This window comes from Microcebus murinus, chromosome 2 (genome assembly GCF_040939455.1).
Source record: "Microcebus murinus isolate Inina chromosome 2, M.murinus_Inina_mat1.0, whole genome shotgun sequence".
Taxonomy (NCBI): Eukaryota; Metazoa; Chordata; class Mammalia; order Primates; family Cheirogaleidae; genus Microcebus; species Microcebus murinus.
In genome coordinates, this window is record NC_134105.1 from 75,700,836 (window position 1) to 75,845,014 (window position 144,179).

Here is a 144,179-nt window from a genome sequence, read left to right on the forward strand (position 1 = left end):
TTAATAGTTATGTTTTTTCCTCCAGCAGTCTAAAGATGTCTTCCAGGTAATGAGGTTTAAATGCTTCCTTGCTGACATCAATAACAGTGACATAACGAAAACACTGAAATTGCTTAATGCAGTGACTTCGGGATTTCCAGCACATACAAACAACTCTTTCTCTTTAAATTCAAAGTCATAGAATCTTAGGATCAGAGCTTGAAAGAACTGTACAGGCCATCTAGTCCAATTTGCTACCTAATAATAAACGTAGTAGATAGAAAATTTTTTGACTTGAACACTTTCCCAGTTTAGAGGAATTCACCAAATCACAAGATAATGCCTTTAAAAAGTCCTAATCATACATGGTTTCCTTCTAGAGCACTAAGATGAAATCTGCCAACCTTTAACTCCTGCTCCCAGGACCTCCTTCTGCTCAAGGAGCAGGCAAGACACGAATGCTTTGCTTTCACCTATGCTATTGAAGAGAGCTGTTTTGTCCCCAAGCTTCCAAGTCAAGCATCCCTTTCTCTCTCCTGCCCACTCCACATTCACAGTGGGTCACTAATCCCTGTCAATTATGTTCCTAAAAATAAACTGGAATTCAGGTCATCATCCAGTCAGATGGTGGTTTAACGTAGGGCCTAGTTCTCGCCTGGAGGAGTAGAAGCTAAGTGATCTTCAGGTGCTGCTCTCTCTCTGTTTAAGTCTTCAGCAGCTATCACAGCATTGTTTTCCAAACTGTTCCTCTGGGAACAGTTAACGGTGGAGACTTGTTAATTCTGTCATCTGCTGTGTTGTTCTCTCATTACCAGCCAAGTTTAGCCTACAAAACTCACCACAAACAAGAAAAACTGCGGCAGTTTTAGATGCAAAGGTTTTAACTAAACGCATAAACTTTTATATACACACATTAAAAATCACCTTGGAGTTGGGATGTGATAACCCTATAAACTTCAGTATCCTAACAACTAGTATCAAAAAATACAGCCTGAAAGTATATTATTTATGGTAGCCTCTGGCTTAAAAATGAAGATGAAAGAATTTAGAAAAGAGAATTTATAATAAAGACACCTGAGTTCAAGTTTTATTACTCTTTCAGATTAGCTATATAACATGGAGTAAGTTAGTTAACCTCTTTTAAGTCTATTTGGTTGTCTGAAAAAGGAGCTTAAGAGAATACCTGCCTTGGTAAGACTAAATGAGATGATAACCACAAGGCAGATTTGTTTAAAAAAGAAAGAAAAAAAGCAAAGGTTAAGTTTTCAATGTAGCATTGTTCATAGTGGTGAAAAAACTGGAAGCAACCTCAATGTCCAACAACAGTGGGATGAATAATACATTGTAATATATTTATCCAATGGAATACTTTGAAGTTTTTTTTAAAAGTAAAAATAAACTACAATTACAACTAAACAGTATATAGGTAGAAGATCAAAAAAAAAATCCAAGGAATGATTAACAAAATTCAAGATAGTGGTTATACCTGGTGGGGACAGAGACAGGCAGGTGATCCTGTAAAGGGAATTGGGGAGGGGCAAATGAAGTTCATTTTATTTATAATTATTCTTTAAATGATACATATACATTTATACACTTCTGCATGTATGGATCTAGTTTTAAAACAAAAAAATTTAAAACTCTAACTGAATCTTATTATTAATTAATTACTTATGTATCTGTACTTGTAGATGGAGAATACATAGACCTTGATTCACTGTCCTTGTCTCCCACGTTGAATCACAACACATTCTACTGATTTCTTTGGCAACTGATTTAGATGAACTTTTAAAACTTTGAGGAAAATAACTAGATACAGAAAAGTTTTGATTTTGCTAGCAAAATGCAAATTTCTGATATAAAATGAAATGACATGCAGAGAATTAATAATTTGGCAGACAGCAACTATTAAACACTAGGCTCTGTGCCGACAATTATAAAAAAAATATATATATATTTTTTGAGACACAGTCTTGGCTCTATTGCCAGGGCCAGAACATAGTGGCATCATAGCTCACTGCACTGCAACCTCAACTCCTGGGCTCTCCTACCTCAGCCTCCCAAGTTGCTGGAACTATAGGTGTTCACCACCATACCCAGCTAATTTTTCTATTTTTAGTAGAGACAGGGTCTTGCTGTTGCTTAGTCTGGTCTCAAACTCCTGGCCCCAAGCAATCCTCCCACCTCGGCCTCCCAGAGCACTGAGATTACAGGTATAAGCCACTGGACCTGGTCTGTAAATAAGATCGTACCATACTTATAGTCTATGTCCTGGTTTGTAAATTTTAAGGTTGTATTCACTTATCAATCAACACTGCCTAGACAGTGAAAAGCTCATTGGTCTAATCACATTGTTATACCACCTCTTCAATTCTTTCACCACTATGAGGAAGGCTTACAATATCCTGTAACGAGTGGGCAGAACCATGTCCAGAAACCTGAGATAGGTTTTCATGTGATGTATAGCTACTATTTGCTAGTTGTTTACTTAAAAACTGAAGATGAACCCAAATAAAACTTGTAACTCAGAAACATAGCCTTTTAATCTATTTCCTGAAAAGTATTAATGTTAATTTTATGTATGTAAATTGGTTGATTGTAAAGACATTTAAAAACAGCAAAATATATAACATGGCTAATACAGTATTAGTAATACTTAAAATTATTTGTATTATAGCTGAAACCAAGTAAGAGACAACAAAATTGTATTTTAACATTTCCTATACATTTTGTAAATACATCTGTTTAAACGTTTCTGGTAATTATGTATAACCACATTTTTAAGCTTTCCCTAGTAAATTCAATAAACATTCTATAATTGCTCATCATCAAAAGGTGGTGAATTTATCTCTTTTCTCCCTTCCAGCCAGATGACAAGAACCTAGTATTCAAATGGTGTGCTCAGAATTGACACCACTGGGGCCAAGGATTCAGCTGGCATGGTCTGGGCTGAAGTGCTGGAGGGAGAGTTTTGACTGGCATGTTAGGGATCATCAGTGCAGCCATGACCGGAGATGTGTTCAGCATATTTGGGACAAGGTGGGATGAGGAAGCAGTTGGCATTGTCATAAGGTTTAGGAAGGGTGAACGAATAATTTATTTAGGATTATGGGAGTCAGGTTTCTATGAGAGAAGTGAATTACAAATATGAATAGGGAAAGACTAGATTAACCTTGAAGTATTGAATTAGAAGGTATCGATGTCAACTCAAGGTTTTAGAAAACATGGATATAAATACATATAGATGTATGTGAATATTACTGCATGTGTATACACACATTTATCTTTGAGATGTCCACCAACAGTGCTTAAAACCAGTGACTTCTCAGTGGCAGTGAGTCCTTCTCAGGTTTTGGTTTCCATAGATCATTCCCATTTAAATGAACCAGGGCTCCCTGGAAAAATGGCTAACTCTAGACCTAAGGTAGGGGGTAGGAAAAAGTACAAGATGAGTTTGTAATACCTAATGTGCTAAAAAGTAAGGAAGAACCCCAAAAGTAATGAGGACATATAAAAGGGACCCGGGGCTGGGCATGGTGACTCACGTCTGTAATCCTAGCACTCTGGAGAGGCCGAGCTGGGAGGATTATTTGAGCTCAAGAATTTGAGACCAGCCTTAGCAAAAGTGAAATCCCATCTCTACTAAAAATAGAAAAATTGGCCAGGCGTAGTGGTGTACGCCTGTAGTCCTGGCTACTCAGGATGCAGAGGCAGGAGAATCTCTTGAGCCCAGGAGTTTGAGGTTGCCATGAGCTAGGCTGACACCACAGCAGTGTAGCCTAGGCGACAGAGTGAGACTCCGTCTAAAAAAAAAAAAAAAAAAATCAAAGGGAGCCAGAAGCCAGCTTGAAGAGACTTTGCAAACCAAATCTGGGAAAATGGCAGCATGAAAATAAATGACACTAATATATTATAGCCTACCGAATAAAGCAGGACTCCATGAGTCCATATTGATATAAATGAAGAAATGGAAAAGATATCTCTTCCTTACAGGATACCAACCAATGCAGAAGCCATGGACTCACCATTTGGCAACCAAAATAGTAATAATTATTCAGGTGAGAATTCCCAATGGACTCAAAACTAGCTGGTAACAACTTGACGAGAAACACTACATTTACAGTCTCTAAGAAACTCTTCACAAAGTACTTTTTAATTATTAACTTTATAATAAAGAAACCTGGTGGATACTATCCTAACCAAGTGATCAAAGTTAACAATCACCAGGAATAGGACAAGTTGATTTGTGTGCCACTTCGTATGACATACTGAGAATATGGCATCATTTCTGTGGTATTGCTGACAAAAATGTATATACTGAATCTTAACCATGGGAAACACTGCATAAACCCAAACTAAGACACATTCTACAAACTGGTGTATATTCCTCAAAAATGTCAAGGTCATGAAAGAAAAGACTGAAAAGTTGTTGTGGATTGAAGGAAATAAGAGACAGGACAACTAAATGCACCATGTGATCCTGGATTGGGATGCTGGACCAGAGAAGAACATTATTGGGGCAATCAGAAAACTCATTGTGGTCTGTGGATTAGATGTCATTATGGCAAGGTAAATCTCCTGAGTTTGATGGCTGTACTATGGTTATATACCTCCATTTATTTATAGATTCAATGTAATCCCAGCCAAAATAGTTTTCAAACCATCTGAAATTGCAGATGATACTCCCTTACCTCTAATTACTTTAGTGTGTATTTCCTAAAAGAACACTCCCACATAACCACAGGACATCCATCAAACTCAGGAGATTAGCATTGACATTAGAGTACTCCATGTATTTAAGATCTCCTTAAATGTCCCTTGATATGGTCTAAAACATTCTCCATGAAGATGTATTTTTGTTAGATTTATTCTTAGGAACAGTATTTTTATTTCTTTATGTTATTTTTTAAGATATGTTTTTCTAAAAACTTTCATTTCTGTTAGTTGCCGATATCCAGGAATACAACTGACATTTTGCATACTGATTGTGAAAGTAGCAACTCTGTTAAGCTCTAGATATTAACAGACCTGTCCACATATATAAACACATCAACACATATATCAACACATCAAAATAATTTCCTGCCTTTAGGAAAGAAAAACCCAGAGTACATTGACTGTAACTTATTTAAAAATACACAATGGTTGTCACTTAAAGAGATGTTTATAGTTGTGCAAATATTGTAAGTAGCACATTGACAGCTGGGAATAGTGTAGCCATAGTACCATCTTTAAATCACCCAAGGATGTGAGGTGCAGTTCTATTTGCTTGTGAGATCACTAAGCAAAAAGTACCTCACAGGGATGATAATATCTTCATTTCTGTGTCAAAAGAAATACACTGCCTAAAGTACACTAAAAGTAATTTAAAATGCTGTACTTGTAAATTCTAATTAAGTTCTTAGTATGTCTTAGTTCATGCCTATCTAGGGATGTTACAATCAATCCTTCACAAAGCGCTTCTCAGAAACTTGAACAATATGCTTTCCACCAAGCTTTCTGGTGGTCTGGCAGCTCTAAAAAGACTCCTCACTACTGCCCTTTCCTTGTGCTCACACCTCTTTCCATCTGTCATGAAACAACTTCCTGATGAATGATTTCCACCGCACTACTGAGAAGCAGTATACAGTGCATCCAGCAGGCACTCTAGAGACAGCAACCTCTTCTTAGGAGATACTTGCCGAATGGGCCCAGGAAATAGAAAGCATCTCTAGGCTGCTGGCTCTAAGCTGGACGAAATGCCAGGGAGCCCTAAAAGCAGAAAGGACTCAAAAGCCTTACTCTCACTTGCGAGATTTAAGTGAGGGGAAACAGAGAAGCCAGTTTATTACATGATATATTCTTTGACTAGGTTGTCTCCACATATTAAAAGAAAAAGGAAGAAGTTTAAAATCACATTTTCTGAGTTTTAGTATGGGATGATGAAAAAGTTCTGGAGATGGATAGTTGATCATGGTTGCAAACAATGTGAATATAATTAATGCCACTGAACTACATACTTAAAAATGGTTGAAATGGTACATTTTATGTATAAAATTTTAAATAAAAATTTTAAAGGGACATTTTCTATTGCTAAAAATACTTGATATTATTTAGTAATCACATAGTCATTAAAAGTACTAAACATCAAAATTTGACAGCTCTGTGTTTGAGGTTTGACTCCAGCTGTTGCACGTATAGAATTTAGAAGCACATCATTTAACTAAGCTTTAGTTTCCTTATCTGTAACACAGAAATAATAAAATGCTCACCTACCCATTATAGGTTGCTGTGAACTTGAAAAATGTATATAGGAGCTTAACAAAGTTCCTGGCACACAGTGAAGACTCAATAAATGTTGGCTCTAATTTCTTTTTTAGGTTTTCATAGCAATATGATTCTTTTAGATTTTGTACAATGGGGATTAACATATTAACTGCCATGGGAACTGTATTTAATTCAAGCTATTTTTGAGACTAGGTCCTCATGAAGCATATGTAACTCACACATCTCTACTTTGGGAGCTGTGTGAACTATTTTTCAAGTTGCATATAACTCACACACAGAAAACAAAAAATAACAATTTTTTCATTAAATTAGAAAGGATCATTTTGTTTTCAAAGTTTTTGTTCTGTTCTTGTAATAAAACACCACGACTTCAAGGAAAAAAAGTTTTTTTTCCTAGTGTGGCAAAGTGTTAAAAACAAGGCTTCAGCACAAAAGTGCTGATTATCACATAGAACTATAGAACCACTTCCCATAAAATGCATTCCATCTTGTAGTCAAGGCATGTATGAGTGGCCACTAAGCCAGTGGTTATAACCTTAAAGTCTTATACCTTAAGAGGCAACAATTTCAGAGAAGGCACAAGAACTTGAAATAATTTAACAAGTTAATATATATATATTTTATCAAGTATAACATGGTCATACAAAAAAATTTAGTAGAAATATAATTCACACATACAAAAAGAGGCTATTTTTTGTCCCTTTTATATCCTATTTTAGAAAAAATAATGAAACCCAGAAAATAACAGAAATGTACTAGTTCTAAAAACTGGGAATTTTATAAATGAAACAGATCCAATCATCTATACCTTCTCTCAAATTCCAAACAATGAGGCTTACTGACCTGTACTCTCAGAATCAACTTAAATAAATCTTTGCTTGATTTGGATGGAATATACATTTTCAATGGTTGACAGTCCAGGCAGAATAAGTACATAAAATGATCCATAAGACAAAACATTTCATACAAAAGGAATGATTTTTAACATATCATATCAAGAGGAAATGCAATGAATTTAAAAACTTCTGAAACAGGCATTTTTGGGGACCATTTATAAAATACCAAAAAGTTCAGAACTGCTGAAAAAGTTTATGTAGAATAAAGCCAAGGGGTGAAAAACTACTTAGATGTATTAAAACCATCTAACACCAAACAAGATGTAACTGATCTATATAATTTAGAAACAGGTTTAAGTGCATTTTCTTTGTATAATTAACTGACTATCACATGTAAAAACTGACAATGAATTAAAATGCAATTAAATACAGATTCGCAAGCTTTCTGGTCATTCTGTAAATCTTTAAAAGTTAAGTGAATTACCAACTGAAAAATGAAAACTCACATACATACTATAAAAGCACAAATGATCAAAGATGCACTATAAAAGCATGTGAAAAAAACATATTCATACCAAACAAAAATCTTTCAGGCACCGGCATTCAGAAACATTCCTTTTATAAATAAGCACTGAGTTTCACTCCAAAAAATAAAGCTGATTTTCCCCAACTGCACCTATTAGTTGAGAACTATATTATATATTAGGGATGCATTTAAATGGACCATTTTACAGAGAAAGTCAACTGAATTTTAAAAAATATGAATCCACCTATTTTATTCACAATTTCAAAAATACAGAATTTAAAGATAATTCCTCCAGCTTAAGCAGGAGTGAGACCCTGTCTCTATTAAGAATAGAAAAATTAGCTGGGTTCAGTGGCGAGTGCCTGTAGTCCCAGCTACTCAGGAGGCTGAGGCAGGAAGATTGCTTGAACCCAGGAGTTTGAGGTTGTAGTGCTAGGCTGATGCCAATGCACTCTACCCAGGGCGACAGAGTGAGACTCTGTCTCAAAAAAAAAAAAAAAAAAAAAATTCTAGTGAGGCACAAATGTGGCCCTATCAACATTCTACCTTTCAGTATGACCAACAGAGAATAATTCAATGTGACAAAAAGTAAAATCCACAATTTGGCAATCTTATACAAAAGGGGCCCCATCAAAACATTCTTTCACAAAACAAACAATGCCACACACACACACAAAACAAAAAAACAAACACCAACAAAAAAAGAAAGCCTGAATTTTGACAACCCTACACAAATTGTGGGATTTCATCTTCAAGGTCTTCAAACTGTTGCATTCGTTTTAGCCTTGGTCTCTGACACGCTGGATTCACGTCAGGCAAGCCATGCTCCTCAGAGTTCTCTTTAGGCTGACTGATCAGCTGACCAGGACAAGCTGGTGCTTTGTCCTGGTCTGGCACTGATTTCACCACATGACCCTGGGGATCGTGAGCTGTGCCAGGTGGCACTGCTGCCAAGGGTGAAGCTGGTTTCTCTTCATTACCCCTAACACTGCTGGCAGGAGGAGTATGTGGTTTATAAAATGTTGTCCAGTGTTGGGGCTGCAGTGTTCTCGGTGCTCTGAGGGGAGCGAGAGGGTAGGAGTCGGAGGACCGTCTCTCAGATGCCTCTCCTGCTGACCTGCCCAGCTCTATGGATGGCTTACTGGGCTGGCAGGCACTACTGGAATGGTCCCCACTGATTCTGATGCTTGTCACCACTCCTTTTTCTTGCAGTGCACTGGGTACAATCACTGTAGCCTTGGCAGTTATGTTACTTTGTTCATGCTGTTTGTCCTGAGAGTTTTGTAGAATCTGCTGTTCAAAGCCATTAAATTTGGAACAAACAGTGGTAGGAGTGTCTTTTCTATTAACTCCTTCAAAGGAAGGATTCTTGCAAAACTTGTCTAAATTCACATTTCCCATATTTCTGCCATTTCTCTCATAAGGAGGGCTTGCAAGAAGTAGTCTGTCTACAGGCAAACTTACAGGTCTAATCTTAGTCCTTGGAGTATGCCTCTCCACCATGTTTGTTGCCCTGTCAGATTTCAAAGTAAATGGCTTAGGGGTTTTACAAACATCTTCTATCTTTTGGGATGCTGATTCAAGCTCTTGGTCTAGAAGCAAATACAGTTTGGTGTCTGAAAGAGAAAGATTTATTTAAATAAATATAATGAACAGCTAAAAAATATACCACAGGTTAGTAAAAACAAAACAAAACAAATATTTGCTGAAGTAACTTTTTTCTCTGTGCTGTACATGAACAAGTACTTTCTAGGTCAAAAGACTGTCACAATTTCAACAGGCAGACATTAGTAAATTAACTTCAGAAAAGTTACACCAATTTACACACCAACCACATGCAAGCCTGCCCTGCAGCCCAAGGGTTTTGCCAACTCAATCTGCTTTTCCGCTACACTCGCCCACACTGACAACCTATCAGCAGATCAGATGCCTTAGGTGCTCTCCACAGCTGATCAACTAATGAAGTACAACATCCACCCTGTCAAATTAAGGTTGAATAGTTTTATGTTAAGTAAAAAGGACACCCTGCTCCTCATTTGCTCCCAGATTTACTTTCTTCTCTAGTCTGGACCGTGCTCCATGTTTTCTCACCTAGAACCCTCATCTCCTCAAACCCTGTCCCTGGTTGCTGCACCCATCCCAAAAACTCCACTTCCTGGCTAGTTCCAGCCCTCTGCTCACCCTCCTTCCTCTTCACTGAGAAAAAACATCAACTGTGTGTCCTGACAACATCCCGACTCCCAGCCGCAGCTGGCCCCTAGCACAGCACGCAATCCTCTCCCGGCCACCTGGCCCCTCTCCCACATCTCTGGGGCAGTGTTCTGCAGACAGGTGCCCGTCAGAATCACTTTTCAGTGGTCCTCTCCTCTGACCTCCCTCCTCACCTGGGACTGCGCTTTCCTGGGCTCCAAGGAAACACCCTCTTGATCTGCTTTCCCTCGTCCTTCCCTACATTTATAGACCATTCTCAGGGAGCTGACTCTTTGCAGTTGGACTATAAGTATATTCTTAAAGTTGTGAGGGGAAACTTTATAGCCCAGAGGAGAAGAGTGCAGACTCTGAAGCCCAGCTGCCTGGGCCCTCCTCGCTCAGCTCTACCCACCACTTCTGCACTGGGCAGGGCGACCCCACTGCCCTACGTGTCTTCCTCTGTCAGAAAGGACTCATAGGGGTGTCTGTGTTGTTGTGTGGTCTAAATGATCCAATTGGAAATGTGTGTAGAATTACCTTGTATACGATAAGCACTGGAAAATGCCGTTTATTTGTATTACTATCCCTAATTGGGAGCCCCAGCTTATGGGTTAGTGAAATAAGCACAGAGATAGGACTCTGACTGGATTCAAATCCTGACTGAACAATTTATTGAGGGTATCACTTTTGGCATTACTTAATCCCTCTCTGATTGTTAGCTATGGGTTGAATGAGGCTCATGCCAATATATACTTTAAAGCAGAGAACAGTTACAAAGATCCAATCAGATAAATCGAATTAAGCAGTAAGCACAGTGCTTTGCAAGAAATAGGCAGGTACTTTATGAATGATACTTCCCTTTCTTTTTAGACCCTATTACGCTATGCTTATTAATATTTGATTACACAGCAAGTTAAAAATGTATCACTATATAGTGAAAAATTGGAATTTAGTTGTAACAATGTGGAATTACAATACCAAATGAAAGGTTTTCCACTAGCTTGACAGCTACTAATCATTGCAACTAAAATTATCACATAGAGAAAAGCAGTGAATGATTGCCATCAAAGAAATTTTAAAAAGACATATACATATATGTGCTTAATGTATTAAAGGAGGGCCACATGGAAAAACCATGTGAAAAAAATTTAGGAGTCTAAATTTTCTGAATTTCAGAAGTCTAGTTTGATTCTTTATGAGCAGTTACATCAATACCCTAAACTATAGTAAGAGAAGATGATAGTGAGCTGGGTTCGGTGGCTCTCGCCTGTAATCCTAGCACTCTGGGAGGCCGAGATGGGAGGATTACTTGGGGTCAGGAGTTTGAGACCAGACTGAACAAGAGTGAGACCCTGTCTCTATAAAAAATAGAAAAATGAGCCAGGTGTGGTGGTGCATGCCTCTAGTCCCAGCTACTTGGGAGTTTGAGGCAGGATAATAGCTTGAGCCCAGGAGTTGAGGTTACAGTGAGCAACGATGATACTACTGCACTCTAGCTTGGGTGACAGAGTGAGACTATGTCTCAAAAAATTAAAATAAAATAAAATAGAACATTTTCAGAAGGAACACAAAAAACATTTATGAACTACAAGAAGTCCTTTTATAAGGAAGACTATTATGAGGAATGACATTCATTTAAATACAAGGTAGACAGGTGCTCATGCCTGTAATCCCAGCACTTTGGGAGGTCTAGGCAGGAGGATTGCTTGAGGCCAAGAATTCGAGACCAGCCCAAGCAACATAGTGAGACCACATCTCTACAAGAAAACTTTAAAAAATTAGCCAGGCATGGTGGTGTGTCCCTTTAGTCCTAGCTACTCAGGAGGCTGAGGCAGGTGGACCACTTGAAGCCCAGGAGGTTGAGGCTGCACTGAGCTATGATTGTGCCACTACACCCTAACCTGGGCAAAAGAGCAAGACCCTCTCTGAGGGGTGGGGTGAGAAATGCAAGTTATAGTAACAGGCAACTTTCTCAATGGCTAGCCAAGATATATTAACCAATAAAGTTTTGTTCTCTAACTTCCTTCACCTCCACTTACCTTGGTTTTTAATTATGCTTTATTGGCAAAATTTTAAGTCAACAAACATTTTTTTATATGGCCACTCACCACTGAGACATGCATTACATTTTTCGAATGCATTTTGCTTGCGTTCTGATTCCTCAAATGATGTAGCTGGTTCAAAAATTTTGCTTTCACTACTTGCAGTATGGATATCCTGTTGATGGAGGAGAATTTTTAAACTTGAAGAAGCAAAACACACCTTAAACAGTTCAAAGATTTTTAATTTACTAATACAAATATCACAAACTTCTAATATAATTCCATAAAGGTAAAAACTCACTTCCTTTGAAGAAAAAAATAATGATTTCATGGAATGTTCTGGGTCTTTTTCTTCTGGTGATAATGGAGACTTCAGAAGACAGCCTTGATCAATACCACCCGTACTACACACAACATCTTGTGGCTGTAGGGACCCATCGAAGATCTTCTGTGAGTAAGTAATGAGAAACTCTACCAACCGCGCTTGATTTGAATATTCAGCAAGGGAGGAGATGGTGACAGGAGCAGTTGTGGGCCTTGGCCTAATGAGACTTGGTCCAAATATCACCCCCAAATTTTTGGAGTTCATCTTGTTTTCTTCTGCATGATCTACTACCCTGCAAAGTAGAACACATAAAGCTGTATGAGATTGCCTATTGGGCTTCCTTCATGGTAGTTTACTATGGGAACAGTATGAGCAGATGGTCAGCTCATCTGCCAGGTATGCAGACTTTCTTTATCAGGCCTGTACCTAGCTTAGTTCCTGCTACTACTTGCTATGTTGTAGGCTTACCAATTTACTTATACTTCACAAATGGTCTCCTGTCTGTGTCTGTTAATCCTGTGTCTGGAATGCTGTTCCTGCACACATTCTTTGTTCATCAAACTACTACTAAGTTCTTTATGTCTGACTCACAGGATACCTCCTCTGTTTTAGCCCCTTTACCCCCATCTTCCTTGGCATGCTGTGCATAGCCCTGTTAGAATAAGAATGATGCTGTTCTCCACTGGTCTGCAGGTCTGTCCTCCAATCTGATAAGCCCAACAGATGGCAGAAACCCTGTTTTCATCCTTGTTTCCCCAGCTAGAGCCTGGCATACAGGACGCATCTGAGGGCATGACACTGGCTGCATGAACATATATATTCAATGTCTCCCTTTTCTTATACATTAGAAATGAAATGTTCATTAAAAAAAAAAACAATGTAAATGTATTAACAATACTCAACTGTACACTCAAAAATAATAAGATGGTAAATTTTATATGTACTTTGCCACAATTAAAAATAAAAACAAAAAACTAATCAATTATCTACATATTAATAGATGTTCTATTTATATAAAATTCTTACCGCTTAAGATGTACTATGAGGTAATGAAGACTGTTCAAATTTGATGCTGGCAATTGTCTTAGAAGGTCCTTGCTTTTTAGAAGAATTCGTTTCATTTCTATACACATATTTGGCCACTTTTTGTCCTCAGGACTATCCCTTTTTGTCTCTTGTTCTTCATTTACATGCTGGATCTCTTTTGCAAGGTCTATAAATTCCTTGTACAATCGAAATAAAATAAATGGCTCTGGGAGCTAAAAAAGTAAAATTACATTAGGAATATCATTCTATTTTTTCTGTTAATAGTCAACTATTACTGATAGTCATTGAAAGATTTTCTACATCTCTTCAGATTAATAAGATTTAAAGTTAATGCACATTTTGAAATGTATGTATGTTTGCTACAGATATGACCTATAATGTGAGCCTTAAATCATCACCATAAATGTTATCTATATTAAAAATGAGGTAACTGATAATCAGTAAAATTCTAACCTAAACTTAAACCTGCATGTGGAATTTTAAAACTGATATATATCTCTCCTACCAATTACATTCATGACTGACCCAAAGTTAGTAAGATCTTCAACTATTTTACTGAAACAAGCCCAGGATAATGAACAAAGTCAAATGTATTAGAAAAAGCTAATAAACTGAATTTTATTGGTATGGGGGAGACAGAAAGAACAAAATCATTTTGTTCTTTCTGTCTCCCCCATACCAATAAACCCTTCTGTTTTACTTGGACAACACTGAAGATTACCTTAATCAGACAATATGAACTATAAGAAAAACACCGTCAACATTTTATTTATCTAATTTTTAAATATAATTTCAATTGCCATAAGAAGGTCAAAAGAAGTTGCTTCTCTCTTGAACTAACAAACGGTATGCCATTTTTATCTGCCCACTGCCATAATGAATTTCAACGTTTCTACTGGCTCTGCAATGGAAAATAAGGTGTAGCTCTGGCTATGTGATGTCCTATATTATCTGTGGTGAGGTAGGTCCCCTCTCTCTGGTTTCCCCTGCTGGTTCTAGAGAGAGGCAGCCTTCAGATCAATTTCTACCTCCAGCACTCTGGGATCTGAAGGAAGTCACTTAACCTCTTGGAGCTTCAGGCTTCTCACATAGTAAATTAGTAAAATGAAAGCTACTCTCTACTACTGTTGTAAACCTTGAGCATGGTTTCCCACATGAAAATCTTGCTCACATAATATTCCTGAGACAGAATGAGATCTAACAGTATTGGACCCCATTCATTTCCTCTGACTGACCAGAAAAAATAAATGATGATTCATTATGAGATTTATAGTCATTCAAAGGTACTCAGCCTCCATTTTTTAGTTGAGTGTCCTGTAAAATGCAATTGAAGAGTTGAATAGTTTCCTGGGCTACCATGGCAGATCTCCAACAATTATACCTAATTTCTTTCCTCCCTGCAACCCTACTAAAATGCCCACAAGGACTGGGAGTATAGGAGAAGAGACAAAAGCAACTTTTCACAAGCTGAAGAACAGATGAACAAATGCTGACGTAGCAGTTCTGAGAAAGCTACAACCCCAAACTACAAACCAACATGATTTACAGAATGCCAAGGAGACTCATGGACTGTCAGCACTAGATCCTCTGTGATCTTGTGGGAGGGTGAGATCTAAGCTACTTGAGAAGGCTTAGATATATAGATTCTTGTCTCTACTCCAACCTCCTAAGCAATCTCTTCCCCAGAAATCCTGAGATTTTTTTCTCTGCTCAGTATAAAACAGGGTCTCTGGATGGGCAACGTCAAACATAAGGGACAGATGGGGAACTACCTGAAAATAGAGATGTAGCAACTCTACACACACTGAATGCAGAGATTCTGTAGCCTTCATATGCTATGGGTCTCCCAAAGGACTGGCACCACACTCTAGGCAAGGAGTATCAGACCAGCCCAAGAGTAGGGACCTAGAGATTCAGACACCAGGTGTTTCCCAAACAGCCCACCTAGATCATCCTAGAATAAAGCTCAATGTCTTCAAAGCCTTCATTTGTTCAAGAGCTTCCAAAGAGATTTCAATTCCCAAATCTTTCATTATAAGCAGACAACCAGGGAAGACAGAAACCAAAATGGGTAGGGGAAAAAAACATCAAAACAACTTAAAGGTCTAGAACTATGCTATCAATATGGTGGCCACGAGACACATATAGCTAATAAGCACTGGAAATGAGACCGGTCCAAGTTGAGATGTGCTCATATCAGTAATCCTCAACCTTTTTGGCACCAGGGACTGGTTTCATAGAAGATAATTTTTCCATGAACGGGGGTGGTGGGAAGAGGAAAGCAGGAAGATGGGGGATGTTTTCGAGATGATTCAAGCACATTACATTTATTGTGCAGTAAAATCTCTCTGCTAATGATAATCTGTACTTGCAGCCCTAAGCATCACTGCCTCAGCTCTGCCTCAGATCATCAGGCATTAGATCTCATAAGGAGCGCACAACCTAGATTCCTCACATGTGCAGTTTACACTAGGGTTCGCACTCCTACGAGAATCTAATGCTGCTGCTGATCTGACAGGAGATTGAGCTTATGTGGTGATACGAGCAATGGGGAGTGGCTGTAAATACAGGTGAAGCTTGGCTTGCTGGCCTGCCGCTCACCTGCTGCTATGCGGCCTGGTTCCTAATAAGCCATGGACTGGTACCAGTCTGCAGCCCAGAGGTTAGGGACTGCAGCTCTAAATGAATGATACACACCAGATTTTAAAGACTCAGTACCAAAAAAAAAGTAGGGGGAATATTTCATCAAAAATTAAAAATACTGATTAAATGTTCAAATGATAGTTCCAAAAATATCATTTTAAAATATTAAAATTAACTTTATTTTTATGTAACTATTGGAGAAATTAGTATTATACATGTGGCTCACATTATATTTCTATTGGACAGGGCTAGAGGATATGCAGAGAAAATAACTCTTTGAAAAAAAAACCCTGAATATCCCCAGGTATATAAGATACTGCATTCATTAAAAAAGAAAGTTATAAAAAAGAACAAAAAACCAGAAATCTTGGAAATGAAAACATAATATCAGTAAAGAAATAGTTCATGGCAGGGGAGAAAAATAAAGCTGAGGAAATCTCTCAGTAAGTGTTGAAAGAAAACAAAAACAAAAGAAATAACAGTGGAAAGGTAAGGGAACTAGAGAACCAGTACAGGTTGTCAAGTGTCTAAATAAGAATTCCAGATAGAAAGTAGAGAGAAGTAGAGGAGAGGAAATAAGCAACAGAATAAAGAAAAGTTCCAAGAACTAAAGGACTAACAAGATTGACAGAGTTCATGGGGTGCCCAGAATAGTGGATAAAAATACACCCATATCAAGGCATATCATCATTAAATTTCAGGATAATTGGGGGAAAAAAGAAGATTCTACCAGTTTTTAGTGAGATAAAATAGGCAACATACACAGAGTCAGAAATGAAATGAGAAGGATTTCAGACTTCAAAGGAAAAAAAAAAGCCTTCAAAATTCTGAAGAAAAATAACTAACTTGTAGCCTAAAATACTATAACACTATTCAAACTATTAAATTTCCATTTAAGAGAGCAGAAAAGACATTCACGGATAAACAAGGTTTCAAATATTTACTCCTATTTTACCTTGCTCAAGTATGGGCATGACCAAAATAGGACAATACACCCAAAATGAAGAAGACAAAAGTGGGGAGGATGGAGAAGAGATATCCCAGGGTGACAGCTATTCACCATATTATAAGAGATCCAGTACAAAATTATAGCTAGACAGGAGGAATACGTTCTAGATTTCTACACTGCTGTAGGATGACTATAGTTAACAAAAATATACTAAATAGTTTCAAATAGCTGAAAGGAGGATATTGAGTGTTCCCAACACAAAGAAATGATAAATGTTTGAGATGATGGATATGCTAATTACCTTGATCTGATTACTATATGATAAATATTGAAACATCACTATGTACTCCATAAATGTGTATAATTTTTAAATGTCAATTAAAAAATCAATTAATTTTAAGATGGAGCCAGACTGCAGCCAGAGAACCAGAGAACCAGAGAGACTGACATGTTGAGTACTATCATCACTATTCTTTCTGCCATTATCTTGAAAATGCATTAAAACATTCATTTTCACCTGAGGAAAGAAGGCCAGCTGGACTTGGCTCAGATCTCTTTTGTATTTGGCTCATGACAATGTGCTGATTAAGTTCCTGTAACCCCTCCACAAGCTGTGGCCTGAAGCCACTAACACCATTTATTTCACTCCACAGATGTGTTTTCTTTCGACCTACTCCTGCAAACTATAACAGTGAGTACAGAAAAAGAAAACTTGCTGACCATATTCCAGCTAGTATATGCAGTATGGAGCTTATAGGATACCCTGCCTGATGTCCCAAAAATGGTGCATTTCATCCTCCCAGGACACATTCATGACCTTTCCCAATGACCTTGCACAATAGCTATTTGAAAATATCAGTGAAAACAAAGCCAGATTATGATCCACACACTGTTCTACTGAATCTTTTTTTTTTTGAGACAGAGTCTTACTCTGTTGCCCCGGCTAGAGTGCCGTGGTATCAGCCTAGTTCGCAGCAACCTCAAACTCCTGGGCTGAAGCAATCCTATTGTCTCAGCCTCCCTAGTGGCTGGGACTATAGGCATGGACCACCATGCCTGGCTAGTTTTTTTTATATATATGCTTTTAGTTTATCCAGCTAATTTCTTTTTATTTTTTTAGTAGAGATGGGGTCTCGTTCTTGCTCAGGCTGGTCTTGAACTCCTAAGCTCAAACTATCCGCCTGCCTTGGCCTCCCAGAGTGCTAGGATTACATGCATGAGCCACAACACCCAGCCTGAATCTTCATATAACAGTGTGGATACTGGGTGGGCTTTCCTTACCCAGCTAGATTTATGCTTTTAAATTGCTTTTCCAACTTCTTACATTGTTTAGGAATGAATAACAGCTATTAAAACTACTAAGAAAACAGAATGAGTTATTAAAATGGTTAGGAAAGGCCTCTTAGGTGGAATTGGTAGGCTGCAAATTGGAAGAGGCACGTGGGAGTCTTCTATAAGGTATAGTAATTGGTTTTCCTAAGTTGGGTGACAGGAAATTATTTTTATTATTATTGCTCTTTAAACTGTACATATATATTTATATACTCTGACCCATACAATAATTAGAAAGATATCAATATAGTCTGTGCCAATGAAAACATATGTATAGCAAATGTTATCAGCAACATACAAATTATATTTTTCCTCTTTTTTATTTAGTGGTAGGTTTTAAGGGTAAAAATTTTACCTGTCGAAGGTATAATTTCAAGACGTCACAGATGTCATGTGAACTAAATTCTGCGATGTCTACCAAGTGCATTCCATTTTCTAAAGCTTGACATAGTTTTTCGGTTTTTATTTTGTTTCCACACACACGATAAATTCCCTTGAGTAGAAAAAGGTTACAAAATTCTGTTTTAGTACAAATAGCTAAATGCAGATATCTAAATATATTTGATGTATCTGTTTCCATTTTTTTTAAACAGTCCTTCAGGGTGAGATGTTTCCATTTTTTAAAGTATTTTAGATAAAAATTAAAAGACTAAAATATTAATACTAAAAACTAAAATATTTTCTAAAGAAATGTGAATAAATTATATTTTTAAAAACTGAAAAAAACCCGATTTTCCTTTAAAGCCTCATTTTCCTTAGAACAAATCACACAGGCATTTATTTCTCTGTTGCCTGGGCTAGAGTATAGTGTCACCATCACAGCTCACTGAAACCTCAAAGTCCTGGGCTCAAGTAATCCTCCTGGGTCAGCCTCCTGAGTAGCTGGGACTACAGGCGCACGCACACCACCATGCCCAGCTAATTTTTCTGTTTTTAGTAGAGATGGGGTCTCACTCTTGCTCAGGCTGGTCTCAAACTCCTGGCCTCAAGCGATCCTCCCACCTCAGCTTCCCAAAGTGGTAGGATTACAGGAGTGAACCACCATGCCTGGCTGCATTTATGCTTTTAAGTTTTAAGAGTTACAATGTACCTGTAGACATAAGGCTCTATTTTCGATCTCTGAAGCGCATATTTTAAGTACAAAAGGGATGCCATCTGGTTCCTTTTTTGCGACCTGTGTGAAATCTGCTCCAAATAAGTGTATTTTTCCTGGTAGTTTCTGATGACCACAAATGATGACTAAATTTTCCAAACATTTTCGGTGACAAACAAGGAGACACTACAAGAAAATGATAGTTTAAAACTGGTTAATTCACCTTAAAACTATTCACATGTGGGCAAATTAAAGGTAGAGAATAATATAATAAAAATCAGCTTAAAAGATATTCCTTTTTGAGCTTGAAATACATTTAACAGCAAAATGAAATATAAAATTATAGAAGGTACATTGGTATAATTTATTAAAAATATATTTGTATAAGATCCTAATAAGTAAGCATAAAGGGGCCAATGCAATTCCAGGAAGGTCTTACCTCTTCACATTCAACACCTTGGAACACTACAATGCCATCACAATCCCTACATTTCGTGGGGGATCTCAATTTGCGAAACTTGTGAGTGAGAGCTGCCTTTGACATCAATGTTTTCTTAAATGTTCCAAGAGAATTTGGTCCTTGTAACAAAAATAGGTTAGTATATAAAAATTGTGAGATTACAGAAAAATTGTATCATGTGAGGCTATATTTTGAATAAGCTTTACATTTTACAATTATTCATGTATTACAGAAAGCTTGAATTTGTAACATCGAAATAAGTACCCAATTTATAGATCTCTTAATAGGCATATACATTTATCAAACTTTTTAGCTATGAGTAAAAATCACTACCAAATCAATGAGATAATTCTAAAATAGCATGGCATGTTTTTAGAATCAGCAAATTTATGTTGTTACTAATATACCCTTTACAGAGCTAGGAAGAGTGTCTACAAGTGGCACTACATTCTTAGAAAAAGCCCCTATAAACGCTTCAAAAGAAAAACAGCTAGATGAGGTTAGCATGTCAGCATTATTTGCATTAAGGATAAACCTATTCTTAACTCATTATAAAATTGTAGATAATACTAGCTAGTTAAATACTAATACCATATTGGAGGTCAGATATTCCATTAATTTAAGAAATGATGTCAAAACAGGAATCTGGAGGTATCAAATGTACAAAACTAATTTATATGAATCTAATTCAAGTCATCAAGGTAACTGACTTTACTTTTATATCCTTCCACATCCACAATTTTCCTTGTCCACAGCAGGTATACTTATTTACCTTTCCTGCTTGGCTTCTTGCATTGTTTCTTTTGAAGGAGATTTTTTTAGACTTTCTCATGTATTGCAAGCCTTTTAACACTAAATTATTGTATTAGTTTTATGAAAAAAAAGCACAATATCTAGCTTCCTACTTTAGCACCATACTAATACGTTCTAGATCTAGTAGTTTTGCTACTAATTCTTTTTTGAGAAAGGTCTTGCTCTGTTGCCTGGGATAGAGTACAGTAGCATCATGAGAGCTCACTGCAACCTCACACTCCTGGGTTCAAGCAACCCTCCTGCCTAAGCCTCCATGTAGCTGGGACTACAGGTGTATGCCACCACACCCTGCTGATTTTTCTTTTTTGTTTTTTTTGAAACAGACTCTCGTTCAGTCACCCTGGATACAGTGCAATGACCTCACCATAGCTCACTGCAACTTCAAACTCCTAGGCTCAAGCAATCCTTCTGCCTCAGCCTCCTGAGTAGCTGGGATTATAGGCATGTGCCAGGACACTCAGCTAAATTTTTTTCTGTTTTTAGTAGACACAGGGTCTCTCTCTTGCTCAGGTTTGTCTCGAACTCCTGATTTCAATGATCCTTCCGCCCTGGTCTCCCAGAGTGCTAAGATTATAGGTGTGAGCCATGGTGCCTGTCCTACTTATTCTTACACTTGTAACATTTGATTAATACTTTTCCAACTCATACATAATTCCTGGGATGTATTCAAGTCATTGTGATACCTTTTGTTTAATACATAGCAAAGTAATGATTCTTTAAAATCATATTGTTTTTCTAACAGCATGCAGTGCTACTGATTCAACTTGTTTAGTGAGACTTAATTCAAGTGAATGCAATACCAGCTTCCGAAGGGGAAGGTGGCTCTCTTTCATCTAGATCATCTGCAGAGGACATGGTTCCACTGGATGGAGTTCGTGGAAGTTTTCGATGAAAGTCTCCTAAAAGAAAATTGTGGATACAATTATCTGACCATTCACTGTACAGTTATAGAAATGGGTAATGACAACACTTTTGGAATAATACAAGTCATACTATTTTATTAGCTTCAATGTAAAAATCCATTCTCATACTCTGGGTAACAGGGAATTCTGATACTTATTCCTATGAACAAAAGGGAATTTGAGCCGGGCGCAGTGGCTCACGCCTGTAATCCTAGCTCTCTGGGAGGCTGAGGCGGGCGGATTGCTCAAGGTCAGGAGTTCAAAACCAGCCTGAGCAAGAGCGAGACCCCGTCTCTACTATAAATAGAAAGAATTTAATTGGCCAACTGATATATATATAAAAAATTAGCCGGGCATGGTGGCACATGCCTGTAGTCCCAGCTACTCGGGAGGCTGAGGCAGAAGGATCGCTTGAGCCCAGGAGTTTGAGGTTGCTGTGAGCTAGGCTGACGTCACGGCACTCACTCTAGCCTGGACAACAAAGCGAGACTCTGTCTCAAAAAAAAAAAAAAAAAAAAAAGGGAATTTGACCAAATCTGACTATTTCAAACAAATTTAAAAACTGAGGATCGTATATTCCAATGAGAATTTACTGCCAATTTCTGACAGTAAGTGTTAGAGATTGTAAGCTCCACAAGGATAGGTAGTATTTTGCATTCATGTCTTATATCTAATATCTCACAGAGTTGCTGGCATAAGAATAAAGTTGTCATTAGTGTTGAATTAAGTTATAAATAAGCATTCACAATACAACCTAAAGCCTTCTAAAATTCACAAAAAATCTTTGAACACAACACTACAACAGTAACAGCCCATTTATGTTCCCAGTAAAGACAGGACACCAGGAACTGGGAACAACAGTCCAGTGATCCTTGGCAGGGAGTTGAGGCCACAGAATTTGAGCTATGTCCGCAAAGGACACTGTCATGTGTATAGAAGCATGTCTGGAAGCAGCCAGACTGGGAGTGAGGTTTATTTACTCCCTGCTGATACTACAAACAGGCCTATATCTAAGTGGAAGAATTCAGTTCACTTTAACTCACAGCCTTAACAGTCTTAGTTTCAGAGTTAGAAAGGCTTTTCACAAATGATTTTAAACAAAATCCTCTTCCAAAATGGATTTCTCTTCACAGTATGCCTAAAGGCGGTCATCTAGTTTTTGCTTGAATATGTTCCCAATAATTAAGAAAGAAATCACAAAGTCACACATTTCATTTTAGAACTTTTCTAATTATAAAATGGATTCCTTATATTATAGAGCAGAAATCTGCCTCCCTATAAATCCCAGTCTTTGGTCATATTTTTCCCCAAGGGAGCAAACATGCACTCTAACTTTAATTCCTTTTCATTTCCAGCATTTGAAGATAGCCATTATGTCCCCAATTGTCCTTTTTCCCAGGTGACACATCCCCAAATCTTTGCCCATTATCAGGTGATCTGGTTTTCAAATTTTTGCCTTTCTCTCATGAAGTCTTACAGGATCCCAAATAATTTAGGTTGTGCTCTAGATTGGGTCATAATTCCTGGAGCTAGCTAGAACCAGTTTGTTTTTACAGAGCTCATTACAAATATTCAGGTAAGTACTTAGGCTCACATCTCCAGGATATTCTACTGACAGTGCTAGTTTTAAAGGAGGTGGCAAAGTGACAGCTGATAATCAGTCTACAAGCCCCAGTCATGCATGGAAAATTTTTCCTAACTTTAAACAAGAGATTTATTTAAATGAATAAAACTTCTGTAATATACAAAATGCTAAACAGAAAAATGCCTTAGAATTTGAGGGCAGTTAACTCCTATAATATCTCTCTCAAGATTCTAGGAGGAAGGAACATACCCAGAAATAACGGGGCTGGAATAATCTTTGGTAGAGGAGTGAAGAAAGAATGCTGGAAATGCGAATCTCATGGGAGCAAGTGCTACCTTCTTCTCCTGCTAGCTGTATAACCTTAAGGCAAGTTTCCCTCTCTGAAGCCACTAAGGGAGAATTTGAAACTCCTACTCTGTCTCGCTCTCTGAGGACCAAGAGATAGTCTATATCAAAGTATCTTAAAGTAGATTTGTAGAAAATTAACAAGAGTAAGTAATTACAGGCACAAGAATTGACATAACAACATTGCACATTATAGCAATTAACTATTAATACAAAACAACCCAAAACATAGATGATAGTTATATTCATATAATAGAATACTATATAGCAGGTAAAATAAAGATGGTTACCTACATCAATATGGATCTCAAAAAAATGTATGAATGAAGTCACAAAAGAAAAACATGATTCCATTTGTATCATTCACAAGAAGGCAAAACTCCACTATATACAGGTTACTAAAACCATTAAAAATAGGGAATGCTTTTAAAAATTCAGATAGGGCAATGTTATCAAGGAGGTATACAGTGGGGGCTTCTAATGTACTGATAATGATGTATTTCTTAGGCTGGGTGGTGAATATATGAGGGTTTGTTTTATTATTTTTTTGAAGCTGTACATGTATTTACATTCTCCCATGTATGAGCTAGTTCATTATAAAGATAAGGTAGTTAAAAAATATTCAGAAAGAGGATTAATCTTTCATTGAATTTTCACTGCTAGACTTACCTGGACTTATAGATTCTGAATCCAGAGATCTAGATTCGCTGCTCCCTCCAGTACTCTCAGAGTCACTAAACATCCCAAATGTCCATGATCTTATAAAAGAAGGACCTTTAAGAAAAAGAGTAAAGTCAAACTTGGCTAGAGGTGGATTTAATAAGACAGAATACTGACATTCTATAAAATGAAACAATTCAAATTTCTTTAACAATGATCAATTATCAATTTTAAGACAATCACAGTAGTTACTGTGAAGAGGATCTCATAGGCCATACAACGTAAGGCCTGATCTTTAAAGTCCAGAGTTCCAACTTATTTCATAATCACATATAAACTACCTGATCTTTTGCAAATTAGCACTCTCTTTACTGTGGAAAACTACCTGTTATATCTGCACTGTTAGAGCATCTGTCCTCTTCAATTTTATTAGAACTGTCAGGAAGGCGCACAACATCTTCTAAAGAGTCAGAAGGTCTGTATGCAGAAGTTTGGGGACTATTTATTAATTGTTTATTTACATTCCTAAAACAAACAAACAAACAAACAAAAAACAAATGAAACTTAGCACTCAGAAGAATGACTAATCAGTCTCTTTTATGCTCAGAAATCTCTTAATGTAGATAGAGTAATTAAACCAAACATTAAGAATAAGCCATATTACCTGGTTCAGATTCTTATAGGAGACGTAAATAAAACTTCTGTTATTTGTACTTATGAAAGTGGAAACATGGAAAGGAGTAGCAAAAGTGCAGTCAACAATTCATGTCATGGTTAAACTTTTCTAGTATAACCTCATGGAAAATGTAGGTTATATTTTGTGGACATTTAAAATATGTATGGCCATCATTTGCCATTCCCAAAGGATTTTTAGTAGATCACAAAGAACTGAGGAATGTGTCAAAATGGAAAGCTCTATTCAAGTGAATTACAACTATTCCTTAAATATATCTACTTAGAAGCCATAAAATAACATTAAAAATATTCAGTAAATTTAAAAGTTAATTTTGACAACATTAGAAAAGACATCTTACATTAGACAGGAACTTAGCAATAATTTTTTTCTCTCTTAATTTATATATTAATTCTCACCCATCAACTTTTTCTTCTTCAGCTGAATTTGTGGCCTTGACAAATTCACTGTACTCTTGGCCTGGGTCATAGAGTTTGGCACTATCACAGAGAGACTGTAAACTGTTTGCAAGGGAGGCAGCCTGCAGGTGTTGCATCTGGAAGAGGTTAACTGTTACCTATGGTCACAAACAGAGACAAAAGAGATATATAGATATGCTATACAAATATTAATTTATTTCAATGACAGCACCAATAAAAAAAGCCATACAGAGAAGCATACAATACTGAATATATTCTGAGCATACTATGTTGTCTGATATTGTGGAAAGTCAAGATGGAGGGGGAAGGTAGTTTTACGAGCCGTCATTTCCAACAAAACTGGTTTTAAACTGAAAAGTTGAATAACAACAGCAACAACAAACCCATATCCCTACTGGTTCACAATTTTAGGGGATGGATATGGATATTTTTGTTTTTTTTTAAACAGGGTCTCACTGTGCTGCCTGGGCTAGAGTGTACTGGTCACCAGAGCTCATTGCAACCTCAAACTCCTGGGCTCAAGCAATCTTTCTGCCTCAGCCACCTGAGTAGCTGGGACTACAAGAGCATGCCACCCTGCTCAGCTAATTTTTAAATTTTTTCTAGGAATGGGGTCTTGTTATTGCCCAGGCTGGTCTCCAACTCCTGGCCTCAAGGGATCCTGCTGCCCTGGCCTCTCAAAGTACTAGGATTATGGCGTAAGCCACTATGCCCAACTGATGGATGTGTTTTCAAGGATCCACAGCTCTACACTATGATGATCTGACCCAAACTGCTTAAATTCTTAAGTGAAAAACATAAGAAAAAAGTTTCCAATTAAAGCACTATTATTTCAATTGTTTTCTTTCCAATCCTATAAAAATAGAAATGTTTATTTATAGTACTCAGTTTTTATAATTAGATATTATCCTGAATCTATTAAAAATGCATTATTCCACTGAGTTTCTACTAATGCCTAAATATACTATCACTACAACTACTTACAGTAACAATAATAATAATAGCAGTTGACAAGTGCATACAATATGCCAGGCCCATTCTCAGAGGTTTGTATCAATTTAACTAATTTGATGTTCACAAAAACCTAGGCTTTGGGTATATAATAGGAAACATATAAGATCCTGGTCCTCAGGGACCTTTATGTTATCCTGAGAAGCGGTATCAGAGAAAAGTAACAGATCATGTAAATAATATCTGGTACTGAAATACTCTATAAGAATGTCAAATGATGGAGTATGACAAGGTATGTGTTTATGGAAGGGTATTTTCAATGTGGTAGGTTTGGGACGGGCTCTCTAAGGAGGTTAACATTTGACCTGAGATCTGATGTAAAGCCACTGCAAAGCTTCTGGGAGAAGACTAATCCAAACAAAAAGGAGGAGGTTGCGCAAAAGTGAATGGGAAAGAGTTTGTCATGCTCAAGAAACAGATGACAGGTCAATATGGCGGAAGCACATTGAAAGAAGTGGAGCTGAAGTTTGAGACAAAGCCAGGAAGGGAAACAGTTATCTAAACCGTGATAAGGAGTCTGAATTTAAGTGCAAAGGGGAATCCGGTAGAGGGTGTTAAGCAAACCTATACAACATGATCTGATGTATTCTTCAAAATGCTACTTTGAGCCAGGTTCAGTGGCTCACACCTATAATCCCAGTTCTCTGGGAGGCCAAGGCAGGAGACTACTTGAGGCCATGAGTTTGAGACCAGCCTGGGCAACATAGCAAGACCTTATCTCTACAAAAAATTTAAAAATTAGCTAGGCGTGGGTGGTGCGTGCCTGTAGTCATAGGTATTCCAGAGGCTGAGACAAGAGGAACACTTGAGTCCAGGAACTTGAGGTTGCCATGAGCTATGATGATACCACTGCATTCTAGCCTGCACGCAAGAGCAAGACCCTGTCTCAAAAAGTAAAATAAAATGAAATAAACAATAAAAAAAAAAAATGCCTCTTTGGCTCCTGTGTGGGGATTGTATTTAAGGGAAGCAGTGTGAATGAATGCCAAATTTCAATTAGCTTAATGTTATTTCAAAGACTGCCATGTTTCTTCTTCATCTCTCCTGACATACCAGATGATACACTGAATTTTTGATTAGCCTCTAAGTCCTTTCCAATGTAGACAGGTATTTCCCTAAGGATAAATAGTATTTGAAGAATGCACAAAACAGCATAAATATTATTTGAAAAATGTATGAAGCAAAATAGCTTATTTGTGCCCTAATTCCTTCAAGGAACAAAGGAAATTCAAGCTACATATGGTATAGTTTAAGTCCAACAACTGGCTATGTCAGGGCACTCTCCAACTAAAGGTAACTGCTTACTCTCCTGATCCTAAAGGTAGCTTGCAAGTTGGGTGCCCTCCATCAAGTTATTTATAACTTCTTTAAACCAGTGCTTTGGAAAAGTTAAAGTGCAAATGAATCACCTGTGGGAATCTTGTTCAAATGCAGATTATGATTCCAAAGGTCTCTGTTGAAACCCAAGGTTCTGCATTCCTCATAGGCTCCCAAAGTAATGACAATGTGACTGGTCCAAGGATCACATTTTGAGAAGGCTTTCTAAACTTTAATTTTCTCATCATGGAGCTAAAAGCCTAATAGGATTTTGTGAGAATTAAATGAGTTAATGTAGACAAAGGGCTTAATATACTGGCAAGTGTATTATTCAATCTTAGTTATGTCATTGTTTAAGGTGAAGGGATTTGCCAAAGGTAAATACTTAGCCTACATGACTTACAAAAAGAAATTTTGAATCCTTGAATTTTATAATTCTTTTAACTCATTTTATGATTCTGTAAGTTAATCACATTAATTAATCAAAATTTGGTAAATGAATGAGATATAATTTTATTTTTTAAATTTAAAATTTTAAATTGTTATATGTATGTAATAGTTGTAGAGACATAATTTTAAACACCTAAAAACATTTTAAGGAAGGTTTCTGGTTCAGATGGAGCTACAATTCAAAGTATAACTAATCCAGTGATATGATTTCTCACCCACTTCCCCAGTCAGGTTTTCCAGCCTACACTCCATGCAGGGCTCCTACTCAAAGACATCCAGATTCCCAGAAGATGGACAGAAAGAGCTCCACGAAAGGTCCTCTCTGGACCAAGGAACAAAAGGGGGGAGGGTAGTGGTGGAAGATGTGACTGAAAGAGCAGGGGAAATTCCCTGGTTTCTTTTGCATGTTTGTTTTCTCTCCTGGCCCAGTCCCCAGTCAAGTACAATCCCTAAGACACAATCCGTGGCAGCAGTAGTGACAGCAGTAGCAGCTGAAGAGACACCTAAAACTCTGAAGAGATCCTCCTTTATAACCAGACTAAGTGTGGTCTAAAGAGTGAGGGGTCTGACATTCCTGTTGCTTTTTTCTCTTTATCCTCCCCACACTTGGCCCCGGAGAAACACAGAATAGGCAGACATCAGCCTCCGGGTCATTAGACTGGGAAAAGAATCCAAAAAGTCAATCTAACTAGATCAAATGCCTGCTACAGTTGTAAAAAAAAAAAAAAATTGTAAAATATAGGTTTATAAACAGGACCCAGAGTCACATAGAGTAATACTGAAAATGTCTAGGATATCATCCAAAATTACTTGTCACATGAAGAACCAAGAAAATCTCAACTCACAAGAGAAAAGAAAGAAACAGACAGCAACACTGAAATGACTTAGATATTGGGATTATCACATGCAGATTCTAAAACCTATTATTATGTTGGTGCAAAAGTAATTGCAGGTTCAGACCGTGAATTTTAAATCATTGTAACTAGGCTCAAACACATCTTTATTAATCAAAACAGAAACCATTACAATCAATACATTTTTGCCAACAAGAAGTAAGTTTGCTTATTCCTGTAAGTGTAAAAATCTGTGCTTTGGGATTTGACAAACTCTTGAAAAGCATTTTCTGTATCCTGCTGGTTGTGGAAGCGTTTTCCCTGCAAAATGTTGTGGAGATGCTTGAAGAAGTGGTAGTCAGTTGGTGAGATGTCAGATGAATATGGCAGATGAGACAAAACTCTGTAGCCCAATTCATTCCATTTTAGAAGCACTGGTTGTGCAACGTGTGGTCAGGCATTGTTGTGGAGAAGAATTGGGCCCTTTCTATTGACCAATGCCGGCTGCAGGTGTTGCTGTTTTCAGTGCATCTCATCGATTTGCTGAGCATCCTTCTCAGATATAATAGTTTCTCCAGGATTCAGAAAGCTTTAGTGGATCAGACAAGCAGCGGACCACCAAACAGTAACCATGACCTTTTTTTTGGTGCAAGTTTGGCTTTGCGAAGTGCTTTGGAGCTTCTTCTGAGTCCAGCCACTAAACTGGTCATCATTGGTTGTCATATAAAATCCACTTTTTGTTGCATGTCACCATCAAATCAAGAAATGGTTCCTTGTTGTGTACAATAAGAGAAGACGACCCTTCAAAACAACGATTTTTTTGATTTTCAGTCAGCTCATGAGGCACCGACTTATTGAGCTTTTCCACCTTTCCAATTTGCTTCAAATGACTAATGACCTTATAATGGTTGACGTTGAGTTCTTCCGCAACTTCTCATGTAGTTGGAAGAGATCAGCTTCAATGATTGCTTTCAACTGGTTGTTGTCAACTTTGGATGGCCAGCCACTGTGCTCCTCATCTTCAAGTCTCTCGTCTCCTTTGTAAAACTTCTTTAACCACTACTGCACATACGTGCATTAGCAGTTTCTGGGCCAAATGTGTTGTTGATGTTGCAAGTTGTCTCCACTGCTTTATGACTGATTTTGAACTCGAATAAGAGAATTGCTCAAGACCAGGCATCGTGGTTCATGCCTGTAATCCTAGCACTCTGGAAGGCCGAGGGTAGAGGATCACTTGAGGTCAGGAGTTCGAGACCAGTCTCAGCAAAAGCAAGACCCCATCTCTACTAAAAACAGAAAGAAATTAGCTGGGCAATTAATAATAGAAAAAAGAAATTAACAGGTGTGGTGGCACACACCTGTAGTCCCAGCTACTTGGGAGGCTGAGGCAGGAGGATCATTCAAGACCAGGAGTTTGAGGTTTCTGTGAGCTAGGCTAACACCATAGCATTCTAGCCTGGACTACAGAGCAAGGCTCTGTCTCAAAAAAAAAAAAAAGAGAGAGAGAAAGAAAGAAAAAAAAATTGCTCAAATTTGCTTTTTGTTTAATATCATTTCTGTATCTAAAATAAATATAAAATAAACAGTAATAACTCATTAGCAAAAAAATAAAGAAATATGCACTAAAATGATAACATAACCACATTTATTTAAGAATGTATTCCAATAACAAATAGCAAATGCCAAAAATGCCAAAACCACAATTGCTTCTGCACCAACCTAATATAATGGTTGCAGAAGTAGGGCAAACAATCTTGAAACATGGAAAGACAGAAGTCTCATCAAAGAAATGGAAGATATAAAAAAGAAACAAAAGAAAATTTTACTGAAAAATAAAATATCTAAAAAAATTTATTGGATGTACTGTACAGGAAAATGGAGATACCAAAGGAAAGAGTCAGTGAACTTGAAAACAGATCAACAGAATAAAAAACAAACCACCAAGAGAAAAAAGACTGAGGAAAAAACAGAGAAGACCTCCAGACCTGTGGGAGAATAACAAGAGGCCTAGTATTTGAATCACTGAGTCTTAGAGGAAGAGGAGAAAGAGAGTGCTACCAAACCAACAAACAAAAATCTGAAGAAATAATAGCTAAAAATATCAAATTTTATAAGAGTCAAACTTGCAGAATCAAGTCCAATGAATTCAAAATAGGAAAAACAGCAAAAACCATGCCCAGCCAGATATACCTTAATCAAAATGAGGAAAACCAAAGACAAGAAAAAGTCTAGAAAGCACTCAAAGAAAAACAACACATACCACCACAATGATGATTCAAATGATTGTAGATTTCTCACAAGAAACTATGGAGGCCAGAAGGGAGTAGAACATTTGTAAAGTGTGAAAGAAAATAACTGAATTCTGTATTTAGAATTCCGTATCAAGTAAAGATGTGCTTTGGAAAACAAAACAAAACAGATGAAAGATGAAAGACAACCAAGAGAATTCATTTCCAGCAGACCTGCTATAAATGATAAAGGAAGTTCTATAGACAAAAGGGAAATGTTACCAGAGGGAAGATGGAACTGTAAGAATGAAAGAATAATTAATGGAAATGGTAACTATCTGAATAAACAGACTATCTTTCTCCTAACTTCTTCGTAATATGTATAACTTTTAATAGCAAAATTTTTAAGATGCTCTGGTGCCATTTTCAACATATATACATGTAATATGCATTTATCAATTACAAGCCTGGGTAGGTAAAGGGACTTACGTGGTGGTAATGTTTCTACATTCCACTTCAAGTGGTAAAATACTAGTTCTAAGCAGACTATGAAAAATTAAGAGAAAGTATGTGTATATATACATGTGTGTGCACATATATACACACATATATATTAATCCCTAGTGCAATAATTTTTTTAAAAAACACATAAAGATAGTTAAAAAAAACCAACAAATTAAATAGATAAATTAAAAATATAAGACTAGAAAATTATCAATTCATCCAAAAGAAGGCAGCAAACGGGAAAAAGATGAAAGGAAACAGTTAGTATAAACAGGAAAGAAAGAAAATAGTAGACCTAAATCTGAGCATATATTTACATTAAATATAAATGGTCTAAACATTACACTTACAAGATACATGTCTTAAATCGAGATGGAAGTATATACTATATAAAAATCTCATTTTAAATATAATGATAAAATTAAAAATAGAAGAACGGCAAAAGATACACCATGCTCAAAACAATGAAAAGAAAACTGAAATAGCTGTATCAATATTAAATAGAATAAAGAGCAAGGGAATTTACTGAGATAAAGAGGTATTTCATAAGGATAAAAGGATCAATTCACAAAGGATCATAAAATAATTGTTAATATGTAAGCAAATTGCAGACCTTCAAAATACATAAAACAAAGTCTGATAGAACTAAAAATACACAATATGTTGGAACTTCAAAACTTCTTTCTCAGTAATTGCTAGTAGTAGTAAAAACTAAATCATCAAGAATATAGAAGAAATAAATTACATCTTAAACTAATAGGAACTAATTCACATTTACAAAAGACTCCATCCAACAACAGAACACATATTCTTTTCAAGTGCACACATGGAACATTCATCACTGAACTTTTCAAAGAAACAGTTTTTAGTTTCATTAATTTTTCTCTGTTTTTTGTTTTTAATTTTATTGATTTCTGCTTTTTATTTATTTCTGCTTGTTTATGACTCATATTCTGGGTCATAAAACAAACCCTAACAAATTTTAAGAGATTTGAGATCATACAAAATATTTCTCCCACCATAATGATATTAAGCTAGAAATCAATTAAACTAGAAATATCAGAAAGGTGTCCAGAAAACCCTCAAATACTTGGAAATTAAACAACAAACTTCTATATTATCCACAGGTCAAAGAGGAGGTCACAAGGGAAATCAGAAAATACTTCGAACTGAACAAAAATGAAAATACAATATTTTAAGATCTGTGGGATATAGATAAGCAGTGCTTAGAGAATGGAAATTTTGTTTTGTTTCGTTTTTATTTTTCAGCCTTGAGTCTTTTTTTTTAAATTATTTTTAATTATTATGAGTACATAATAGTTGTATGTATTATTTAGAGAGGGAGTTTTAAATATTTGTATTAGAGAAGCAGAAAGGTCTCAATGAACATGTAAGCTTTTGCCTTTAAGAAACTAAAAAAATGCAGAAATCAATAAAATTGAAAAAAAATAGATTAAAAAAAATCAACCAAACCAAAAGCTATTTTTTTGAAAACATCAATAAAATTTATAAATCTCTTGCCAGACTGACCAAAGAGAGAGAAAGAGAAAGATGATGCTTACCACTACAGGAATGAAAGATAGGATATCACTACAGCCCACTGAGACATTAAAAGGATAAGAGAATACTATAAAACACCCTATGCACACAAATTCAACAACTTAGATAAAAAGGACCATTTCCATGAAAGCCAGAAACTACTGAAATGCACCTAAGAAGAAATAATTAACTTGAATAGGCCTATATCAAAAGAAATTGAATACATAGTAAAAAACAAACAAATAAGAAACCCCCAAGCCCAGACACTTTCACCAAGGGAATTCTACCAAACATTTAAAAAAGAAATGACACAAATCTGACACAATCTCTTCCAGAAAACAGAAAAGGAGGGAACACTTCCCAACTCATTTTATTAAATATAAGGCCAGATTACCCTGATACTTTAAAAATGAAAGAGAAGGGGAGGAGAAGAGAGAGGAGTGAAGGAAAGGAAGAAAAGAAAGGGAAGAAAAGAAAGAAAGAAGACATATCAATGTTTCCCTAATAGAGAAGAAAAAGAAAAAATACTCAACAAAATATCAGCAAAGTAAATCTAGCAATATACAAAAGAAACAATTCATCATGATCAAGAAGGGCTTATTCCAGGAATGCAAGGCTAGATCAACACTCAAATATCGATGTAACCTACCATATTAACAGTCTAAATTAGACAAACTACATGATCACATCAAATAATGCAGAAAAACATTTGATAAAAATCCAACATTTATTCATGATAAAACTCTCAGCAAACTAGAAAAAAGGGAAATTCCTTAACCAGATACAGGGCATCTTCAAAGAACCTACAGCTATGATTATACTTAATGGTGAAAGACTAAATGCTTTATACCTAAGATGGAGAATAAGGCAAGGATGTCTTCTCTCATTACTCCTATTTAACAATGTGCTGGAAGTCATAGAGAGTGCAATAAGAAAAAAAAAATAAAGTGAATACAGATTGGAAAGGAAGACATAAAACTGTCCCTAATTATAGGTAGCATAATTTGCTATGTAGAAAACCCCAAGGAATCTACAAAAAACTCCTAGAACAAATAAGTGAGTTTGGTAAAGTTGCAAGAGACAAGATCAACATACAAAAATCAACTGTATTTCTAAATATTGACAATGAGCAATAGGAATTTGAAATTAAATAAGATCTATACATACATATACACACATAAATTGACAGACTTACACGTTGAAAACTATAAAATGCTGATTTTTTAAAAAATCAAAGACCTAAATCACTGAAGAGACATACTATGTTCATGGATTGGACAACTTTAGTTAAGTCAATTCTCCCCAATCTAAGATTTAATACAATTCCAACAAAAATGTTAGCAAGTTTTTTGTGCTTATAAACAAGCTGATTCTAACATTTTTATGGAAAGTCAAAGGATATTAAATACTCAAAACAATTCTGAAAAACAATCAAGTTGGAAGACCCACACTACTTCCCTTGATTTTAAGACTAGTCCTATAAAGCAAGAGTAAGAAATGAGGTTATGGCAAAAGGATAAATAAGCATATTAATGGAACAAAATAGACAATACAGAAATAGACACAGACAAATATGGTCAACTTATTTTTGACAAAGATGCAAAGGCAATTTAATGAAAATGACATCGTGTTTTCAATAAATGGTATCGAAACAAGTGGCCATCTGTATTAATCATGTTTTTAATTTTCTCTATTTTGCAGTATATTTTGATATCTTAACAAGCATGCTCTCCAGGGAGAGACTGCTCCTCCCTGGGCTAGCCAATTCTTAGAGACAGCCAAGGGCTCAGTTAAGATCACATCTTTCCTATGCAAACCAACAAGTCTCAAGTCTACAGCCCCAACCATCTTCTTATCTAACTTTTACATACCAAGCCAATAATTTTCTCTACCCTAAATTATCCCAGAGCCAGGTACCAGGCAACTAGAGACCATCCCTATACCTGAAAGCCCACTGGAATTATTCAACTAGCCAATCCTAAACTGTTTACCTTGCCTGACTTGCCTTTTCTGAGAAAACCCCAATAAAAACTCTACTCAGCTTTCCTCTCATTCGTGCTTATGCTTGCCAAACTTGGTATTTCCCTTGTGGCTATGCAAGGATTGACGTGTTCATTTCTCTCAGGAAATGTAAATAATAAATTCTTCTTTCAGTGGCATTGATCTCTCTATGTTATCTCCATAAGTTATAATCCCATGAGTATAATTTTAATATAACACCCATAATGCTAAAAATCAACCTCAACCTATACCTTACACCTCACACAAAAATTAACTCAAAATGGATCATATATTTATATATAAAAGTACAAAACTATTAGTAGAAAATATAGGAGAAATAGTTGTGACCACAGGTTAGGTGAAGTGCTCTTAGATATAAGCATGACCCATAAAAGAAGAAACTGATAAACTGGATGCCACCGAAGTCATCTTTTGCTCCCTGAAAGACACCACCAAAAGAATAAAAAGAGAAGCTTCAGAATGGGAGAAAATATACACAAACTCAACAATAAGAAGGTTGGGCACGGTGGCTCATGCCTGTAATCCTACCACTCTGGGAGGCTGAGTAGAGGCTGAGGCGGGCAGATTGCTCGAGGTCAGGAGTTCAAAACCAGCCTGAGCAAGAGCGAGACCCCGTCTCTACTATAAATAGAAAGAAATTAATTGGCCAACTAATATATATAGAAAAAATTAGCCAGGCATGGTGGCGCATGCCTGTAGTCCCAGCTACTCGGGAGACTGAGGCAGCAGGATTGCTTGAGCTCCCCAGGAGTTTGAGGTTGCTGTGAGCTAGGCTGATGCCACGGCACTCACTCTAGCCTGGGCAACAAAGACTGTATCTCAAAAAAAAAAAACAAAAAAAAAAACCCAATAAGAAAACAAACGACTCAGTAGAAAAGAAAAAAGCCAAAACTACAGCCAAACTACAAACTAAGTATCATTAGTCATTCTGCAAACAGAAATTAAAACCACAATTAGATAACACTACACACCTATTAGAACAGCTAAAATTTAAAAACCACCACCAACTGACAAATATCAAGGACATGGAACAATTGGAATTCTGAAACACTGCTGGTTAGAATGAAAAATATTATAGCCACTCTGCAAAACAGTTTGGCAGTTTCTTATTAAGGTAACCATATATTTAGCATACCAACAAGTAATCCCACTCCTAGTTATTTACCACCCTAGAAATACAAATATTCTTATATTCATAATCACCCCAAACTGGAAACAACATAAATGTCCAACTAGTGAATATATAAACCAGTGGTACAGTCATATAATGGAATACTACTCAGCAATAAAAAAAATTAATTGTTGATATGTGCATAACATTGATGAATCTCAAAGTACTTGTCAGGGGTTAGGGGTACGTAGAGAGTTTGACCACAAAGGGCAGCATAAAGGAATTATTTTGAAGTGAAAGAAGTGTTCTGAATCCTGATTGTGGTGGTGCTTACATATATTTATTTGCATTAAAACGTGTAGACTATACACTAAAAAAAAGGATTTTATATATAATTTTTTTACAAAAAACATTTTAAAGAGGTAAGTGAAAACACTCGAGGGCAGGATGTTTTGTCTTCAAATAAATCATTGGGTTCAATTTTAATATTTAGTTTACTCAAATTTTGAATACTAGATCTCAGAACACTGATAGAAGTTTCAGGGGTCAAATGAATTTTGTCTATCCAGCCAAGAAAGACTGGCTTAGAGGCAATTTCAAACTCTCAGACTTCAGTTTTAATCAAACAAATCATCAATCCAGGGGACATGGGGGGAGGCAGATCAAAAGTAACTCAAACGATGTACCACTATGAAAAAATGAAAGTTAATTTTCAAACTCAACATGTTTCATTTATCTCAGAATTTAAATCCCATAAGAATCATGATTTATCAGGTATCCCTTTCTCTTCTACAGATATACAGACTTTTTGTTTTCCTCTTGCCTTCAAAACATTAAAGAAATTACTTACAGCTTTAAGGGTAAGATCACACTGGAAAACAAGTGTCCGGAGTTGTGTTAAAATTTCTCTTCTGGTATTTTCTAGATCATTTCGTCTTTCTTCAACATTTGTCACACAAGTTTTGTAAAGTTCATTTGCTTCTTCTACCTTTAGGAATATCACAGAAAAATATAACACTGATTACTACAATTTATGTTTTAAAACAAATACGTATTACAGTAAAGATAAACTTAATCAAAAAGATTTTATTCATGAATATTCTGAAATATTGTTTTCAATAGAATATTTCTAAAGATAACAAATAATCTATTTTAGTCAGTGATTCAAGGGTACTTGACTTTAAAGAATAGTCAAGTATGATTTACAATTAGTATATTGTTTGTCTATAAAATAAATGTCCATTTCTATTTAAAACCAGCATTTTCTACTTATATTTACCATTTTCAATATAATCTTACAGAATTTATCAAATTATATTTCATCAATAATAAAAAACTTCAGTCTATCCTTGCTATTAAGTGTGGAATTAGTACACATACACACACACATACACATTTCCCTAAAAGATAAACTTTCTGAACTACCAAGTAAAAGTATTAAACTACTACTGCCTTCTCTAAGATATTCTTTCACAAACTCCAAAATCCAAAAGTCTTTTAACTTAGTGGTTCACCAGCCACATCAGCATCACCTAGAGACTCGTTAAAACTATAAACCTTCAAGGCAGGAGGAATGCCTCAGGCCAGGAATTCAAGACCCGGACTGGGCAACATTGGGAGATCCCATCTCTACAAAATATTTTTAAAAACTAGCCAGGCATGGTGGCTCGTGTCTTGAGAGGCTGAGGTAGGAGAACTGACTGAGCCCAGAATCTCAAGGTTCCAGTGTGCTATGACTGCGTCATTGCACTCAAGCCTGACAATCCTTTCTCAAAAAGAAAGTAAATTGTCTGGGTCTCACCCTTGACCTACTCAATCAGAACTCCAGGAGAATGGGCCTGACAATCTGTTCTGACAAGCCTTCCAGGTGATCCTTGCAGATGCTGAAGTGTGAGAACCAAACCCCTACCAGATTATTACTAATTCAACTTTCAAATAACAAAAATATCACTACTTTTTGGAGAGCCTCCTCTTCCAACCTTCGCTTTTTTTCTAGTTGCTTGTTGAGATTTTTTGGTAATCCACCACTTGAACACAGATGCTCCTCTTCTGCACGAAACATGGAAGATTTTGCTTTTTCATATTCATCTTGACGTTGCATACATAACAGCTTTGCCTTTTTAAGAGCAGTCTCTGTTTCGAGCTACACGGAAAAGAATATTAAACACAGAATACAAAAGAAATCTGAACATACAAATATCTTTAGCATATTTGGCAAGATAGTTAAGACAGTATCTTAGAAAACTACAGAGTATAAGGTAGATCATTATATATGGCAGATAATTTTAGATTTTCAGAAATAGGTATATGAAAATTTCATTATAATACTAACCATTTTATTTTGTTCTTGTTTCCAAAGTTCTTTTATTTCTTTCCTTTGTTTTTCCATTTCATTTTTCCTCCCAAGTAGAGGCTGTCAAGGAAATTTTTAAAAAAGAAAAAAAGCTGTTTTCTAAAGATATACTGTTATAAAAACATTTGTATTATACATACAATTTAATCTTTACCTGAACAAATTTGTTGGCTTGAAGAGCTGCAATTGTTTGTTGTAAAAGGTGACTGCTCTGTATATCATTAAGAAGAGCATTGGCAAAGAGAGACTGCAGTGGCATAAACTCCTAGAATTTAAAATTGAAAAGTAATTTTATAACAGAAATGGCACTAGAATTCCAGAATCTCCACAACTCTTCTTCAAAAATAGCAACTTTAAGTTTAGACTTTTTTCTCCCAAGAAAAATAACTAGTCCTAAACGTGACTATGTGAGAAAAATGTTGAATTATAATTATAAAGTTAATTAATAAAAGTAGCAGCTATCAAGATAATCAATATTTATATAAAATTATAAATTTCCTATTTTTTTCATAATGGATATCCAACTAAATTTAAAGGAATTTTGTCAATAAAAAGATTAGAATTTAAGTACTTTCCTGAAATTAACTGATACTGTCTGGTTTTACAAAGCACTATTAGGAGCTCATCTGAGTTGTCTCTTGTTATAGAACCCTAGAAGTTCACAGAACATTTACCTGTATTCCAATGTTAGTTCTAGTTGCCTCTGCCAGCTTTACAATATTTCTAGAGGACTCCAATTCTGAAAGGTCAAAGAAGGTAAAATTAACTGATTTTTCCTCTTCATACTCCAAAATTACTTGTAATTCCCCAGTAAAAAAGTGACCACAAACACTAGTGTGCATCGTAATATAATGCAGTGATTTTTTTTTTTTTTAAAGAGATTGGGTTTTGCTGTGTTGCCTAGGCTAGCCTAGAACTCCTAGGTTGAAGTGATCCTCCCTTCTCAGCCTCCAGAGTAGCTAGAATACAGGCACAGGTTGCCATGCCCAGCTCTTAATGCAGTGATTCTTAATCGTAAGTGCTCATCAGAATCAACTGGGAAATTTTTTCAAAATATACTCGCCTAGACCTCACGCCTCTCTGAGGGATGGGACCTAGGCTTGTGTATTATCCCTTTACAGGGCTAGTCAGGTGATTCTGATTAGCATTCTCAATTAAAAACAAATAATACAGTAGAAAGAGCAGTCTTTGGGTGTATTCTATATTCTTCCAGTTATGCTATATGACCTTAAGCAAATCTGCTATATGACCTTAGGAAAAATCACTGCTCTTATTTGTCTCAGCTGTAAAATGGAGATGACAATCTGTTTCTTGACTACTTTCCAGGGTTTCTCTGTAAGGATTAAATGATATAATGGATATGAAAATATTCTGACAACTGCAAAATACTCAGGGAATATTAGCTATTAAGATGTTTCTTCTATGCTTCCATTGCCTTCTGCTATTACATCTACTGTTACTTTTTTCTCCTTTTACCATATTGTCTTACTGCATTTCTTTTTACCCACTAGAGTATGACAGCACTCTAAAGGCAAAGACAGTATTCTATTTGTCTTTTTGTCTCTAGGTCTAGTGGTTGGCCCACCATAAATGTTCAATAAGCATATCTAGCATAATAGTGTTTCCTGTTTCAAGAGGAGAAAATGGATAATGATTTTATTCATTACAATGGAATAGCTACTAATTTGAAATCATATCACTCACAGCCTGTAGACAATTAATTACAAACAATTCAGCTATTACACTCCAAAGTTATTTAGATGCTCCAAAGGGCAACTCACCTAAGTTAAGCTTTTTTTCAACCCACGAAACTATATTCTTGGTATATTTTGACCAGGTTTTTGCATATGACAAAGCCAATTCTATAGAGTTAGTATTCTTTAACAGCATGCTGTCTAGTTCTATAGGAGAAAAATTTCCTGAAAACAAAAACATCAAGGTAAATATACATTATATGGTCACATAATAACTGTACACAAAGAAGCACTCAGATCCTAAGATGTTCTTCAAAAAAAAAAAAACCAGTTTAAAAAAATACTAGTGACAAATTTAGAATTAAAGGGACAAGTTTAAACTTAAAATAGTTTCAAATCCTAATGTATTTTTATCTTAATATGTATTTCTACAATTCATCAAATTATAAGCTTTATATTATACAATCCTTGATCAATCTATATTATTATATTATCTTCTCTAGTAGGTTTATTCCCTTAAGTTTTATAAACTTAAGGGAAAAAGTAATGTAAATATGTAAAATTTTGTGTATCAGTTTGCATTAAAAACAAATACACTAGGTTACTAAGCAAGAAGAGATTATGTAATCCACAACATTTATCGAAAGTAACTGCAAAACAGTTTGACATAAGTTTTAAGTACCTGGGGCATTATCTTTTTCATTGGATGAATCCACTGATTCCACAGAAACGTTTTCAAAAGACTTACAACATGCAAGAAGACAAATTTAAGATTAGAGCAGAAGACAACAAATCTTTGCTTCAGAAATTTTTCACTGTACTTTGTTACTACGACATAATTCTTGCTAAAGAATTTCAAGTATTTAAAACTCAAAAAGCCTGAGAAGTCTGTTTAAATGCCAGAACACTTTATAAGAATTACATAGCTTTTTATAACAGCAGTTTTCAAGATCCAAGAATAAGTAATCTCATTATTTACTAACAGCATTAGTTAACATTAACAAATCCACGCAAAACTTTAAATTCTGCAGATCCCCAAAATATAAGTTAAGAAGTTAAACAGAAGACATAAATCTGCCTCTTTCAGCTGTCGTTTATCATCTTACTATATGATAAGCATGTCTCTGAAAGCTTAGCACAGAACTTTCTCTCTGTGATGATGGAAATGCTTCATATCTATATTGTCCTGTACAGTGGCTACTAGCTACATGTAGTGACTTGAACATTTAAAAAGTGGCTAGTGTGACTAGGAAGTGAATTTTTATTTTATTTAATTATGAAGTTAAATTTAAAGAACTATATGTGGTTAGTGGCTACCTTATTGGACTGTCCTGGAAAATACCATCTACCAAAATTGTGAGATCCTAAACAAATTTGATCTATTTAGTTAGGTAATACCGTGTATGCAGGGATTCAATGCAAAATGGATAAAAGGGACGTGGGTCTGAAATCCAGCTCTATTACTACTGGGCTACAATAAGCTCACCTAACTTTAGTTTGCCCTTCTGCAAAAGGAGGATAATAATATTACTTCCACAAGGCTGTTTTAAGATGACGTAGGCTTAGCACAGTACATGGTACATAGTAACCACTATTAAATAAATTGCGGCTATTATTTACAAAGGGTATTTTTCAAAACCTTTCATCAAAGTAATTTTATTATTAGCATAATATATTATCATGAGCTTTTGTTATTCCAATCTCTAGGGTAAATTAAAAACTTCAAAAAAGGAAAACAAGATGCAAAAGAAAAAAAGAAAACAGTATTTTCCTATTAAAAATTAGTATATATGTGCACAATAGAAGGACAAGAAATATGGTTCACATCTAAAATTAAAATTGTTCAGAGCTTTGCCACAAAGATAAAATGTTTTATTATCTTCTGAAGTACTAGCAACAGTTTGAAAAAATAAAACTGAGGAAGAATCATGAGTAATAGCAAAATATTTAGAGATCTTAAAACTCCATCATTATCCTTCATCAATGTATGGCTTCAGAAATAGTCATAATTTTTTGTAATATTGTAGTACATATAACAAATGCCTTAAGTAGTCATTCATATTTTGTATCATTTTAAGAAAGAACTGAAGTTTTTATATTATTTTGATATAATACAAGTGTGTGGCACATTTCCAAATATTTGTTGAAATCTTTTTTGGGTCTGATCATCCCTAACACAGTAAATGATCAATACATGTCCCTGATGCAGCTTATTTATGTATCTTGCATTTAGTAAAAAAAAAAAAAATCAGCTAACTGAAAATATTACCACTACTATAAATCACTAAAACAATATTCTCCCTACATTTCCCACGTTCTATTAGTCCATAGCAATTTTTCTTCCAATTGGAAATCAGAACCCCAATTCTATGAGATACTTAAAGTAATGTTCTTAGGGAGAACTAAGACCTACAGGACTGTCAACAAGTGTTTGATGATAATAAACATAAACTGTACAATGTGTGAGAATATTAACATCCTCTTTACTTCTTGCATTATTTTTCTAAGTTTTTAAGATCGATGTCAATGTCAGGAGGTAAAAATGGTTAAGAATTACTTATTAAAATTTTAGAGCATATGACACAGATTCATTACATAAGATGCTATAAAATTATCAGATACGTTCTTTTAACATGATAGTCCCACTTAAAAAGTATAACTAAATTATTGTTCCAGAAATGGATCATAAATTATCATATTTAAAATGAATTGGCTTGTTTTTCTTATCATAATATGATAATTTCTAAATTCAAAAACTAATTAAGAGTAATGCTGAGATTAACATTAGGAAATAATTGAAATATTAATTTAAAAATATTAAAGGCTTTGCTTTCACAGAAACTTAGCCTACCTTACTTTCCCGAGAAACAGGCAGTCGCAATATTGAATCATTGCCTACATCTCCCATAAGGAAGTTTGTAAGGCTATCCAGTGAAATTAAAAAAAAGAAACAGAAAGACAAGTCATTACACTTCTTTGTCACAGGCTTTACATTCAACATATCATCTAAGATAATTTTTTAAGAACCTTAAAAATAAACTCCTAGGAATCTATTCACATAAAACACAAACACAGTCACTTGCAAATGGATATTGCTTCTATACGTAGCTATAAAGACACTTCTAAATATAGTTATTAAGCAATACAGAATGTAGCTTTTCCAAAGTTATGATAATATTTTATACTGATTAACACTTTGTCATGTATCTTACTGGATTATGCAACATACCCTACGACGCCGCCTAGGCCCATATAATTTAAATGACAATCTACTTACATATTCCCAAACGTAAACGCCAAAGTTTCAACAGAAGAAAATACTTCTCGGAAGAGATCGTTTTTGTTTTCTTCATTAACTTCTGTGAAGTTCACAGCTATAGGGAAAGGTTGGTTACAGTAAGTGAGGGAGAAAATATTTCAAACTGGATGTATATAAAAATCATTTAATCCTGTATAAAATTCACCATTACTTCAAGAAACATTAGAAGATTTAGAAACTGAAAAGCCTAATATATAAAATGGATATGATCTTCAAGTTCTTCATTATGAACATCATATAAAAGAATCTGCTTGCATAAAAGGATGAATAGCTGGCATTCCAAACTGACTACTCCATGCATTACACAATTTGACACATCTAAAAAGTGACTCAACGTGAAATCAATCAATCTTGGAGTCATAGAGTCCATGTTAACACCAGATCTCTGCTATTAAGAGTGTTCTGTGCTATTTTCTCTTACTGCTTTCTGGCATTTTTAAAAAAAGCTAAACACACTGTGGCTCGTTGAAGTCAATATGAAGTACATTTTTTACTATGAATTATCAACAATTGAAGTCATATACATTTGACATAGCATAAAACCTATAACAAAGCATACCACATTTTAAAAAACCTAGTACTTTAGAAAATTTAAATTCTTATTTATAGCCTTATTTCTTATTCTGAGACTCTTGAGCTCTGAGGTCCATGTTAACTGACATATAGCTAGCTGCTTTTGTTTACAATAGAGATATTCCAACATTTTGCATTTTGTTAAAGCAAATTATGAAACAGAACTGGAAAAAGTTTCTTACATTAACTTCTTCTCTATGTACTCTTATTAAAAACCCAAACATTATATACGAAGAAAAGGGAACATAGAATTGGTAATTTTTTAAGGAACCCATACTACTCAGGCTGGGTACAAGGAACAACAGGTTCCCTGTATCCCACCCTCCCTAGTATCCTTGCCAAAAAAGGGAAGGTAGAGAAACCACATGGAGAGGAAAGCATCCTCTGCTTTAAAACAGAGTTATTTTTAATCTTGGCTGTACATCAGAATTACCTTGGGGATCTTAGAAATAAAGTCTGGGTCCCACCACCAAAGATTCAGATTTTTCACAGGTCTGTGGTGAAGCACAGATATTTTTTAAAAGGTCTCCCAAGTGATTCCAATGTGCAACTAGGGTTGGAAAGCAAGAATTCCTAGGTACAAATGAATTAAACCTCAAGCCTATAAATCCCATGAAATCATAACCAAAATTATATATACATAAGCCTTTGTAGATGGGGCACTGGGGGCAGCACGGTAGGCTCATCTTTATCAGATTCTTCTAAATATCCCTGATACAAACAAAAATAAAAACTTAAGAACCACTGCAAATAATCTTTAAATATTCTTGGACTTCTGCTCTGGCCAAGATGGAGAAACAGGTTATACTTCTGTCTGAAACAACTAAAAGAAACCCATATAAAATATAAGAAACAACACTTTTCAAGACATTGGATTATCAGGCAACAAAAGAGAGTAATCCCTGACAAACAAGAAACCAACCATGGTAATCTCTACAATTGCTCTTGTTTACTGCCAAATATCACACAAAGCACATTTCTGAGCAAAGGATGTTATCAGGGATAAAAAGATCATTTCATAATTATGAAGGAGTCGATTCATCAGGATGACATAACAATTCTATATACATTTACGCACCTAATAAACAGAGCTTCCAAATGCATGCGGAAAAACTGATAGAACTGCAACAAGAAATAGGCAAATTCATAGTTATAACCAGAGATTTCAATAATCCTTCCTAATCACTGACAGAACATGTAGATAGAAAATTAAGTAAGGATAGGGAAGATTTGAACAATACTATCAACCACCTTGACAAGACAGAGGTTTACAGAATGTTCTACCCAACCACAGCAAAGCATATGTTCTTTTCAAATACACACTGAATATTTACCAAGATAGACTACATTATGGGCCACAAAACGAGTATCAAATTTAAAAGGATTCAAACCAGGCAAAGCATGTTGGGTGGCTGTATGAAATTAAATCAGAAACAAATAACAGAAGGATATCTGGAAAATCTCAAATATTTGGAAACTAAATATCACACTTCTAAATAACCCTTGGGTCAAAGAAGAAAAAGGGAAATTGGAAAGTATTTTGAACAGAATAAAAATGAAAACATAACAGACTTTGTGAAGCGGGTCCAGGAGGTACAGGCAAAAGGGAAGAACTACAAAGGGGTGTGCAATATCTTGACTATGATGTTTCACAGGAGTATGCATGTCAGAATTTATTAGATTGTATGTACTCTTTAAATATATACAGTTTATGGAATATCAATTGTACCTCCATAAAGTTCTTTTAAAAAATTCCTTGGAAAGTAGACTTTAAGTAATAATTTATAACATAATACTATCCAAAATGTAAACTCTACTCATGTTTCCTAGCTTTAACCTGTTAGATTTTAAAGGAAAAAAAAAAACAAAACACTTTACATAACACTATCCAAAATTCCATAATTATTCTCTCTTATAAATACACTTTTTTTCATGGCACTAAACATGACTGGGAGCTTAAAAAATAATAATTGTGAGTAGTGAAAAGACAGTTCAACCATCTTCCTTCCTTGTCTTTATCCCTACCGGAAGGTACAGCCATTACTGGTTTGCCTCTGCTTCAAAGCAGCCCTATAGTTCTAATGTCCATCTCCTTTTTGCTGTTTCTCAGTGTTTCAAATAAAAGTTTTTTGTTCCAGTCCCCATAATAAATCTTCCTACTCTTTCCAATAGTCTCCAAAACCCTACACCAATTTTACTCCTCATAGCCTCACTAGCTCCCATTCAATTTGACATTTTTTTCTTATGCTACTACTAACATACTCAATCTTTTATTTGTAAAAAAATGTTTATTTCACCATATTTCTTCCTAAAGCTACCATCCAATTATTTACCATTTCTTCACTGCCAAACCTCTATAAGTAGGTCATGCCATGGCCTGTATTACCTTCTTTCCCAAGTTAATCTTGAAATCAACAAGATTTGGCTTTTCACCCAATTTAAAGGTTATCAGGGGTTAGAAAACTTGTTCTGTAAAGGGCCAGGTAGTAAATATTTTAGGCTTTTCAAGCTATACGGTCTGTTACAACTACTCAACTCTGTTGAAAGGAGCCAAAGATGATAACAAATGAATAAGAGTAGCCATGTTCCAATAAAACTTTATTTAAAAAATCACACAGCAGGCAGATTTGGCCCATAAGCCCTAGTTTGCCAACCCCTGGTTAAGAGGATGGGTTCCAAAGCCAGTCTGCCTAGGTTAAATCCTAACTCTGTCACTAACTATGTTGCACAACTTAACTCCTCTGTGCCTCGGTTTCCTCACTTATAAAATAGGAATAATAATTATGTACTTAGAGATTGTGCAGATTAAATGAACTTAGAACAGAACCTGTTACAATCAAAATGTTCGGTAGACGTCAGCTATAATTTTCATGTAATCACTGAAAAACACTGTCAACAATAAGCTCTTACAGTCAAAATGGAAGGCCTTTTTTATTCTGTCTTCATTCTACTTGACTTTTCTGCAAGTGTCAACTACTCTACCACTTAATATGTATGCAAACTTGGACAAATCTCTCTCTATACCCATATCTGCAAAATGGGAGCTGATATTACAATAGTATTGACCTCAAAAAGCTGTTGTGGATTAAATGGGATAATACATGTTAAAGAGTTTAACAGTGTCTGACACGCAGTATGTCTTCAATAATGTCAGCTATAATACTATAAATATTAACTACTTCCTTCGATCTTGAAGTATTTTGCTCTTTTAGAAGCTATGTGTTACTGTAAGAAGAAGTAAGGCTTTGGAATTTCAGACCTGAGTTCAAATCTGGTCTCTACCATTTTGTCTGTTACTTTGAATACATTACCTACCTCAATTCCTTCATAAGCAAAATGGCATATTATTGAGAGGAATAACTGAGGAAAAAAACAAAGCATCTACAGTGCTTGATATTCAGTAAATATGAACTTCCCTCCTTAGTTCTTTAGCTATCTGCAGACAATTTGTACTTCAGAGTCTTCCCTACTGAGCCTATAGTTCTCATCTTGGCTTTCTTCTCTATGTATTATCCCCACAGAACCTACCTTTAAAGCAATGATTTTCTAAATGGTCTAGTTTTAACCCCTGAGCTCCAGACCTACATTTCTAATAGTCTTGTTTAACATGTTTCTCTACTTCCTTCTCGCTCTTTTCCATACAACCCCTTGCTCATTAGCTTCACTCAAAATACCTCTAAAATACTTTTCTTCCATTCCATTCCCATTGCCACTGACTTAGGTCAAAAGTTCACATTTTACCTCTAGTCTGAACAATTTAACAACTCGCTGACTAGTGTCTCTGTCTCTACTCTCTCTCTCACCTCTATTAGCAGTTCTTCAAAATCTCATCAAAATGTTGCTTAAGGTTGAAACAACTGTCTCACCTGGGCTCCCTACTGAGTCACAATACTTCACCCTAAGACAAGTTTAGTATCTCTTTAAGAAATCACATGAATAGCTTTTATATATACAACCTACTAGAGCAGCAACTTTCAAACTTTTTTGACCACAGCCTTCAGAAAGAAATACATATAACATCACAACCAAATATACCACACACACATAACAAACGGTTATATAACACCTATAGTTTCTAAAACATACTTAAGTCATACACCGAGTGCTGTATTTTCCTTATTTATTTTTTCTATTCTTTCATATTTTAAAAATGCTGGTCACAATCCACTAACTTGATGTCATGAGTCAGGGCCCATGGTTTGCAAACCACTGAAGTGAAAGATATAATGGAAGAAAAGCCACCGTTTGCATGAATGATAAATAGTTAAAAGAATAATTTTTAAAAATGAGGCAAGGCACAATGGCTCATGCCTGCAATCATAGCACTTTGGGAGACTGAGGCAGGAATATCACTTGAGCTAAGGAGTCAGAGACCAGCCTGAGCAAGAGTGAGACGCTGTCTCTACTAAAAATAGAAAAAATTAGCTGGACATGGTGGCACACCCTTGTAGTCCCAGGTATTTGAGAGGCTGAGGCAGGAGGATCACTTGAGCCCAGGAGTTTGAGGTTGCTGTGAGCTAGGCTGATCCCACCACATTCTAGCCTGGGCAACATAGCAAGACTCTGTCTCAAAAAAAAAAAAAGGAAAGACGAGCTACCTCTACCAAGTACTAAGTCATACTATAAAACCACAATAAAAACAGTGTGGTATTGACACATGACCGAACAAATCAATGGAACAGAATAAAGTCTGGAAATAGATGTAAATATATGTGAGAATTCAGTGTATTTATGATAAAGTGACATCTCAGTGGAGAAAAGATGAATTAATAAATTAGCTAGCCACCTAGATACTTTAGGATGTATCAAAGACTTAAATTTAACAAATGATACCATTTACATCAGAAGAAAAAACACTGAAGAATTCTATTATAATCTCAGAGAAGAGAAGTTTTTCCTAACATCTAAAACTCAGAAACCATAAAAACAACTAAAAAATTTTAAGGGAAAAATAAAATAAATCAGAAGATAAAAAAACACAAAGAAAATTTCCAATTTATATCAAAGATTAAGGGCTAATTTAACTTATACAAAGTTTCTACAAATCAATACTACAAAATGACCAACTCCCAAGAGAAAAGCAGATAAAAGGTCAATTCGCAAAGAAGAATATACAAACAAACACATACTCAACTGCACTCAAAACAAGGGAAACCCAAATCAAATATACACTGAGATACCACTCTTCACTGTTAGACTGGATAACAAAGCTTTGTAACCAGCTCTGTTGGCAAAGTGCAGGAAACCAACTTCATCACTCCTATCACAAGGGCAAAATCTCTACAGAGGGTATTTGGCAATATAAAAAAATATAAATACACGTTTGCTAATCCAGCAATTGCCCATCTAAGAATTTCAAGGCTATTTATTGAACTATTTTTGTAATAGAAAAAAACCGGAAACAATCCAAATAGCTATTAGTAGTGAACTGGTTAAATAAATTATATAGTTCATCAATATAATCGATTACCATATAGCTTTGAAAAAACAGCAACAAAAGAATAAGGAAATTCTTTATGTGCATATAACTCAGAACAATGAACAAGAAGAACACAACCATTTGTGTAAAAGGAGGTCATATATGTGAAATGTATTTCAGGAAAGGTACATAAGAAACCAGTAATAGTTGTTGTTTATCTAGGGAAAGGAATGGGTGGGAAAGAAACTTCACTGTTGAATACCCTTTTATATCATTTGCATTTTGAATGTGAACGAACTTCATTTTGAAAAAATAAAGTTTGTAAAACAGAAACATGAGGTTTCTACAATTCTGGAGGTATAATTAAGGCTTATTTTCCTTGTTTATGTATCAATTTTTAAATATAGGGCAAAATACAGATCATGAAAAACCTAAAAGCATTTTCATTTATAATACAAATAAGATCTGCATAACTGAAAATAATGAAAACAAAAATACTAATAAATTATAATACATAATAAATTACTGAGTTCTGAAGATGTCTTTATCTGCTTCAAAAATAGGCTGTATCTCTCTTACCATATGGCAAATATTTTGTCAGAGTGAACTTCCTGCTTAGAAACAGGAGGAGACACAGGAAAGAGACAAATCACTACTGGAATGAATGCGGAAAAGCTAAGGATTTTTCTTTTAAAGTTATTAAAAGGTAAATTCCACATTTAAAATAAAAAATAAAGGGGGTAGGGGGGAATGGGCAATATATGTAACTTAACACTTGTACGCCCATAATTTGCTAAAATAAAAAAAAAAATAAAAGGAGCTAAAAGATTCAAATTTCTCATAGGAAGTGGACAGACTTCATACATGCAAACCTGTGGTAATACAAATAAGAATATACACCCCTGATTCTAAAGTTATTCTGTATGTGCTTTATTGAATAGTTTAGTAAACATGAAAACTGCATTTGACAGTTAAGACCTCCAAAGCAAGTCAAATGCTCAGGTCACTGTTGTTTTTTAAATGTAATCAGGAGTTCGGAATAAATGATATTAACGATCTCCATATTCCTGACAGCTTTCTGAGCCTATCATACAACAGTTTTCTTAAGTTTTCCTCTCTAAAATAGAGACAATAATGTATATTTATACGTTTTGGGTTTTGGGGGGCAAAAAGTAAAGTATGCAAAGCACTTAGACTGGTATAGAATAGACATCCAAAAATGGTTTCTACTTACCTTTTGCCTTTTGAGGTTTTGAAAACTAAATGACCATTAAGTGAAAGAATTAAATTAAGCTCAAATTTGACCTTAATTTTTCAGTCACCAAATATTTTTTACTTGAGGTATTGATGATATTTTTAGGTGGCCTCAACAGTAAGAGTTGGGGCAGGGAAGGAGGTTTTATTTAAAAACATATAAATTTACCCCAAGAAAACATAATAAAGTTTTCTAGTCTCCTGGAGTCCTAATAAAAATAAGTTTCCCAACAACAAAATAATCTTCTCCTTTTACACATTATACACAAACGTAAAATAGTAACAATAATCCCAAGTGTAAAGACAGTCATAGTGGGAAATAAATATTCAAAAGATTGCTTTACCTCAAAGATAAAAAGATTTTCAAGGTAGCTGAGAGACCACTCTCTTCAAGTCTGTTTCTGGAATGTGGACACCAGCTATACACAGGCACACTCCTTCCCCAGGACATCCTGACTGCACACAATAGCTACTGGCAACAATTGAACTAGGTCGCTATTTCCAAGCATGGAAATTTTACTATCTATAGACACAAATTTCCCTATCTAAGTAAAGTTAAATGGCACTTGTAAACAATCTATTTAAAAACAAACTTGGTTACTGAGCACATTTTTAAAAGTTACTATGTTTCTCATTTAAAATCTTCTACATTTTTTTCCAGTGCTTGAAATACAGAAAAAATACAACCACACAAACACAATAAACCTACATCAAAAAAATGGTGGGGTGTGTGTATACAGAAAGGGTTTCTTAAGTATATGGACTATATTTTATAGACAAGGTTTTTATTTACTCTTCCTGCCTCATCCCTTGACACTTGTCCTTTGCCCTCTCCAAATATGAGCATGCTCACCAATCTCATCATGTTCTTTACGTCCAGAGTTCTTGTACAAGAGGCCTATATCAGAGCCCTTCACCCTTCCATCACAGCCCAGTTAATGCCTTCTTGACCTTTGAGATCCAGGACAGGTAGGTAACCCTTATCCCCAATGAAGTCTTTCTTTTCCTCCCCTAACCTAGGCTCCTCACTGTACTTGTGCAAAGCTCTCTCAGATAAATGACTACAGGATTATATTAACCTTGTCTGTCTCTAACTCTACTACATTACTGCTACCTAACGGTCACTTTTTATAGTTGCATTACTTGAATTAATTTTACCTGATCAGTGGCATTTAACACTGATGATCACTTCTTAAAACCTTATACTTTTTAAATTCCATGATACCTCTTTCCAGATCATCTCCCCTACCTGGTTAGGTGTTTCTCCAGTTACTCTACTCTTTGTCCCTGGGATCTCTTATCAGTCCTCCATTTATTATGCACAGGCTGAGTTGATATCACTCTTTTCTACCACCTATATATCAACAACTCGCAAGTCCACATCTTCAACTCCAAATTTCTACTTAACCTCTTAACACTCAACTTGTCTTATGATTTGTCAACTAGACATAATTACATTCTATCACTACCAAACCCCAACTTCTGCCTTACATCAACCCTTCAACCCTCATCTAGCCCATTATTCCTACAATCTCCTAATTGATTTCCCTGCCTCCAGGCTCATTTCTTCTCAAACACTCCCTTCACTCTCAGTCTTTCTTATACATTACAGACCAGAATAATTTTAACAATTTTGAGCAGCAAATCATTTCATCAGAGGATAATGTCCCATGCTTGATTCTAAGTTTTAGCACATATTTCCTATACATACCCAATAAACTTTTTAATATTTTACAACTTTAATTTCATTTTCACATTTTAAAATAAGGTCCCAATTAAGCCTTCTTTTTCTCCATTTGGATCCCTCTTTTAAGTGCAGCCACTACAAATGGACCATTTTCCAACATCAATTGTCCTCACATAATAAAGACTTTTTGAACTCTAATAAACCATCTCAAATGAGCAAGCACTCATTCATAAAATTCAAATTTTAAACATCAGCTGTTTGGACATATACATAACTTCTTATTTATACACATCATACAAATGCCATGAGCAGAGATGGCCATATAGTCATTATGAACCAAAATGTATCACCTGGATACTTTTTGTTCACAGCAAGTCACTTTTCATATATCTTTCTTACCTTTCACTTTTGCAGTAAGCATTTCTGCGGCATTTTGAAGATCAACAGAATTGAGGTTCTGATGTTTATTCATAATAAACTTTAAAACACGGAGAAGTTCATCCAGACGTATATGAATGACTTCTTTAAAACAGTCTTAAAAAGAAAAAAAGTTTTTAATTTGTTTCCAAAACAAAGTTCCAAGAATCTAAACTATAAAAGATCATCTGAAGCACATTTCAAGTAGAAGCACTGGTTCCGCAATTTCTGCCTACTATATAATTCACTTCTATTTTCATAATTGCAATTACATACAATTTTTATAGCCTTCAGAAAAATCCATAGTCATTTTAATTCATTAAGGATTTCAAAGGCTCTCACAGTTATGGTCAATTTAGCACTATCTTTTTCAGTTTTCTCATTATAAATATGCTCTCTAGATTTCTCTTGAGGCAACTTTATAAGGTAAGTTTTTCTTACAGTTTTTACTATCATACACTTTCTAATATATATGGTAACAGAGTTAAAAGCTCTACAAAGTCTGACATATTAACCAATATTAAAAAAAACACTTATACATTAAGTTTCCACATTAAAATTAATTCTTTGCATTTAGTAATTATCAGTTATTGAAAACCAGTAACTCACAGGCATATATATAAAGACTATCATTTTACGTGCATATAAAATTATGATATAATTTACATATGATAAAATGCACAGATCTTTAATGAATTTTTATACTTCCTAGAAAAACTGAATTAGTTGCCAATGATGAAAAATTAGGAGATCATTACAAAAAATTCCAGATTTCTGTCTACTCTTGAAAACTCAAGATCTGTTATACCAGGCCTGCCTTCCTCTTTTGCTGCTCTCTTAAAAGCATGTTCCTTCTCAGTCCCACTCTTCTACCCCCAGCCTACCCCACTTATTATACCATCCCTGGTTCAAAGGATGCAGAGTTTTACAATCCCTGTAAATAAGGTGACCATATAATTTCTCATCCAAACCAAAATACTTTCATGAGAAGAGGGATGCTACTCATAATCATGATGGCACAACAAGCATATTCCAGGATCTTCATCTCAGGCAAACCAGAAAGTATAATCACCCTACCTTTAAAACCCCTTAAGTAATCCTCAAAAGTCTGAAAAGATAACCACCTTACAGTTCTTTTATATAATTTTTCCTTTCTGTAATCTTACACAGTGTTTAATAATAGTTAATAATCATTAAGTGCTTATTATGTGCTAGGCACAGTTAAAAACAAAGGATATCACCTCCTATAATGTTCACATCAATCTTATTAGATAATCTAAAAATCTCCATTGTACAGATTAGAAAACTGAGGCACACCTAACTTTACCATATTATTAAACTTTGGAGCTAGAATTTGAACCCAGGGAGTTTAATTCTGGAATCCATGCTTTCAATGTTATACTGTCTTCCTACTGAAATAGTTTAAAAAACAAAAAACATTTAAAAAAATACTATATAGTATCACTTTATAATCACATAAATTATCACTTTTTCAGAAATGTTAAAAGACAATCACCAGAGAGAAAAACTATGTATAGGATTAAAAAAATTCTACTATCAACCATCAAATATTCCATTAACAGCATTACTGAGAGAAAACTGTAGGGTGAGTGGAGTGGGCAAGGTGAGAGGGCAAGGTTAGAGCTGGGTATATCAGGACAAAAAGCATTCCAGGGAGAAACAGAGAAAAGTGGTCCAGGTGGTGCTGAAAACATAGGTAACATAGTGCCTTCCAGGAGAAAATCAGATTCATTCATCCAGCAAATTGTCCTGGCAGGAAAAGAAATATAGGAGAATAGATACTAGCCTAAGTAACTCTGGAAATGAGTGGAATCTGTAAGACAAAATGCAAAGAAAATATGCAAAGAAAAAAAGTATGCCACTCTAGTTGAAATCAGTGGAGGTTTGGGCTAACAATTCTGATACTGCTATTTGCCCCTACTGAAATTGAACAGTTGAGTAAATGGACAGGGAATGGTGGGAGCCAGGTAACTCATTGTTGGAGTAGAGACATTAAAAAAAGCAGAGGGAGGAGGCAATAATGATCCACATTAAAGTGATGGATTAAAGTTGGATACTTCAGTAAGAACTCATGTTTAGCTTAATATACAGATGACTACATATAGAAAATTTATAAATGTGTATATGCATAGGTGGGTTAGTATATATACATACATTTCTTTTCTCTGTCAGCTGAGGGGCCTAAAAGAAATGACACCTCAGTAGCAATGAGTGTACCTTTAGCACCCAGATCCTTGTTTCTAACACCATTCTCCAATAAAAGTAACCAGGGCTCCTTGGAGAAATGGCTGATTCTAGGACTGGGACAGAAAAACAAAAACAAACCCAGAGTGAAGAGGGTATATCAAATGTGCACAGGAACCAACTAGAAAAGTTCCCACTGGCCAATGCTGGAATGAGTTGAACAACAAATTAAGAAACTAGTATTGGATTATAACCTAAAGTATAAAATATCCAGGCCAGGCGTGATGACTCACATCTGTAATCCTAGCACTCTGGGAGGCCAACGCGGGCAGATCACTCAAGGTCAGGAGTTCAAAACCAGCCTGAGCAAGATGGAGACCCCGTCTCTACTAAAAATAGAAAGAAATTAATTGGCCAGCTAAAAATATATATAGAAAAAATTAGCCGGGCATGGTGGTGCATGCCTATAGTCACAGCTACTCGGGAGGCTGAGGCAGAAGGATTGCTTGAGCCCAGGAGTTTGAGGTTGCTGTGAGCTAGGCTGACGTCATGGCACTCTAGCCCAGGCAAGAGAGTGAGACTCTGTCTCAAAAACAAAAAACAAAACAAAAAAAACCCAAATATCCATGAGTCCATACTGATATAAATGATTGAATAAATTAATAAATAAGGGGAAAAGAAACCTCTAAAATAATTCTAAATTATTTGTGCAGGTACTTTGCCCTCAAAGAGGGGAAGCATAATTCACTTAAGTATGAGCTATGTAGAGATTTCTTCCAAAGAGTATAGTATGGAAGGGAATGTCAAAAGAGTAACTTTACAGTGGAGCAACTCGACAAACACTACTTAAGACCAGTGACCAGGTCAACATCAACAGTAATAATTATAGATTATTAACTATCCTTAATATGATGTGATAAAAGTGACACTTTACATCCACGACCTTCTTCCCAATATCCTATAAACTCAGTCTAATCATGAGAAAATCATCCAATTCTAATCAAGGCCATCCTACAGAATATCTGACCAGTATTCCTTAAAACTGTCAAAGTCATCAAAAATGAGGAAAGTTTGAGAAACATACAGCCAAGGGGGACCTAAGGAGATATAACAACTAAATGTAATATGATAGGATCCTGGAAGAGAAAAATGAATATTAGGAAAAAATCTATGGAAAGCTGAATAAACTATGGACTTCAGTTAATAACAATGCATCATTATTATTGCTTATTATCAAATACTGGTTCACTAACTCAAACAGATGTAAGATATTAATAAATAAGGGAAATGGTACAAGACTCTATGGGAACTCTGTCTTATCTCAATTTTTCTGCAAATCTATAACAATTCTAAAAGATAAAGTCAATTTTAAAAATGAAATACAAGTAAAAATATTTTAGGCATTTTATATACTGTTGGAATTTTTCCCATCAGTATATGTTATAAAGTTCTTTCTAAATGTTTTAATTTCTAGGGAAAAAGTGAATATTCAGTTTAAAGAACTGTCTAAATTAAAGAAACAATCACTATTTTATCTGTTTTATAATAATGGATATTAGTTTGGCAAGTTTACTTAGTTAAGCCAATACAGCATAATGGTTAAAAAGGATAGTCTCTGAAATCAGATTGCCTGACTTTGAATTCTAACTCCACGGCCGAGAAACCTTGGGCAAATTACATAACCTCTCTGTGCCTCAGTTTCCTCAACTATAAAAAGAAGATAATGGTAACTACTTCATAGGGTTGCTGGATTAAATGCGCTAAAATACATAAAGTAGTTAGAACAGTACCTGGAACAGAGTAAGCTCCCCATAAACGTTTGTAGTTATTTTTATTCTTAGTTTACACAGTAGTAGATATAGGCTAATAATATAAGTTAGCTCTGAAATAGAATCTAGTAGCTTTGAAATAAACTTCTGTGAAAATAATATAATTTGAATAGTTGTAAGAAATAACAATTATAAAACCTTATGACTTCTTGTTTTTCCCCAGTTTTGCATAACAAAGTCTCTTCTTTATTTGGCACATATATAATTCAATAAAGCTAGTATATTCAAGTACTCAACCAAGGTTGAATGATTATCTATTATCACAGAGAGTTAGTTATATTGCTCTTTTTTTGAAACCTGTGTTAGTCTTGAGAGAAAAGTCAGTTATTTTTATCTCTAATGTTTCACAATAAAATCTTCAGATATTAATATACTTAGGGAATACTGTGATAATATTTTGAAGTTTCAGGCTAAAAGAGCTTGATTTTCAAAAAGTATCAACAATGTCTATCAATATTCAAAATTAGCACTGGTTATTAAGCAAGAACTACAAAATACTAATGACCCAAATGCCTAAATAAACCAAGGTAATAAATTCTGGTCTTCTCAGAGACAAGGAAATTAAGTATGTAGAAATCAATATGTTTTAAAATTATTAAATGTTTTCCAACTTTCTGTTTTAATTTCTAATATGGTATGTAATATGTAATAGACAAAACCCACATAAACAAAAACTCTTTGGGATCTTCAAGAAACCTTTTACTGTGTAAAGTGGTTCTGAGATTTCTTGCTACAGCTTTTCTTTAAACTCACTACAAAAGCATTATTACAATAACTATCAGCATAAATGGTTTTCCACCTTGAAATTCCTTTTCTCCTACAAAGAAGTCCTAATAAACAGATACTAAAGATGTTCCAAATTAACATACTGAAAAAGTTACTGAATTATTTGGTAAGATGTTTTAGAAGTTCCTCAAATGGCACTATAAATAATTCTAATTCCTGTGATTAAAGATTTCTGAAGCCTATAAATCAACAGAAATGAACATGACAACTAAATAAAATATTAATCACAATGACTCATAAACTTTTCTACATATTTGGGCAGAAGGGTAACTAGTAGAACATCAGCATGTCCTGCTAATACTTCATCTGAAACTTCAAAAATTAGCAAGCCCTCAAATATTTGTTCCATAAACGGCTAATGAAAAAAAAAGTTCCATTATTACCAAATGTTCTTTTCTACTTATAATGGAAAAAAGTTATCTCAAATTCTTTTTATGAAGCAAAAATCCTCTTAAACTGAAAATTTAATTTTTCAAAAAGTTTTAAGGAGTTTAAGCAGTTCTTTCATCAACACTAAATATTCCTTTCCCCTCTAACAAAAACAGTAGTGAGTTAAGTAAAAGAGGCAGTAACTGTTCTTCCCTAATACTGAAGAAAGATAAGTGGCTGGTTGGTATGGTAGAAAACAATAGATTTAGATCAAGAAATCTGGTCCAATCTTTGATCTGTCACTTTCTTGAAATGATCATATATACAAATTCTTAGCTTCCCTGATCTCAGATTCATTATCAACATAACAGAACTGATAAGAATATCTGTTTTACTTACCTTATAAAGTTATTATGAATATCAAATAGAAACGAAACCACTTTGTTTTAATATACACAAACAGCAATTATTACTAGTAAATCTGTAAGCCATTCAAACTAAATACCTTTGAAAATAGATTTGCCTCACACAGAATCACATTCAATAACAAACATACTTATAGTCAGGTCTCACAGTATTTTGGCTAATGAAGAAGAAACATTAAAGTCTCAATTTCATTTTATATGTAAAATGTAAATTGGTAAATTACTTGGAAATAAAATAGTAATTAAGAGTATATTTTATAAAAATACTTCTATACCTCAAGTCAAATTATAGCATTTAATTTAGTCATATAACTAAATACAAAATAATTTTTAAATGTCACAGTGGCCACAATGTAAGTATAATAAAATGTAATACAAAAGTATTATAGATGTGATTATAGTAAAGTTCAGTCAAAGTCTTAATACTAGTTATTCAAACAGTAGAACTCTTGTATCTCAATGTTTGCTTATTTATCCACTTGCCCTGTAATATCGTAATCTGAATTTTAATTTATTGTTTCACCCATCTGTGCCATTTATTTTCTGCTTCATTCAGCTTATCAAGTAAAAACAGATTAGCCAGCTCCACTTTTTGGTTCTCATGCATTAGCACAATACCGTAGTGTTTATACTGCAAACACTTCATGGAAATGCTTAAGTAAATAAATGAAAAAAGCATGGTGTTTTCCTCGATTTTAAAAAATCCTGACAATAATTTTAAAATCAGTCTTGTTAATTCAGCTTAACCTTTCTAGGGAAAGCAATGAAAACAACAAGGAGGGAAAAAGTTCCAGAACTTATCACTAGGAAACACCTATTTTTTCGCTGTACTTAGTTTTGAATTTACAGGATAAAAGTGAAACCTGAGGAAGAGTGGCTTTCTTTATCCAGCTACCTGGGGATTGTAAAATAATAACAGCTGACATTTTAAAATGCTTATTTGAGGAGCTTTACGTATATAAATTCATTTAATCTTCACAAAACCCCCATTATCTCCTTTTAATAGATACAGAAACTGAGGCACTGAGAAGATAAATAACTTTCCCAGGGTTACAGACAACTAGCAAGTGGTAGAATAAGGATTTCACGTCACCTATTCTGGCTCTAAAATTTGTGTTCTATGATAATTACTATGACAATCATTATGATATATTGCCACGTGGTTAAAGAAGTTATAGCTTAATGACAGGTACTCTGCAATCTGTGATTTAACAGGCTTTAACTTCCAATGATATGCTAGCTACCACTATAAATAGTGTTAAATTATGTAAATCATTCTAAGCAAGTGCAAAAGAGGAATGCAATCCTCTGAGAACTGGTATAGGTGTAATAAATAAGCTGCCTGTACTTCATACTTCATTTCTCAAAGATTCATTTCACACCTTCTAGTCATTAAGCAGTAACCTATTAACATTCTCATTAATTTCTCCTAAATAATAGCTATTAGAAATCATTTCAAAAAAAGTTTACTTCTAGAATAAGACAGAGCAGGACAGATTTGAGGCTAGCAACTTAATGTTTTTAATATTTGCCAAAATTTCTGGCACACTGGGAGGCTGAAAGTAAGAATCATCAACAGTAAAAGTAACACTCAGTGAAATATGTGTCTGAAAAAAAAATCACAAATCTTCCTGTATATTCACCCTGGAAAAAAACTGAGTTAATCCACAAGACAGGATTTCAATTAAGACACTGCAAATTCATGCAGAACCTCTCACAACAAAATATATTACTTAATAGTATTAATCTTTTCATTTAACTCTTCTGTTCAATAAAATTTGCTTTAGAAAGCAACATATCTCTTTTAACTACAGTCCTATAAAATCTAGGATCTAGAATTCATCAGAAGCTATTACTTATGAGATCAGAGGTTTCGTTTCTTTTTTTTTTTAAATAAGTGATACACTCTTAAATTAGAAAACATTTTTAAAAACAAAAGAACTTAATTAGTTTATCTGAAACTAGTGATCAAATTTTTATCTTCCTTTCTAGCCTATTTAAAAACAAACCTACAATCAGGGAAAAAAAAACAAAACCAAAAAAACCTCAGAAAAACAAAGTACAACTTACAATAGTAAGCTTTCATTAAAATCTATTTTAAAATAGTGTTATATAATCAAAAAATCTACAAGAAGTATTAGACTGCTGCTTTTCCTTCAAATATATTTTGTAATGACTATTAATACTTCCAAGCACTGAGTACCAGAAAAATTAGATATTTTGCACTACTCTTTCTAGCCCAGTAAAAATCTTTGCATTTTCCTAATTCCCAGATTTTGAGCTTCCTTGAACAACATTCCACCCAGAAATGGGAAAGTATGTCACAAAGACAGACTTTAAAATTATTGTATAAACTTGAAGAACATTTGTGAATTTGTTATTTAGAATTCAGAACACATTATTCCTCAGGGAGAAAACCATAAACCTGAATTGGTACTTACACTGCACATATATTAATCTATGGTGTTATAATTAAACACAAAGTACATATGCGTTTGTGAGTGCCTTCAGCATTTTAATATAAGATGCAAAATGTACCCCTGTAATTATTCATAATATACCTTAATGAGACTGGATAGAGATCAAAAACTTCAAATTCCACATCTGCTACTTGTATAAGACTACAAGTTAACCTCCTTCTGGAGATAAGTAGTGGAAAGAGAATCATCAAACTCTATCAATTATCCTGTCTCAGAAAGAATGCAATATTTTCATAGTCCTTTGATCTTCCACATTAAACTCTCCATTTTTATTTGTAAATGAAAATTAGAGACAAGCTGCATACATGTCCAGCAGAGGCACAGACCTCTTTGGCAAACATTTATTTTTTCTTATCAGTTCTCCAACAACTATTACAATACAAGCTTCATATTCTCACTTGGGAAATTTTCACAAACACCACATTTAAGACAATTACTATAACACTCACCAAAAACTCCTAGAGACTCGAATTGGGAGAGAGAGGAGAGGGAGATATCCTCTAAAATGCATTACATAATTTTAAAACAAATACTTAGCTGTCTTCTTCAGCTCTAAACTGTAAATATTTAGAACACTGTACAATCTCTAACTTCATTCAAATTTTGAATCACAGTATCGTAAAACTGACAGCATCTGGCACAAGTGCCTCATTCTTAACAAAAGATTAAATGGCTTACGCCATATTCCAAAACTAGTCAGGAGGCCTAGAACCTAGATCCTGGGATTCTCTTTCCAGAGCTCTTTCTGCCATCCTTCACTATCTATTTAACCAAACAGCATATAACCTGGCTGGAAAATTATCTGCTGGTTCAAATCAAAGGAGGTCATGAAAGTTATATACTCCAAAGGCATCTTAAGGAAGGAGATTTCAAATGGACCTCTATTTCTGTGTAAAATTTTCTTACAGTTGGTTAAATAACTTTTTCTAGGTTTCCTTTAAATGCTACAGAAGTAAAAAACATTTATAGCTCAAGAACTCATCTCAATTTTCTCAGTATTGATAAGGGCCAAATGTCTATACCAGCCCGGTACAACAGAAACTTCTGCAATGATGGAAATTTTCTGTATCTTTACTGTCCAATATGGTACTGTTGGATAGCCACTATTCACATGTGGCTACTGAGTACCTGAAATGTGGCTACTACAACTGAGGAGCTGAATTATGAATTACAATTAAGTTGAAATAGCCATACATGTCTAGTGGCTACCATATTGGACAGTGCAAGTCTGGATAACTGCCACAGACTACAATAGCTAATGAAATAATGAAAACTGAGCAGTGTTTTTACAGAGTACCTGACATGTGAAGTAGCTGGTATAACATGGAAAGAAGACACCATTCTGGGTGTGAACTCAAGACTTCTGGGTTCCAAATGAGGCCATTATTTATCAGCAATAAGAGTGAAAACACATAATACATACATCTCATCTGTGAAATGGGGCTAAAAGTACCCACCTTTGAGGAGACTGAGATTAAACTTGTTTGTATGTGTAAATACTCTGTAAAATGAAAGGGACCAATGTAATGACATAATAATTTCTATATCTATGTGGGGAAAGGACAGTGTGGCCACAAACCCATCACAAAACTATTTATCTAAGACTAGCCTCAACCAAATGATTAAACAACTGCAGCAATAGTCAAGTGACTCTGCTCATCACTGCTTCATTATAGGTAGATAAAATTTACAGAGAAAATGGTATTCTGATTAGACCAAAAGGTGACTTAATTATATATCTACATTCTTTACCCTTAAAAGCTAACTTTTTAGCCATTTAACAACTAACAGATGTCAATTAAAAAGTAATTAACAGTGCTAAAAACTTAGCATCCTTCCTCTTAAGGAGGTAATAGACAAAATATTGGCAAGGCCACAGAAAATACTGAGGAGGCTCCCTCACTCCAAAAGAAAACAGTGAAACAGCTCTTTGCTGTTTGGCAAGTTTATAACTGTGGTGATAACTACAGAAGTAGAAGTCCAAGGATATTTCTCAATACTCAGAAGACAAAATCATGGCCCATGTCTATAAGAATATGCATAATATTAATACTACCTTACATAGTTACAGAATTTTAAACATTTTATCTGTTTTCTTGAAGATATTTCATTTGATCCTCCTAATAATTCTATTAAGTAAGAAAGGAATAGTCTGATATTCTTAAGAAGCTAGAAATCATGATCAAAATTGAAAACATTATTATACAGTGTTGCCCTAATCTTTTTTAATGGGATTCATTTATATGTTTATATATCCTTCTTTGTTTAAAGAAAACAAAAAGGTTCTATTAACTCATACTAACTAAATAGTATATTTCCAGATTTTGATAACAATGTTCCAAAAACAGAAAACAAATTCTTATTAAATCCAAAATTCAATACAACATGTCCTTTTAACTCAGATTGAAGAACCAAGCATTAAAATCAATCCAAAGTAGTTGCTTCTTGGCCTTTTGGCTAACATTAAGTGTAAAATCAACCTAAAGGTAAATAATAAAACTCTTCTAGCCACTACATGCTAATGAATTGATTATTTAAAAAATATTTTATACATTTTATTAATTTATCAGGCATAAATTGCAAGCTTTTTGATTACTAATGATACAATTTATTAAGTTTTGAAGTACTGGATTTCTTGTTAAAAAGATAATGTCCTCATAAATTTTTAAAATTAAATTTCAGTGAATAAACATATTTCCATATATATCCTCTTATTTCAAGGGGTATTCTCCTTCTGTATCTTATATTTATTACCATTTTGCTCTTTTCTAACTTAGGACCGGCTTTTGGTCCTCTTCCTTCCTGTTCTCTGAACTGTCTACTTACAAATTAAAACCCCTATAAAAAACTTCTTGGAGATAAGAAGTAGTCTAACTTGTTTTAAATCACCACCATTTTAAATCTGTGAAAAAGGGGATAATGATGTAAGATGAGAATTTTAAAAGATATAAATCTCCTAAAAAAACAAAATAGAAATTCTAAGTAAAAAATCTTATTTATATTTGATACATTAAATACAATCAGGTTTTATCCTAAATTAAGGTAAATGATTTGTCAAATAATCATTTTAAATTTCACCTTAAAAATTAACCCAGTTAATGAACTATCAAAAAGATTAAATTTTACTGTATATAAATTTAAATTTTAAAAAATTAATCTAGTTAAAAACAAATCTTTATTACAAAGCTATGCTTCTGATTTTTTTTTTTTTCCCAGAGACAGGGTCTTGTTCTGTTGCCTAGGCTGAAGTGGAGTGGGGGTGATCATAGCTCACTATAACCTCAAACTCCTGGGCTCAAGCAAATCTTCCTGCCTCAGCCTCCTGAGTGGCTAAGACTATAGGCACGCACCATGACACCCAATAATTTGTTTTATTTTTTGTATAGACAGGGTCTTGCTATGCTGCCCAGGTTGGTCTCGAACTCCTGGCCTCAAGTGATCCTCCTGCCTTGGACTCCCAAAGGCTTGAGCCACTGTGCCCAGCCTGCTTATTTAAATAAATGGTAGATGTGTCATTTTGGTAAGAAATCTGTTACCAGTATAATACTTAATATATTTAGGATATCTTTTCATAATGACAAGATAACTTTATTGCCATTTAATCATCCATAATTAGACATCAAAATCAAGCTATTAAAATGAATGGGAGTATAAGCAACTTCTTTTCTAATACTATTTATATAGTATCAAAAGAATGACTTAAGTGATTGCTGTTTTAAGGTAAATTCAAACACTAAAATTTTGAGGCTTCAATTCCAGTCTAGTTATTTTGGACATTTCAACCTGAAAATAACAAGTTAGAAATAAACTCTTAAATTTCATACAAGCACAAAATTTGGTTTTAGTTTATTTTTCAAAATGCACATCAGAAAATAAATATTTAACTTATATAAGTACAATTATTTATTGAAAGTTTATAAATTTATATGAAGTCCCAGGAGGTCTCATATAAATAATACTTGGAATCTTCATCCCACTATCCAGACATACTACTATGAATATGGAAATGAACTGCTACTTATCACAAAATAGGGGCTGCATCTTTAACAATTATCATCATTGCTATCAAATTTGGATATAAAAGAGGCATTAAAAGTTGAAAGACTTAGTTACTATGATCAAGTCAGGGATATAGTCCTTTAGGATAAACAAGTCACCAATATCCATTTCTGACTAGACAGAGAATAAATTCTGTGATTATCCCTTAATTCGAGAAGATGTTATGGATCAGCAAAACAGATTTAAGTTTGATTTTTGAGAAAAAAATGTACTCAAATGCAGTCATTTTAGATTAAGTTTTAGCAACAATATGGAAAGATGAATTTAGGCAAAAGTGTTAACAATGTAAATTATAAACATTAGTCTGGTTATTAAAGACTAATCAATGTACTGTGTTACTGTTAACAAAAAAAAAGATTAGAATTCCAACGATTTCAAATTTTCCTATGTCAAATGGACCCGGCCACTAGCAACCAAAGACTTATTTTCCTTTTTTGTACTCTTGTTCCCACACACTTACCAAAGTTTCTATTACGTATTATAATATTATCTGATTATAAAATAGTTTACACTATAAACATCAAACATTTGAAGGAAAAAAGCCATAAAATAACTAAAGCAGAATACCCTGTTCCTACCACTGTGTACACACTTATCTGTAGCTAGGCTGGCATTTAAAATTTTACAAACTATCCAGTAAGAATGCCAAAAGAAAGCAGTGACAAACCTGAAAGAATAGCTTCTTTCAAATATAGTAACATATGGGAGAACTTCCTGATATCATTCACCAACTCCTTGATGTAATCCGGATCAAAAATGGAGTTGGAACTTATGGACTTGAGCCCCATTTCAGAAGCTGTAACATCAGTAGAGAGTTGGCCTGATGCCCAAACACGCTTTTTCTTTGTCTTTTTCTGTTTGTGAGCAATCATCCTTTCATTTCACAGTCAGAAAAACGGAAATCCTTAAGGGAACAAGAAACAATACAAACAAAACAAAAACAAAAACAGAGAGAGACAAAAATACTATATCAGCCAGGAAAATATTATACTAGGTTTTCACAAACAGCCCACAACCCACTTTGGTATTCTATTTTTTTAATTGTTTAAATAAGTAAATAAAATACTCTATTTTAAATAATGGCAGCTTCAATTTATTAAGTGCCAGTAATCCCAACAACTCTGATATGCAAACTGTTCTTTTCATTTCACAAATGAGGTTAAAAGTTTTTCTAAGTTCTCAACTGATAAACAATGAACTCAAACTTAAACCTAGATCTTCCTCAAAGCCAAAATCCATGCTCTTAGTAAGTTCTTCTTAATTCCTAGGGTATAAAATTTTTTTCAACTGAAACATCGCTTAGTGGACAGTCATATTCTCCCTCCATGATATCACCTTCAAAAACAAAGATGAAATATGTCCTTTGAAAGATGAAATATCTGTTTCAAAATCTTCCTCTATCACTTACTTACTGTATGGGCCAATCATCTCTTCACTTTGGTATGCTCATTTCTAAAATGGGAATAACATTCTGACAAGACCCACATCAGATTATTATAAGTATTAAATAAAAGCATAGTATAGAAGTACCCAGCATGTAAAAGAAGTTCAATTACAGTTAGTTTTTCCTAATAATCATATACACACATTCATGCACACACACCCCCATCCTGAGTTATCAAGTCCCATCAAGAATATTTCTTTGTTGAAAACAAGTCCTAAGGGTGTATACTAATCTGGTATACCCAACTGGTTGAAAAAATGTGTGATTATCTGAGTAGTATTTTTTATGAGTTCAGGATAATACAGTAAAAAGGCAATCTTTTGGTATGAGAAATATTTAGATTTGAATCCTGGCTCTAATATTTTCTAGATATGTGACCTGTACAATTTACCTACAGGTTTGTGGAAAGATTAAAAGGGATCACAAAATTAAAAGATTTCATATGTTTAAACATCTAATTCTGGCACATAATTCCACAAAATCTTAAGAAAATCTCTTCTTCATCCTCATTTTACCTTTCCAGAATTAAAAGTCCTAACCTTGTTTGTATCTCATGAAATTAAAAAAGGAATGACTAGAGTAATTAAACTAGCTCAAGCATTATAATTAAAACATTTTTCAAATATTTTGTCTTGAATATTTGAATACTTTCAAAATGGTAAATGACTAAGGACTTCTGTGAAATTTACAATAGAAAGTTTTATGTAATATTCATCTCTAGTCAAATGTAAGATGTATTATTGCATCAGTTACTCTTTCCTAAACCTTTACCCAATTCCATAGATTTTTTTTCTTCCTGATCTATAGTTCTCTAATCTATCTACTTCTATTAATATCTCTACTGACTCCACACTGGTGAATTACCATCATTTCTTATCTGAGCTACTGTACTAATTTCCTAACCTATCCACATCTATTCTTGTCCCACTCCAGATGTCATGAGTGAATTTTTCAAACATAAATCTCATGATGTCATTTCTTTGCTCAAAACTCTTCTAAAGGATTAATGAGAAGCCATCATGCACTATAAGGCTCAATGTGTGATCTGGTTCCTACCTACCTGTGCGATATCATCTAGAGACACAACTCCTGGCTTCTCTACACTCCTGCCACACATACCTCCTTCTCACTCTTCCAACAGTATTTGTTTATCATAACCCACAGCAGGAAATAATTTTACATCATGAGCCAGTTTACACGGTTAGTATGTTATGTTTGTATGTGGTATGTCTTTGAGAATGCATTCATGTTTCATAAAACACATTCTAGCTAAGGATCCATGTGATATATGTAAATTTTTTTTATTCTATTCCAATTCATTTTTTAAAATGCTGGTTGCAATTCACCAAATTGGTTTCATACATGTAATGGGTCATGACTCCACAGCTTGAAAAATACCAATTGTTCAGCTCAGGGTCCTGTCTCTATGTACTTCCATTTATCTGAAACATTCCTTCTCCTTCATTTATTCATTCTGAGCTCAGCTCAAAGACCACTTCCTAAAATAGACCTTCCTGGAACACCCTCATCACCCCCTATAACCACCATCACTAGTTAGAGCAGAATCTCCCATTAGATGCTCTATAGCTGTGTCCCCAACCCCTGGGCCATGGACCAGTACCCGTCTGTGGCCTGTTAGGAACTGGGCTACACAGCAGGAGGTGAGCAGCAGGCAGGAGAGAAAGCAAAGCTTCATCTATATTTATAGCCACTCCCCATTGCTAGCATCACTGCCTGAGCTCCAACTCCTGTCAGATTAGTCACTGTCTCCCATCACCCCCAAATGGGACCATCTAAATTGCAGGAAAGCAAGCTCAGGGCTCCCACTGATTCTACATTATGGTGAGTTGTATAATTACTTCATTATATATTACAATGTAATAATAATAAAGTGCACAATAAATGTAATGCACTGAATTATCCCGAAACCATGTCTCACCCCACCCCACCCCCAATCCAATGGTAAAACTGTCTTCCATGAAACCATTCCCTGGTGCCAAAAAGGTTGGGGACTACTGCTCTATAGCATCCTGTACTTTTCATCACTGCACTATCACAGTTCAAATAGATAGTTCATGTCTTCCCATCTAGACTATAATCTCTAGGAATCAAGACCATGTCTGTTTGCTAACTCATGTGTTCTCTGCTCACAGCACAGTGCTTAGCATATAAGGATGAACTACTCAAAACTATCTGCAGAATGAATAATGAATTTACAAAAAGAATAATGGACTTATACACTTATAAAGTTTCAATTAATTTTATGTTAATAAAAACAAAAATAGTTAACTCTGAGGATGATGAAATGTCTTAAAGTAAAAACAATTTTTTTAAAAAAATCTATTTTTAACCTAGGCATTCTCTGAAAAACTCTTATTCTCTTCCCATATTCCTTCCTCCACCTCTTCTTGCAGAGATGCCCCTTCAATATCCAACCTGATTAGCCTGGCATGGTGGCATGCACCTGTAGTCTCAGCTACTCTGGATGCTGAGGTGGGTGGATCTCTTGAGCCGGGAATTTGAGTCCAGCCTGGGCAACACAGCAAAACCCATCTCTTAGAGAAAAAAAAAATCTATCTCTACAATGGTATCTTTAAAAAAATATATATATATATGAAGGTGAGTGAAGACAAGGTTACATAAAACTGAAATTAAAGTTGGATTTCTATTATTGTTTCTCCTGATTATCAAACATGGAGCCCCAAAACTTTCCTAACAGCTGAAGTTCCTTTATTCAATATCCTTTTGTTAATCTCAAATTATTTCTAAGAATGTAATTTCTACGCTTAAACTAGTTTCAAAATCCATCTACCATTAATCCTTAAATATGTAGATCATTTCTAAAATGAACCTAGGGCAATTTTTGAGTACAGCATAATTATTACACCTAAGCCTCCCTTCCCACCAAAAACAAAAAATTCAAGTGCCTTATTTGGGCAGCTATTTTATAAATCACTATGAAAAAGCTATTAGCCTAACAAATCTTATTATTTTTGCAGTTTATTTAATAAGGTCATTCTGTTTAGTTCTGATAGCTTTTAAATTCAGTAAATCAGAGAACTGGTCACTGTCACTGGTAAACATGGTTACAAAACTTAAAGATACACATCAAAGATTCACCTATTTCTGCAAAAGAACTTACTTTAAGTAATTGTGACAAATTAGTAATCCAAAGCTAAAAGTGTTTCAAAAATGCTTGAACATTTTTAGACAAGACTAAGAAAATATGTAAAAAAAAAAAAAATTGAAACAAAATCAAAAACACATGACAGGGAGAGAAGGAACTAAAAAGGATTAAACTCTACCTCTAGTCAGCATTATCATGATTAGTGTGCTAATTCTATTACATAGTCTTTATTACTTTTCATATTTCAAACTGAAAAATGGAAACATTACAAATGAAAAAAATCTCTAAAATAACCAACTTAATCTAAGCTTTCATAATTGAACTATGGTAGTAAGTAAGTTTGGATAATATATACTTTCCAAGAGCATATATACTAATTTCTCATGTGCCAAAATGAATAAGGTCTAGTTGGTGGTAACATAAAATGTAGTTACTAACAGATTGCAACTGGCCATTTAACTAAATTAGGTAATAATGCATGGAAAGTACTTAGGAGAATGTCTGGTTCATCATGAAGGCTCAATAGCTATTAACCATTATTACTAGCAGTGCTTTATTGTGGGAAATTGTTTTTGAACGTACTTAAGTAATAAACAAGATGTGGCTTCACTACAATAAATCTGTAGATTGTAAGCAAGAAATAGAGGACTAGAAACAACTCCAAACACTTAACTGAATTGTGGAAAACTACTAAAAGGGCTAAGTGAAATTTGAACTGTGTAAACAGATTGTTGAGCAAAATGTTTGTGAAACTCTGGTGCACCTCTTCCAACTCCAAACCATCAACATTAAAATCATGTATCGTCTACTTCTCAAAGAATTCTGTAGCAAGGAGAAATCTACTATGCAAAACTACTTTCTCTGTATGTTGTAAATTCTAAGTAATATGTGCATTAGAAATTTGGTCACAACCTTCCTGGTCCCCTAGAGCATCACTTTTTCAAGACTTCCAGTAGCCTGTGTCAATCAACTGTCCCATTCCCCATGCACTCCTCCCCCAAAGTACAGTAAGGAAATATTTTCATTTTAGGCACTGGGCTGTCTAAATGAAGTGTAAACTGCCACAAATATAGATACTTAACTGTATCCATCTTACCATTTATACCTGAGTAAAAATTGCCAGATTTTTCAGAAATCTGCTGTTTCAGCACAATTTCTGATTTGGTAAGAATCTATTTTAAAGATGGTTAAAAAAATTAGAAGAATTCATTCTGAGTATTTAATTACATTCTTAAAAAGCACTCCCCACAAAAACAGAATAGGGACATGTGAGAAACAGTTCTATCAATAATATGCCAACAATTTCTAAAGGAAGATGTATAACACACATATACTTCATTCATTTTTCTGCAGTCTAAGCCTAGAACACTTTAAAAAGAAGCAGCTGCCCAGCCTCCCATGCCTCCAAAATGTCTAGCATTCATGGCAGGGAAGGCTCTCCTTTGAACAGCCAAAACCACCCAATGCCAAAGAGCGCATTCCCCATCCCAGGAGTTAAATGAAGAGAGAAGAATACAGTAACCAAAACGGACAACCGACGCTGACAACAACGAAGAAAAGATATATGACAGACAAGAGGTATGTGAGTACTCGGAGACAGATGGAGAGAGGGGAAGGGGCACTCAGCTCCTGTCTTTTAGCAGGTAAAAACACCCTGCCCTCTGAAAAGGTTTGAGTACAATACCTTCTGGGGAAGACAGTAAAAAAATAAAATAAAACAAACATAAAGACACGATGCCCATCATTTAGAACTCCACCTTGAAATGTCCCACTTCAGCTCACCCGTCCAAAATAAATTTAAAAAAAACATTTTTTTTTAAATGAAAACCGTCAAACCCCAAAGCACGTCCACAAGAGAACTGGCATAAACCACAGAGACTGAAGAAACCACCTCGAAAAAAAAAGCCGAACGACAGAGATGAGGAGAAAGCACCACGGAAAGACTAAAACATCGGGAATGAGAGCCCAGTCGAGTGAGAACCGCAGTCAGAGCCGCCAGGAGAGGGACGGGGATCAGAGGCAAGACCACAGACCCCGCAGTGGTCAAGAGCACAGATGCCGCAGCAAGAGCGCCTGGGTTTCAGCCCTGAGGCTGCCGATCACTAGAGTCTGTGCTTTGGCAGGTTTTAACCTCAGTTTTCCCTTCTGAAAAATGCGTTGATGATCATGGACCTGTCCTGAGGATTAAGAGTTAAAAAGTTCTTAGAACAGCAGGCGCTCAGTGGTACCGGCTATGTGTTCGCTTTTATTTTATGATCAGCATCATCTGATCTGGGATACCGCTGGCATCCTTCCCGCTCGGTCGTTCCAGGGTCCCAGGCGCGCCCCTCGCCCCAGTCGGACACTCCTCCCCAAGGACCAGGAGCCCGAGGACCCCGGGGGTGCGGGTCCCCAGCTCAGCCCACAGCCGCCTACGCTCGGGACCGCGGCGTGGGCTGCTGGACCCTGGACGGCAACTTGCGGGTGCCCGCCACAGTCGACCCCAACCCGGGGCCACAGCTGCTCCACACTCACCGCGGCGTTCCATCCCACGTTCCGGACGCCGCCGCAGCCACAGAGGCTGGAACTCGCCGCCCCCATCCCCCACAGCCCGCGGACAACCGACCAAGCCGCCGCCGCGACTACCGCCACGACCGCGCCGGCCACAGTCGCCCCGCCCGAGAGCCCAGCCCATTGGCCAGCGCTCGCGGGGGCGGGGCCTGGCGCGCGCGGCAGGTGGGGCCGGCTGCTCCCGGGCTCGCGGGCTGTCAGCAGCGCCCCAGCCGGACACTATCTTCAAAGTCGCCAGGGTGTGTCGGCTGCCCCTGCACTTGGAGCAGGGCAGGCGCAGCGACTTAGAGAAGAGTATCCTGATGACTACATGTGGCTAATGGGCACTCTCAGATCATCACTCTACATTTCTTCTAACCTAATTCTTTGGACGACGTTTTCCCTCTGTCTCCAACTCTCTTGGGGTGGGGGGTTCCACACACAGGTAAAGTGTGACACAAGCCTGGCCCAACACCATTCCAGAAGAATGAACTTACCTCAAAACCTGCCAACTACTCTGCCTTTGTACCACTTAGGCCTATCTTACTTTCTTCAACTGCACTCTCCAACTCACCTCAGAATGAGCAAAAAGCCTAAGATAGCATAATTAACGAAAGCAGCAGAGGCTGTAAAGCACATACCTCCCATATCAGACTACTCACTGGAACAAATAATTTCATTTATCTCAGTGCTGGAACATTCAGAAAGAACTAAGGAGAAACGTGGGGGGCAGGGACGTGAATAGTGTTGGGGGCAGAGGAAAAAATTATCACATACAGGAGAAAGAAAAAGACACAGAGCAGTGTGAATATGAAAAGGGGAAAGAAAATGGAGTGCAGACACAGGAAGAGAGAAAAGTCAAAGAAAACAAATGGGTGAAGGCAGTAAGAGACCACAAGAAGGAAAAATAAAAGAAAGAAAGGAGAGACTACTCACTAGACAGAGAAAAAAGAAGCAAGCATGATAGAGCCAGTAAGTAGGATGATGACAGCAGGAGAAAACATTCATTGACAAAGAAAGAGGGACACACTTTTCATATCTTTGAACCTTACAGAGAAAGCAACGTTGGGGAAATAAAACAAATTTGGCCCCTCAGGTACTACCTAGAAAAGATAAATATGAAAACACTCAGCTCCTTAGTTATTTTATCTCCACAATGGATTGTTCAAACTCAACTTGCACAAATTTCCCCCTCAAACCCCTTGGTACAACAGTACCAAGGACATGCCACAAATACTCAGGAAAACTAAACTTCCTTCTAACCACACTGAAAAAGAAAAATGCACTAAGGATTCTCACCATGGAAACCGATGATGCCTGAACTGAAACAAACTTGTAAGAGGAGACAGAGGAGTCCCCAGGCCAAAAAGGGGCTGAAACAGTGCAACTATGATTTAATCATAAATAAGGTTTTTGGAAAGAAATTTGAGGAAGTCCCTCAACCTCAAACACCCCCATAAATCTATTTTAAAATTAATTATTTGCACTTATCCACCATTCCCCTTAATAAAGAGTATCGTATTCCTGATTAAAATGGAACTGGCAACATCACTGACAAGTTCATATGAGGGTGTGTGGATGGAGGTGGTGGTGTGGCAAAGATAGAAAGGAGCACACAGAAGGGAGAGAAAAGTTGGGAAAGAGAGGTATGAGAAGGAGAGAGAGACATTATAGAGGGAAGAGAATGAGAGGGAAAATAATAAAGAAGATGGGGAAATACAGAGGCAAGGGAAAGCAAAAAAAAGGGAAAATGAGACAGAGATGAAGATAAGACAAACAGAGGTGATAAAGACAGAGAAAGAGACTACCCACTGATAGAGAAAAGGAAGAGGGTCACTTCTCACATGCAAACAGTTCTAAGGGAAATGAAGCCAATTAGGCCCCTAGCTTGTTACCAGAAAAAGATAAATATGAGAACCTGAGGGTCCTTGATTACCAGGCTTCACAATTATTTTTCAGATTTAATTTTTAAAAATTTACCAATTTAGCTGTACCAATATCAAAAGCACTACTAAAGACACCTAAAAACCAAACATTCCTTCAAACCCCACCAGAGAATGATACACCATGGACACTTAGGAAACCACTGTTAACTCAAAACTGAAAGATATCAATGGAAAAGAGGAAAGGATTCTGAGGGCCAAGGAGGGTGGGGCCAGGCAACTCTCAGAGAACTCAAAGGAGCAAAGCCTACCCCTCATACCTGCTCTGGGTTATTCTTAACACCCTCCACACCAGATCTACTTCTAAACCATTCCAAAACAGACAACTATTGTGCATAGGACCTGATACAAAGTAGGTCTTCAATAAATGTCAGATGTTAAAGTATAAAGTTTTCTGAGGGAAAATCTGGTCTCAATCTCAATCTTTCTATTAAATCTCTTAAAAAATACAATATCTACCATTCATCCAGAGGATGATGGCATTTGGAAATATTTGCAAAAATGGTAGTTCACTTTTAATTTACAAAGGTTATTTTATTAATCCCCCTATTTGGATTTTGTTTAAAGTAATTTTATATCACACAAATTTTAAGTATGAAAAGTACATTACTGCAATAATATCTTTCTACAAGCCCAAAATTCTTGGTTTATAATAAAATTATATAGTGTTTAAAACTATCAATGTATCTGTTATAGAAGTCCAATATCTTAAATTGTCCAAGTTGCAGAAAAATGGAAGCAACATATAATTTTTTAAAAATTACTTGCCTTTTAACCATTTTATATTATTGCCTCTAGTATTTTTCCTTCTCAAACGGAAATTCACACCCTCTATGATACTGCACTTGAGTCAGTCATTCTGTGCCAATCTCAACTTATATATTCCTAAAATCTTCACCGTGTTCTCTTCAAAATATCTGTGATACCAGACTGAACAGATAAATGATCTTTCTATCTACAGTGGTGACATCATCAGTATTGTTAATTCTGCTACGTGTCTCAATAGTCCTGAACTTGATTCTGTAGTGTAGGTAGCCTAGTTTTCATAGCAGAATATGAGTTTTAAAACATTTGACAATGTCTGGAGACATTTTTGGTTGTCATAATTGAGATGGAGGATTCTACTGACATCTAGTGGGTAGAGGCCAAGGACACTGCTAAACATCCTACTTTCACAGGAAAGCTCTAACTCTTAAAGAATTATCCTCCAGCTCAAAAGGTCAACAGTGTCAAGGTTGAGACACCCTGTTCTAGATCCAACTACCACTTTACAAGCTATAAGACAGAGGAACATGTTAAATTATACCACAGGACACACCCAGCAAAATCTGGACTGTGGCCCACTTAATACAGTAAACAACATGATTTCTTCCACAAATAAATCGCAAAAAAAAGATGAAAAGAAAAATCTCTGGATTAAAAATTCCTTAAAAGATATATCAAGTGAGGAATAAATAGGACCAGACTTACCCTTCCATTGTAGTAAACAACTATAAAACTGGACAAAATATATATTGTTTTCAGACATTGGACTACACACAGTATAGGACTCCGAGAGATAGGATCACAAATGAGGTAAGCCCTACAGTTGTCCCAACTTCTGCTTAAAGGCACATACTAGACCATGGCATAGGAAGCCAAGCAAAGTGTGGCATTCTTGCTAAGTTCAAGAGTTAGGGATCATAGTTCCAGGAGAATGGAGTAGCTAGAATCCATAAGACAGACTACTTGAGAGGAAGGCTGTGGAAAAAGAAAGAGCTCCAGAAATCTGCATAGGGAATTCTTTAATTCTCTTGCTGAATACTAAGAGGCACACGTATAGATTAGAACTCCACAAGATTGGGCAAAGAATTTCCTGGGAGCTGTAGCTGAATAATTCCCAGGTTTCCCACAATGCTAAGAAAACTCTTGAGTTCTCATCAGCCAGATAGAGACCAGCTGAACACCCTGGGGGAGATTCTAGAAGGGCATGCCTTGTAATACATCTAACCTAACCTTAATTAAAAAATGTATTCCAGATCCTCCCCAATGAAACTTCAAAACAAGCACATTTTGTAATTATTTTTAATGAGACAGGGTCTCACTCTGTTGCCCAGGCTGGAGTGCAGTGACACAATCATAACTTACTGCAGCCTCCCACCTCAGCCTCCCAAGTGGCTGGAACTACAGGTATATGCCACCACACCTGGATAATTTTTAATTTTTTTGTAGAGATGGGGTCTCACTATGTTGCCCAGGTTGGTCTTTAACTCCTGGTTTCAAGCAATCCTCCCACTTAGGCCTCCTCAAGTGCTGGGATTACAGGAATGAGCCATCACACCTGGCCATTTTGTAATTTTTTTTTAAAGCTGATATTTAAAACAAAAGTAATAACAATGTGTTGTGGCATTTACAACATATACAGAAATAAAATATATGACAATAGAGTGAAGGAAAAAGGAAATCAAAGTACCCAGCACTGTTCTTAAATTATAGGTGGAGTAGTAGTATTATTTAAAGGTATACTATAAGTTAAAAATGTGCATCAAAATCCCCAGAGATACAGTTAATAAGCCAATAGTGGGCATAAATAGAATTTCAAAAACTTAATCCAAAAGAAGGCAAGAAGAAAAAGAAACAAATAACACATGGGATGACTAGAAAACAAACAGCAAAGTGACAGACTTTAAACTCAATCATACTGATAACTATATTAAATCTAAATACTCTAACCACCCCAATAAAAGGCAAAGATTCTCAGATTGAGTAAAAAAGTAAGATCCAACTATATACTGCCTATAAAAAATGACTTTACCAAGCGTGGTGACTTGCACCTGTAATCCTAGTACTTTGGAAGGCCAAGGCAGGAGGTTTGCTTCAGGCTAAGAGTTTGAGACCAGCCTGAGCAAGAGCAAGACCCTGCCTCTACAAAAAATAGAAAAAATATCCAGGTGTGGTGGTACATGCCCGTTGTCTCAGCTACTAAAGTGGGAAGCTGAGGCAGGAGGATCGGTTGAGCCCAGGACTTTGAGCTATGATAATTCCACTGCACACTAGCCCTGCAGACAGAGTAAGATTCTGTTTCAAAACAAACAAACAAAAAGCCAGACTTGAAATACAAAGACACAGATATATTGAAAACAAAACAATGGAAAAAGATACACCATGCAACTACTAATCAGAAGAAAGCTGAAGTGACTCTATTATGTAGGTATGAGACGAGGAATTACCAAGAATAAAGAACAATATTTCATAATGATAAATGAGTCATTTCAACATAAAGACAAAATAATCTTAAAAGCATATGCACCTTAAAATAGAGGTCCAGAATATATGAGGCAAAATCTGACAGAAATGTATGGAAAAATAAGACAAATCCCCAATGACAGTTAAGATTTCAACAATCTTCTCTCAGTGATTGACAGAATCACAGAAAATCATTAAGGATATAGAAGACTTGAACACCACTATCAATCAACTTAACCTGATAGACATTTATAGAAAATTCCACCCAACAATGGCAGAATATACATTATTTTCAAATGTACATGGAATATTCACTAAGATAGACCTCATACAAGGGACCATAAAACAAGTCCCAATAAATTTAAGAGGACTGAAATCATGCAGTATATGTTCTCTGACTCCCCCCAAAATTAAATTCAAAATCAGTAATACAAAGATATCTGGGAAATTCCCAAGTATTTGTAAATTATAAACCATACCTTTAAAATAATCCATGGGTCAAATTTCCAAAAGAGAAATTTTTTAATATTTTGAACTAAATGAAAATAAAAACACATTTCAAAATATAAACATTATACAGTAAAAGTTATGGTTAGAGAAATATACAGTTTTAGATGCTTTATTCAAAAAAAAGAATGGTTTAAAATTAATGCTCTAAGCTTCCAGTTTAAGAAGTTAGAAAACAAAGAGTAATTTAAGGCCAAAGAAAAAAGGAATGAAATAATAATAAGAACAGAAATCAACAATATAGTAAACAGATAAGAGAAAAAATCCAATGTCATTAAAAGCTGATTCTTTGAAAAGATCAAGTACATTCATAAATATCTAGCTAGACTGATCAAGAAATAAAGTGAGAAAACACAAATTACTAACATCATGAATGAAAGAAGGGACATCAGTACAGACCCTACAGATATTGAAAAAATCAATTGAAAGACACAAATGACTAAATCTGACATAAGAAATAGAAAATCATTATATGTATTAAAGGATTTAATTAATAACTAAAAACTTCTGCCAAAGAAAACTGTAAACCTAGATGGGCTTCACTGATAAAATCCATTGAACCAGATAAAATAATCCTACACAAACTCTTGGAAAATAGAGGAGACAGAACACTTCCCAACTCCTTCTAATGAGGCCAGCATTACCCTGATACGAAAAACAGACAAAGACATTACAAAATAACTACAGAACAAATCCTAAGACAGTAAGTCAAATCCAAAAATATATAAGAAGAATAATATGTCATGCCCAAGAAGTGTTTATCCCAGGAATGCAAACTTAGTTTAACATTCACTAGAGAAAAACCATGTGATCATCTCAAAAGATGCAGAAAAAGTGTCTGACAAAATTTCCTGACCATTCTTGATTAAAACAGTCAGCAAAATAGGAATAGAAGAGAATTTCTTCAACCTGATAAAAGGCATCTATAAAAAACCTACAGTTAACACTATAGTTAATGGTGAAAGACAATGTTTTCCCTTTAAGATTAGTATCAATATTGTTATTGAAAGTCTTAGAGAGTACAGTAAGAGAAACAAATAAAATGCATTCAGATTGGAAAAGAAGCAAAACTCTTTATTCAGAGACAACATGTTTATATATTAAAAAAATGCTAAGAAACCTATAAATCAGCTACCACATCTAATAAATGAATATAGCAAGAATGCAGAATACAAAATCAATATACTATAATCAATTTTATTTGTGTATACTAGCAACAAACAATTGAACAATAAAAATTTTAAAACCAGTATCATTTATGATAACATCAAAAAACAAGACTTTTCAGGAATAAATTTAACAAAATTGGTGCAAGATTCTAAATAAGAAACTATAAAACATTACTGCAAGAATTTAAAGATTTAAATAAATCAACAGGTGTACCACATTAAGGGATAGGAAGACTCAATATTCTTAAGATGTTACTATTTCTCAAATTGATCTCAAGCAATCCCAAACAAAATCCCTGCAGGTTTTTTTGTAATTTATATTAAAATGTTAAATATATGAAATAGCCAAAACAATTTTTAAAAAGAACAAAGTTGAACGATTTATACTACTTGACTTCAAGATTTACTAGAGAGCAACAGGAGTCAAGACAGTGTGATACTGGTATAAAGAGAGGCATACAGATCAATGGAATAGAATAAAGTCCAGAAGTATACCTCAGAGATAATGCTGGTTCGGGTCCACACTACCACAATAAAGTGAATATCACAATAAAGCAAGTTACACAGATTTTATGGTTTCCCAGTGCATATAAAAGGTATGTTTACACTGTACTATAGACTATTAAAGGTACAAACAGTATTATGTCTGAAAAAATGTACATACTTAAGTAAAAAATGCTTTATTGCTAAAAATGCTAGGGATTATCTGAGTCTTCGGTGAATCGTAATATTTTTGCTGATGGATGGTTTTACCTCCATGTTGGTGGCTGCGGCAATTTCTTAAAATAAGACAGTAACAAAGTTTGCCACATTTATTAACTCTTTTTTTTTTCAAGAAGGTTTCTCTGTAGCATGTGATGCTGTTTGATAGCATATAACCCACAGTCAAGCTTTCAAAATTGGAGTCAATCCTCTCAAAGAACCCTGCCACTGCTTTATCAACTAAGTTTACTCAATATTCTAAATCCTTTGTTGTCATTTCAACAATATTCATAACATCTTTACCAGGAGTGGATTCCATCTCAAGAAACTGCTTTCTTTGCTCATTTATAAGAAGCAAGTCCTCATGGGTTCAAGTTTTATCATGAGATTGCGGCATTTCAGTCACATCTTCAAGGATTCACTGCTAATTCTAATCTCTTACTATTTCTACCCCATCTTCAGTGACTTCCTCCACTGATGTCTTGAACCCCTCTATGTCATCAAGAGGGCTAAATCAACCTCCTCCAAACTCCTGTTTATGTTGATATTTTGACCTTCTATGAATCACAAATGTTCTTAATGATATAAAGAGTAGTGAGTCCTTTCCAGAGGGTTTTCAATTTACTTTGCCTAGACCCATCAGAGGAATCACTATCTATGGCAGCTACAACCTTATGAAATTTACTTCTTAAATAATAAGACGTGAAAGTCGAAATGACTCCTTGATCCATGGGCTGCAGAATGGACGTTGTGTTAGCAGGCATGAAAACATTAATCTCCCTATACATCTCCATCAGAATTCTTGGGTGACCAGATACATTGTCAACAACTGATAATATTTTGAAAGGAATTTTTTTTTCTGAGCAGTAGGTCTCAACAATGGGCTTAAAATATTCAGTAAACAGTGTTGTAAACAGATGTGCTATCATCGGAGCTTTGTTGTTCCATTTACAGAACACAGGCAGAGGAGATTTAGCATAATTCTTAAGGGCCCTAGGATTTTCAGAATGGTAAATGAGCATTGGCTTCAACTTAAAGTCACCGGCACCATTAGCCCCTAACTAGAAAGTCAGCCTGTCCTCTGAAGCTTTAAAGCCAGGTGTTGACTTCTCTCTAGCTAGGAAAGTCCTAGATAGCATCTTCTTCCAATAGAAAGCTGTTTTGTCTGCATTGAAAATCCGAGGTTTACTGTAGTCACCTTCATCAATTATTTTAGCTGGATCTTCTGGATAATCTGCTGTAGCTTCTACATCAGCACTTGCTGCTTCACCTTGCACTTTTATGTTATGGAGACAGCTTCTGTCCTTAAACCTCATGATTCAACCTCTGCTAGCTTCACACTTTTCTTCTGCAGCTTCCTCACATCTCTGTCTTTATATAATTGGTAGGGCCTTGCTCTGGATTAGATTTTGGCTTAAGAGAATGTTGTAGCTGGTTTGATCTTCTATCCAGACCACTCAAACTCTCTCCATATCAGCAATAAGGCTTTTTTACTTTCTTATCATTTGTGTGTTCACTGGAGCAGCACTTTTAATTCATTCAAGAACTTTTCCTTTGCATTCACAAATTCGCTGTGTGGCACAAGAGGCCTACCTTTCAATCTATCTTGGTTTTCAACATGCCTTCCTCACTAAGCTTAATCACTTCTAGCTTTTGTTTTAAGTGAGAGATGTGTGACTCTTTTTTTCACTTTTTTTCACTTTTTCACCTAGAGTCCACTGTAAGGTTATTAATTAGCCCAATTTCAATATTGTCTCATGTAACAGGGAGGCCCACGGAGAGGGAGAGAGATAGGGGAACAGTTTGTTGGTGGAGCAGTCAGAACATACACACTGATCAATTAAGTTTGATGTCTTATATGGGAGTGGTTCATGGGTGCCCCCCCCAAATTACGATAGTAACATCAAAGAGCACTGATCACAGATCACCATAACAGATATAATAAAAAATTTTGAAATACTGTAAGAATTACTAAAATGTGATAGAGACATACTATTAGAAAAATGGTGCCAACAGACTTGCTCAATACAGGGTTGTCACAAACCTTCAATTTGTAGAATATGCAGTATCTGCAAAGTGCAATGAAAGAAAGCACAGACAAACGAGGTATGGCTGTATATATCGTCAGCTGAATTTTGACAGACGTGCCAAAGTAATTCAATGGGGGAAAAAGTAGTCTTTTCAATAAATGGTGCTAAAATAACATCCATATGGGAGAAGGAAATGAACCTCTTTATTTCACAGCAAACCCTAAAATTAACTTGACATGTGTCATAGACCTAAACATACAACCTAAAACTATCAATCTTTGAATTCAGGACTCAGAAGGGGCAGCTGCCTGTTTTTATAAATAAAAGGCTTCTGTGGAACACAGCCATGTTTATGTGGGTTTTTTATTTTTATTTATTTATATTTTTTTTGAGGCAGGGTCTTGCTTTGTTGCCCAGGCTGGAGTGCAGTGGCATGGTCATAGCTTACTGCAACCTCCAATTCCTGGGCTCACGTGATCCTCCTGTGTTAGCCTCCCAAGTAGCTGGGACATGCACCACCAAGCCCGGCTAATAGTTTTTTAAATTTTTTGAGGAGAGAGGATCTCACTATGTTGCCCAGGCTGTTCTCAAATTCCCAGCCACAAGCCATCCTCCTACCTCTACCTCCCAAAGTGCTGGGATTACAGGCCAGGTGCCCAGCCTATATATTTATTATCTATAACTGATTCTGAGTTACAACAGCAGAGTAGTTGAGGCAGTGTAGCTTGGAAGTCTAAAATATTTACTATCTCATCCTTTGACAAAAAGTTTGAAGATCCTTTTGTAAGAGAAAATATGGGAGAAAATCTAGGTAATGATTTCTCACACACAAAAAGCAAAAACCACAAAGGAAAATATTGGTGAACCAGACTTCAAAATGTAAAATTTCTGCTCTTTGAATGATAGTGATGAAAAATTAAATGCAAGCCACAAAATGGGAAAAAATATCTCACAAAGAATTTATATCCAAATTATATCAAGAATTCTTACAAATCAATAATAAGCAACTCAATAAAATAATGAGTAAAGAAGTGAACATACACGCCACAAAAGATATACAATTGGACAATAAGCACAGGAAATAGTGCTCAACATCATTAGTATCAAGGAAATGCAAATTTAAACTATGATGAGATAACCACTAAATAACCACAAGAAATTTTAATTTTAGCGAGACTGAAATACTAAATGCTGGTGAAGATATACAGCAAGTGTAATTATAATACAACACTTCTATACAAGGTACATAATCACTTTGTAAATAGCCTAGCAGGTTCTTATACAGGTAAACATATATTTAATATACAATCCAGCAATTCGTATGTGCCCAAAAGAAATGTGGCTTATTTAATTATTAGAGTAATAATAAAGACAAAGAATAAAGTACAAACCCTACACAAAAATCCTTATCATACGAAAATGTGCTCCCAACCTTCCTTTTAAACTCCCTCATTTCTTTACACACAAATGTGCCTTTATGTATTGTGGCTCTTCACCATGCTGGAAGTCAGTGGGAAATTAAAAACAAATAAAATAGCCTACAAAGCTTCAAAGCAGAAACACAAAAGCTGGATCAGTAACATCTTTGGAACAGATTGAGCATCTCAAATCCAAAAATCCAAAATGTTCCAAAATCTAAAACTTTTTGAGCACCAACATGATACTCAAAGGAAATGCATTGTTGGAGCATTTCAGATTTTGGATTTTCAGATATGAAATGCTCAACCAATAATAATAATAATAATAAAAGATGGTGAGATTTGAGTAAGCACTTGAAATAGATGAGAAAGTTAGCTAAGTAGATATCTGGGGAAAGGGCAGCCTAGGAAAACCAGCAGGTCTGCCCAAAAGGGCCTTTCTACATTCTGTGCTTATTAAAACCATTCTCTTACCTTCAAGCTCACACAAAACACTACTTCTTCCAAGAAGCATTTTCATTTTCTCCACTGAAAATAAATCATCCCTCTACTTTCCCATAGGACATTCAACATACTTTTCTTAGGGAACCCATGATATTATGTTTGGGGCCCTATTTATTCAATATTATCTATTGCCACCAAATAAATGGAAAGGTTCTATAGGACTCTGTCTAGCAGAGTGGGATCAGGCTAAATTTTCTGAGTGAATGCTGAATGAATCACCAGCGACACAAGAATGAAAATTCTTCCAAGGTGCCTTCCAGACATGAGCTTTGTTCAAGATAGTACTAACCCCCTAGGACCAAAAGCAGTGGCTGTAAAAGCCCACGTTCCTGGTGGGCTTTTACAGTGAGGAAACTGAAGGTGCTGGAGGTGGATTTTCTATTTTAGGGAAGTGGGGGGAGATGTAATGACAAGCCACCATACGTTCCCTGAATAGTGCTTTCTTCATCTCAGCCAGTTATATTTCCTGCCAATTTGGGGACTGAAACATTTTCTACCCAGACCTACCTTGCTTTCTTCAAGTTCACTGTTAAACTCTTCTGAGAATCATGAGACATGTACTGTAAAGCTAATGAAGCTTAAGCATTAGGGCTCCTGACTTGCATGCAGTTAACTACAATACAGAAGCATTTCTACATAGGCATTTCTGGCAAATTGTCTAAAGAAATAAGTGAAGAAAGAGACTTAAATCTCCAAGACCCCCATAATTTGTTGTGATTTCTATACTCATTTTAAATATTAACTTTCATATCTAATTTTGATTTTTTTTTTCTTCAAAAGGGAACAACTTCTTTTAAACTGAAGGAGGAAGCGAGGCTAATTCTCAAAGAAGAGGAAAGAAAAAGGTAAACGTAGAACAAAAGCTCCTTGGCTATTTTGGCTCCACTGCGGTCCTAACACCCTTCCCCCAAAAGATCCACCTTTAGAAAACATAGGATGTCAAAGATCCAAAAAACACAATGCAGAACTCCACCCTTGGTCTCTTAAGAGGGGTAGTGGTGAAAAAGTGAGATAAACATGTCAGAGAGGCTCAAAGACAAGGAGAGTCCTTGGCTACTCGGTTTCAGCCAAAGCAAGGCCCTCCCCCGGAACTCAAGGTTTCTATCACAGACAGGGTCCAGGACATAGGACACTTAGGGAAACAAACTCACAGGAATACGCTCTCCTGGCAGCAGCTGCCATCTCCCGGCTTGTCACTCAGTATTTTGCAAAACACACATTTACCCTATGGCTACGGCTGGGAAAAGGTGAATGTGGTGGAGGGAAAGAGGGATTTAAGGAACAGTAATAAAGGGAGAATAGAGAGAGGGTGGGAGTGGAGTGAGACCGGGTGACAGAGACGCACCAGAGGTGGCACATAGAGAAAAAGGGCAGGAGGCTGTTTTTGCACCTTTAGGTCTCCCTCCCCCAAAGTAACAAACAGCCAGGGCCTAGGTGAGGTGAAGAGTGATAAGAAAAAGTAAATAAGGAACACGGGATGTCTACTGTTTTACTCAGCCTTTGCATTTGTCAGACTGAAAACTCAGAAAACCTCACCAAACTTCCCAAAAAGATCCCCAGTGAGTTGGACGTGAAGACCCAGAGAACGAAACCAATGGGGGAGGGTAAAGGAGCCCCTCAATTCTGCAGTGAGGCGATCGGCGCCAGTGACTAAACAAGGGACAGGGGCTGAGGGACGCTAGGGGGGATCTGGAAGGGAAGGAACGTCTACCGGACGGGCCTCTCCCCGGCAGCCCCCGCAGCGTCCAAGTCCGAGCGTTTCCCGGGGTCCGCTGGGTCCTCACAGCGCCCGCGCGCGTCCCCACCGCTCGTCCCCTCCCGCCTCCCAGGCGCGCCCCTCGCCCCGGTCCGACACTCTCCGAGGACCAGGGGTCCCGAGGGCCCTGGCCCGCGGGCGCCGATCCCCAGCGTAGCCTGCAGCCGCCTACGCTCGGGGACGCCCGGACCCTGGACGGCAACTTGCGGGCGCCCGCCGGCGGGCGACCCCAGCCGCGCCGCAGCCGCTGGGACTGGAGCCAGCGCCGCCGCCCCACACTCACCGCGGCGCTCCATCCCGCGTTCCGGACGCCGACGCCCACTCAACGCTCATGGCTGCCGCCGCCGACGGTTGGAGCTCGCCGCCCCCATCCCCCACGGCTCGCGGACAACCCGCCAAGCCGCCGCCGCCGCAACTACCGCCACGACCGCGCCGGCCACAACCGCGCCGGCCTCGGCCGCCCCGCCTCCCGCCTCGTGCCGCCCGCCCACAGAGCCCAGCCCATTGGCGCGCGCTCGCGGGGGCGGGGCCCGGCGCCCTGCAGCAGGTGGGGGCGACTGCTCGCTCCGGCGCGGGTTGTCAGCTGTGCCCCAGCCTGACACTGTCCCCAAAGTCGCGGGACATGTCAGTCGCCTCTGCTTGGAGCAGGGCAGGCGCAGCGACTTAAAGAAAAGTCACCTTTTGCACCTTGCAACAGGGAGCAGGTCCTCCGTCTTTGTTGTGTAATTGGACATTTTTCTTGTGGACACTACGAATTCCTTCCAATCAGGACTCTGGTCTTCAACTTGTTTTTTCCGCCTTCTTCCTCCACCCTCCTTCCTTTCAAAACAAAAATACATTTTGTGCTTAACTTTACAACTGTCCCACCCTCTTCTGTTTTCAACTGATTGTAACTTTCAGCAAACTCAAAACATCAGCTATTATAGCACAGTACCTGGCACATGACTGATGCTCAGTAAATGCTATTAATAGTTGACTGTGCTCCCTAACCATGCTACTTGCTTCTTACCATTAAATGTTCCTTGAGTAATGGGACTCATCAATACAGTGGGAGAAAGGAACAACCAAAATTTCAGCACTTATCTAGATGTTGGATCACACATCATGTATGGGGAGGAAAGCACAGCGTTTGTATTGAGTAGTGAGAGTATGTATTAGTAACACCCAACAACATACCAAGAATATCCTTCCTGTCTTCTGTGCTGACACATAACAGGCACTCCATGAATATTAGCTGATAAATGGGTAAAATTATGGTAACAGAATTTGGAAAAGAATCTTAATTTCACTGTCCATTTAAATCTTTTTCAAAGATTTGCCATATTCTTCACTCTTCTTCATTAGTCAGGAGGAATACGATATTTGAAAACATTCTCAAAGGAAAATAGTAGTTCATTTTTACAATAAATAAATATTATTTTTTACCTGAGAAAGAACAGACATTAAAAATCTGCTATCTGGGTCAGGTGGCTGTGTTTGGCAATAACACTAATAAATAAAGGACAATACTTCCACCAAATCCTAGAATGATGTGCCAGCACATGCCCAGAATCCTCCTTGTAAGATAACTTTTTTTTTTTATTTTTTTTTTTTTTTACCAATAAATGATTCTCAGTTACAGTGGCTCATGATCATGGCTTTGGAGGACAAAGAATACCAGACAAACATATAGGAAATCAGAGACATACTGAATTAATAAGGAAACATATATAATGATGTAGTATTGCTGTTTTATAATTATAGTATATATTAACATATATCTACTCTGTCTATTGAAATGTTTTTCATTCCTTCCATGACAGAGGATATTACTTCTGCTCCGAAACCTTCCTGTTCTCCCCACTGAAAATCAATCATCCTATTCGAAATTATATGGTACATAGGATACTATTCTTGTGGCACTTGTGGTTTGGGTGCCACATTTATTTGATAGTGTTTATTTATACTAATTAGATTTAAAGTCCTATAGTACTACATTATCCAGGTCTGTGTCAGATACACAATGGGCCCTCACTGAGTATTTTCTGGAGGAATAATGAGGGAATGATCAGTGGGTCATCAAAATTATTCTAGGGTGATTTTTTTTTTATCATAAGCTGGTCTCCACTTGATTGTATCTAGTGGAAGAAAATGCAATGGGCACAAAAAAAATATGCCTAAAACAAAGCTTGTGGCAGATGTCCCATGCCAGAGGTGAAGGGGTTAATCAGAAGGTGCATGTTCCATGTGGGTAGTGGAGGTGGGAACTTAGCCCCACAGGAGAGCACCATGGATAGGTGCTCTTTACCTAAGCCACGCTCCAATGGCAGTTTGTCTAGGACAATCCAACATTGTCCACCAGGCATATCCTATTTTTATTCATTCCACAAATATTTGTTGAGTATCTCCAATGTGCCAGGCATTGTTCCAAGCACCCTTTAAATCCACTGTCAGATCCTCCTCAACCATGATTAATTCCTGTGAGAGGAAAAGAAATAATGGAAGCAGGCAGGGGTGGCCCAAAGGCAGGTGGGCTTCCTGGACTGCTGCTGTCCTTGACCTCACTGCTCAGGCTTTTAGAACAACTAAGAGCCTGACAGGCCACAATGAGTACAAAGGCTCCAGATTCCAAGGTGGACAAAACTCACCAAGCAGGTTATTAATCTTGATTCCATGATGGTTGTAATTGAGAAACAAGGAATCAATTCAGACCACATGCTGGAAATAAATGTGAAAGACATTGCAAACATCCAAGATTTCTATGCTGTCATTAGAAGAGGAAACTGAATAAGACTGACAATAATAAAGACAAATTTAAGTGAGTATATCAATATGATATACTCATTTTCTGTCTAGATTAAGGTATTACATTTCAAACCCCAATTATTTATGCATTTTAAACTTTCTTATAAGACTTTTGATGCTATAAACCCTTGTGCTTAAGCCACCATATACCAAAAGCCCTACCTAATGTCTTAACAACATCTGTGAGGAAACTCCTCTAATAATTAATGGTCAGTGAAAAAATAATATTAGCCTTAAAAATGCAATTATTGATACTACTGCAGATAAAGAGATAATGATGGTATAAATTATAACTAGCCATCCATAATTCACTCTGTGCTAGACACTGTTTTAATTATACCTTACATTTAGTAAATTATTTAGTCCTTAAAACAACCTTATGAGGTACTACTATCATATCCATTTTACAAATAAGAATTTCTGCTGGAAAGATAGTAGAGAATCACTCCTCTTATTCTACCTCTGCCATTCTGTCCTTCTTGCTCTTTCTCAGATATCCCAAGGTCCCTTTCACCTCAGGGCATTTGCCTCTGCTCTTCGCTCTGCCAGGGAATGGGCTTCTCCCATTAATCTATGTGACTTGTTCCTTGCTGCCTTCTAGTCTCTCCTCAAATGATCCATATCGATGGTGTGTTTCCCACCACTCTGAAAAAATAGCATTCCCCCTTTTTGATGCTCCCTATCTTCCTTACTGTGCTTTAATTTTTGCCGTAGCACTTTTCCCTCTACTGACTTGATATATAATTATTAGTCTATTTACAGATTTTTTATTTCCCCTCACTAGTATGGAAATGTAAGCTCCATGAAAAAAAGGGATTCTGCCTGCTTTTTCACCATTATATGTCCAGCCCCTGGAAAAGTACTTGAATTAATCAATAAATGAAAGATTTAAAGAAAATAATAATATATATACATTAGATTTATCTTTTGAAGGATTAGTTTGTTAAGATTTTGAAAGTTTTAATCAGATAAGAGAACCATATTGCTTTGTTTGACAATAATTTTACTTTAGCTGTTTGTAACCAACATACAAACACATGCCAAGTTTAATTCACGAAATCTTTATCTGAAAGAGTCACAAATAACTCTAGAATCTTAAATTATTTCCTTTCTTATTTAAAGTGGAGAGGTGAACATTTTCTATTTTTTTCCGTCTATTCCACCAACTGCTTACTAGGTAAGAAAGCAAATACAGCTACCCTTAACATATGTGTTCTCTTCTATGATCCACACAAAATTCCTATAAGATGATAAAATGAGATCTGTTTTTCCCAAAAGAATTTCATAATTTTCAGAGTCAGAGAGATATTAGAGTTTATCTACTCCATTCTCCTTTATTTTATAAGGAAAGCCCAGCCCAGCTTCCCCAGGGATCATGGTCAGTTGTTGACATAACTAGACTGGAACGAAGACTAGGGCTCTTTCTATACTAACTGATAGACTGAAGTTTTAAAATCTCTATAAGTCTACAAAATTAGATCAGAACACTACCTGAATCATTCTTAGTTTAATGAGTAAATATTTAAGCTATGCTAGCATGCTGTTGTTGTTGTTTGAGATAGGGTCTTTCTGTGTTGCCCTGGCTAGAATGCCGTGGAGATAGCCTAGCTCACAGCAACCTCAAACTCCTGGGCTCAAGCAATCCTCCTACCTCAGCCTCCCAAGTAGCTGGGACTATAGCCATCATACCTGGCTAATTTTATCTATTTTTAGTTGTCTGGCTAATTTCTTTCTATTTTTAGTAGAGATGGGTCTCACTCTTACTGAGGCTGGTCTCGAACTCCTGATCTCAAGCAATTATCCCATCTTGACCTGCCAGAATGCTAGGATTATAGGTGTGAGACACCATGCCCAGCCCCCTAACATGTTTAAATATGAAATTTGTTCTGCAAATTTCTCCTATTATTTTGGAGGCATGATTTATTGTTACTAAAGAAAATAATGGCCATAAAAAAGGCATGGCTTAGCATGGAACCAATAAGGAGCTTGGTTTGCTCTTGAAATAGAAAGTTGTCCAAAGGCATTCTAGAACGCACACACATACACACACACACATATACACAAGGCCTTTCTCTGGCTATAGGAAGGAATAGAGTCCAGTGGAAACATTACTAATCTCTTTCTTTATCTACCCACTGAACAAATATTGCTGAATGCTTGGAGAAACAATACTAGCACTAGTGACTTTAATGAGTGTTTATCTTTCTAACTACATATTTATATAGGGGTGATTGCCTGTGGCATGCTTGCCAGAGAATTGGGAAGTGACTGCTTGTAAAAGTTGAAAAATATTTGGTTTACAAACCTGTTTTTAAGTTCATTCAAAAGGACATTACATTTCATAGCATTAGAAGAACTATTATTATCCAACCATTTAGATACCTAGATTTAAATGATTTTTATTCTGAAATTATCTTAATAGCTGACAATGTGGCACTTACCTTAGAAGAATGAAAAATACAGAAAAAAAGTACTATGAATTAATAATCTCATAATATTAGTGTCTAAAATTGTCTATAGACATTTTTACTTCAAAGACCTTCAAAAATATTGCTTGATTGTCACTGATGGATTAACATCCTTTACCTTATCCTGCTTGATGACATATTTGGTTTAGGATGTTCATCAATGTAATTAAATTTTGTATGGGAGCTACATGGTACTAGACTATATGAGGTCACAGACATAACCATCTATCCTGCTAGCCAAAAAACTGATGAAATACCTGTTACATAACATCACTGAAACCATCAGCTTAGTTCAGGGTGGAGAACAGAGGGAATGGCAAACAAGGCATCAAGACAGCAAGCTGCCTTGCTTAGGAGTTAGCCTGAATTGGGCTACAAAGTGAAAAATGCTTTAGATCTCTTCTGTGAGTAGATGAGGACATTACTGCCTGACATTCTGACTGCTAGTACCTTCCTTCTGTGTAATGACTAAGAATCAAGAGTGGGGGAAAAAGAGCTCCATTTAGGAAAAATGACTAAAAAATAAAATGAGCCTACCAAGAAACCAGATTTTAAGGAAATGAGTAGACTGGTAGACAAAGGTCTTATATAGACCTTGGAGTTGATTAGAGACTCAAAAAATAGAGACATAGGATATGAGTCAAAGGAAAGTGAGTTCTAGAAGGACCCTTTGAAGATGTTTCACAGAGAACTGGTATTTTAATTCACGTAAGCTTTTCTTGAACGCCATCAAGTCAAATGGAGCTGCCGATGCCAATAGCAATGTTGTATTGGCCATCAGTACTTGGAGTGCTGTGGAAATTGAAGGGGCTTGCTTTTGGTAGTGGGGGCAGGGCAGGACTGTAGGGAGGAGGAAAAAATAAAGGAGATAGAGATCACAGCTTAGGGAAAATTTCTTAAGAACAAAGTAGACCACTGATTTATCTGTTATGGGCCGAATTGTGTCTTCCCCCAAATTTATATGTTGAAGTCCTAATCCCCCTTACCTCAGAATGTGATTGCATTTGGAGATAGGGCCTTTAAAATGGTACTTAAGTTAAAATGAGGTTGTTAGTGCCCCTAATCCAATGGTGATATCGTTATAGAAAGAGATTAGGACACAGACACACAGAGGGAAAAAACCATGTGGAGACACAGGGAGAAGATGGCCATCTATCTACAAGCTGATAGAGGCCTCAGTAGAAACCAGCCATGCTGACACCTTGATCTTGGACTTCTAGTCTCCAGAATTGTGAGAAAATAAATTTCTTTTGTTTAAGGCCACCCACACTGAGGTACTGTGTTATGGCAGCCCTAGCAAACTAACACACAGGGAATACCATTTAAATTCTAGGAATTAAATAACAGCATAGATAGGTCTGTTGGACCTAAGACCACCCCCTTCCCTACCCTGTAAAAATACTAAGTCCAACTGTGGCTGAAAGTTGCCATTATCAAATGCTTTAAGTGGGGCATTTCTTCTTCCCAATATTCACAAGTCAGGATGAGTCAATATCACTCCCACTCTGGGGTGTGGCCCAGGATGCGACATCATATCCATTGTAATATTATCATTAAAATAAGAAGGCAGGATGTTTACAAGCCTGGTGTTCTGTAAGCAAAGTATTTTCAGTGGGAGGAGGTTGAATAGTTTCTGCTCAGAGCTAAAAGGATGCCCTGGTCTCTTCATTTGTATCCAACAGAAGATTTGGTATGGCAGTTGTAAAGATACTATTGCTGCCACTGCAATTGGTATTGGTGGCTAGTTAATAATAATAATTCTATCACAGTGCTTGATTCATAATATGAGCTCAATAAGCACTAATTTACTTTTCTACTTGCTTTGATTCTATAGTACTTCTCAGTATACAAAGCTCTGCCACATGCATTATCTCAATTTATCTTCAAAATAAGTCTGTGAAATATGAATTATTGTTATCATCCTTATTCAGATAATAAAAGGACTGTACCACAAGGAGGGTGAACTATTTACTCAAAGTTATACAACAAGTTAATAGCTGAAATTGAGCTCAAACCAGGATCACCTGTCTCCTTAGGCAGGACTCTTTCCAACACACCCACAAACTCTAGATAGTTCTTTTCCACCCTGTAAGTTTCAAATAATACACTTTAATTAAGAAATGACATTGTCTGTATCCATCAAACATTCTTGGCAATAAAGAGTTTTGATATTTATTGTAAATATTATACCTACCCCACAAATATTGCATGAATAAGCATTTTGCACATACAAATGGGCAGTCAAGAAGAATGCCCCCAGAACCCTTTCATAGGTTACTTCTCTTACTACTGCCCTTGGGTCAGAATTTCTGAAGAGTGAATGCTTAGAACATACTTTCTTTTACATAAATACAGAGTTCCAACGTAGCCAATTACCCAGAAATAGATTTAACAGTACTAATTTTTATAAATTTTATGGTTTATTTTTTATTTTACTTTGAGTATGTATGTGTATGTATGTGGGAAAGCAACACTGTTTCTGTAGGAATACACCTTTTAGATTCTTTATGCTAGATTTACAAGCAGACTTTGGAAGTAATCCATTTATTAGATGGGAACTCCTTGAAAATTAAGACTTTTCAAAGAATTGGTTTATGTTTGTCTCAAACCAATCCTTCTATGATTCAGAAGGCACTTCAAGAATCTTGCAATGTCTCTGAATGATTATTATGACTCACATAACATTATCCCAATGATATATGCCCTATAGGAGCAGAGAAGGACTAGATAATTAGACATTGGATGATGACAGAGAGTTGTGACATTGCATAGGTGGTGCTCTCCTATTGGAGATCCTATCAGAAGCCCTGATAGCACCTGAATGAAGTCCAGCCTATGCACTGATTTGATAGCTCTCTCCATACTTTTCCTTCTTAGAGAAGGAGGAAGATGACAGAAGTTCTGATTAGACATGTTGGATTCTGCTAATGAAGGACCAAATATTAGGTGTGATATAAGAAAGTGTTAAAAATAGAGGGTGAAAACTCAAAACACTAGACAAACAGAGAGGAGACCCCTGCAGGAGACATCCATTCCTTTTTAGCTCCAGATCACTGGGGTCATAGGTGAGGTGACTGACCACACATCCCAATTTGCCCCGGGCAGTCTCAGTTAACATTGGTTGTTCAGGTATAATTATTAATAGAGCTTCTTCTCTCACAAGTGTGCCAACTTGTACAATACAGTAAATGGGTCCTCCAGTCATAGGAGAATTCAGGCTTAGTATTGCTCAGTCTTTCAGTTTTTTAAAGCAGAAATTTGAATTTTTATAGAACATCTCTGGATTTCTAATATGAACAAGAAATTTCAAATTTTAAAAATTGTCCAGGCCAAATAAAACTGGCAAGGGGTAGAATCTGGCTGGGTAGCTATCAGTTTGCAACCTCTGAAGTTAAAAACTCTAGCTGATACTTAAGTGCTCTTTGCTTTGCCTTTTCAGAGAACTTGGCTCTCGTGTGGCTGAAAAGAAAGGGTGCTACGGAGAGCCTTCTGCTCTAGGAAGTTCAGTGGTAATCAGGAGACAATAGGCCTGGTACGGGCAGTTTAGGCCTGTTGTTCTAGGCCTTAGTAATGATTATAGCTAGCACTTTCCATGTACTAAGGGCATTACATAGATTATCTCATTTATTCTTTACAATAGCCTATGAGGAAGATAGTATTATCTTCATTGTTCCAATGAGGAAACTGAGACTTAAAGAGACTAATTAGTTTGAACAAGGTCACCTCACTAGTAAGTGGCAAAACTAGGATATGAACTCATGTCAGACTTGACTCCAAAGCCCACACCTTTATCCTCTGTGTCTGTTGTTTCCCCACTATAGAGAGATCAACTCAACTTTTTCTTTCCCTTGGGGCAGTTTTCATTAGAAGGAATCCTTTTTGAACACTTGTCACTATGGAAAAATCATGAAGTCTTGACTCTGGGTCTGTAAGAAGATATTTTCTTGCTTTTAGTATTTAGATCAGAGGCCCAGTGTTTCAGCCCAAATTTCTAGAAATGTGGGGGCAGGGGGTGGGAATGGGGGTTTAGAGCCCAAATGCCAGTTAGTCATAATCAGTGTTCATGGACTAAGTGTCTGTCCCTCCTGCGGCAGCTGGTCAAAGATTTGAGGTTTCACAACCCCAGTCATCTTTGTAACCTATATCCATTGTAGACATATAAGTGATGAATACACCTCACCCAAAGAGACTAGGAAAAGCATAGGTTTTTTTCCATTATTATTAATAATTTGACCAAAGATTCGAAAAATGTCAATATGTTGTAGTGGATTGAATAATGTCCCCCCAAAATTCATGTCTACGCAGAACTTCGGAGGATGTAACCTCATTTGGAAAGAGGGTGTTTGCAGATGTAATTAGTTCAAATGAGATCATACCGAATCAGGTGGGGCCTTAATGGGATGGCTGGTGTCCTTATAAGAAGAGAAAACAGAGACACAAAGGGGAAATGGCCATATAAAGATAGAGATAGAAATTGGAATGATGTAGCTGTAAGCCAAGGAATACCAAGAATTGTCAGCAACCATCAGAACCTGGGAAGAGACAAGGAAGGATCCTTCTTTAGGGACTTCAGATGGAGCACGGTCCTGCCTACACCTTGATGTTGGACTTCTAGCCTCCAGAACTGTGATATAATCAATTTCTAATGTTTTAAGATATCCAGATTTGTGTTAATTTGTTAAAACAGCCACAGGAAACCAATACATATGTTAACAAAAAAAAATTAAATACAGGATGACCTTTCAAGATGGAATAGCAATCTGTTTGGGATCTTTAAATTCAAAGTTCCCAAATCAAAAGTTCAGTATTCCCTGACCCACTGTTAGCTAAAGAATAAACTCTTCAGAGAGGAAATTTTCCTCTCTATATGATGCAAAAGTATCTATGGGATTTTTCTGCAGAGGAGCAGAGGCAGCCAGTGTGTTGATTCAACATGACTCAGTTCTGAACTAATCCTGACCAAGACTTGCTTATGTTAGAAGTCCATAAGAATCTACCATCATTTGTCATGACATTCCAAGCTAGAAATCTGTTATGCCTGGGGTGAGCCATTGGCATTCAAGTGTGCATTATGTTGTAGCCTTTTCTCATTCTCTGCCATGTTTGCCCTATATATCTGACTGGCTTCTGCCTAAGTTTCCCTTCTGGGACTATGATTCTGACAATCTCACCAGCTTCCATTTCTCTAAGGGCAGATCCTTGCCTTACTCTAACCTTTGGCCAGGGCTCTGCCTCAAATTGGATGGACTCTCTGAATTCAGGAGATATCTCTTACATTTTCAATTCCTGGAATGCCCATGGCCCCTTCTTAGGAAAGCTGGCCACAGACTCCTACATCCTGTCCTCAGCTAGTTTAACCAAAGTTGGGTAAGTGACCCAAGGGCAGTCTATTTGTAGAGTTCTGTGTTCTGTCACGTAATCTGGCAAGGGAGCTCTACTTTATGAGGAGGAGTAGTCAGTAGCACCAATAGGAACTTCAGTCTCAGAGAGTTTAAGTAGAAGGCTTTTGGGGGGCCCTTGCTATTGGTAGTAGGTACAGAGGTTGGAAAGACTCACAGAGAAAGAAGAAACCATGTGGTAGCAGATACCATACGTGAGCAGAGGCCATGAGACAGAAAGAAGAAAAATAAAGGAAGTCGGCTGGAAGTGGCAGTGAACAGCAGAAACAGAGAGCGAGAGTAGCTGAGGCGTCATAGAAGTGGCAGAGCATTAGAGTCAGGGCAGCTGATGCTGCTGCCCCTACAGGATAAGCCAAACTGCATTGTGTTCTAAAGCAGCTTCTAGTTTATAAATGATGTCTGGTCTCTGTGAGGCACAGCTGTGCAGCCATTGAGTGTTTCCTGACTTCCTTACATTCTCCTGTATCCCTATGATATCCCTACAGTATCACCACAGCCCCATTAACTAAGGTAAATGTGTTTGTGGTCTTGAAACTTAAAAATGCAGGCCGTGAAACCACCATCTGCCACTACCAAATTCCACCAGCTTGAATTTCTTGGATACCATCCAGTGATCCTGGGTATCCTTGCGCCTCCTAGCCATTGACATGTGGACTGTTCCATACTACTTCTCTGCTAGTCCTTCTTATCCACAGCTCTGCTGCTGCACCTTGCCCAGCTGACAGGCTCCAGAAGCTTTGGCATGCTTTGTAAATCAAAACAAATGGGTTATGATACTGAGCCCATTAATATGATTTCACCTCCATAATCGAACATGATGAAGTAACAAACACTTATTTGTGTTTATTACAAGTTTGGGTCTCATTTGGCTTTACTGTGTTATGCCTACAAATCAAGTACAGGTACATATCAATGGAATTAAAGAAAACAGAATTAAAAAAGATTTTGTGGTTTGGAAGTAAAAGAATTGAGATCTTGTGTGTCTGGGTTTTTTTTCCATAATCAGAAACAACAATGCTCTAAAGAAGTTAGAAGTTCATGAAGATTATGTTTGCATAAATTTGCATAATTTTAATATCACATGAGGCAGAATCCCTCAATGTAATAAATTCCATTGCCTTCCCTATTTCTTCTTGAGTTTTACACATATGTTTATGTTTTCTGTTTATAATAATGTAGACACATTTTAGAAAATTGGTGAGAATTCTAAAATATCTATAGTATTACTAACCAAGATAGTGATTATTTAATGCCTTGTTATTCCTCCTTTCAGTCTATGTTTTCTTTCCTGTGTGGATATATGTAAATTTTTTCACAAAATTTAAATTATTCCATACATATAACAGTACTGTTTATTTTGTTGTTTTTCACTTGGCATTTTACAATATAAATATTTTCCCATGCCATATAGTATTCTTCAAAAGCATGATTTAGTGTGGCACATAATAGTTCATTTTCCCGTAGTTCTTAACTTTAGCCAGTTCATTTCTCTACCATTGAGTGTGTTTGTATTGTTCCAGATTTTCCTTGGGTATAAATAACATGATAGTGAGCTTCCTTGAACATAAAGCTGAGTTCATATCAATCCTATTTCCCCAGTTTAGATCCCTAGAAGTAGAGGTTTGAGGTCAAAGGCTGGGTATATTTTTGTAGCTCTTCCTACATAATGCCAAACTGGTCTCCAGAAAGAACATAACCATTCCCAATCTTGGCAGTAGCATACTAGAATGGTCATCTCACTACAGTGGCCCTTGGTTTCTTTCTTCCATGATTTAGCATAATTTTCATTGAGCCTCAGGAGTTCTTACTGGCTCCTCTCTGAGTCTTGTGTTATTCTGTATTGATCCTCATCTTATCTTCTCTGTTCATAGTTGGTACTCTGCCATCCAAAGCCTGCACCTTCCATCCCAAGACCAAGAAGAGTCCAGTTGATAAGAACATCAATAAACCTTGCCTTACTAGTCAGTGGAAGTCTGGGAATATTCTTTGGTTCACAGGTTGAAACCTAAGACCCAGGTGCTTCATTGCCTTTGGGCAGTGGTTCTCCCTAAATGTACATGAATGTCCATCTAAGGCTCCCTTCCACTTGCTTCTCTTGGGCTCTTGTGTTCACTCAGGGGAGTCCCACTCTATACTCTGTCATCATGCTGGCATCTGCTTTCCTGCACCACCTTCTCCTGCCCCCTTTCCTGGGGCAGGGTCAATTGCTTGCTCTTCTCCACCCCTTATTAGATAGCCTTCCCTAGAAGGTTTAGCTTTACATCTCACAGTCCTCCACCCCACCCCACCCCCAGCCACTGAGGCCATTCCCTTATGCTGCTCTCCTATGCTGGTTGTCCCTTTGACCTTGACATCTATGAAACAGGGCTGTATTTTTCATGCCTTTGTTTGATCTTGGTCTCTTATTGCCACCCTCTCCTTTGGGTTGCCTCTTCTGCCCTAGCTTTACCCCTGACTCTTATGACTCCCTCTCACTTTGGCTTAAGGCTTCTCTGTCCCCCACATGCCCTGGCCTGTGTGCTACAAGTCTAATGAGAAACTGACACTTCAAGGTTTTGCTTTGGGATATTAAGGGAGTGTGCTAACTGTGCAGAGAAGGGCTGTGGCAGTTTGCCAGTTTCATCTTAATAAACCCCATTCCATTCCCCAGACATCTTCCCCTTCCCTGCCCTACTTCCATTTGGTCCTGCCAGACTCACATTTGTTTAAGCCCCTTCTCTGGCTTTGGCATCTTGGTTGAGCTGCCCTCTGGCCTCTGGCCCACCATGTGATATCCCAGTTCCCCACTTGGCTCTCTCCTCTTGCCTTGGCATTGCTGGCCTGGTCTGGCTTCCCTGTGAGCTGTATCTATAAGCTGCCCTGGGAGGCATGACCTGGCATTCCTGAGGGCTCTGCCTCCTCCCTGGCTCTGGCCTTGCTCCAGAAGCGATGCAGATAGGGCATTTTAACCCCTCCATTTTCAGTTTTCTCCTGAGAAGGTAAGGCTTTAATACTTGAATATGGGCAGCCTAGCTCCTTTCCAGCAAACCCTTTCCAGGGACATGCCCTGGGAAGGAATGTGGAAGGAATAGGGGCAGCCACTCAGACATGAAGAAACTCTAAAAAACAAACCATCAATTATTGCCTGGAAAGCCCTTATCATCCCTCTATATGATGTTCTTATCCTGTTCCATGTCATCAGTTTAATGGGAGCTGCAAAGGTACTTTGTCGAACAGTTGGGGTCTCTCCTTGCTACTGCTTCTGCTCCTCAGACTCCAGTGACTTTTTCTTTAGACCTGCTGCTAACTTTCTGCATGCCCCTGCTTCAAGGGTGGGGGTGCCTGGTCTCCTTAGTGAGTTCTACAAGGCTAGTGGCTATTTCATCAGAGGGAATGGAGGGCATCAAAACCATGAGGGTGAGGAGATGTTTCTTGGTCCATGGAGGCCAAAGTGCAAAATTCCATGACAGTCTGGTGCCTCTTCACTCTAGCAGCTGTTATAGACTTGGCATAGAACCAGGCATATGGATGTAGGAAGACTGGGAAGAAACACTGCTCTTGTTTTGGGCCTATTTTACGAGTCAACAGGGCAAGGCACATGGTGGTATTCTTTCTGGTCAAGCTGCTTTTGATTAAAAGAAACCGAAACCTACTAAAAGTTCAAGCAATTGGAAAGAGAGGAAGGGCTAGCAATTCCAGGGTAAAGCTAGCAGGGAGGTAGACAATAACAGGAAAATTGACTGCCATGTCCAGGGCAGTGAGTCAGTGAGGCTCAAAAATCAGGCAATGAATGAACACTGGTCACTGTCATTCTGCTCCTTCTGTGGTGTGCTTATTCTGAGCTTCCTTGTGGCTACAAAAAGACTATGAACTCCTGGAGCCCATGCCACTCCAGAAACTGCTCTCAACCAAGTCAATATTCTTTCACCTCCAAACTATGTTGGGGAGTTATCAGAGCTTTGAATGGGATTCTGAGTCTCTCCTCTTGATAGAGAGGGACTAACTTTTCTGAATATTGTGCTCACTGTGCTAACCTAAGAACTGACACTACCTCCTTGTTTTCTCCTTTCTCTTCTCCTCCACTTTTCTCTTCTCCCCACTTCATAAACTGAGCTCCTGAGTGCTACAGTCCTGCTTCTTTTCACCTGCATTGTGATGGGGCCCAGGGTGTGGAATGCAGAGGACCAACTCATTCCCATAACTCTGATTCTAAAGAGAATCCATTAGGTGAAGTACCTGTTAGCCTACCCTTAGCCTACCCTATTCATGGTAACTTACCGCTTAGTATTTATAGCCTCCCCACCACTGAAGTTTCCCATCCTAAGCTTCCTGAGTCAAACTTTCTGGTTGCCTTCAAGTTCCAGAGACACATATACAAATCAATTATTTGTAACCAGCAATCATTAGCTTAGAGGAAGCACGCCCACTGGCATTCTTTAAGCTTTACAACTTTAGACATTATGCAAATGAGGAAACCAATGTTCATAGAGGTGAAGTGACTTGCCCAAGGTCACATGAGTTAGTGGTAGAGCCAGGACAAGAACTCAGATCTTCTGCCCTCAATCCAGGAATCTTTTCATTGTGCTGTCATGCCTTCCTGAGGATTTTGTTCATCTTTGGCTTATGCAACACTATAAGTCAAAATTACCCCCATAGTTTAGAAATAGGCCAGCTGCTTCATTAGCATTTTCTTTCTGGCATTCTACAAAACAGCCTCAAAATACTAGGGACTGCTAAAGTAGAGAACTGTGGCATCATAGGGCCATCTTAGATCCTGGAGCAGAGCAGAGTAACTGTTAGCCTACCCATACTAAATTCATGGTAACTCACCTCTTAATATTCATAGCCTCCCCAGCACTGGAGTTTCCCATCCTAAGCTTCCTGAATCAAACTTTCTTGTGGTCCTCAAGTTCCAGAGACACATATACAAATCAATTGTGTGTAACAAGCAATCTTCAGCTCATAGAGGAAGCACATCTATTGACATACCTCAGGACGTTTCAGGACATTGGTCTGGGCTAAGCATAGAAAGACAAATCTTCCATGTTCTCACTCACATATGGGAGCTAATCATTAAAAACAATTGATTTCATGGAGACAGAGAATTGAATGATGATTACTAGAGGCTGGGAAGGGTAGCAGGGAGGACTTGTTGAGTAATACCCACAAAGCACAGGCAACCAAAGCAAAACTGGACAAATGGGATCACATCAAACTAAAAAACTTCTCCACAGCAAAGGAAACAGTCAAAAAAGTAAAGAGACAACCCATAGAATGGGCGAAAATATTTGCAAACTACCCATCTGACAAGGGATTAATAACTAGAATATATAAGGAGCTTCAACAACTTAATAGGAAAAAAGCAAATAATCCTATTTAAAAATGAGCAAACAATCTGAATAGACATTTCTCAAAAGAAGACATAAAAATAGCCAACAAGTATATGAAAAAAATGCTCAGCATCATTAGTCATCAGGAAAATGTAAATCAAAACTACAATGAAATATCATCTCACTCCAGTTAAAATGGCTTTTATCAAAAAGACAGCCAATAATGAATGTTGGCAAAGATGTGGAGAAACAGGAACTCTCGTACGTTGTTGGTAGAAATGTAAATTAGTACAACCACTATGGAGAACAGTATAGAGGGTCCTCAAAAAATTAAAAATAGAACTACCATATGACCCAGCAATTCCACTGCTAAGTATATGTCCAAAGGAGGGGAATTCAGTATATCAAAAAGATAACTGCACTTCCATGTTTATTGCAGCACTATTCACAATAGTCAGGATTTGAAATCAACCTAAGTATTCATCAACAAATGAATGGATAAAGAAATTGTTGTATATATACACAATGAAATATTATATGGCCACAAAAAAGAATGAAATCTTGCTTTTGCAACAACATGGGTGGAACTGGAGAACATTATGTTAAGTGAAATAAGTTAAGCATAGAAAGACAAATCTTCCATGTTCTCACTCATATATGGGAGCTAATCATTAAAAACAATTGATTTAACGGAGACAGAGAATTGAATGATGATTACTAGAGGCTGGGAAGGGTAGCAGGGAGGACGAGATAAAGTAGATATGGCTAATGGGTACAAAAATATAGATAGATAGGATCAACAATATTTGCTAGCACAACAAAGTGACTATAATCAATAATAAGTTAGGATGTACATTAAAATAACTAAAAGAATGCAACTGGAATGTTCCTAACACAAAGAAATGATCAATCTCTGAGGTGATGGATATCCCAATTACTCTGATTTGATTAATTCACATTGTATGCCTGTACAAAAACATCACATACACCATATAAATATATACAACTATTATGTACCTGTAATAATTAAAAATTTTTAAAAAGAAAAAAAAAAAGATGTGCTCTACAGCTTTGGGGTCCAAAGCCTTATAGTGTCACAAGTCTTGAATACGGATTATGGCCATGAATATCCTTGAGTGACCTATGTTAAGTTCTGGGATCAGGTAAAAGTGCAATGTAAGCTGGGTGGGGTTGCTTATGCCTGTAATCCTACCATTCTGGGAAGCCAAGGCAGGAGGATTTTGTGAGGCCAGGAGTTCGAAACCATCCTGGGCAACAGTGATGCCCCCGTCTCTATAAAAAATAAAAATATTAGCCAGGTGTGGTTGTACATGCCTGTAGTTCCAGCCACTTGGGAGGCTGAGGCAGGAGGATTACTTGAGCCCAGGATTTTGTGTTTGCAGTGAGCTATGATGATGCCACTGCACTCTAGTCTGGGCAACAGAATGAGAACTTGTCTCAAAAAAAAAAAAAAAAAGTGCAATGTGATCATCAAATCCTATTTATATTTTTCCTCTTGCTTTTGTGAAACTCTAACTCACTTATATTTTATCTTCCACAGTATACACAAATGTAATAGTAAAATAACGTGGAGAGTGAAATAGTGGGTTCTGATGCCAAACAAATCTGGGATCATTGTCTGAATTGACTACTTGTTAACTGTGTGACCTTGAGTGAATTATATAATCTTTCTAAAGCAGTTTTCCCACTCGTAAAATGAGCATTATTTAAAATCATTATATGAAATAATCCATGAAAAAGGCTTAACACTGGGCATGCCTAATAACCCCTGCCCTCCCAATAATGATTTTATTATTATTGCTTTCTTTTAGACTACCTCAGTCTTCACCATACAGTAGGAGACCTTGAATGCTCAGGCTGCTAGATGAAATAACTACATTTTTTTGCAATATTAGTAGTGCTAACATTTATTCTGTTACATTTTCTCTCTTTCTGTAGTTTTCTTAATTATTTTTACACTGTATGGGCTTCAGCTAAACATAAGCTTCTTCTAACAAACAGAAAAGAACAATTAGTAAATTTCATTATAGTTCTATTTTTAATATGTAAAATTAATTATGCCTATCTTAATTCAGGTATTCATTTTGAATATAACCATTGAAATTCTTAGTTTACTTAAAGTATTTGTATTACATGGCAAGATCAATAGATAATTTTTGATACATTGATTTCAAAGATATACACTTTACTAACTTCCTACCTTTCTTTAAGTTTTTGTTTGAATCTCATCTTCTTAATGGGGCTTATTCTGATCATCCTATTTAGTTCTACAAGCTTCTACCTTCTCCCACAGCTATTATTCCCCTGCCCCAGACAGCCACCCTCCCCTCGCTATCATACACATCCTCTGCAAACACACATTGGCACTCTGAACCACCTTATTCTGCTCAATTTTTTTCATAGCACATAATTTTATTAAGTTTGTTGTATATTTCCACATGGGCAAAGATTTTCTCTTCTCTCTCTCTTTCTCTCTCCTGTTAATATTCCAAGTGCCTAATATAATGCTAGGGACATAGTATGTGTTCAGTAAATACAGTAAATATTGGTTGAATGTTTGTTGAATGAAAACACTGGCATATTTGTTAAAATAGATCTACTTAAATATCAAATGATTATCATCTATAGTAAAAGTATAGGCAAATCCCTGGGCCATTAACTTCTATTTGTCTTTTCATATTTTCCTGCTAAGCCAAACTAGACTTTAGTAATGTCTATTTATATATGTGTGTGTCTATATGTACACATGTATATACATATGTAATATACATATAAATATACATATGTAAGAAAGTTACATTTTTTCATGTTCCAACAACATGGAACTCAACAGAGTATAATTTTTTTGTCTCTCAAAGTATAATTTTTTTGTCTCTGTCTCTCAACAGAGTATAATTTTTTTCCTTTTTTCTATTTTGAGGCAATGTTTATTTCTAAAGAAATAGATATTTCATCACATATCCCACAGAGCATTGAATGCCCTAAGGTGAAAGTTCATAAAAAGTTCCTTTCCAAAACTCCCAGCGTTGAGTTCAGTTTTGGCCCAGGCTCAGTTAGATGACTGAATCATTTGCCCTGGTACTTGAACATGAGATATCATTTTAGAGTGAAGCTCAGAAGAAATCTGTTTTATATAAATTAAACTTGTTAATTACTGCTTAGCCCTGACAGGGTGATATGATTCAATTATTCATTAACATTCATTGAATTAACTTGTTCACTTCCCATTCTTTGTCAGACATTGTGCTAGGTCCTGGTTATATATGATTAAAGGACAAAGTGCCTTCCTTGAAGGGATCTAATCTGGGGGAAGTAATAGACAAGTAAAAAAGGCAATTGTAACACAGCATAAATGCCTCATTACAGCTGACAACAGGATGATAAAGGAACACAAATAGTTAGGATATATTTACAGACTCTAAGTCATCCAGACCACCTATAGGTAATCAGGTTTTCAGGATTGGACCAACCTTTTTGTCTGCTCTGAGATGGCAATTGCCTGTGGCCAGGAGCAGAGGGAGCAAAATATATTATTATCATTACTGTTATTATATTTTTAATAATAAAAATGATGGTGAGGAAAAGCCATTTTATATAATAAGAAATACTCATAACTAAAATAATGTAAATGAAAATAATAATGCAATAGATTCATTCAACTATTGAGCACCTACAGTGTACCAGGCTCTGTTGTAGGTGCTGGGGATACAGCAGGGACTAAAACTGACAGAGTCTTGGCTCTCAAAGAGCTTATATTCCAGCTGGGGAGACATAAAATAAACAAATGAATAAATAATAGGTAAGCATGAGCTTATAATTAGAGTCCTGGTTGAAGCCCAGTTTATAGGGCCTCCACCAGGCCATGGATCCAGATGAGGTCATTTTCCTAGTTTCCAATTGTATAATTGAGATTGACATACATGAAAGTTGGGAAAAATGAAGGGGTGATCAAAAATATCACAGTTTTGCTCAGGCTATGTTTACTATCCTACCCTTTGCCATTATATACTATGAAGAAGAGAGCTGGACCATCTGGACTTCCCTTAGAACATTATTACATTGGTAACTTCATGCTGATCAGGCATCAAAATAAGAAGTTCTTGTGATGCTGGAGACCTTGATCAGATACATGCAATACAGAATGTGGAAAATAAACTCTATGAAGATTCAGGGATCTGCTACTTCGATAAAGTTTTTGGGGTCCAGTGGTCAGGGTGTGCTGGGATATGCCTCAAAAGTAAGGGACACATTATTGCATCTTACATTCTCTACCTTAATAGGAAACACAGAGCCTAATAAGCCTTTTAGGTTCTGGAAGCAACACATTTTACACCTAGGAATATTGTGCCACTCATACACCGACATCATAGAAAGCTGCCAGCTTGGAGTGGGGCCCAGAGCAGAAAAAGGCTCTACAGCAGGTCCGACACAAGTAGCCCTGCTGCTTGAGCCATAAGTTCTGGCAGACCTATGATGGTGGAAGTGTCAGTAGTGGAAAGTGGAGTTTATAGTAGGCCCCAGTAAACCACAATGCAGAACCCCAGAGTTCTGGGGCATAGTCATGCCATCTGTAGCTAAACGCTGTACACCTTTTAAGAAATAGTTTTTGATGTGTAACTGTGCCCTGATAGACATGGGATGTGTGAACATGGGACACCAAGGTACCCAAAACTGCCCACTATGAGTTAGGTTATTTTGGACCTGCTAAGTCATAAAGTCAGACAGCAACAGTCCATTAAAAGACGGAATTTGTATGTCCAGGATACAGCACAAGAAAGCTTCATGAGCAGGCAGCCCAGACCCTCATGTCACCAACTGCAGTTGCACCATCATCTCTCCCTCAGCTGTCACCTATGCGCTATAGAGGTCCCTGTCTGATCAGCTTGAACAGAAGGAAAAAGCCTGAGCTTGGGTTATGGATGGACCAGTGTGGCATGTGGGAGTGAGTCAAAAACAGACAGCAGCTACATTATTGCAGCCCTCAGAGATGGACTTGAAAGAGAGTAAAGAAAGTAAATCTTCCCCATGGACAAAGCTGCAAGCAGTGTACCTGAATATCTACTTTGTGAAGGAGAGAGAAGTGGTCTAAGATATGTACTAAAAAAATGTATTAGTTACCTATCGCTGCATTGCAAATTACTTTAAAACTTAGCAGCTTAGAACAACACATATCTCACAGTTCCTGTGGGTTAGATATCCAGGTGTGGCTTAGCTAGAGTCTCCAGCTCAGGTGCTCTCACAAGGCTGTAACCAAGATGTCGGCCAAACTGGAGGCATTTCCAGGGAGGGAGGATCTGCAACCAAGCTCATTCATGTGGTGGTTAATAGGACTCAGTTTCTCACAGTATGTTAAACTGAGGGCCTCATTTCCCTGCTGCCTGTTGGCCAGAGGCTTCCCTCAATTCCTCGCCATGTGGGTGTCTCTATCAAACAGCTCACAGCACGGCAGCTGGCATCTGTAAGAGTGAGAAAGTCAGAGAATAAAAAAAGGTAAGCAAGATCAAACCAGAGTCTTTTTGTAGCTAATCTCAGAAGTGATATCCCATTGTTATTTTTCTTTGGAGCGAACACTTTTTAATGTGTTTTAAAATTGTTTTTACAAATATACTGAAGAATCATGCAATGCTGCCAGCGTTGGACACAATCCTGGGCCACAAGTCTGAAGACTTCCTTGTAACTGCTCTTGCAATGGCAGAACCTTTCATCTTGCCTTTATTGATCACTATGACTCCTTCTTTATCTTTCAAATAAAGAAATATACCATCTCTTCTCTAGTATGACTTTCATTGTTGAATCGCCACTGCCGGATATACTTACTTTGTGAGCCCTGGATTGCTTTTCTTGACTGTGGCCATCACCATGTCACCCACATGAGCAGTGGGCAGTGAGTGGGAAGTCTGTACAGCCATTCCTTGATACCTTCATGGAGATGATATACAGATTTTTGGCTCCTATATTGTCAGCACCATTGATCACAGCTCCTACCAGAAGACCCAGGGAAATCTGGAAGTTTGCACCAGACCCCTCCCATCCTCCCTTCAACATCACGAACCAGAAAAGAACAGAAAAGGCAATATCCCATTTTTTTCTGTGCTCTATTTATTAGAAGTAAGTCACTAGGTCCAGCCTACACTCAAGGATAGGGGATTATACAAGGGCATAAATTCTAGTAGGTGGAGATTATTAGAAGCCATCTTAGAAGCTGCCTACCACAATACAGATTCCTGGGCAACGACCAGTAATAGTGGCCAATTAGAGCATTGGAGTGGCTTACTAAAGATGCAGTTGAAGTGCCAGTTTTGTGGCAATATCCTACAGGATGAAATGCCATCCTTCAGGACACAGTAACTTTTTTTTTCCTTTTTTTTTTTTATTTTGGCATATTATGGGGTACAGATTTTAAGGTTTCAATAAATGCCCTTTTCCCCCCTCCCCCCACAAGTCTAAGTTTCCAGCATGACCATCTCCCAGATGGTGCACATCTCACTCATTATGTATATATATACCCATCCCCCTTTCCCCTGCCCAATACCCTATTACTGTAGTACCTATGTGTCCACTTAGGTGCTGCTCAGTTAATACCAGTTTGCTGGTGAGTATATGTGGTACTTGTTTTTCCATTCTTGGGATACTTCACTTAGTAGTATGGGTTCCAGCTCTAACCAGGAAAATATAAGATGTGCTATATTACCATTGTTTCTTAGAGCTGAATAATACTCCATGGTATACATATACCATATTTTATTAATCCATTCTTGGATTGATGGGCACGTGGGCTATTTCCACAGCCTTGCAATTATGAATTGTGCTGCTATAAACATTCGAGGACACAGTAACTTTTAGAGACCTCTTATGAGAATGTATCCTCTCTGAGAAGAAAGGGTGAAAGCTGGAGTAGTCTCACTTACCATTACTCTCAATGATTCATCCTGGTAATTCTGGATTCTATAGGATTGGAAGTCCTGGTCCCAAGAGGTAGTGCTCTCTTGCCAAGGGACTGACCAAGGAGTCCCATTGAATTACAAGGTACAACTCTTACCTGGACACTTTAGAAATCTTGTATCCAGAGACCAGCAGACAAGAAATGTAATCACCATCTTGACAGGAGTAATTGATCATGATCAACAAGACAGATAGGGCTGCTTTTACACAAGGGGGACAGGGATGAACCTCGGTTACCTACTTGGGCACCTCTCAGTAATCCCTTATTCAATGGCAACTGTGAATGGGCATAGACAGCAATCCTGGCTAGGAAGGATATGAATACCAAGGGCTCAGACCCCTCAGAGATTACGGTTTGCGTTAAACCACCAGGGGAACCACCAATACCTGTTTAAGTGAAGGTGAGGGTGTTGAGGGTGAGGAAGATTCAGAATGGACAGGACAGGAAGGAGAGGGTGAGTACCAGTTTGGCTCTAAGACCAACTGCAGAGATGAAACTATAGTTTGTCCCACTAACTATCTTTTTTCTAAGATTCTTTTCAGGTAGAGAGGATTAAGAGAACCATAGAGGAGCTGCCTCTTGAACTTGTGAGAAGTGGGTCTGTAAGGAAGGATACACTGTGGTGACTATGGAGATGTGTTGCTCAGATATCCCTTCAAGATAACTGGATGCAAGGAGGTAGTCAGCCAACAGCCTCCAGCTGCTGTGCCTTTGGGTCCATCCAAGCATTCACTCCAAGGCCACAGTCTACCCAGGCTGGTCTCAGCCAATGACTGACATGGGGAGTACTAGAGCTGGGCCATTTGTGCTCAACACAAGACTCCTCTGATGGACAATCTTGGCTCTGGAGCTCTGCACTGCCTGGCTGAGACTTCCGCAGAGTTGCACTGTAGTCCAAAGTTCCTTTTATACAATTCTCTTTCCAATTCTCTCCTTTAATGATGTCAGAACTGCATCACAGTCTGAAGGCTCTTCCTGCCTACTCCAGCTCCCTTGCCCCTATGTCCTTTATGGGCCATGCCCCCTGTAAATTTCATGCCATCTGAGTCCTTGGTGACTGCTTCTTAGAGGACCTGAACTGACATACAGCAGTAAGTGCATACCTTGCTGTTGAGGGTAAAATTCCAGAAGAATTGTCTTAAATCTAGATAGATTCTAATTCAACATCTGAGTATCCCAATCATACAAATCCAACTGCAGTTCAATCTTCATAGTATAGATTTATACTATAAATTGAACTATTAAATAGTTCATATACTATTAAATAGTCCATACACTATTAAAATATAAATTCCTGTTGCTATGGGCAGTTAGACACTGTGCCCAAGCAGGTAATTCCCCAGGTGGGCAGATAAGTTCTTAAAGAAGTCAAGGTAGGAGTTGCCTTCTGCTGCAAATTCCCATGAGACAGAGTCTTGATCAGTGCCAAGACTTTGGAAATCTTGAATACTAAAGGAAAAACTGAAATTCCATTCAAGCTCCATGACCAGAAAGAGAAACTAATAAATAAAATGTTAGATGAGTCAGAATGCTGTCCTCCTTTGCATGAGCTACAATGCACTCTGCAGGACATTTTTCTGATTAAAGGGCTTAAGCAATTTGTTTTAACAAGAGTGATCAGTAGGCTTTCCAGCAATGAAGGTTGCAAGCTTAGTAAAAGATACCCCTGGAAATTCTTGGCTTGGTCTCTTTTTTATCTTCAGACCTTTCTTGATACAAAAAACCATTTGATATTTTTAGTGCTCTCTCACATCCCAACCCACCCCCTGCATTTTTAGAAGAAATTTAATAGAACTGCTGCAGGTGTTTGGTTTCAGAGGCAATGGAATAATATGTGAGATAGATACCAAATGAGGGGATAAATGTATGTGAAGTCAAGCCCTGCTTCTGTCTGTCATGACTGAAGCTTGTACAAAACAAACATCTCACATCACAGCATGTTTATTAAATATCCAAGAGATCTGGCCTTGGATTTTTTATAGAATTAGAGAGTTTTTTAGAGTCTTTGTTCTGAGGAACTGAGTATTTTAATCACCAAACACTGGTTGAAACCGAAGTTCTTTAAAACATCAATGCCTTCATTAAGGCTAGGGAATGCTCTAGCTTTATTTTCATTAAAACTTAAAAAGCAGATGAAAAGCAGCATAATAAGGACAAGAAGAAATATAGGCATGTTTTTAAAGTTATAAAAATAACAGTTAATAATTACTGAATACCTACTATGGCCAGGCTTATAAGAATTACCTCATTTATTCTAAACAAGAACTTCTAAAATAGGGTGCCATTTTTATCCCCACTACCCAAATGAGGAAATTGAGATTTGGAGATGCTAAGCTCCGTGACCAATGTGTCACACAGTCAGGTCTGTGTGATTCTAGGGCAGGAGTTGGCAAACCCTCATGCAAAGAGCAAGATGTAAATATTTTCAGGGTTGTGGGCCATACAGTCTCTGTGTCTTCACTGCAGCTGCTCCACTCTACCATTGTGTCGTGAAAACAGCTAGAAATGATAATGTAAATGAATGGGCATGACTGTGTTCCAATAAGACTTAATTTACAAAAACAGGACAGCTGGATTTATTGTGTTGGCCTAACCACCCTGAATGTTTCTTATTCCTAAGTGGGAGTATTTTATTTTTTTATTTTATTTCTTTTTTTATTTTAGTGTATTATGGGGGTGCAAGTGTTAAGGTTATGTATATTGCCCATGCCCTCCCTTCCCCCTTGAGTCAGAGCCTCAAGCGTGACCATCCCCCAAACATTGCACATCTCACTCATTGTGTTTGTATGTACCCATCCCATCCTCCCCTCTCTGTAGGTGGGAGTGTTTTAAATTGTAAAGCAAATAGGTTGCTTTTCAAAGTAAATGTATTTGGGCCAGGTAGGGTGGCTTGCACCTGCACCTGTAATCCCAGCACTTTGGGAAGCCAAGGCAGGAGGATCACTGGATGCCAGGAGTTCAAGACCAGTCTGAGCAACATAGTGAGACCCTGTCTCTACCAAAAAAAAAAAGAGAAAGTTAGCTGGGCACAGTGGCACATGCCTGTGGTCCTAGTTACTTGGGAGGCTGAGGCAGGAGTATTGTTTGAGCCCAGGAGTTAGAGATTGCAGTGAGCTGTGATGACAATACTACACTCTAATCTGGACAACAGAACAAGATCCTGTCCTTCCCCCTCCCCCACTAAAAGACCAAAAAAAAAAAAAAAAACACAAAGTAAATGTGTTTGGAATCCTACAAAGAAAAATTCTAACCAAATGGAAGCTAATTAAGCTACAAAACTCATTCATTTGGCAAATACTAGTTCAGTGCTAATTACTAGGATATTGGCAATATAGTAATAACAGATACCTTAATGGAGTTTACTGTGGGGAAAATTACAAGTAAATAGACAATTATTGTTTCCATACACAGTGACAAGTGCTGTATGATAAGGCAGTGGTTTTGGAATGCAAGGGAACATAGAGAAAGGACAACTAATCTGGCCTGGATGATTAGGGAAACTCTGGCAGAACAGGCCAATGGTTCAGTGCCAACTGTCTGCTCCTACCACTCAGCTCCACTTTCCAGGAGCAAAGGTTATTTGAATAACAACAGCTGGAGCACAGCTTCAGCTTGCTGTCCAGGCGCCCTGGCTTCAAGCTCAGGCTCTTTACAGTATAAATATCTCACACACTATGGCCTGGTAATGTCACCTGGTCTGTTCAAAGAAATCACCAGTTTGTTTTTAAAGGCCTCAGTTTCTCTAACTTTGCCTTGAATCCTGACTCTTTCTAAGAAGCCACAGTGCTCATTATCACTTGTCATCTACTCGCCCAAAGAACAGCACGTGCAGCAAGTGGGTGAGCAGGAATTGGTCTACCAGTGGTTCTGAAACCTGGCTGTCTGTGAGCCCTTACTCGAAATAGCATTCTAGGACTCTGATCCAAGTGACTTAGAAAGTATTTGTTAAGTGCATGAGAATCCAACTTTTTTACAATCTCCACAAGTGTTTCTGATGTGCATGAACCATGTTTGGAAACTGACAGGAGAATTTCTAAAGTTGCATTTAACCTTTCCAGCCAGCTGTTTATTGCCATGACTACACTTACAAACATCTTACCAAGAAGGAAGGAAAAATCTAAATGATTTTGGGGATGTTTACCACGGTTTCTACCTTCCCATCACTACCATATAAAGGCCATAGTTTGTTTAAGGCTGTTGTGAGAGTCAACTTTGTTTCCCTAATATGCTAAAGAATGGTCAAGAGTTCCTCTTTGTTAGGTACCAAAACAAAAATGTGAATCTTGGATGGATTATGCCTGCAAGCTTACTTCAGGCATGCTCTACACAGTAAAAGAGCAGCACTTGTGTATAAATCAAGCCTACCAAAACACAAACAAGCTTCTTCATGCCTCCAGGTTAGAGACAGGCAGGGTTTGACAGTCTTCTTAGCCCCAGCATTGGTTTAAACTAATGTCCAGTAGGGTCATTGAGTGCTAGTTGGAAAAAGTTATAAGCAGAGGAAGGTAGAGTGTAAGGGAAGGAACATACAAGAGAAGGTGTGTTAGGAAGAAATGAGAAAGAAAAGATATGTTGGAGTGGTAGAAAGTCTGTTATTTCGTGATTGTGCTTTAAAAATTAGATCCATTGTTGCATTTGGGTTCTTTGGTACTCCAAAGACCTAGGATTCTCAGCTTCTGTCCCAAATCAGGGCACCACTTCCTTTTTTGTAAAATTCATCATCGTGCTCCTGGGCGTTGTAAAGGGCCAGCTAACTTGACCTAATAATTATGACTTAAATGTCTTAGCACTAACCAACCAATGGGTTTAATTACCGTAGCTAGGCCCCCAGAATTGTTCCTGAGGCCTTTATGGGTACTGACAATGAATACAGGCATGCTTTCACCCAGTTTGCACACAGCAGGGGCTTTCCCCAACAGAACATCAGGTTCAGAGCAGAGTGCACTTTTGAATCTTCCTTTGTAATGTGTTTTTATTCTAACATTTGAATATGGATGTTTCTAAAATTCTGGGAATTCAAATGGACTTTAAATATAATAATGTTGCTATTCTGGGGAGATCTTGCTCCCAGGAAATTGGAAAGCAGGCCAATTTCTCATTCTTAAAGATGAGTTAAATATGCAGAGGGAGGGAGTCATGTCACAAAGAAACTGAAAGGCAGATTTGTCATGGGTTTGTATAATCAACATTTGGCTGTACTGAATGAGACAGTTCAGGCCTTGTTTGTCCTCAGATCATGCTCCCCTATGTTACTGCTCAAGGTGAAAGCAAATGCCTGTTTTGACTAGCATTTTAAACATATTGTTAAGTGGTCATTTTTTTGGAAGTACCAATTATTTTTGTAGGCATGGATCATAATCAGCATTTTATTCTATCTTGTGTTTTGGGGGTGGTTTGTGTGTGTGTGTCTTAGTATGGAAGAGAAAAAGTAGAGGATTATACTATCCGAATCTGCCTGGGAAGAAGAACCATACCATAGTTGTAGCAAATGAAACAGTTAATATTTTAATTTTTCTCTTTCCCATTCTCTGCAATTCTCTCCTCCTTACCCACCCAGGTAAATTTTCCACAATGGGATTGGCCTGACATGGTGTTGGGAGAAAGAAAGGGAAAAGGCAGGCTGGTGATTTGCTTTTCCCTAAGACCCCTCTTGAAGAAAGGCAGATTGATGAGAGCTCTTCTTCATCAATTGCTGATGGGTCCTCCAAAATGTAGCTTCTGAAGGGAAAACAATTCAAGCCTACAGGAGCAAAGTCGTTAAGTAGATTTGAAAAAATAAACACATCCTGGCAACTTCAGATTGTCTGCAAATTTTTTCTTTTTAAGAGACAGGGTCTTACTCTGTTACCTAGACTGGAATACAGTGGCACGATCATAGCTCACTGTAACCTCAAACACCTGGGCTCAAGTGACCTTCCCACCTCAGCCTCCTGAGTTGCTAGGACTACAAGTGTGTACTACCATGCCCCGATAATTTATTCTTTTTTTATAGAGACAGGGTCTCACTATGTTGCCCAGGTTGTTCTCAAACTCCTGGTCTCAAGTGATCCTCCTGCCTTGGGCTCCCAAAGTGCTGGGATTATAGGTGTGAGCCACCACACCTGGCCCAAATACATTTACTTTGAAAAGCAACCTATGTGCTTTACAATTTAAAACACTGTCCCACCTAAGAATGAGAAATATTCACAGTGGTTAGGAACACGTGCCAAATTTGCACACTGATAACATACACCAGGGGTCTTCAAACTTTTTAAACAGGGCCAGTTCACTGTCCCTCAGACCATTGGAGGGCTGTTGGAGAGTGCGGCGTACATTCCACACATGTGCACTGTGGGCCCGGATGAGTTGGCTGCTAAGCAGGACAGGCAGTGGCGGCAAAAACACCTGGCGGGCCGGATAAATGTCCTCGGTGGGCCGCATGTGGCCTATGGGCCATAGTTTGAGGATGCCTGACATACACTATCCTAATTCTACTACTTGCACAAAGCCACCAGATTATTTAAAATTTATTTAAACACACACACACACACACACACACACACTCACTTACATACAGTGTTTTTGTGCAGTTTAGGAATCTCTGCCTCCCTAAAAGGGAAGCACTGATAAAAGCCATTGAACTTTGTCTTTTTTTTTTTTTTTTGAGACAGTCTTACTTTGTTGCCCAGGCTAGAGTGAGTGCCGTGGCATCAGCCTAGCTCACAGCAACCTCAAACTCCTGGGCTCAAGCAATCCTACTGCCTCCCAAATAGCTGGGACTACAGGCATGCGCCACCATGCCCGACTAATTTTTTCTATATATATGTTAGTTGGCCAATTACTTTCTTTCTATTTATAGTAAAGACAGGGTCTCGCTCTTGCTCGGAGCTGGTTTTGAACTCCTGACCTTGAGCAATCCGCCCGCCTCAGCCTCCTAGAGTGCTAGGATGACAGGCGTGAGCCATGCACCCGGCCAAACTTTGCCTTAATAAAAGGTAAGAATGAGAGGGATCTTTGAAAACCTTATTAAAACCTTTTCCTTTATAAAGAAAGAAAGAGAAAAAAGCCCAGTGATGTTCAGTGATTTCCCCAAGGTTACACAGCTAGTACCTGGCAAATCAAAGATTAAAATCCACACCAGATGCATGTGTGTACATGTGTGTTTCTCACCACATCTAGGGAACAAACGTCTGAAACTCATTAAAAAATTAACCTAATGGAGGTTGAAATTGAGGGTGTCTTAATTAGTTATTAAATTTATTAAACCAAACTCTTTGCTGAGGACCCTCAGGGTACATTTGCATTAAAATATTTTCAGCCATATAACCCCCCACTTTAATTACTAAGTATGTGTGCCAGCCTGGAAAGATGGGTTTGGGACCAACCCAACTGTCAATAAATATAAAAAAATGCTTAGCAGCTCCAAGCATTAGGCCTGCCTGCCTGGGACAACTCCTGCTGCTGCTTTGGTTTATCATGGGCTTTCGGGGAAGTGAAGGGATGAGGACTATATTCAAGCTTATTAGACAAATGGGCAAATATAAATCTCAGTGACCATAAGGAAAACTGCTAATTTCTGATGCATAAGAGAATAAGCTGGTAATAATATTGATCAATTTACACTTGTAAAGAATCAAAGTAGTGACTTACAACTTGTTATTAATCCCACTAACATTCATATGGGTGTTGGACAACAGTGTCCTACTTTCTAGCTTCTTTGATCCTTTCGGCCAAATTTACTATTTCTCACAGTTTCCTTTTGTCCATTTACACAGTGGTTCTCAAAGAGCAGCTGTGAGGATCCTCCAGATGGTTAATCTCTAGCAGTGATAGTATTTCTGTGCAGATTAGTGGGCAGCTGCTTGTAGTATGAAGCAATGCTTTACTCGCCGTGCAATTTCATGCCTCTTTGTGCTGGACCCTCTGCCTGGAATGTCCTGCCTCTCTTCTCTGACTTCTCTAATGAACTTCTGCTTCAAAGACTCGATTTAAATGTTATCTCCTCTATGAGCTTTTTTCTGGCCCCAAAGAGGGGATACTAATTTCTCCTTCCACTAAGTTCTATTGCATTTAGCAGATAATCTCTATTATAGCACTTTCCAGATCATATCAAAATCACTAATTTAACTTTTCATCTTTCAAAGTAGAATTGAGATCCATGGAGACAGTGGCTGCATCTTATCCACTTCTGCGGCCACAGTGGGTGGCCCGAGGAGGCCTTTAGTCCATGTTGGCTAAATACACACCATTGTTTCATTATTCTGTGACTCACTAAATAAGTGTATTCATAGATTCTCTTCTCTGGTTTAAATTTCTATCTTGATTCTTGGGCCCCACCTCCATCCGCATTCCCACCCCAATGCCCTGAGGAATCTCTTAAGGGGTTTGACATGAGGTTTCACTCTATCTGTGGTCCTTCCATCAGGTTATTCTTTCCATTCATTCTGTTGGGACTTTGGTAACAATTGTTGTTTGGGGCCAAGGGTTTCTTTCCCTAATCTGGTTCGACTTTGTCTCATAGCATCTTACCACTACCTTCCACCATTCATTCTGGCCATAGCCAGCTATTACATTCCATTCATCAAATTTCCCTTGCACATTCATGGCTCTTCACCTTTGCAAAAATTTGGCCCTCATTCATTTATTCATTCATACATCCATGCATTTTATTTATACATTCAATAAATAATTATTGAGCACCTACTATGTGTCAGGCACTGTTATCTACTGTGTTCTTCCAGGATCACTCTTCTCCTTTAGAAATTCTATTCATCTCCTGATCTCTTCTAATTAGACGTAATTCTTCCTTCTCCTTCCACCTCTTAGCACTTCTGTACTATCGTGAGTATTTTATTTTATTTTATTTTATTTTTTGAGACAGAGTCTTGCTCTGTTGCTTGGACTAGAGTGCCATGGCATCAGCCTAGCTCACAGTAACCTCAAATTTCTGGGCTCAAGTGATCCTCCTGCCTCAGCCTCCTGAGTACCTGGGATTACAAGTGCGTACCACCATGCCTGGCTAATTTTTTCTATTTTTGGTAGAGACAGAGTCTCACTCTTGCTCAGGCTGGTCCCAAACTCCTGATCTCAAGCCATCCTCCTACCTCAGCCTCCCAGAGTGCTAGGATTACAGGCATGAGTCTCTGTGCCTGGCCAGTTTTTTATTTTATTTTAATTTTTAATTCACTTTTATTGTTTTTTGTTTGCTAATTAGTTTTTGGTTTACCTTTCATAACCAGCTGATGGGGAGAGCTTAGAGGACAAGAGATAGCCTGCAACATTGTGTCTCCCACCCACCCTGGCACAGCCTTTTGCAGGTAGTGGTGCCACACTAAAAGTCTCTTGAATTGAAAAGTAGGTGAACCCTTAAGGAACCTTCTTGTTACTCTCTCCCACAAGCCACTTGAGCTAGCCATAATGAGCATGGTAGACTCATGGAATTAAGTACACAAATTTAATGCCGCTGAATTGTACACTTACAAATGGTTAAAATGATAAATACTGTGTCATGTATATTTTACCACAGGAAAAAAGGAGTACAGAAATATTTTGCCCTGGAGTTAGGGAAATCAAAAAGCAAAGAAGACAACTTAGGGCCACTAGCAGGAAGAGAAGTTGCTTTAGGAAGGAGAGAAAGAATACCTAGAGCCTCTCCTGATTCTTTCCTGCAAACTTAAATCCAATCTCAAACTATTATATGACCCATTCCTCCTCTATAACTGGGAGGATGGGATGGGCTTGTCAAATTATGTCACAGATGGAATGATGGCAGAGAATATAAGCAGAAAAGAGGGATGTCCTTCCTTCCACCCTCCTGGACCACTTCCTCCATCATCTTAAATTTCTAGGAGTTAATTCCCAACAATGAATAGTAACTTCTGGTGACAACCATTTCAACCATTTTAAGGGTTAATTATATCTTCACAGGTGACAACTGTGCTCTGTTATGATTATTAGATATAGAAACAATCATAATATTGCTCTTAGAGATACAAAAATCAGTGGAATATTTGTGTCTTGCAGTGTACTGGCACACATGCACCTTAGGACCACACACACTCCTATGCACACATAACATGTATCCTCACATACACATTTGTAAAATATTCACACAGATACATGTGCACACACACTTAAACTCCCTTTCTAAAACAAGGATCAGTAATTTTCTAAGATTACACTAAATGCCTGAGTTTGCCAAACATGACAGCATGATAGGAAAGGAATTGGGGCCCTTGTACTATCATATCTCACTGGGCAAGCACAAGACAGAAGCTGCACTAGAGGCTGCTCTTTCTGGGAACAGCCCAGCACTTAAAGCTAACCTTGAGATCAACACCGTCAGTGAGATTAGTTACAGGACTTCATGGCAGAGCATCACAGAAATTCAGAAACATATCAAAAGCATTCGTCATTCTGGTGACAGGAAATAAACTGAAAGAATTTAGAGAATTGTAATCACTCATAAGAGTGTTATCACTGGGGACTAGAATTTGAATTATGTGCACACAGACTTCTCCTTTTAAATGAGTTCCTCCAGCAGGTACTGCTTACAAACACTCAAGGTAAAGGGGGTTCTGGATAAAATCAACAAGGGACCAGCTACACACAGTTGGAAAAATACTATTTTGTGTAAACAGTGGGACGGGGTGCACCCAGGGTGGGTGAAAATTCTGAGTGATAAGTGCAGCTTTGGCAGCATTTCTGTGGATGCTCCCCCCACCCCCTGTGGGTGTGATAGTTTAGCTCTGTCATTATGATGGACATACAATCACTGAGACCTCTGCACAGAACATTCTCTGTCCATAGGTTTGCACTCCTTAGCATGGTGTAGGTACAAGGCGGCCAGTGTAGAGTGGTGGTGGGGAGCCATGGTTCTGACCAGATCTGTATAATTGCCAAAATGATCCCCAGTTGTAGCCCTTTTACCAAGGGCAGAGCACAAGATAGCCCACAGCCCAGCAATTCTATACTTCCCGAAGTTGGCAGATTATCAGAATCACCAAGGAACTTTTTAAAAATGCAGATTCCTTGGCCCTACCACTCAGAATGTGATTCAGCAGGTCTGGGATGGAGCCCAGAGCCTGTCTTTTTAAAAAAGTTTCATGGTGGTTCTGTAATCCAGTAGGTTTGGGAACCACTAAGTGATGGTCCATTTTCACTCATGGTTGGTAAAAATGAAAGAAGAGAAAAAGAAGGGAATGGGATTTGAGAGTCGCTACCATCTCTTAGGGTCTCTAACCCTCTTCTCTGCTGTGTGGATGTCCATGGGGCTGAGGTTTTCTACTAGATGATGAGAGGGGAAGCCTGGCAGCTTGGAGAACTATGAACTGCTTCACGCTGCTGAAGAACCAGGAATGGGCCATGTGTAAACTGATTAAGCCAATTTTTCTCTCTATGTGGTTTGTCTCCAGGCAAAAATTAGGACTTTAGATCTGAGTGTACCTAAATTACTCAATTCTAGTTCAAATCAGTATTTCTCCTTCCATGAGTAAGGAAGGATATATTCCTTTCCCTTTGTGTATATGATCTTTCTCTCACTTTTCTCTCCTTTGACAGTCTTGGCACTAGTATTTAGAGCTTTATAAATACATACCAAGTTAAAAAGTTTAGCAAAGACACAGTAACTTTTTTATAAGTTTAAGAAAAAAGGCTCACACCTATAATCCTAGCACTCTGGGAGGCCAAGGCGGGCGGATCGCTCAAAGTCAGGAGTTCGAAACCAGCCTGAGCAAGAGCAAGACCCCATCTCTACTAAAAATAGAAAGAAATTAATTGGACAACTAAAAATATATAGAAAAAATTAGCTGGGCACAGTGGCGCATGCTTGTAGTCCCAGCTACTCGGGAGGCTGAGGCAGTAGGATTGCTTGAGCCCAGGAGTTTGAGGTTGCTATAAGCTAGGCTGACACCACAGCACTCTAGCCTGGGCAACAGAGTGAGACTTTGTCAAAAAAGAAAGAAAGAAAGAAAGAAAGAAAGAAAGAAAGAAAGAAAGAAAGAAAGAAAGAAAGAAAGAAAGAAAGAAAGAAAGAAAGAAAAGAAAAAATGCAAATAACCCTATTAAAAAGTGGGCAAAGGACTTGAACAGAAACTTTTCTAAAGAAGACAGAAGAATGGCCAACAAACATATGAAAAAATGCTCAACATCCCTAATCATCAGGGAAATGCAAATCAAAACTACAATGAGATATCACTTAACTCCAGTGAGAATGGCCTTTATCAAAAAGTCTCCAAATAACAAATGCTGGCGTGGATGTGGAGAGAGAGGAACACTCCTACACTGCTGGTGGGACTGCAAACTAGTTCAACCTCTAGTGGAAAGCAATATGGAGATACCTTAAAGCGATACAAGTGAATCTACCATTTGATCCAGCAATCCCATTGCTGGGCATCTACCCAAATGATCCAATGACACTCTACAAAAAAGACACCTGCACTCGAATGTTCATAGCAGCACAATTCATAATCGCAAGGCTGTGGAAACAGCCCAAGTGCCCATCAATTCAAGAATGGATTAATAAAATGTGGTATATGTATACCATGGAGTACTATTCAGCTCTAAGAAACAATGGTGATATAGCACATCTTATATTTTCCTGGTTAGAGCTGGAACCCATATTACTAAGTGAAGTATCCCAAGAATGGAAAAACAAGCACCAGATATATTCTCCAGCAAACTGGTATTAACTGAGTAGCACCTAAGTGGACACATAGGTACTACAGTAATAGGGTATTGGGGAGGGGGAGTGGGGGGCAGGTATATACATACATAACGAGTGATAGGCACACCATCTGAGGGATGGTCACGCTGGAGACTCAGACTTATAGGGGGAGGGGGGAAGGGCATTTATTGAAACTTTAAAATCTGTACCCCCATAATATGCCGAAATAAAAAATAAAATAAATAAATAAAAAAAAAGGCATTTTTCTAAACCCCAATGCCAACCCTGTAAGGTTTTTATCACTATTGAACATATTTTAATGAGATTTTAAACATGGAGATTCTCTGTTTTTGTACCAAATGACTGGCCATTAGTTTGAATGGCAGCCTAGATACCATTGCTTTCTATCTTTTACAGCTTTCATAATCAGTAAGCTTATTCTACACAAGATGACATTGCTGAGGAATAACCTGGTTGCCATGCAACATAGTTCACAGGGCTGAGTGGTTTAGAGAAGTCTTGGAAGGTGCCACCCTTGTGACCTCCCCAAGCATCACTCCTGTCCCTCACTTGAAAGGAGATTTCTTAAGAGGTTAAATTGGAAAATATATAATATACTTCAAAGTATTACTTAGGAATGCCCCCAATTGCATAATTATTTTTCTAAAATCATATTTGATAACTCACATGGTTACTAAATATTTAAAAGAATAGAATCAATTACCTCATGGAAAGAATTTTCCATTCTCTACATACAGAATTTCTTTGAGTCATTCTAGGAAAGAGTAATGAAAAAGCAATAAATTATTATTACACTTAGTTTTCAGTGTATGAATCCAGAAGAAATATCACCAGGATTTGTATAACTCTGGACCTGTATGCCAAGTCATACAGCCATGCTCTCTGCTTTGACATAATTTGATAGAAAATGCTACAGACATTTAACAAGCCAATAGGGTGTTTTCAGAAATAAATATTGCTAAAATGTAACTATAAACTTAGAAAATCAGTGGCTACTGTGAAATGATAACATAAAGTCCTAATTCTATCTCCAAACATCCTTATCAGTACCAAGAGATTCTCAGAATGGGGAACAGTGCTAGTTTCTAATGAAGCCAAAAAGTATGAAACATAGTCCTGTAACCAGTTGCTTCTAATCTTCTTTGGAAAACAGATCTTGAACATGAAATATTTAATAATAAATCATAGAATTTTTATCTAACAACTTTCTTCATAGGTTATCTTCATTCTGGCAAAAAGTTGAAAGGCAGAAATGAAAAAAAAAAAAAAAAATCAAACCAGGGCTGGAAACATAATTCATACAGTTTAAGTGGGTCTTCAAAGAAAAAACTCAAAGGAAGAAAAAATTAATTTACTTTATTCTTAAGTACCTAGAGAGCTTTACTTACACTAATTTCTGATTCTGAATATCAGGATTTTTAAACTTTTAAAAGAATTAAAACTGAAAGAGCTACCATTTCCTGACAGACTACAATGTGCCAAACACTTCACATACATTATTTTGCATCCTTACCTCAGTTGTCAATGCAGAAATTATTATTATCTTTTTACAGACAAATGGGTTTGGTCACATAGTATGGTAGATGATATTACCCTTATTTGCCTTTCTCTGTGTAAATCCAGACATGGTCATATGACTTACTTTAGCAAATGAAATGTAAGCAGAAATGATGTGTCACTTCTGGGCAGAAGCTTTAAGAGCCAGTGTGTGGGTGGCTTTGTTTTCTCAATGCCACAAAACCAGCAGTGTTCCACATGGAAGCAGCCTGGGCCTGGAGTGAAGATTTTGTGGCGCACAGCCATGTTCAGCCCATGATACACATGGAGCATAAAAGAGAAGCACAACTGGGATGTGGTGAACCACTGATATTTTGAGGTTATTTATGCAATAAAACCTTGCCTATCCTGACTGATGCACACAGTAAGTGGCAAAACTAGGATTCAAACCTAAGTCTGTTTAATTTCCAGGCCTTAGGCATATAAGAAAGGTGGTGGCACAGAGTGGGCACTCCATAAACATTTGTTGAAGGAAGGAATGCATGGTTATTGCCCAGAATTGAACACAATATTCCAGATGTGATCTGAGCCACATAAGAGTCATTAGGAGTACAAATTCTCTTTTTACACTGAACATCTGTTGATGAAGGCTTAGAATGCATTAGCTTTTTTATAAACCATACTTATTTTTTAACAAAAAAAATATTATTGTCTACCTAACATGCACAAAGCACAGAGTGAGGTGTCATGGGTGATACAAAAATAAAAGAAATAAATGTTTTCCAGCTATTCAAACTTTCATGAGTGATAGTCACATATTCACAACAAGTTGTGTCACAAGGCAATGAATAGAGGGTCAGGGAAAGTGTCTTTTTGAATGTAGAGTATGGAACTAGGCAGTCATGAGTTTCAGTCATTTATTCCACAAATATATGTTGAGTATCAACAATGAATTGCGTGCTATGTTCACCTCTGCAAACACAGATCAAAAATTATATAGTCCCTGATCTCAAAGATCTCACAAAGTAGTGGAAGAAACAGATTAGTTAATAGCGAATTACAATAGAGCATGATAAGAGCGATGATAAAGTTAAGGTCAGGAAGCTATGGATACATGGAGGAAGAATATGGGATCAGCCTAAAAGAGTCAAGGAAGGCATTCTGCTGGAAGTGAGCCTTAAGTTGATTGCTAACAGATGAATGAGTCTGCAGATGAGGAAGGGGAGGGAATGTACTGGTGGAGAGGAGAAGGACATTCAAGCCCCAGGGAGCAGCTGGTGAAAAGGCCAGTCTACAAAGATGGGCAGATTAGAATCACAGAGATTGGTTAGAAGGCTGTTGTACCATTCTCAGCAAGAAATAATGAGATAATGAGATCAGAAGAAATAGAGAGGATGAAATGATTTCAGAACTATTGAGAAAGAAATAGAATAAATAAAGGCTTGAAGATCAAGTGAATGGGCAAGAAAGAATTGGTATGTTAGGAGTGAAAGATGATTTCTGAAAATTAGGTTCTAGTTACTAGGAAAGTAGAAAATGGGGCTATTCGATAAAGAAGGAGGATTTGGACAGAGTATAAGGTGGGTAATACTAATCATTTACTTTGAAACATACTGAGTTGTGGGTATTGGTCAGACATACAATTGAATGGCTCAGCAATTAGATATATTGATTCAGAACTTATGAGTAAAATTTGACCCCTAGACTTAGGGACCATCAGGGCATAGGTTGTTTATGTTGGTGACCGTTGGCAGTGGATAAAAACACCTAGATGAGATGAGAAGAGGGCTAAATGAAAAGAGCTTTAAATGAGAAGAGGGAAAAGGGTGGAACCCTGGGAGATACCAACATTTAAGAAATAAGTGGAGGCTGAGAGATAATATTGTTTAGGAAGGCAAGGCTAGAAGAGTTTCAAGAAAAAAATAGACGACAATGTCAAATGCCTTTGAGAGGCCAAATAAGTCGAAGGCTGAAAATTCAATTATTGTGAGCAAATAAGAATTTATTGCTAACTGTCACAAAAGCAAATTCAATGGACAGTATGAGACAAAGAGATGTGAGCAAATTAAGGCGAGAGATGAGGCAAGAGAGGTAAAATGGCAAGTGTAGATCCCCTCCAATGCTGTTGGCTCTTGAAATTGTATTGTTGAGAGTGAAGATGTTAACTAGGGACAACTAGAAGAATCAAAGGTAAAGTTGAGCTCTTAAAAGAATAGTGACACCAATATGCACAAATGTCCCTGTCTCTTCATCAGTGTTAGCTATAGGTTAGAGACAGTAGATAGTTGGATTGACCCAGGATTGGGATTTTTCGAGGTGGGTATATAGAAGAATGAGGGAGAATGGCATTGAGTATTAAGCAAGAGAAAGATTGAAAAGATGGAGCTTTGTTTTTAAACTGCCTGGAGAAGGAAATGAGAACAAGAGAAAACAGGTACTGGGGTGGGGTAGAGGAGCCAAGCAGCTTAGTGCCTTTGATGCAATTAAAAACTTGCATTGATAAGAAGATTGTATTCAGATACTGTAGTTCAAGATTTCATAGATGGAACAATTCCAAGTGATAGCAAGATCTAGGAAGTAATCAAGAGTGTAGGCTAGAAAAAAGTAGATAGGAAAAGATTAAGGATTTGTGAAGCTAGGATACTTGAACACATTTACATGTTGATGCAAACAATTCATTGTCAAGGGAGAATATATCAGTCAGTAGGAAACAGATGAAATACCTACCCTAATTCTAAGGTGTAATTCTAACTCCATGTAATATGAAATGTTCTAATTCCACATTAGGATAATTAGAGGAAAAAACTACTTACAAGGGAGTAGTTACAATGTAGAGAACCCACAAGGGATTGTAGAGTACCCTGGGGCAAGAAACAGTGGACTGGCCAGGTGTTGTGGCTCATGCCTGTAATCCTAGTATTCTTGGAGGCTGAGGCGGGAGCATAGCTTGAGGTCAGGAGTTTGAGACCAGCCTGAGCAAAAGCAAGACCCTTGTCTCTACTAAAAATATTTTAAAAATTAGCCAGGTGTCATGCGGTGCGCCTAAGCTGAGGAGTTTGAGGTTTCTGTGAGCTAAGCTGATGGCATGGCACTCTAGTCCAAGTGACAAAACAAGACTCTGTCTCAAAAAAAAAAAGAAGAAGAAGAAGAAGAAGAAGAAGAAGAAGAAGAAGAAGAAGAAGAAGAAGAAGAAGAAGAAGAAGAAGAAGAAGAAGAAGAAGAAGAAGAAGAAGAAGAAGAAAAGAAAAGAAACAGTGGACCAATTACCTTGGATTTAAGAGGAAGAGGGTAGGGAGAAATTACAGAACTCAGAGGAGAGGACTATCTTGAGAGGATGATGACTTTGGTCAAAAGGAACAGCCAATCCAAGAAGTGTTTGCTGGAAAGAAGTCAGAGAAGTAAATACACTAGTCACCCGTTATCTGCAGTTTTGCTTTCCAAGATTTCAGTTACCTGTGATCAACTAAGGTCTGAAAATATAAAATGGAAAATTTCAGAAATAAACAACTACCCTTGGTTTCAGGCATCTACTCAAACATATTCCCACATAAGGAAGAACTATTGTACTCCTGTCTCACTCCTCCCTCTCCTAGATCCCCTGCTGGGGCTCCCCATCAGCCAAACCCCACCAGAAAGTAGAGGGCAAAGAAGCCTACTGATACAGCTCATAAAGACTTCAGCCTCCCCCAGCACAGAGCTGGGTAGAGAAGGATAAAAAGTGGGTCTGGAGAGGCACAGAGCTATCCAGCCTAGGGAGGTGAGAGATCCAGGCCAGAAAAAGGCAAATTCACAGTGCAGATTTCTGACAAGTTGGGATGGAATGATCCAAGTCTCAGATAGATGAATGGGGCTTGAATAGGAAAGATAACTCCATTACTATGTGAAGAGAGAAGTAATAGAAAATGCAGATAGCTTTATGGATTCCATTTTGTCTGTGAAGCAGAGGACATTCATTGAGATGCAGAGGGGTGAGGCATAAAAGTGGCGAAAGGTTTGAGAACGATGGAAAATATTTGATGTTATCATCAGGGAACATAAGAGAAAGCTGATCAGAGAAATGCAGCTGGATTGCTATTTGCAGGAAGGTCCATTTGGTATAATCATGAATTTAGTGTGGACTCAATCTACCTTTGCATGATTTTCCTCTAGTGTTGTTTAACAACTCATGTTCAGGTATGGGGAAAGCAGCTGGTTAGGCTCCGTGGATTGAATTTTGCCAAACAGAGGCAAGGGAGTTTTTGAAATGATGAACCATGAGTCTAGGCTGCAGAGGGAGGAAAGTAAAGGCAGAAGAGAACTATCAGATGGATATGGAGAGAGTGGAGTTGATAGTAGACTGGGTGCCCCAATAAGGAACAGTTGAACAAACAAGCTAGAAAGATGACACGTTGTGGAAAAAAGGATGCTTGAATTAGTGATTTTGGAACTGGCATTAGTCTGCGTTCTTTCAGTTGCAAGTAACAGAAACTAAACTAAAACTAGCTTAAACTGAGAATGAGTTTATTGGCTCATAAAACCCAGAGGTCTAATGAATCCATGGGCTGGAGGATACTATCAGGGCTCTCTTTTGCCATATCTAGAGTTTCTTAACTCTCTCTTGCAGCATAAAGATGGCTGCTGGCAGTAAACGCCCATCTCATGGCAGATGATGATCATTTAGGAAGAGAGACTCTCCCAGCATCCATAGATCAAATTTCCTAGAAGGCTATGGCTGTTCTTGCTTGGATCTCAGCCCATCCCTTGATCCAGTCACCATGGATGAGGGATCCATGGACCATGGATCTACCTTGGTGGCCAGACCTGGTTTGTATGGCCACCTGTGAAGGAGAGAGGGTGTAGAGGAGAGGGCAGCATTGTAACCGGTAGGTTTTCCAGTGTCAAAAGTGGTGGGCGAGAGGAAGTTTTCCCAAACAAAATAGGGGTGTTGAGAAGACAGCAGTGGTAGATGCCCATTGCAGAGGTGAAACAACATGTTGAGTATGGCAGCAGCATGTGAAAGCTCGTTCAGACTCTCAAAAAGACTGTTTTGCATGACAATACATGTTCTAACAAGTTTCTTTGAAAGTCTCTGTACTTTTTGTGACACGTATTATTCAATTCTTAAAATTCTCTATAACAGCTAATGAGAGTTACAGCTGTTGCTTCTTGAGCACTTATACGGGCTGGGCACTGTTTCACATCCATAATATTATTCGATCTTCATGACAACCCCTAGGAAACACTGAACTAAACATTGGTTGCCTCTCTACTATCCATTCCCTTTCTTTTTTCCTAGTAGGGCTCAGATTTTCTTTGCAGAAGTAGGGGATCTCCCATTCTTAGCAACAGATAGTTCCTGAGTGGGTTAAGCTAACACAGTTACCCATCTTTCTGGTGTCAATAAATGGTGAAAAGCTGGACACATGATGCAACCTGTCTAGTCGGGGACTGGGGGCTTTTGTTGGGAATGCTGGGACATACACTCTCTCTTCCTCCAAGTTGTGTAGTATGTGAACGGTAGACCTGGATGGCTGCAACTATGAGAGGAGCTTGTCTGAGGATGCAATGACCACACAGAAAAGGGCAGAGTTGAGCAAATGTTAGAGACGTTGAGCAAATATTAGAGACGTTGAGCTTGGAGCCCAGATAACAAAGATCCTCTGAATCAAGTCAGGCTGGGGCAGCCTTACTCCAAACTTCAGTTACTTGAGCCATAGGAGCTATAAAGCCCCTTCTCCAGGAAAACTATCTATTTTCTCTGAGTCTTCATTTCTTCATTCTTAAAAATAATTTTGCTGGCTTATTATGAGAGTTAAATGAAATAATATGTGGCCTGGAAAATATTGATGCTCTAATAGTTCTTGTTCTAGGAGATCGTGGCGCTCACTGTACCATCCTAAATACATTTTCATAAGACTAATCAGTATATAGCTCTCTGTAACTTATGCACATATACTTTAGAAAGCTTTATACTGTATAAATACAAAGACGTAAAATTATTTTTTAAAATAACATGCATTTTTCTAATGCAAGATTATAACCATTGTAGAAAATGTATCACTTTCACTTAAGTTTATATCACTTATCAAGCATCGAGTCTTTGGTCAGCAGCAACATTTTTCATTATTTATTATTCCGTGGGAAAATTGCCTTAACTTTGATCATTTTCAACTTACATTACCTGTTTCAGTAGCATCAGACATGATAAAGATAAGGATTACTTGTATTAAAGCAGTCTCTCAATCTCTCCCTGTTTCTCACATTCTTTCCTTAGATTTGTGTTTATTCCTGTCTATCGCATCTACACAAAACAAGTTAGGCATGAGCCTTAAAAATTGTTTTTGCTTTTGATTGGTGTTTTTTGCCTACAAAGTATTCATAAAAACACCAAAGAGCAATGAGATAAATTTCTCTGTTGGTGGTTAAGAGCCTAAGATGCTATTCGTCACAAAAACAGAGCAATGAAGAAGTAGAAGAGTAGGTACATATATAATGAGTTCATTTATATGGTATCACATGTTTAATTATGACAATAAACTTATAAAAACAAAACAGATAATATGAAAATAAAACATCAAAAAACTTAGAAAGTCATAATAATCTATAAACACAATGCTACTAAAACTCAGCTATGCCACATTCTCAGCTCTGATTTGGATGTAACACAAGTGTTTTAAATTGCATTGGGTGGAGGCCCTGGCAGGAAGGAAGCATCGGATATTGCTGGAACATATCTTTGTTTGAGCAACAGCTAATGAGAAAGGTCACCATTATGCTTTGCTTTCAAACACTGGGTCTGTTTTGAAATTAGTACTGAACATTTCATCACAAATGCTGGTTTATAATGATTGAGGCACACAATCCTGAAGTAGTAACGTTTCTTTCTCCCAAGGGGAGAGTAAAAACCAAAGTTTATATTCTCACCACTGTTTTGATCAGAGTATGTCAATAAAAGATAAAATGACTTCCTATTTATGGGCTCTGGGATTCCTGGTTATTTACAAAATTCCAATAGTAAATTTAAAGGAAATTTAGCCTTCTAATTTTTGCTCCTGCAGTTTTTGTGTTATTTGTACTCTTGTTAAACTTGTTGCTGGTGTTTAAGATGCAAGGCTTTTTGGACTTTGTTTCTTAACATTTATTGCATTTGTTTAGTGGATCAACTAAATGGCATTGAGAGCCTAAGAAAGAGCTTAACTTTTTTTGTGCAAAGTGTTTGCTGACAAATGCAATATATTTCAGAAGATCTCCTCCCAGGAAGGGTGACCTATATTGAGAACAGTAATAGCAGACATTTCTACTACAATTTTTTTTTTTTTTTTTTTTTGGTGGGGCGAGAATAGAAATCTATTAAATATCTCAGTTTATATTTTTGGTTTTCCCTGTTGGCTAGGCTGTTGTATTCCCATGTCCACAGCACATTCCACCGTGGGAGCCCGGACTCTCAGAATAAACTTTGGGAAAGGCCGGGCCCACCCTCAGGGGATAAGGGAGCCAGAGGGAGGGGGAGGGTTAAGGAAAAGGGAAGGGGACGGCTGTCTTCCTGTGTTTGGATGACCTTTCCTTATGTTTATCTGGAGGGACTGGCAGCCACGCTGTGTTTGGTGTCAGTCTGCCATGTTGCCCCATGTGATCTCTTTCTTAGCTTTATGTGAATAGAGAACTTCTGCTTCTGCTGGGAGGACTAGATTTAACTCTCTGAGTTAAAAAAAAAAAAAAGTGTACTAGTTTGCTAGGCCTAGAGAAAGAAATCTTATTAAACATAAGCATATGCCTGTATCCAACAGATTCCCTAAGGGAAAGACCTAGGTGTCTCGGTGCCATTTGATTAAGGACCCACCTGCTTCTGCTCTCCTGCTTAGAGCTGAGCTGGAAACTGTCTTCCTTCCCTCAAATCTTCATCATTTGGCATAATCCCCCCCGCCTGTGGATATTCCATAACTATTTATTGAATGAGTCAGCGAATAAATGAATAAACGAGCAGAGTCATCAAGAGGAAACTGAGCTGTAGGGTCCCTTCAATACTTAATTTATTTGCCAGTCCCTGCTCTAAGGGCCTTGAGTAACTCTACTTCAAAGAAACCAGTTTCAAGCCTCCTGGTCTCACATTCCTGATGTGTGAATCACTTGTTTCTTATGGGTGGGTGAGACCAGCTCCTCTGGTTTCACCTCTCTTTTCATTTCAGTGCTGACCTCTCACTGGGACTGGTCTTTGCTTAAATATTATTTCGCCTGAGAAGATATCCCTTAATCCTCCTACTCTCCTCCATCTAAATTAGATCCTTCCAACATACCTGTTATTAAACTCTTCTCATTTTCTTCATAGCACTTAACACAATTTCTAATTATATTCACTTGTGTGATAATGCATCCTATGTGTGCTTTCTACACTACATTACCAACTCCCAGAAGATAGGAGACCATATTTATTTTCACATCACTCTGTTTTTAGCACCTGGCACAGTACCTGACATATAGTATGCACTCAGCAAGTATCTGTTAAATGATTGGATGAACAGATTAATGAATAAATTATATTTGGAAGGAGAATTCATACTAGGTTACTGAGTGGGGTTGAGGATAAAGGTCAGAGTCCAAACACCCTATCCAATCAGAACTTGGACTCATTCATGAGTTTGCAATTCTGAAACAAGTGAAGTGGTTAGCAGATAAGTAACAAACAATGTGCATTTTACCTTTGGAAGCCAGCTAGCACTCTTGTCTCCTGGGGTTACAAAATAACAACTTCTAACTTCTCAGTAATATCATTACTCTTGGTCACCAGGAATCCAAGCCTCAGAAGGACTCTTGACTTTTCCTTTTTCCTCACACCACACAGCTTCATAATACTGCTTCTTAGCTTTTCTCTTTCCATTCCCATGAAGAACTTTTGATCTAGTATATTAGTCAGGTGTCTTTCTCTTGTGAGTTTCAAATGCTCAACTCCAATTAGTTTAAAAGCAAAACCCAGAAATGTATTACATGATGCTGTTGGGCAGCTGATGGGGAGAGTTGACTTCCAACATGCCTGGATCCAGGGGCTCAGATGTTGCTCAGGACTCCAACTCCCTCATCATCTCCCTGCTAAGTGATTAAAATGGACACCTACAACCCCTGCTTGCAACCTCCTCATAGCCCCAGAGAGGATTGCACCGTGTGACCAATGCTGAACTGTCACTGCTAGGGGGATGGGGCACAAGGCTCTGACTGGCCTGGCCTGGATAACATGGTCACCCTTATGACTCCTGTATGGGGAGCGGTGGGTACAATCACAAAAAGAGTCCCTCAAGGAAAAGAGGAATTGTGTTTCCGGGATGAGCTGAGAAAGTGGTGCTAGATAATCGATAACAATCGAACGCCTTCCTGCAACAGCCGTCCTGTGCCAGGTGCAATGGGGGGGGGCCCTTACGTGAGTCAGGATAAACGGAGGAATGAGGATGCTCTATGGAATCACATTGCTTTGCCTCAACTCTTAGCTCTTTCTCTTCCTAGCTATGTTATTTTGGACAAAGTAACCTAAGGTCAATTCCCTCATGATAAAACAGTGATGTAAGACATTCAATGGAGTATTACTAAGCCTTAAAAAGGGAGAAAATTCTGGCATATGCTATAATATGGATGAAACTTGAGGGCATTATGCTAAGAGAAATAAGCCAGTCACAAAAGGACAAATAATGTATGATTCTATTTATATGAAGCACCTAGAGTTGTCAAATTCAAAGAGACAGAAAGTCAAAAGTTAGTGCCAGGGGCTAGGAGTAGGGGGTGGTAGTTATTATTTAATGGGTATAGAGTCTCAGTTTGGCAAGATGAAAAGAGTTCTGGAGATGAATAGTGGCAATGGTTGTAAAACAATTGTGAATGTACTTAGCCCTGAACTGCACTATTAAAAATGGTTAAAATGGTAAATTTTTATGTTATGTACATTTTACCACAATCAAAAAACAGTGACGTCAAGGGTTAAAGACCATAAGCATGAAGTATTTAGTGCAGTGTGAGATGTTATTATTTGCATAACAACCCTAGAGATATTATTATCTCTATATTTGCAGCTGATTAAATGGAAACTTGGAGGTTAAGTAACTGGTCCAGCCCACCCAGCTTGAAAGTAGCAGAGCCAGATTCAAACCCAGTCCTTGCCCTTAAGCCCCTGCTATTTTCTATCATGCCATGTTACTTCCCAGCACACGGCTTGCTAACTGCCACTGCCTAATATTTTTAAATGCTGCTTTATGTTAAGCTCCTCCCTAACAAAACCGGAAGGGTGTACCTCTGGTGTAAAGTGCAAATGCCCCTTCCGAGTGTAACTGTCTGTAAGCTGGCCTCAATTACTTTTCTAGCCCCATCTTGATGTCAAGGCCCTGTTCCACACTGCCTGTGTTCTCTAACCGGCATATGCTGGTTATCTGCTGGGACAATGTTGAAACTTCTCACCACCTTTGGATGCTCAGCTCAAGACCCAACTCCTCCAGAAAGCCTCACCAAACTGGGAGACAGACACGTTCCCTTCCTCCTCTTCACTACCATAATGTTTATTATTTGCTGGCAATGCGTAATGTACTGCTTAGATAAAAGTTATTACTTTAGTTGCTCGTGTCTTACCTCCACAGCAGACTTTCTGCTCATGGAGAGCAGGGATTGTGCCTGTTACTTCTTTAAGTTTCTCTCAATACCAGTTTAGTGTTTTGCATTGAGTAGCAACTTGATAACAACTTCTTAAGGATGCTGACACAAGGCCAGGCACGGTGGCTCACAGCTGTACTCCTAGCACCTGGGAGCCCGAGGCAGGCAGATTGCTCAAGGTCAGGAGTTCGAAACCAGCCTGAGCAAGAGTGAGACCCTGATTCTACTAAAAATAGAAAGAAATTAATTGGCCAACTAAAAATATATAGAAAAAATTAGCTGGGCATGGTGGTGCAGCTACTCGAGAGGCTGAGGCAGGAGGATTGCTTGAGCCCAGGAGTTTGAGGTTGCGTGAGCTAGGCTGTCACCCACACTCTAGCTGGGGCAACAGAGTGAGACTCTGTCTCAAAAAAAAAAAAGAAAAAGGATGCTGATGCAGGAAATATGATTAATGATGACTAGTTCACACAGCGCCACATGATTTGGATTGAAAAAAAGCATGTATTACTTTCTTTCTTGTTAGAAAAGATACTAAACTTTTCTTTGTACATCTAGGTCAGTTCAGGACATAATGTTTCCTAGTCAGCATGGAAATGAAAAGATTGAACCTGGTTAAGAAACAGATCTGCTGGTAGGCCTGTGAGAGGTAGATGTCTCTTGCTGATTAAATTCAGAGAAACAGAAGCAGGCAAAAGTACTTACAAAGCAACCAGAGATGAGGCAGCTATTATTTTGAGACTGTCTCAAAAAATATAGAAGGTCATTTCAGGTTCTGAAAATAATGCCTACTATACAAATACTTCAGTCTCTACCTAGGTACTCGAAATGTTAATTATGTTGCCTTTAAGTCCATAAATCTTTCTAAATGACACTGTCCCTTACTTCCAGGCCCTGCTCAAAGGCTAGTCATCTGTGGACCAGGATCTGCAGAAGTTCCTCAGAAGAGAATCAAGGGTGCTGGAGACGGGCAGCCAGAGCTGACATCCAGCAGGATGCGCTGGTGTGCCAGTTCTGAGTGGTTCTGGGGTTTGTTCTGATTGGTCGGTTTCTGTTCTTCAAATACGAAGACTGTTGCCTCTGGGTGGAGGGAACAGCATTGAAAGTGCAGACAGTTCTGTGTGATAGGAGCACAAAGCACCAATGGGAGAATGTCAGAAGACATAGCAGGAAAAACACAGGTAAGGACCAGAATGTGAAGGAATTTAGGTAGACCATTTCATTTGGGCAGATGAGCCATAGAAAGCATGAAGCAGAGAAGTACTATTAAATATAAGTGGCTATATAGTGTTGAAAAGTGGGAGAGACTATTTAATAGGCTTTTATAATGGACCAGGTAAGAAATGGTGAAGACTTGAACCAAGAACTTGGCAATGACAATAAATAGGAGGGGATGGATGTAAGAGATATATTTTCAGGTACAATTGAGTGGATTTGTGATTGGATGGGGAGAGTAGGAGTAGAGGTGTCAAGAGGAGTCAGAATCTAGGAGGTGAATATTCTAACTGGTGGTAGGTGCTGCGAATACATTGATGTTTTGTGTTTATTTTCACTGTGTTATCTCAAAGTTCAGGGAATAACTTGTGGTTGATCATACATAAGATACATGAGCAGAGCAGTTGAACGTGATGTTGCTGGCAGCTCTTGAAAAATGCAGTCACCCAACCTGACCACATTTTGGGAGTCTAGACTGGAACAACTCATTCAGAATTACATGGCTCCAGCTTGCCAAGGCTGAAGGAAACCTAGGCTGACAGGAACTATGAAAACAGCAGCCAGATGCCTCTGCAGGAGACCATTTCATAACCAATTTGCAGGGCATCGTTTCTGTTTCCTTGCAGTAGTTGAGCCCTGGGTATCACTGGGATTGCTACAACTTCTTTGAGTCTTTCCTCACCTAGCAGGCAGTCAGGCTAAGAGACGTACAGCAGGAACTGGGAGCATCTTGCGCCTGGGAATCCCCAGAGGAAAGGCTGAGTTATTTCCCCAGGTCCCCAGGTCCCCAAGTCCCCAGGTCCCCAGGTCGGAGCAGAGAATCACCCTGCTAAAGCCTGGTTATAGGGGAAGGGGGGTATGCAAAAAGATTGGCATATGATACCCATGGATTTACTCTCATGACTGTCTTCTTTAATAGTTCTTTAGCTCACTTGCCTAAATAAAAAAAAAGCATAATAAACCAAGAGGCAATTTGAAACATTAGTAGGCTGATTTTTCTCATCCAAATATTAGTTCTTCAATTTTCTAACTCAGGATTTTATTTCAAATGATATCTCTTTAAAGATGACAGCAATTTCTTCTCTGAATGAGGACTAAGACTATGGTATCTTACAGTTTTAAAAATAAACTGTGCTTTAGACCTGCAAAGAAATATTCAGATGTCATAACCTGAAAATAACCTCTGAATTTTCCCACACTCTAACAAATCCCTGAACTGCCAAATGGATGTGTACTAACATTTCCAGATTCCCCTGGGAACACATTTGAGAATGCCTAGTTCCAAAGAAAGAAAATGTTAGGGGAAAATATACACACTCAAAAAATAGGGGTTTACACCAAAAGTGCTCTCCTGTCACAGGAAAGTGTCTCAAATGTAACATGATGAAAAATATATATCCACAAGATAAATTATTACATTATTCAATATAAAGCTCAGTTGTAATTTGGCTTTCTTGCCCACAAGTTAACACTTCCATCTTATGAAGATGTATAAAACAAAAAAAGCTGGGCCTTTTTTCATTTATACACATATGTTCTTATTTGGTCAATGAAAAGCACAATCATTTCTCCTGTCTTTACTGAAAGGATGACAAAAAGAAATAAAGGTATCTTCTTTTTTTTTTCTTTTGCCCCTTTTCCCCTGTATTATGCTAGCTTACCAAACCCAATCCCAGTGTGAGTCCAACCAAATCATTCTTCATGCCAGCTCCTGAGCAGCTGAGCATTGATGAAGAAAATCACCCAAACTGCATATTGATGCTATTATAAATACCTGGTTGCCTCCTTCTTTGCAGGACAATCTGATAAACTAGCTCTTCTACTCTCCACAACAACTGGTTCATACCTTTACTCTCTTCAAACATCTGATCACCTCCTCTTTACTTTGTTCTAAATATATGACTTTGGATGATATGTCATACAGAAAACATAAGCAAATCATGACTCCAGTGTAATTTTATAATGAAATAGAAAGTGATTATAACCATTGTCAAGAAAAGTAAATACATAAGAAAATCGAGAAAATGCGAAAAACAAGAACATGGGTAATATTGCCATACCAATTATTAATATCAAATAAACTATAGTGCTGCCATGATTAAATAATGTGGAATTATTGCTGGAATAAATAATACATCAGTGGCACAGACCATAGACAACATATAAAAGTAAAATAAGGTAAACGTAGCATTTCAAAACAGTGAGAAAGGATAGAATACTTAATAAATGGTGTTGAAAAAGTGGCTATCCATTGGGAAAATAATAAAGTTATATTTCCACTTCTCACCAACTGAAAAAACATTGAATAGATTTAAAAAGTTATATGTTAAATATAAAACAGGATTGTAAAAGTACTAAATGGAAATATTGGAGAGTGGTTATAATTTTCATAATAAGAAATGCTTTACAAAGCAAGATGAAACCTACAAAGCAAGACATAACCCATAAAGCTAGACTTTGTCTCTGTGCAGGTCCATCAGCAAAGCACTGGTGCCCTTGTAATAGCAGTCATGAGTGGTACTCAAGAGTTAACATCGCTCCTTCTGCCTTCTTTATGCATCTTTGTATTCTTTAATGGACTACGCAGGGCCTGGTACAAAGTATGTGCTCCAGGTTTATTGACTTGACTAAACTCCAATTACTTTGATAATGGTAGAATCCTGGGTGGGGGCACTGGTTGGGGTGTGGGGAATTGACTTTAGTAATCGATACTTAATACCCAAGTGATAATAATCCTTCCGCATTTATAAAATATTTTCACATAGGTTATTTGATTAGCCTCCACCCCCCCCCTAAAAAAAGCCCCCCAAACACTAGAAGTAGGCAGGGAAGATGATAGTAGGGTTTGCAATTTACCCCCTTCCCCACCCCTGCTTTACTAGAGATATTAAGTGTGTTTCCCCAAAGGCTGAGACTGGGTCTCTTTCAGTTAGGTCATGCTGTCTCTAATTAAAATTTGATGCAAAAAGCCAGGTGAGGAATTTAGAGATTACACTCCTCAATTCTGCAGAAACACATAGTGTCTGTAAAAATAGGATTAAAAATGAATGTCTGAGCTCTATCCTCTTTTTCTACAAAGAGATGGTGTATAACATCTGGAATAAATACCCAAGCAAAGCCATGTCATCATTTCTCTTTGTTTTCATTTCCGGCAGATGGGATTAATCCTCTTGATCTCACCTCTTTCTCCACCATTGCTGCATAAGCCCATTTTGAGCCACTTTCAAAGGTGCATCCTGACATGGCCTTGCCTTGTCTTGCACCTTCTACTTGTCACTTCCACCCCTCCTGGGGCTTCTGTGGTATCCTCTTGGCACTCACGCCTATGCAGCCCTGAAGAGAAGGAGAGTCAATGCCCATGGGCCACCCCTGATCAATAGGGATGGGAAGCTTTGGGTGAATGCTCAGTCCCCTGGTGGACAGTTCTGAGACCCATTTCATTAGGCTCCTCAGAAGGTCACATGAGATAAAGCACCAGCTGCCCACAGCCCTGAGCAACTTAGTGACCCACCCTTGCACCAGCCTCCCTTCCTTCCCCGTTTTACTCCTCCCCCTCCCCAGCCTGCTCCCTGGGATCACATTCCCAAATGTACTACAGGGGGTCATTGGCTCAGGCTCTGATTTTGGGGCAGCCCAGACACAAACTGGGGCTAACCATTTCCTTTTAAAGGAGGGATATTGCTATACAATGACATTTTTGGATGTTTATGTCATACTTTCAGGTATCCCTATTTCATCATCACAACAAATTTATGAGAGAGATATCACTATTTCCATTTGAAAGATGAAGAAATTGAGACTCAAAGAAGTTAAATAACTTCACCAGGGTCACAACAGCTAGAGGATGGTAGAACCAGGACTCAGCAAAAGTCCACTGAGCAGGGAGGTCAGTGCACTCTCTGCTATAACACAGCTGCCTCCCATCAAAATATTTGCAGAAGGCTTTGATCTCAGTGCCTAGCACTCTGGAAAGTGCCCTTCCTAGCTTATCAGCCCTCTGCCACAACACTCACAGATGTTCCAAACACATCCACGCTTTTTTCAGCCTCAGATACACCATGCATAGATAACCTTTTTCGTTGTTGTTGTGAGTGGTACAAAGGAATGGAACAGTGGCTAGACGGGAATGTGGGATGAGGAAAAGGTTTTGGAGGTGAGAAATATGAGCAGATGTGGATGCTGCAGGGGATCACCTAGAACTGTGGTCCTCAATCCCTGGGCTGCAGACTGGTTGGTACCAGTCTGTGACTTGTTAGGGACCAGGCCACAGAGCAGGAGGTGAGCAGCGGTGAGCGAGGGAAGCTTTGTTCTGTATTTACAGCTGCTTCCCATCTCTTGCATCACTGCATAAGCGTCGCCTCTTGTTAGATCAGTGATGGCATTGGATTTTCATAGGAGCATGAACCCAACTATAAACTGCGCATGCGAGGGACCTAGGTTGTGTGCTCCATATGATAATCTGATGCCTGATGATCTGAGGTGGAGCTGAGATAGTGATGCTAGCCCTGGGGAGTGGCTGCAAATACAGGTTATCATTAGCAGAGAGGTTTAACTGCACAGGGACCATAATAAATCAATGGCTTGCAGACTCATATCAAAACCTTATCAGTGAGCGGCAAGTGACAATTAAGCTGTATCTGGTGGCAGGCTTTATAGTGGCAAGTGAGCATCTTACTTCAATTGTACAGCTGCATCTGGTGGCAGGCTTTAAATCAGAATCCAACACTTATTTTAGTCTGCACATGGCCCACCCGTTATTTCATTTGCCACTTCCATCCGTGTCTCTTTCCCACACTGTGCACTTGTCTCAGTCACAGTTTTGATAAGCCCACAAGCTAACCTAGCAAAAATGAGTAAAAAACAAAAGTTGCTTCTTTGAAAAGAGAGAGCGTCTTTGAAAAGGGGGAAAGACCTAATCATGAGACAGCAGAAGACTCTAAGACTGCCAGCAGAATGAAAGCTGCCTTTAAAAGAAAATACCAAGAGTCCTACTTAAATTACAGGTTCATTGCAACAGGTGATTCACATTCTCCAAGCCCACTTTGTATAATATGTGGTGACCAGCTATCCAACAAAGCCCTGCAATCTTCAAAACTGCCTTGCCACATGGAGACCAAGCTCCTTGCATTGAAAGACAAGCCTTTGAAATTTGTCAAAGAAAAAAAAAAGTGAACATGAGGAACAGAAGCAATTATGGAAGGCCACCACTTCATCAGATGTGTCAGCAACGAGAGCATCATTCTTCGTGGCTAACCGCATTGCTGAAGCTAAGAAGCCCTATACTACTGGTGAAGAGTTGATCCTGCCTGCTGCTAAGGACATTGGCTGTGAACTTTTAGGAGAGGCTGCAGTTCAAAAGGTGGCATGTGTTCCTCTTTTGGCTAGCACCATAACTAGATGAATTGATGAAACAGCAGAGGATATTGAGGCACAATTGTTAGAAAGGATTAATGAGTCACCATCATATGCAATCCAGATTGACTGATGTCGACAACAAGGCAACAATGTTTGTTTTCGTGTGATATATTTTCAGGACGATGTGCATGAGGATATTTTATGCACACTTTTGTTGCCAACCAACACCACAGCTCTAGTGGTCTCTGGATGATTCCATATCAGGAAAACTGAACTGGTCATTTTGTGTTGGTAGAGGCATGGACAGAGTGGCTGCCATGACTAGACGGCTTTCTGGTTTCACCACTAGAGGACATCGCTTCTGAATGTGAGTCTACGCACTGTGTTATCCAAATAGAAATGCCGGCTAGCCGAAAAATGTCACCTGAACTAAACAACGTTTTGCAGGATGTGATTAAAATTATCAACCACATTAAAGTACATGCCTTTGACTCAGGTTTGAGCAGCTCTGTGAGAAGATGGATGCAGAGCACAAGTTTTCTCTTATGTACAGAAGTGAGATGGGTTTCTAAAGGTATATCATGAGCCAAAGTTTTTGAGTTACAAGACCCCCCCCCAGAGAATTCTTTTAGAAAAACAGTTATCACTGGCAGCACATTTGAGTGACACAGAATGGGTCACAAAACTTGCTTACTTATGTGACATATTCAACCTGATTAATGAACTCAATCTGTCATTTCAGGAGAGAATGACAATTGTGTTCAAGTTGGCAGACAAGGTGGCTGTATTCAAAGCGAAACTGGAATTATGGGGGTGATGAGGGAACTTTGGGATTTTTGACATGTTTCAAACATTAGCAGAGCTTTTGAAAGAGACTGAATCAGGGTCTTCTTTCTCTCAGCTGGTGCATAATGACCTATCTTAGCTTACAAAAGAGTTTGAGCATTATCTCCTAACCACAAAAGACCCCCAAATTAGGAAGGAATGGATCTGTGTTCCATTTGTGATAAGCCAGGTGAATCAACTTTGTTCCTGTTAGAAGAGGATCGACTGCTTGAGATCACAAATGACGGTGGCCTTAGAAGTCCTTAAAAGTATGTTTGAGACAACTTCAAATCTCCATACGTTCTGGATTAAAGTCCAGACAAAATATCCTGAGATTGCCACAAGAGCACTGAAAAGCCTGCTTCCATTTTCAACATTCTATCATTGTGAAGCAGGATTTTCTGCAGTGACAGCAACCAAAACAAGATTACAGAGTAGATTGGAAGTAAGCAACACACTTTGAGTGTCACTGTTTCCCATCACCTCCAGATGGGACCGTCTAGTTGCAGAAAACAAGCTCAAGTCACCCACTGATTCTGCATTATAGTGAGTTGTATAATTACTTCATTATATATTATAATGTAATAATAATAGAAATAAAGTGCACAATAAATGCAATGTGCTTGAATCATCCCCAAACCATCCCCTCCCTCCCCCGTCTGTGGAAAAATTATCTTTCATGAAACCAGTCCCTGGTGCCAGAAAGGTTGGGGACTGCTGACCTAGAAAACAAGGAGGGACAGATGATGCAGGAGAGAAAGAGGTAAGAGGTGATGGGTACCAAAGTAGAAGAGACTGGCTTTTGAAGTGATAAGAGTCAATTCCTCTGTTATATAACTAGAGGGCAGAGGAAGCAACTCATATAGATAAGTTCAGGTCTCTAAGTAAGTTGAGATTTCCCTTATTCAAAAATACAAAGCAGAAGGATCTTTTTCCCATCCTACGCTGGACACTCCATGATGGCAGGGGCATGTCTGGTTTGTCTGCTCAGTACTGACCTTTTAGAAGGCCTTCAATGAACATCTGTGGTTGCTGAATAAATATAAATAAATACACATTTCCCTTCGCCACTAAAACTCTCTGACTAAATGATCAAGAATTTGATGAAAATGTCATTAAGAATTTTAGTAAAAGTTCAAATGACCCACAGATAAATCACCCCCCCATCCTTGCTATTTAATATGAGTAAATACACACATAAGGTCTCAAGAAAACCACTGCCCAGGTATGGGGTGGTGGAGTCCTCACCTGGCAGCAGTATCTGAGCAGAAAAGACACAGATGTTGTAGTAAACAAAGAGCTCAAGGTGAGTTAGCAGGGGAAGGGAAACACTGAAAAGGAAGGAAACCCTTAGTTTCCTGTACCAGTTGAGGGAGGTGTCTGTGGCCAGGGAAGGTAGCCACTACCTGCCTGAGGTTATGGAGTGGTCTTCAGTACCACCCTTGCTTTCAAAGGAATATGCTGGAACATGTGCAATAGAAATCAAACGTGCTGTTTATAAATATACTGGAAACATTCTCATAAGAGGACCGCTGAAGGAACTGAGTATGTTCAATCGCAGCAAAAAGATCCAAAAGGACCATAATAATGATTTTCAAATATGTGAAAGAATATAATCTTTCTAGCACATCCTTTAAAACCTCAAAGTCAATCATTCTTTAAGGTCATGTAAGCCTCCAATTGATGGATCGTACCTCCTTTTCACTACCTCACTTCCCTCGTTTAGCTCAGATTTCATAGGCCAACATGGTAATCAATTCCTTGTTTATACCCTAAAATTTCTCACTCTCTCTCACACATTTGGTGCTTTCCTCAGGGCTAAAGTGGGGTCAAAGGCCCAGGCATGGGATGGGGTAGTCTTCCAGGGTGTAAGATCTCATTTCAACCATTAAGATAGCTTAGGAACATACTTTGATTAATTGTACTGCTTCTTGTTTGAGATATAATAAACTAAACTTTTGATTCGAAATCGGACATTTCATATTTAATGACCTAATACAATTGATTAATGTTAACTGTAAGTCACCTTACTTATCTATCAAATACCAGGTCTTATTTGTTCTATCTAAGTGTACATTTGTACCCATTAATCAACCTCTCCTCATCCCCCCCCACTGCCTTAATCTTAAAAACCCAACAATAACATAAAATCTTCAGGGACCTCAAACTCTTCATGCTGCCTGGAAATCCTAGCTGATTTCTCAGTCAACTCACTCTCCCATTCTCCTAAAGAGATGATTTCACTGATTCTTCTCTCTCCTCAAGCCTCCTTGCTTTCAACTGCTGGGCTTGCTTCTTATTTTACTGAGAAATAATAAAAGCAAGATGAGAACTTCCACATACCACATATGTGCCACAAAGTCTGTCAAATGTGTGTATCTGTGTCCTCATATGCTGCCTTCCCTCCTATCCCAATGCTCCTTCTGTTCCTATGTCCCTGTCCAAGGCCAAACCCCATCTGTGCCCTGATCTCTTTTCCTTTCCCCATGCAAGGGCCTTGCTCTTACAGTTGTCCCCTCTTCTGCATTATCAATTTATCTCTGTCTACTGGATTATTCAGGTAAACTAGCAAATGTACTGTGATATCTCCCATCTGTAACAAACAAACATTATCTTCCTCTCATCCCATATCCCCTTCCAGCTACTGCCTCATTTTTCTTATGCTCATTATGGCAAAATTCCTTTAAAATTTTGCTATACTTGTGGTCTTCACCTCCTCTTCATTCATTTTCTCTTGAATACACTCCAGTCAGACTTCCCTCCCCATCATTCCATCTCTCCCTACTCCATTGTCACAATAGGCAAGGAACCCCATGTTGCCAAATCCAGTGACTAGTTCTTACTTGGCTTACTAGCATTGTACAGATCTCATCTTGCTCTCCTCCTCCTTCTTTTTAAAATAAACATGTTATTATCATTACTTTTTGAGCAGTTTTAGGTTTACAACAAACACTTGCTTCATCAGTTTCTAAGGTGTCATTCTCTCTAGGTGCTCCAGACTCAGCAGCTGCTCCTTCTCAATCTCCTTTGCAGGGTGCTGCAGCTTCCTGAATCCTACACGGGAGAGAGAGTGCCTAGGGCTTAGTCCTCAGTCCTTATCCTTTCTCCGTCCACACCTCATTTGGTCTGTGTCTTTATGGACCATCTATCTGCTGATAGTCATGAAATTAAAATTCCAGCCTGGGGCTCTTCCCTGAACCTCCAAAAGACTCCAAACACCTTCTCAACGTATCCTACTGGAGGTCTAATGAGCACGTGAAAGCTCATATGTCAACACTTGAGCTCCTGATCTTTGCCCCTAAACCTGCAGACTTTACCATCTCAGGAAATGACAACTTCACTTTTCTACTTGCTCTGAACAAATCTCACTTCCTATCTTCCTGCTGTTCCTTGCCCCAGGGCCTTTGAACTGTATCTAAAAGCTCTTCCCCTAATCATCCACCCAAATGGCTTGCTTCTTCACTTCATCAGGGCATCTTCCACAATGGCTTATATCAGAGATAACTCCCTTGATCGTCTAATATAAGAAACAAGCCCACTTCTTTTCCCCATGATCACCCCATGCTTTATTTTTCTTCATAGCACTTCTTCCTTCTTAATATTACCCCTCTTATTGTTTCAGGTATATTTCCCCACTGAAAAGTAAGTTCATGAGGGCAGAGAGTTTAAACATCTTGTTTACTGCTCTCATCTCTAACACTTAAAACTAGTACGTAGTGGGCAGTCAGTTTAAGAATGAACTCCCAGGGTGTCTG

At 37.5% G+C, this 144,179-nt stretch overlaps 1 protein-coding gene across 5 annotated transcripts; it reads right to left on the reverse strand.

The window, feature by feature from the left end:
* Positions 1-5,978: 5,978 nt before the first annotated feature.
* On the reverse strand, positions 5,979-85,813 carry ARHGAP29 (Rho GTPase activating protein 29). 5 transcript variants are annotated; one of them, XM_012790967.3, is made up of 23 exons: positions 85,629-85,813; positions 65,659-65,895; positions 52,821-52,955; positions 43,447-43,543; positions 43,021-43,093; positions 40,852-40,912; positions 40,257-40,394; positions 39,150-39,214; positions 38,630-38,740; positions 38,455-38,535; positions 38,077-38,265; positions 36,973-37,110; positions 25,087-25,244; positions 24,380-24,519; positions 24,004-24,108; positions 21,303-21,401; positions 19,669-19,808; positions 19,227-19,415; positions 18,492-18,629; positions 13,192-13,424; positions 12,142-12,457; positions 11,907-12,015; positions 5,979-9,224 (listed from the first exon to the last, which is right to left on the reverse strand). In XM_012790967.3, the coding sequence occupies exons 2-23, from the start codon at positions 65,861-65,863 to the stop codon at positions 8,335-8,337; spliced, it is 3,810 nt and encodes a 1,269-aa protein (XP_012646421.2). In that variant the 5' UTR covers positions 65,864-65,895; positions 85,629-85,813; the 3' UTR covers positions 5,979-8,334. The 5 variants fall into 5 exon arrangements, with proteins under 5 accessions (XP_012646421.2, XP_012646422.2, XP_012646426.2 ...); XM_012790968.2 differs by lacking the exon at positions 85,629-85,813 and adding an exon at positions 72,077-72,227; XM_012790972.3 differs by lacking the exon at positions 65,659-65,895.
* Between the last annotated feature and the right edge of the window lie 58,366 nt (positions 85,814-144,179).

What these genes read in the sequence shown, in the direction of transcription:
- ARHGAP29 (XM_012790967.3), bottom strand. Translation starts at nt 65,863, where the DNA reads ATGATTGCTCACAAACAGAAAAAGACAAAGAAAAAGCGTGTTTGGGCA. An exon ending in GAAAGAAGCTATTCTTTCAG is followed by an intron (nt 52,956 to 65,658) that starts GTTTGTCACTGC and finishes TTTCTTTTTAAG; the next exon opens with ACTGTTTTAAAGAAGTCATT. An exon ending in ATGTAATGCATGTCTCAGTG is followed by an intron (nt 9,225 to 11,906) that starts GTGAGTGGCCAT and finishes TTTCTCTTTCAG; the next exon opens with ACACCAAACTGTATTTGCTT.